General features: G+C 44.5%; 3 protein-coding genes and 2 long non-coding RNA genes across 11 annotated transcripts; 3 read left to right on the top strand and 2 right to left on the bottom strand.

The window, feature by feature from the left end:
* Window positions 1-21,125: 21,125 nt before the first annotated feature.
* LOC120757113 (uncharacterized) lies at window positions 21,126-36,534 on the bottom strand. Of its 4 annotated transcripts, XR_005702368.2 has the most exons (8): window positions 36,471-36,534; window positions 35,136-35,361; window positions 30,481-30,581; window positions 27,887-27,999; window positions 27,694-27,803; window positions 26,952-27,063; window positions 25,901-26,022; window positions 21,126-21,852 (listed from the first exon to the last, which is right to left on the bottom strand). It is a non-coding gene; the product is annotated as an uncharacterized LOC120757113 (long non-coding RNA). The 4 variants fall into 4 exon arrangements; XR_005702363.2 differs by lacking the exon at window positions 21,126-21,852 and having other exon boundaries at window positions 23,139-26,022; XR_005702366.2 differs by lacking the exons at window positions 21,126-21,852; window positions 27,887-27,999 and having other exon boundaries at window positions 23,139-26,022.
* On the top strand, window positions 35,546-37,667 carry LOC120757114 (uncharacterized). The gene is made up of 3 exons (XR_005702370.2): window positions 35,546-35,667; window positions 35,866-36,076; window positions 36,487-37,667. It is a non-coding gene; the product is annotated as an uncharacterized LOC120757114 (long non-coding RNA).
* Window positions 37,668-50,970: 13,303 nt separating this feature from the next.
* PDCD10 (programmed cell death 10) lies at window positions 50,971-65,720 on the bottom strand. Of its 3 annotated transcripts, none has more exons than XM_040074741.1 (8): window positions 65,610-65,720; window positions 59,003-59,217; window positions 58,370-58,423; window positions 56,934-57,051; window positions 56,148-56,274; window positions 55,738-55,816; window positions 55,330-55,412; window positions 50,971-53,780 (listed from the first exon to the last, which is right to left on the bottom strand). In XM_040074741.1, exons 2-8 carry the CDS (start codon window positions 59,096-59,098, stop codon window positions 53,699-53,701), a joined length of 639 nt encoding a protein of 212 aa, XP_039930675.1. In that variant the 5' UTR covers window positions 59,099-59,217; window positions 65,610-65,720; the 3' UTR covers window positions 50,971-53,698. The 3 variants fall into 3 exon arrangements, with proteins under 3 accessions (XP_039930675.1, XP_039930674.1, XP_039930676.1); XM_040074740.1 differs by having other exon boundaries at window positions 65,474-65,682; XM_040074742.2 differs by lacking the exon at window positions 65,610-65,720 and adding an exon at window positions 65,321-65,338.
* A 40-nt stretch (window positions 65,721-65,760) lies between these two features.
* SERPINI1 (serpin family I member 1) lies at window positions 65,761-110,223 on the top strand. Its single transcript, XM_040074739.2, has 9 exons — window positions 65,761-65,861; window positions 89,064-89,332; window positions 90,609-90,839; window positions 93,275-93,469; window positions 94,256-94,460; window positions 101,973-102,070; window positions 106,907-106,993; window positions 108,128-108,217; window positions 109,445-110,223. The coding sequence occupies exons 2-9, from the start codon at window positions 89,083-89,085 to the stop codon at window positions 109,519-109,521; spliced, it is 1,233 nt and encodes a 410-aa protein (XP_039930673.1). The 5' UTR covers window positions 65,761-65,861; window positions 89,064-89,082; the 3' UTR covers window positions 109,522-110,223.
* A 2,176-nt stretch (window positions 110,224-112,399) lies between these two features.
* LOC120757168 (uncharacterized) lies at window positions 112,400-134,315 on the top strand. Of its 2 annotated transcripts, none has more exons than XR_005702406.1 (9): window positions 112,400-112,474; window positions 121,837-121,937; window positions 123,601-124,643; window positions 129,265-129,415; window positions 129,870-129,963; window positions 130,932-131,050; window positions 131,633-131,775; window positions 132,441-132,589; window positions 133,962-134,315. XR_005702406.1 is itself a non-coding variant. In XM_040074321.1 (9 exons), exons 3-9 carry the CDS (start codon window positions 124,618-124,620, stop codon window positions 134,071-134,073), a joined length of 843 nt encoding a protein of 280 aa, XP_039930255.1. In that variant the 5' UTR covers window positions 112,400-112,474; window positions 121,837-121,937; window positions 123,601-124,617; the 3' UTR covers window positions 134,074-134,315. The 2 variants fall into 2 exon arrangements, 1 of the variants encoding a protein (XP_039930255.1); XM_040074321.1 differs by having other exon boundaries at window positions 132,392-132,589.
* The last annotated feature ends 7,468 nt before the right edge of the window (window positions 134,316-141,783 follow it).

Here is a 141,783-nt window from a genome sequence, read left to right as displayed (position 1 = left end):
CCACTGTTGGAACTCCTGAGCACAGAGGTGACTGAGGGACCCAAGAGTGGCTTTTAGGGGCTTGTTCCAACCCACATTCCTACTTTGATTTGCAATCCCTTACATTTGTTTCAGGCTTTAGGTGAGGTTCCAGATCAAAATTTCTGAGCTTGCAGGTCGATGAGTTACATCAATATTGGAAGTGAAGGATGATCAGGAAATATGATTTAATTTTGTAGGCAAGCTGCCTTTGATCACTTTCCACAAACTGGTGCAGTTCAAATTCCACTTTCACGACCATTTACCAAAGGCCAGTTTTAAAGTCTCATAAACCAAGACCTGCAGGAAATGAACTTTAAATTTGCTCTGGAACTGCTTGTTCTCATGACCAAACAAGAAGTAGAAGTAACATCATTTTACTTACCTGATGACTTTCAATAAATACACTTGCAATAAAAGCAGGGTATTTTTAGTCCTCAGGAGGAGATTGTGGTACTTATTAGTTGTGAATTATTTGCTCCATTTTGTCCATACAGCAGGAACCTCGTTTTCCTGTTTCCTCCCCTGATTTTGGCTGCAGAGGCACACATGGAATGACAGCTACCAGTCAGATGAAGGTGTTTTACCTTTAGTCACATCAGATCCCATTTAGGATGGTCTGGAGTATTAAAACTGTTTAAATTCAGGGAAAAGCTTGCCAGCTTAATCCCTATTGTTTGATAGGAGAGGGCTAGTTAAGTCCATGGGGGAACAAAACCCAAGCAGGGTTTGATTTCCTCCCAAAATTTCCCTTCACACTTTGTCACCCTGGTTTTTCTGAGTTTTTTAAAGCCTTTTGATTGTTCATAAGACGGAGTCAGACTTTTTAGCTTCTGTACAATATTAGCAGCAGTTTTTGCCTTTTCTCACACATGTAACATAATCAAATCCTTTGGTTTTCATTCTCTGTCCTTTGTTTGCATATTCCTAACCTGAAAACAAGTGTAACTGACAGCTGCTCTGGCCATTCGGCTGGAAGGTGAAAACTCCAGAAGCCAATCCACAGCCAGACCCACAAATGGATAAAAAGTAAGAAATAAACATGCAGAGGGCTCTCGGCCTTGGCTCAGCCTTGGGCTCTCTCGGAGGAACATCTCTGCCCTGCAAAGCTCTCGTCTCCGTGTGCTTGCTTTGCGTGTCCCGATCACAACACTTCCCGAGCAACACATGAAATTGCCACGTCAGTAATTTTTCAGCATTCTTCCTTAAAAAAAAAAGATTTCCTTGCTCAGCCAGAGCTGCTGGTTCGATCACAAACCCTGGGCTGAGCCCAGCACAGGCAGAAATGAACTCAACCCCTCCAAGCATCAGAGTTCTCCTGATGAGAAGAGATGTTGTTCACCTCGAGGTGTGCAGTGCAGACCAGGCCATTAATTTCTGCCTTGAACTCAAAACACACAGTGCCTTTATTGGCCTGCTTGACCCAAAACTCAACCAGAAGTATCCAGAATTGGAGCCGAGTTGGAAGGTTTTTTGTGAGGCCGGGTGATTTTCATGTTTCATTTTCACATTTCAAGCTCTGTGACCTGCAGCCTGCACATCTGAAGGTGAAGCAGGCTGAAACCTCCAAGGAAAAGCACTTTGCAGTAATAAATGGGAGGATTATCTCCAGTGTTTCCAGTGAATACAGCTGCTGGGTAGTGTTTAATTTCCTCCCTTTATGAGGATAAAAGAAATGAACTTGTTTTAAGCCATTCAGGTTTAACACAGGCCTTATCTGCCTGGTTAGAGGGAAAGATTAGCACTTATTAGAGCCTAATCTTAATGATACCCATTTATAAACAGGGCTTCAAATTGTCTAAAATATTTAAACACAATGACATGTAAAGACTTAAGACTGCTGAAGTCTTCAGTGAGACAAAGAATTGAAAACCTAAAGATTTATCTACAAAGATTAAAGCAGCTTTAATGGCAAAGCCGAAGAAAATAAAATATCAGGAGAAGAAAACAGAAGCTTTTGCTGTGTCTGTACAAGGCAAATTAAGTTATGGATGTGGTAAAATGGCTTAAGAAATTATAAAAATGTAACCATTTAGCTGCTGTTTCATAGCCAAAGACACCACAGCTGTTTACCTTTGTCTATTCCTTAGTTTTTCTGAATCTTTAGACTGTCTTTGCTTTTCATACAGAACAGTGTTGATGCATTGAGGCATTTTCGGGTTTTAAAAATAGAAATGGGTATTTTTTTTTTTTCCCCCCTCCAAACTGCAGGAAGGAGAGAACATAACTCTTGTTTGTGTGCAGGTATTGAGTGAAGCAGCAGGGGAGCTCCTGGCTGATCACAGGGCGAGGCAGCTCACAAGCACTGCCTTGAAGACATTCCACACTTTAGCACTGAAATTTCCACCTCTGCCCAGGAGATCCTTCCCTTTGACTCCAAAGCTTCCCCAGCATGAGTGCAACGGTGTTTTTATGCCCAGCCCTCCGAGGAGCCTGGATGTGAGAAGCCTTTTCCTGAAGGTTTTCCCTGGAGGATGGGTGTGAAGGGCAGGAAGGCAGGGAAGTGCAGGGCTCTCCAGAGGGCTTTGCCAGCAGGTTCAGGGCCTTTTCCAGGTGTGCCCGTCAGGAGATGCCCCCACCAACCTGCAGATCAGCACGGCAGCACCGATTCCAAACAGATGGGCCTTTCCTGGGCACGCAGGGAATGGGCAGCTGGGTTTTTATGGAAGGCTGGGCTGAATTTGCTTTGCTTCTCCTCGCCTGATCCGTGATGACACATTTTACACAATTATACAGATGTGAGCCTGAACTCACCTTGCCTCCTTTCTTCTGCTGCTCAGGCTCACAGCCCCTGCTGTTCTTCCCTGATATCCCAAATTCCTCAGCGCTGCTATTCACACAGCCAGTGCAAGCTTTTTGCTGTCTTTCCATGATTTGCTGTTCAAACAGTTCTCAAACAGCTCCTGGCTGGTTTAGGGCGGCTTTTACCTAAACTCAACAGAGAATTCTGTTGTTTGAAGTGGTTAGTAACCTTTTCCTTCCATTTTCACAAACCCAGCATCTCAGTTTCTTTCCACTGCACAATGAGAAAAACCAGGAATCAGGAATTTGCTTGCAATAACATGCACAAACTTCCTAGAAAGACTGAAACTGAGAAATCCTCAATTGAACTTTATCTATTGGCATTCACTTGGCATGGTTAGCGAGTGCACCTCACTTCTGCATTCATCTCTGTAACAGATTTGCAGAGCTTCTTCAAAGCCTTGCCAAGTTATTTCGGGTGTCATCATCAATACTTTCTTCAAAAATTGGATATGAGAAGCAGTAAATGGGCAGTTTATATGTGAATAATGATTAGCTTGAGCGGCAATACCAAATCATTTCCCATAGCCCTGATAGAAATAGTTCAATGATTCCACATCAATAAAAGAGGGTAAGACACAAAAAAAATGCAGATCACAGCCCAGTTTTACAGCCAGAATGCCAACGGATCATCTTTTAAAGAACTTTCACTGGAATTGCTTACAAATATGGGGAAATGTTGCTTATTTCGCACATCTGTAGAGAGAGAGATCCTTCCCTAGAGAAGAGCCTTTTAATATAATCATTAAAATAATTCTGACTTGCAAAAGTTTGCAGTTTTAGTAGACTGTGTACGAAACACGATAAGGATGGTTTGGTCTGCTTGCATTAAATTCCCTTTTGTAGCTAAACCACTGCAGTGGCCTATTGAAACATGAAAAATCAGAAGCTCAGATCCCGCTTTTCTGGGCTGGCAGGGATATCAGCCCCCAGAAGTCCCATCGCTGTCCTTTGTGATTTGCTGAATAACTCTGATCAACAGGCAGATCTTACTGGGGGCACTGGGATGCAGAAAAGAGGAGAGAGCAAAATTGATTTGTGCATCCTCCAAATCTTTGTGGCGTTAAAAAAAGGACTCGCCTCATTCCTGGTTTAAGTTGCTGGGAAACTTTCCATTATAAGACAACTTTTTAAGTTCTGTGATAAAGAGAGGAGGGTGAGAGGGGGTATTGGACAGGAATTGTTCCCTGTGAGAGTGGGCAGGCCCTGGCACAGGTGCCCAGAGAAGCTGTGGCTGCCCCTGGATCCCTGGAAGTGTCCAAGGCCAGGTTGGGCAGGGCTTGGAGCAGCCTGGGACAGAGGAAGGTGTCCCTCCGCATGGTAGGGTCAGAATGAAATGAGATTTAATGTCCCTCCCAAACCATTCTGGGATCCTGTGAAATTCTTGAATTCCTTGCTGCAGGCCGTTAGAATTCCGAATGTCTGGAGAAATTACTTTTATCAGTTCTGTACAAGTTTGCAAGATGTAAACTTTGAAAAGCTTTGTTTCCTCCAGGAATTTAATAACAGAAATGCTCATTTCATGTCGGCACAGAGCTCCTTGAGTGGAACCTGGATCTCTGGATAAGTCATTTAAAGGCAGCCACAGTGGATGGGAGGGGAAAACATCTCAGGAAGCTCATCTGAAGCACTGGCTGCAAATTCCTTTATTCTATGCAAGAATTCCTTTCTTGATTTCATTTGAAGAACTACAGCTGTCAATATATCCACCTTTCACATGGTCTCCTCCATATCCCTCCAAAAAAAGGGGGAAACTTTATCCCTGGATCATCACAATGGAAGAGACCTCCAACATTTTTGACCTCTCAGCAGAGCTGGGTTTCTGTGATTTTACATCGTGATTTTGGCTTTAAGATATCTCAGTTCTGCCTGGATTCTGCTGGAGATGCCAAAGCTCTTTCCTGGACGGAATTCCTGCTGTGTTTTTCACAGAGATCTCCTTCCAGGATGCCATAATGGAACGTAATTGTTGTAAACACTGGTACCCCACAGGTGAGCCCTCTTTCCATGTAAAATCCCACCAAAAATGTACTCCCTGTCTCACAGCTACATAAGGGGTGTTTAAATTGTCCCCTTGCTCATGGCTCCACCAGAATTTCAGGGGAGAAATGAGCCCACGGTCAGTGTTTGAACAAAAATGCCTTCATAGTGCAAATTGTAGTCTGGTTGTAGGATCATTACCAGGCACAGGCAGAAATATCCATCAGGAAGTTGCTGAGAATCCTGCAAATAAAGGAGGAGAGGATTCACCTTGTGACTACAAAAAAAAAAAAAAAAAAATTAACAAAAACCCCCAAGCAAATACAAACCAGCTGCTGGATTAAGAACAAAAAACAAAGAGGGGAGAAAATGCTTCCAATGTAGAGGAGCTTCACTGGAGTCCTTTTTATTGTCCCAAAAAGCAATAGAAATTAATCATCTCTGCTGGCATGCCAGAGTTAGACACTAAAACATTGGTCCTGCAAGTAAATACAAGTGAAGGTCTGCTGTTAAAAATTAATGCAAAAATGATTCCAGCAGAGGAATAAGATCAGATATTTTCTTCCAGTTTCAGCAAGCTGATAAAGGAAAGAATTAGATAGCAAGTCACAGCGTGCATGAATTAATCAATATGGATTTCAAATTCATCTCCCTGAGAGCTGCAATAAGAGGAGCAGACAATTATTGCATGGCCAAAACCAAGCTGCTACGGAAACAGAATTCTTATTTTGACATTTAAGTTTCTCATCTTTTTTACCACTTAATGGATAAAAACTGTACTTAGCTATTAATAATGAGATTTTAATTTCAGAAATTAGACCTTAGAAGCTTTATGTTTCTTAAACCCAGTGATCCTTTTCAGCACTCAAAAAAAACCATGGGGCCTACATATTCAAAGGAAAGGGGAATTTATTTAATGCTAATCATTACTGTGAACTTTGGGTTTTCATCAGTTGCTAAATGGCTTTGGCATTAGAAAATACCACACTGATAGGTAATGTCACAGAACATTAACAATTCCATTTTTCTTATCAATTAAGCTGGCCTTCCCTACACTTATTATTTATTTGAACAAGAAAAATCTAAACACATCATGGATATTACAGTCCAACTACCACAGCGTTCTCTAAATGCTTTTCCTTACCCAAGGCTTTCCATAATTCATCTCTGAAATAATAAAAACAGCAATCGTGTAATCAGTAAAAGCAAGAATTTCTTTTTCTTTCTTTTCTTTTTTTTCTTTTTTTTTCTTTTCTTTCTTTTCTTTTCTTTTCTTTTCTTTTGTTTTGTTTTCTTTTGTTTTCTTTTGTTTTTTTTCTTTTCTTTTCTTTTCTTTTCTTTTCTTTTCTTTTCTTTTCTTTTCTTTTCTTTTCTTTTCTTTTCTTTTCTTTTCTTTTCGTCTTTCCTTTTCCTTTTCTTCTACAAATGATCTGGCATTCATTCAAATCCATAATTTAAGAAATAGCTCAGTTTTCACATCAGAAAATAGCAGATTTTTTTTTTCATTAAAGGCATTTTGTCAGTAGTGCTAGTGTGGAAGGATGTGGGGAATTTTCTGTCTCCTCCCAACATCCCTTTGGCAAATGGAAAGCATCAAATGGCATAAAAATAACGGATATCTAAGTGACAGTGGGGATGCTCAAGAAAAGGGGTTCACAACTGAAAATGTGCTGGTTACAAATGAAAATTTGATACTGGCAAACTCCATCATCAAAATAAAGTTAAATTACCTCCAATTCCCTCCCAGCATCCTTGCTGGATGTAATAAATTATTATTCAGCTTTAAAACAAGCTGAAATATTAAGGACCAGAAAATGAAAGCAGAAATTAACTTAAAGGCAACATTTACATTTCCAAGGTGTAACACAAAAATGAAGGCAAATGTCAGTGCCCAGCAGCCCTGGGTGTCCTGGAGGTTCTTCCAATTCTTTGTTTTTAAATTAAATTATGAGAAACAACCATGGACATCCTCACATCTTCTTGGTCAAGCCTTGTATTTTTACACTGACAAACAACAAAAGATAATGGAAAGAAATAAAATTTTTAAAATATATATTACTTAAGAGGTTTTTTCTCTTCTTCCTCCTGAACTTCATTAAGCCAAGCTGAGGTGGACTGTGAATTCCTTTGTCCTACCACTCCTCCCACAGCTGAAGTGTTTGGCCTAAGCTGAGCTCCTCCTCTTTTTGGGACTGTTGCAAACTCTGGTAATTCCCATGACTGGGAGAAAAATGGCTCGAATAGAGGCAAAAAGGTTTGCCCAGTAATTGCTGCTGATGAAGGCAATATCTAATAATTTGGTAAATGTGGAGAACCCCCATTCATATCAAAATACCAGTTCTTGTTCTCTGGGAAATTGCAGAATTTCAGGGGGAAAATAAAAATAAAAATTCAGGTTGCAGCATGGCCAGGTCCATGCTTAGAGCACTTTTCCAAGACTTTTTGCTTGGTGAATTCCCAATGTCCCAATTCCCCGAGCTTTATGAGACGTCATTCTGCATGACAATGTGAAGAAATGTTTCTGAGGGTTGGGAATCTAAAGAAAAGCCCTGATGTTTTCAGGGCAGCTCGGAGTCCCTGTCCCTCCCACGTCAGCTGTTGGTGTGAACAGACCGTGGTGGAGCTGACTTCCAATTCCACTGGAATCCGTCACGGATCAGAAATTCATTCCAAAGCAAACATTTAGGACATGGGGGGAAGTGGAGAATAACTGGCAAAAAAAAAAAAAAAAAAAAGATTCTGAGACAAAAAGCCAAACTGTAGAGGATTTACCATCTGTTTTGTTTTCCGTCCAGGTACTTCTGGGCTCCGAACAAGCTTTTGTGCCTTGGAAATTCACCAGTTTTCTGGAAAAAATCCCTTGTTGCTATGGAAATACCATCCCTTCCCCATGAATCCCTCTTGAAGGTGGAGGACATTGGCAAGACTAAATGTAAACTTTTGGGGTGGGTTTTTTTTTTTAATGATGTGTCAGACAGAGGCGGCTGGAGCAGGGAGAATTGCTCACCCCCCTGAAAAACACTCGTGGTGTCATCACCTGCATGTGAGGGACATGGAGTAGCTGCGTGGTGGGGTCATTATCCATCCCCAAAGCGCATCCAGAGTCCCCTGGAGCTCCTGGCAGGGGGAGCAGGGCTGAGCCGAGGGCTGGCTCCGTGCCCAGAGCTCTGCTTTAATGAAACACGAAGTTGAGAGGGATCAATAACGCTCTCCCCTCCCAAACAGCCCGTTAGAGCGAGCTTTGGGAAGGTGATGGAGAAGGAAATTAGATGTCTGTGAGAACTGGCAGCATTCCTGTCAGGTTCACACCACGGAGGCTGCCTTGTCATTCCGTGGCAAACCTCGGCAGGGGGATAGAGAACAGAATGAAAGACAAGAGCGTGTGAAAAGAACATGAGAGAAAACCTCTCTTTTTTTCCCCTCTTTTCCCTTCCTCCCACTTGTTTTTTCTCTCTGCCTGCACCCCAAGCAACCCCCAAGTGAAACTCCCCGAGATGTGACCCTCAAGGTGAGCAGAAAGACAAGACCTGGCGATGTCCAAATGCTTCCCCCACTCAGAGCCCTCCCATGAACACAACCTGATGGCTGCTGAGGCCGCTATCGACCCCGCAGGGCTAGAGTGGGAAATAAAACAAAGCCACCCCTTCAGAATTAAGACCTAATCCATCCTCCTGCGGCTCAGACTTGTGCAGTGATTTATCACCGAATTCCTCCTGCCCCTGCGATGCACTCACCATCACAAACAGGCTCAGGGACCACTCAAAAAAATTAAAACCCAGCTCAGCATAAGCGTGGCAAATCTGTCTGCTAACCTGATGAGTGTCTTCAAAGGCTAATACACAATGAAAGTAATTTCCAGAGCAACACGTGGGGGAAAAAAAGCAGTTTAAAGATGGTGTGCCGGTGAGATCCTGTGTTTATCTAATAAATTGATGCCAGGAGCTGAAATATTCACAGAATCCCAGAATGGTTTGGGTTGGGACATCAAAGATAGTACAAAGATTATACAAAGATAATCCAGCCCTGCCATGGGGACACCTTCCACTGTCCCAGGCTGCTCCAAGCCCTGTCCAACCTGGCCTTGGACACTTCCAGGGATCCAGGGGCAGCCACAGCTTCTCTGGGCACCCTGTGCCAGGGCTCACCACCCTCACAGGGAAGAATTTTTCCCTAATATCCAATCTAAAGCTGCTCTCTCTCAGTGGGAAGCCATTCCCCTTGGTTCTATCACTCCAGGCCCTTGGAAAGTGTCCTTTTCCATCTCTCCTCTCAGCTCCTTTCAGGTACTGGAAGGCTGTGATAAAGTCGCCTCAAAGATTTCTCCTCTCCAGGATGAACAGTCCCAACTCTCCCAGCCTTAGAGCAGAGCTGCTCACCCCTGTGGTCATCCTGGTGCCTCTGTCCAGCGCTGGGACCCAGAGCAGAGGGGCAGCATCAGGGTGGGGCAGCATCAGGGTGGGGCAGCACGCTGGAGACACGGGCGGGGTTTTTAAATCACTTGCACATTTTTACTGAGAACACTCCTGGTTTGAAATCTTCAGCTATTCGATTCTAATTTTCTCTCTGTGAGGCCGGAGCCCGCTGCAGTTCCAGAGCACTCCCGCTGATGTCCCCAGCAGTACAGCGAAGCTGCTTTGTGCCACTCCAGCTGCAGTTCAGTTTACCGCAGCTTATTTTCCCCTCTCTTCAGCCTCCTGCTCATCTCACTCCGTTCTTCTGAGACTCCTTCTCACAACCTTTCCGGGATGAATTATTTCGGTGTTTCTGGCCCCCTGCAGGGAGGGTTCTGCTCAGAGCATCTTGTACCAACAGGCAGCCTGAGGAGAGCCCTCGGTGCCAGGGACACCTGGCAGCACTCACAGCCCTGCTGCTGCTTCCTGCAGCTTCTCTGTTCAAATATTTCTACTGCAACAGCTACAAATCACCTGCCAGAGTGACCAGGCTTGCATCATAAACCTTTGCACAATCAGTACTTGAGAAAAGCCAAGTGGTCCCTTGGTAAGTTAATTCTTTTTTTTTTTTTTTTTGCGAGTTTAGAAAGGGCTGTGGTAGGAAACATTTCAAAGCAGCATTCAATGTGCTGAGTACTTTTTATTCCAAGTGCAAATCTCTGACTGTACCTGTTAAGATCATATTAGAATGATAAAATCAATTAAAACAGATTTATTGCCTTTCTAAGGTTCCCTTTTGGGACGGAAGTAGTCCTGCTTTTAAAACATGGATTCATCTGTTCCATACGGGTTGCACACATTGAAAAAGTATTATCAAAAACCATAGGACTGTCTTTTGAAGTAATTTTTTTAATCTTTCACTGCCTGCCTTACTTGGCTGAAACAAGTCAGTAGAGAACACTCTTTAGGGAAGGCTGAGGAGAGGATGGAGCTCCAGCAAATTTCTGACATGGGGCCAGAATCCAACCCCAGAAATCTCTTGTGGTGGAAACAAATCCTACCAGGAGTTTTAGTGAGGAGCTCATGGGCACAGCCTGTACACACAGCAGCCCTGGGTTCAGACCCTCCCCTGCCTGCTCCTGTGGGGTCCACGTTGATTTGGGATGCTCAGAGGAGCCCTGTGCAGGCTGGAGTTGAACTCATGCCTCCCAATGCTTGACCAGCCTTTCCATAAAGAAATTCCTCCTGATGTCCATGCTGACCCTCCCCTGCTGCTCGAGGTCGTTTTCTCTCGTCCCATCACTGGTGGACTGCAGGAAGAGCCAACCTCCTTTTTAGAGTTCTTTTCTACATTGATGTGTAGCTGTGTACCACGTGAAAAACGCTTCAAAATTATAATCTGCTGCAATTCATGGCGGTAGCAGGAAATCCCTCCTAGAGAACAGCCAGCAGCAGGACAGCAGAGACTCACCATCACCTCAAAGCTGCTTCCAAGTGCTTGTCCTTTGTCCCCACTGCCCCACTTGGAGCAGCACCAGTGGGGATGAAGATCCCCACGGGGATCCAGCCCCAGAACTGGCAGCACAGGGGCAGGACCAGTGTCCCAGCAGGGCTGTCCCAGTACCAGTGAAAGCAGAGCTCTGCTGTCACACACTTGGCGTTATCACACTGCTTATTGCACCTTTCCCCCGCCAGATGATTGAAACCAATTAAATTATTGGAACCAGGGAAGTGATTTATCTTCAAAGTACTGCTCTTGCCTGAGAAAATTAGATAAAACTACTGACTTTTCTGAAGTTTTATTGCTCCGTGTCTTTACTCATGGAAGGAAGTTGCCTACATCTTTTGGGAGAGTTATCTCTGACCTGGAGCAGGACTGGTGTAAATCTGCCTCCTAATGAAAATTCCTGTATCTGAATGGGTGCCAGATCTAATCCCACAAAAATCCATGTCAAACTTAAAATTCATGCTTAGGGCTTTCTTATCAGCATTACTTGGCTTAAGGAACACATTCCTTTAAATGCCCCACTCAAGGACACAATAAGAGAGTTTCTTTCCTCCTGAGAAATGAATTCAGTGATTGTCTCATTTCCCCAATCTGAGCAGCAAACGTTACATCCACACACGTTATATCACTCTTACACAAAAAACCAAGCCCACACATTATTTCAATTATTGAGAAATACTCTTGGGAAACACTCTGTAGCAAATAGAGAGTGGCTCTCATGGCATATACAAACCTTTCAATTGTGTAGTGCCCTCCTTCAGCATCTCTAAGTCAAGATGACTAAAATCCTGGTAAACATTTAAAAGAATAAGATTTTTTTTTTTTTTTCTGATCATTGGAAAGCCAAGTCAAACTTTCCTTTAGAAAAGCATTCAGATATTGACTTAGAATTCCACTTCAAAAGGATCACCAACACCCACGCCCCCTTTTCCTCCATCCAAAGGACTGCCACAACATATTTATTTCCTTTCATGGGGATCTTATTTATTGCTGGACAAGCAGGATACAAAGAAACAGGATCTCTGTAATGCCTTAACCCAGAGTATAAACGTCAATCACGTCAGGGAGCTGAAAAGGGGATTTTAAAAGCATCTCAGCAGCTCTTGGGAGAATCCTGCCCCAAATCCATCCTGCTGTTTATCACCTGCACTGCCCCAAAGGCATCAGCTGAAAGGGAATAAAACCAATGGGACTCTTCCCATTTGCTTTAATGGGCTTTGGATCCGTGCCCAAGCACATTAAGTTTCAGAGATAAATATATTTTTAATTCAATCAAGTTTTCCGAAGTTTCTGTCGAGATCAATCAGGAACTCTGTGGTCTTGCGGGAAAGAGCCGAGGCCCACACACAGCTCTGCCTTCTCCTAAAGACTGAGCAAAAGCAACCCAGATTTAGGCGCTGGGAATACCAAAAACCACTTAAAATATTTCAGTTTTCTCTGTTAATGGCTGTCTCTGGCTGCTGTTGCAACACTGTCCCGTGTGAATCCCCATCACTGACACATTAACTGTTCCCAAAAGCCTTGGAAGGGATTAGCGTGCACAACTACCTGGAAATCAGTGTCACACCTCTCCAGAGGTCGGTGTTAAAGCAGGCTTGCCTTGAAAAATAAAGTCTAAAACAAGGACACAGATAAGCCTAACATGAAAAACAATTTGATTAATGCACCGAGGGCCACAACAGGAGAGCAGAGAACGCTGGGCTGTCAGGGCTGCCTTTGGAAGAAATTAATGGAGGGAACAAGGTTTCAGTTTAATGGGATTACGAGACCTTAAGAAATGCTCATTTCTGTCTCAATTTACCTGACATTTTTGTTTATCTTGCAACCTCCTCTGTAACACAGTTCAGGGCTCTGCATTTGTAACACATTACATAGGGTTCGTGATAATCTTGTCCTGCGTGGCTCCCACAAGGAATTGCTGTGCCCTGTGCCCTTTTCCTTCCTTCCTGTAGAAAAAGAAGCCAGCAGCATTCTGTGAAATCCCCCTTAGTCAGCACAGGGCTGTGGCTCAGCCCAGCCTTTACCCTGCACATGCAAACCCATCCCTCACTCCATCACCAGCTGAACGTGAACAAAACAGCTTTAGGCTAAAAGCAATCTAATCTAAACCGGAGAAATATTGTGACATTAAAAGCGCTGGAAATAGATGATAGAACATCTAGAAAGCTTTTAATCTGGATGGGTTGGAGATAAGGCTGTTGTCACTCGCGGGAGGCGCGACAAGCTCGCTGTGACTCGGTGATGGATGAGCCAGCCCGCCAGCGCCGGGTCCGTACAATAACATTATTTGTGGCCTTCCTGCAAGCATTCATTGTCACTCTGCCTGCTTTAAATCTGAGCCTGCTCAAGCTTTAAAGGAAGAGAATGCCATAAATAATGGGTTAGAAATTTCGGAAACTGAGCGAAAAAGCTCTTCTGTGCATAAAGGTGGCGCCGGTTTAAAGTCCAATGTATTGCCATCTCCTCGGATTAGAAGTTGTGGGAGGGTGTGAATTTTCTTTCTTCAAGAGTACAGAGGTTTAATTTCAAGCCCTGAGGACAGAAATAATCAGGCCTAAGTCCCAGGAAGAGCTGTGTGCCATTTGCACCTCAGCCCTGCACAGCTGATCTGGGGCAGGTGTGCAGCGATGGCTTTCCACTCCTGCCAGGCACGAAAGGCCATCGCTACAGCAGATCAGTTCCTAAAAATTGGCCTCTGCCTGAAACTCCTCAGCTCTGAAATTAAATTTAACTGATATGAAGAGGAGAACGTTCCTTGTGAGCATCCCAGTTGGAAGGGAAGGTCCCTGTGCTCCTGCACAGGGAAAGATAGATCTGCAAATGTAGATCTGCAAAGATAGATCTTTGTGTCACCTCCAGAACAACCATCACTGCCTCCTCTGGCCCTGCAGAGCTCAGCCAAACCCCCTGAGCTCCCACCCTGCAGAGCTCAGCCAAACCCCCTGAGCTCCCACCCTGCAGAGCTCAGCCCCTGCTGCTGCCTCTGCCACCCCAGTCACACACCCGGGGGCAGGAACTGCTCGTTCCATTTCCCTGTGCCACGGGATTGTTTTAATTATCTGACTCGGAGTTAAGAGTTTCTCAGAGCAGGGATAATTTTTCACCACTTAGAAAGCATCGAGCATCTACTCTGCGTGTAATTGAGGTCCTAAAGTCGTTAAGGCAATAACACGAGAGTGCTGTAAAAAAATTATCAGGGAAAAACACAGACAGAAGAGATAAGGTGCAGCCCTGGGAAAAGGAACAAAAGTACTTTAAAGTTCTATTCTTCAAGTCTTTGGCTTAATTGATTAATTCTCCTCAGCTTGCTTTGTTTCATATAAATTCCCCATGCCTGGGGGTGTCCAAGGCCAGGTTGGACGGGGCTTGGAGCAGCCTGGGACAGGGGAAGGTGTCCCTGCCCGGGACAGGGGAAGGTGTCCCTGCCCGGGACAGGGGTTTGGAATGAGATGGGCTTGAGGATCCCTTCCAACCCAAACCATTCCATGATTCCATGGCTCTCATATCCATGGCACCGATGCTAAAATGGCTCTGAATGAATGAACACACATTTGACACTGCTCATTATCACGTTACTCTGCCAAGATGCTCTTGCAGGAGGAGATTTTATTTCCTTTGAAGTTTATGTGATACTGGAGAAAAAGAAACAAAACAGGCTTTGACCTTGTAAACAACTCTGCACTTAGGATTTCCTTTTTTTCAAAAGCATGTGTAAACCTGAATAGCCCTCCTGAATTCAGCGTGACTCAAAGCTCTGCAGGATTTGGTCTGGCAAATTACACATGCAAATTATTCTACAAGAGGATATCTGGCAGATTGACTTAAACTTGAGGATGAGCCAATATAGTAACTATTGCAGTAAGATATGTAAATTGCTTCGAATAAAGCCCATTTTCTAGTGAGAAAATATTTTCCAGGAGAAATGAGATGACAAACCCTCAACCAGATACTGCAGAGAGCAGCATCTCCTGAGCAGAAGCTGCCTCTGAGGTAGGAAAGCAGCTCATTGTTTTCTTCCTACAATCTGACCTTGCTCCTTAATGAATAGCAAAGTTCCTGGCAGAGGAAGAATTAAAGCTGGAGTTTTTAGAGAAAGTACCTCTTAAAACATTTCTGTCAGTTTAGGCAAGCGCTGAATCCTCAATTACTTTCCCCAAATTTATCCAGAACAGGTATTAAGCTGGAAAATGGAGGAAATGAGGTTGTCTGCAGAGATTTCTTGCCCTTCAAAGAGGAAATTAGAGTAAAACAGTGCCAGAATAGTGTGTGTGGGGGGGGGTGTTTCATATTCAAAGACACACAAAATATTTTCTCCTTTTTTTTTTTTTTTAGTTGAAAAGATCCATGATTGCCATGATTAATGTTTTGACACCACCTAATGCAATCAAGCATCCAGCTCAGCTGCTAATTCCATTTGCCCGTGGCTTCCCTGACACACAGGGATGGGTTGGTACAAGGGGGGGTCAGGCTGGGGGTCAGCACATCCTCACTCTGAATTAATGAAATCAAACCGTGGGGACAGCACAGTCCTGGGAAGAAAATCCCTGCAAACACCAGGTTCTTCTCTGGGCTCACACTTGTGCTTGTTTTTTAGGGTTAGAACAGGAAACCCAGAGGAGATCTTAAATTTGGAAGCAAATAACTGACAAGCAACTTCACTGCACTCCGACTGTTTGGTTTAAATCAGACGAGGATTCGATCGCTTGGGGTTTTAAAACATTCCAAGAACATCCAAATGCCTGGAGACTTCAGCTGGATTCCAGTCAGGAAAATTACTCAAACTGCAAGAAAAAAAGATTATAAAAGTGACCTCCCTTTGATAAAAAAAACCCAGGGCAAGCTGGAGAGAACTTTAGTTAGGACCTAATGGTGAGATCCCAAGTAATGGCTGAAAACATTGCTCCTAATTAAAAAAAAGGAGCACATTGGAACAAAAACTAATGGCACACAGTGAAGACAATTGGATCTGCATTCTGTGTGCACACCTTTCTCTGGAAGAGGAGGTTTATTCTTCTCCCAGCTTTGTTTGCTGCTTCTTCCTTTTTATTTTTCCTCCTCACTCGCTGACAGAGTTGCTTCGCTTGTTTTGTTTGGGATCATGAATTTCTTTTGGGAACAGGCTCTTCTAATCAAATATTGCTTTCAAGGCTGAAAAACAGGAGTGGATTCCACATCAAAACCAGGGGAACATTTGGTGAGGTGCACTGTGAAAATCAGGCTGCAAGGAAGAGCTTAAAAAAATGAGAGAGGCCGAGCCCAAGCACTGCCCTGCTCTAAGAAAAACTCTGGGTTTTCTGCTTCCACTTCTGCTGACAGGTTTAGATTTTGGGGGATTCTTCTTCCAGTTAGGGAACTGAGACTTGTTCAGCCCTGAGTGGCACAGGGTATCCATCTCTGCCTCACACCCTTTGAACTCATTGGCCAGGTCTAGCACATCTGATGGGATGGAATCTTGGAATTGTTGAGGAAACATGCCTTTAAGGAAAGGAAAATACCTTTAAGGGCATCGTGGTTGATAGAGAACCACCCCCACGCTGAGCATCGGACGTGGAAGGGTGCAGATCTCAGGGAGCAGAATTCCTACGGAGCAGGAGCGCAGGGAGGCTGGATGGATGGGGAACAGCCCTTCCTTGGGGATGTCCCTGTTCTTGGGCAACCCTCAGCCAGAGCCAGCAGCTTTTTGGGCACCAGGACCAAACCAGTGCATCTCAAGCGAGAAATCCCTGGCAGTGTGCCTTCCCCAGTGCTTTGGTAACTGCTGACTCCGTTTTATTTCTTCCCCACTTAAACCTTCGGGCTGAAAATCAGCTGCAGATCCTGAGACATCCAAAGGGAGAGGCCTCCCAACCCTGTGTGTGTCACCCCTTCCAAGGCCTTCCCTGTATCGAGCAGAACTTTGCTTCTACTCTTCGCAGGGGCAAATTAATCCCTTACTCAACTCAGGGAGTCTGCACTGGCTTTTTTTCCCCCCATCCTCCTCCTCCAAGTCTCCATTCCTTTAATTTATTAGAACTCCGATCCTGCCATTAAGGACTGAAAAATAATAATGAAATTATCCTCCACTGAAACGAGAGCTCTAAAACTGTTCCCTGAAGGCCTGCATGACTGAGCAGTTTAGCCTGCAGCCCTTTATTTACATGGATACAGCAGGATGATCTCCGAGGATTCCTCCAGTCCCGGACAAGATTCCTTCTCCTCACGTGCGTCAATCCCTGGTGCTAAAGCCAGGCTAATTCATGAGTATAAATAAATGATATTCACTGAGCTGTTCCTAAGACACCTGAAAGCATCTCAGGAGCAGTGTGGGAGGGAGGGCTGCGCTGCTTTCTCTGGGAAAGGAGCCCCAGGAGTTGCCTGGCTGGGAATTTCGCACTCGGATATCGTGCAGGAGATGATGAGCACAGAACGGGCACAGATCCCAAATTGCTGCAGCCACTTCAGCTGAGAGTGCACTTGCATTTAACAAGCCAGGAAAAGCAGTAGGCAAAGGCTGGATTTGCTGCTGGAGCGATCGTTATCACTGCAGAGAGCGTTAAATAAAATCAAATCAAAAGCGCACAAAAATAAAATCAAATCCAAAGCTCCTGGAGCCCTGCTCGTTGCTGGCCAGGCAGGAAACCATGCCCTGAGTGCTGAGGGGAGAAACAAAACCGGCAAAACATCCCAGACAACATTTTGTCCACGCTCTGGAATCTCAGTTTCCAGCTGTAATTACAGGCACTTAGCTCTTGGGAAAGCTACAGGACTTCATCTATCGATTTCTGGAAGTTTAGGATGAAACTTGCAATGATTTAAAGGATTAGGATTTTAAATGTGTAAACTGTGTGTCTGGCTTCAGTTAATTAAAAGATATATTAAACTCAAAAAAAAAAATCAAGGAAAAAAGAAAAAAGGCTAATTAATACATTACTAGGGCTTAATACTTAATTTCAGATACAAGATGGCCATTCAAACCCTTAAATGAGAAAACTTTTGACTGGGAATTGTTCAAGTTAGCAGCAAAAAAGAAGCTGGTGCAGATTTACTGCTGTCCTGATCCTAAAGGCAGCAGAGTGGCTTTAACGAGCGATGGTTCAGAGCCTCAAAGAGCAAATCAGCTCCCGGTGCCCACATCTGCAGCACAGCCAGAGCAGGAAAAACCTCAATATTCAGCGTGCTGGGGGCAGGACTTTCAACAGGAACTGGCAGGGATTTGTGTGAACAATCCAGCTGTTCCCTCTCTGGAGAGGTCACCGAGAAGCCAAGGCCATTTAGAACTGAAATTCAGATTTGCCAACAGCTGGGCTTATTTACTTTGGTAATGGGGATTTTCACCCACCACCATCACACTGCACTCGAGTCTGGCTTTTAAAGCTGCACTGCCCACGTGGTTTTGATGGCTTTAGCCCTCGTTTATCTCTCATTTTGAGCAACTCATGGTAACCTGGAAGTGCCAGACCGATTTTTCTTATTTTTCTTTTGCTTGATGAGGGTGAGGTTTGGACAATTAAAACTAAATTAGTGAGGATGGTCTGAACTGTCTGTATAAAAATGACTCAGTGTTTACACCTGGTCTTCCACAGAAAAACAGAGAGAGTGTTGCTGCTACCACCCTTACAGAGAAATAGCATCCTTGGTCAGATAGAAGCAGGCACCTGATTAGAACATTCACAGCTCATGTGACAATTAAATCAGCTTCAAAGTATTTAATTTAGAGTTTGCACACCGGGCCTTGCTGAGTCAGCTGCAAAGGGTCCAACACAATCAGGTCCTTTCACCTCATTTCTTTCAGGGAGCTGAGCTATCGACCTTTGAAATCCATCTCAGCCAAAGTGAACGCGTCCCACAGCAAAGCTCCAAAATCTCAACTCCCAATTCCTGATCCTGGCATCTACAGCCCGTGGTCACCTCAGCCCTGCAGGGTTGGATGTGCCCATATCCTCCATCCTTCCCACCACGGGCGGCTCTCAGGGTTGGAGAGGAGCTTTTCTAAGGAATAGGAAGTGTCAAACAAAAATCCCAAAGCCATCAGGAAACCTGGAGGCTGCAAGGACCGTGATGAATGCACCAGTCAGCTGCTGTAATGCATCCAATTAAGCAGCTGCACAGACCCTGTCAGGCAGTTTCAAAATGGACTGAGGAAAGTCTCTCATCTTATTAAACAGAAATCACCTGGTGCAATCCCCAAATGTAATTTTCCTCTCATACTCCCATGTATTACACAAATTAAAACCCTTTTTCTTCGATCAAACCCATTCAGGAGCCAGTATTCCAGACTCGTGTTTTCAATTAACCTGTGAAGTCTGATCCAGTGCCTGATGAAGGAAGTTCTGATGTTTCCATCACATTCAGGAGGTTCTGGAACATGCCTTTACGAAATAAGGAGGTGTTGAGATAGGATTAAGAGTCTCACCTCTTACTTGAAGCTGCAAATCAGCTGCTAAGCAATAAATCTTGGAGTTCTCTATTACCTTCATCTCATTTTAGCACAGATGGTAAAAGCTAGTGACCTTTATACTTTTTTTTTTGTCTTTCTGTGCTGAGAGCTGGAGTAATGAGAATATAATGAAGGTCTCTATTTTCCAGCAGCCTGGGAGGACAGAGATTTTCCCAGCACTGCTCCGCTGGCTTTTCCCGAATGTATTTCTCAGGGAGAGGAACAAAGTCAGACTCGTTCGTGCCATCAGTCTCCTCGAGGGCTCCAGCACTCAGTGACCTAAACACACCCTTCAAACCCAGGTTCACTGGAAAACCAAAGGGAATTGTGCTTCTGTAAGTCAATTTTTCTCATCTCAGCCTCACAACACTGCTCTACCAGGCAGATAATGTAGTTACAGGCAAAAAGTGTTCAGACACTCTAAAAAGTGTAAAAACATGTTTTGTTTAGGGTTTTTTTCCTCATTACCTTTTAGGGGAAATAAAATGCTCCAGGTCTTTCCTAAAACCAGCTTCCCCTTCTGTTAAAAAACCCAAACTGCCTGCCCTGGTGGGATCCTTCCCAACTAAGATGAGCACAGGTAAGCGCTGTAAGTGCTGGGAAACCGCGCCAGCCTCTTGAAGATAATTAATAGCGTTAATTACTGCTTTGTTTTGTAATCCCGGCCTGAGAAAAATTCGGCTGCAACACATCATTTGTTGCTGAGATATTTCCATGCTGCTCGAAACGATGACACTGAGGCTCGGCTGGGATCAGTTTGATCCCGTACCAGGTGCAGAAATGCTGTGAAATCCAGTGCAGAACTGTCAGGTGAAATAAATCCCTGTTTCCTGAGGGTCACAGCCCTCGTGGAGTCCCCAAAGGCAGGAGGAGGAAGGCAGTGTCTCCCTCAAGGTCAGGCTGGGGATGGATCCAGGAGCAGTTCCTCCCTGAGCCTGCCCTTGTCTGCACTTAGGTCTTGCTCTTGCTGTCACCTTCAGTGTTTTCCTGAGCTTTAAACTGTGAGCTCCATCCGTATTTGCAGAGCATCTGGGGGCAGATTTTTCATATATGCACAGTTCATACGTTTATTTAAAATATTGATGTAGCTATAGATATACGGAAATCCGGCTGGGAGCAGACCTTGAGGGAAGGTTGCAGGATAAAAGGTTTCTTGCCTGCCAGCCAAGGAGGAGAGGCACGGAATGGTTTGGGGTTGGAAAGGACTTTAAAACTCATCTCGTTCATGCCATGGGCAGGGACACCTTCCACCATCCCAGGTTGTTCCAAGCCCCATCCAGCCTGGTCTTGGACACTTCCAGGGATGGAGCATCCGCGGTTTCTCTGGACAAGAAGCTGCTTCCCCAGGAGGATGCAGGGATGGGACATACAGCTGTGCAGTTTTTCCATCAAACACAAGCAACAAATCCAGTCGCAGCCATTTAAGGTCCCACCACGAACTTTCTCTTGGCTTTAAAAAGTTTCTTCACCATTTTGGAGAGCTTCAGACCAGGTAAGGAGCAATCTGCAAATCGGATGTGACACGGCATCCTCGTACAAATACGAGATGTTTAGCAAGTCAGCCAGAAATCCAACTTACATAATAAGGCTTCTAATCATATTTTCTCTAATGAAATTTTAATTATGGAAAAATTAGCAACTGGTCTAGAGGTTTCTGCATTACCATAAATGTCTCCAAAAAAAGCACATACTCTAAGAAATAACTCGCATTGCTGCAGAGCTGGAAAGCCGAACATGTTGATGGGATCCCAGAGCAATTTTTTACTAAAAGCACTCTTTCTGAGGAATCTGGCTCCAACAAAAGAGATAATCCCTTGCAAGACCCCTTTCTAGTAAAATATTTACAAGAACACCCACAAAAGCCAGTTTCTTCTTCGTGTTCTTTTGGTAAAAATGTACCAAAAGTGGAACAAGTTCATCTCTTTCTCCTCCAGGCACTCTAAAAACTTGAAGAAACTTTCTGGGGTGGGAGAAGGGGATCACACTTCTGCTCCTGGCTGGCTTGGCTGGGAACTGGCAAAAAATGGCAACTCCTTGGGAAAATGCACCTGTTTGGCCATTTTCTGTTTTCATATCAGAATAATAAAACCTACAGTGCTGGACCCAATTCAGGTGTGATCTCTGACAGCTTTATGGAGTGAAATCGAGGGAGAATGCTCTGGAATTGCACTCTAGATTGGAAGTGTACGAAAAGAGCTTTTCATTCCGTGCTCTTTTTACTGCTGCTCAGTACATACAGAATTAGCCCCACAAATTTAAGAATTAACAAAAAATTTTAAAAATCACCTTCAGTTCTAAATCATTTTGATGATTCAGATGATGGAGCTGGGAAATTCCATTTCCCCTTTGCCCATCACACAATGGTTCAGTTCCTAACTGTGGGCTGGGGAAAGCAAACTTGAGAAAGCAAGAATTTACTTGAAATCTAATTTCTGTCAGGTTAACAGACAAGTGGTTCAAACTGGAGGCAGTTTAAGTGTTTCCTTTTAACATTAAATCTTGTCTTCCATCATCCTCAAAAAATTTTGGTCTGAAACATCCTATTTTTTTGGCTTTTTTACCTAATTTTGATATGTCAAAGCATACCCCTGCATAACCCCCCTTCTGTAAATTACTTATGAGTAAAATCCTTTGTTATCTCCAAAATCAGGAGATTCCTCTTCAAAAAAAAAAGGAGTTGCTTTTCTTCTTGTCTTCATCCTCATCAGCTTTTGTTCTTGTCTTTTGCAACATCCTTCCTGTGAAAGAAAAGCAAGATTTTCAGTTTGCTGATTTTCCTCCAGAAAAAAAAAACATATGGAGGAAATGCTTGCTTGAAGCTTGAATAATTTCTTGTAGTCTTCAAATAAAATCAGCAGACTTTCCTACAGATAAATATATCAGTTGTCATCCTTTTCCTGGAAGGAAGAAGAGCGGGAGAAAGCACATCTCTCCCCTGAGACATCTGCACAGCCATACTATTTATTTCTACCAGAGAGGTTCTTAAAAGTGTTGTTTTTAGAAGCCAGGCTAACTCCCAGACCACAGCTGCTTTTTATTTATATTTCATCTTTCTACCCAGCTACCGCTGAAGCGGGAGAAGTTGTTCCTAAGATATTCCAGCCTTCCACACGGGTTGCACGGAGAGTGGGGCTGGGACTTTCTCACTGGGAGCCAGCATGGAAAAAACATTTTCAGGAGAGAAATGCCCAGGAGGAGTTTGGAAACTTCTCAGGGCCCATCACTTGCTGCTTGTAATCCTAGGCCTGGAGGATGGATAAGGGAAACTCTCCTCCTCCTCCTCATCTTCTTTGGGTGGGAGTGGGAAATGGTTTTTGTTGAGCTGCCTGCTGGGCACTCCTTGGACTGAAAGGAATCCCTGGATTTCCCTCAACAGCTCAGACCCGGAGTGGGAAGCTTTGCTCCATTTTTCCCTATGCAGAAACCATACCAAACAAAGCAACACGAAAAATTAAAGCCACCAGTAAAACCTGACTGATTTCCCTTTGTCCTCCAGGGAACGAAGATAAATGGGCTGACTTCCTTGCGCTCCACCTGTATTTTCCATAATTTCGTTAATTTTCTGATCTGTCGGGAGACCCTGACTGCCTTGATCCGTGGCCATCCTTCACCCAGCTCCAGCCTGGGCATCCCAGGATTGCACAGCCTCTGTGGGAGCACAGCTTGCTCCAGATTTCTCCTCAAACACCAAATGGGGCTGAGCAATTCTGCACCCTGCTGTGCACAACCTCATTGTCCCAGTCATTCCTTAAACATTGGCTGGGACAAACCTGCAAACCAATTCCCTCCACAGGAAATACATCCTGCAGGTGGCTGGATTCATTTCCCTGCACAGTGCAAAATGAGAAAGAGATACAGCAGGGGAAAAAACACTTCTTTCAGAGCTGTACCTTTATTTCCTGTGCATTCATGAATACACTGCTCCAAAGGAAATCTCACTCTGTAAACACTTTTCTTTATAGGACTGGAAGTACCTGGTGAAACTGAATGTAGATGGGGAAAAACTCTAAATCAACAGCCCAGCAGACAGATTTCTTTGAACATAGTAAATAAATTTGCATGTTTTCAAATTGTTTAACAGACACGGGTTCAAAGAATGGCCAGGAGAAACAAGAGAGAATATATTTCACTTTCTCCAGACAGAAATCAGCTGAAGATCCCACAGAAACCCAGAACTGTCACATACATCCTGTGCAACCTCAGTGACTTTAGGACAATTCCATGGGCTGGAGGCTGCACACATTAGGATTCTATGTTTGTTGCCAGGCTGGGTTGAGACTATTTAAATTCCCTGTCAGGATCAGTTATGGTCAAATCATTTCCCATGAAAAGAGAAATGGATCCGTAACGAGACTTAATGCTTTGTTGTTTGAAAAACTATTTCAACACTCTATTAAAAACACCAAGGACTCTAATTGAACTGCTTTTTTAAGGAGGAGACAATTAAAGTTTGCTGCATAATTAATATATCACAGCCATTAATAACCCCTAAATGATCCCTAAATTTCATTTTATTCATTATGGACAAATTGAGCCGACTCATTGTACAGGAAATACTTTAAAACACCTGTCAGTGAAATATTCCTTCCACCATCTAGAAAGAAAAGCCTCCTAACAGCTCCCTGAAATTGGTGTCACTCATTAAAATCATCTTCAGGCATTGTGTGCCTTCCACAAGTCCTCTAAGCAACGATCACGGGGCTCTTTTAGTCACCACTCATCTCCAAGAGATATTCCCAGCTTTTATCAAGGAGCTTGTGTTTGTAAATAGGCAGCACAAAAAAGCCACAGCTCATTTCCCCACTTTTGTCCCGAGCTGCTTCATGAATCCCGGTCTCTTTTGAGGAGAATTTGCACATTCACGGGGTTTTATTTTAACGAGCTGAATCCTGCCATCCTTCAGGCTGCCGAGGAGATTCGGATGCCGGAGATTAATCAGGGAGTTTCAGCGGAGCCATTCAGGGAGGGATGATCAAACCCCACAAACAAGGCAGCAGATGGTGGCCAGAGGAGGCTTCCAGGCCCTTCTCTAACGAGCACAATGCCAGCTCTGCCTTCCTTGCACATCCCAGGAGTTGTCTCCTCACCAGCTGCAAGGTGTTGTACAACGGCAGGAGCTCAGCTCCTGGAAACTGGCCTGGCTCCTTCTGGAGCCCCAGAGATGGAGAATTCAGGGAAGGTTTGGGAAATGCTCCGGGGCACGGGATGGGATGCTTGCACAGCCAACCCTGTGATCCATGTAGGTCCATTCCAGCTTGGGATACTCATAGAACCATGGAAAGGTTTGGAATTTAAATTTAAAGCCCATCCAGCTCCACCCTTGCCATGGCAGGGACACCTTCCACTGTCCCAGGCTGCTTCAGCCTAGCCTTGGGCACTTCCAGGGATCCAGGGGCACCACAGCTGCTCTGGGCACCCTGTGCCAGGGCCTCACCACCCCCATGGACCAATTCCTGCCCAGTCTCCCATCTAAACCTATTTTGGCGCTGTGAAGCCATTCCTCCTTTTCCTGCTACTCCAGACCCTTGTAAAAAATCCTTCTCCATCTTTCTTGTTGTCTCCTTCAGGCCCTGCAAGGCCACCATGAGGTCACCCCAAGGCTTCTCCTCTCCAGGTGAACAATCCCAGCTCTCCAGCCTTTCCTCCCAGCAGAGCTGCTCCATCCCTGGGATCATCCTGGAGCCTCCTCTGGATCTCTCCAGCAGCTCCAGGTCCCTCCTGTGCTGGAGCCCAGGTCTCACCTGAGCTGGGGACAGAATTCCCTCCTTCCCTCACCTACTGCCCACACTGGCTTGAATTTTGATATTCCAGGAATTCTACAGATTTCTATCACCTCAGTGTTGTGTTGATGGCTTCTGGAGAGGTTCTGTGCAGAGCCCACAGCCCTCTGCACCCGCTCCCAGCAGCAGGGTGAAGAATAAACCCCTAAAAGCTCCACAAGCTTATTGTTCCTTTGACATATCCGTGACATTCACAGCGCCATAAACCTTCCTCATCTGAAATATTTAGCTCCTTAGCAGCAGTCAAACAGACATGCATCCTGCCTGGCACATCCACGCCGTAGATCACTAATTTATTTCTTACAGCCCTCCTGGGTGCTGTATGTGCTGAGACAACTGCATTCCCAGAAATGGGCATAAATATCCGTATTTATTTTCTCATCGTGCTGGCTGGGGAGTTGGGGGAGAGAGAGGGAGGGAGAGCCAGGATAAGAATCACACAGAGAAAATGGCCTGACAAACGCTCTGGGTGCGCTTCCTCCAGCGGAGAGCTCGGCGTTATTCCTCATCTGCTGTGCCACAGCTTGGAGTGGGCCGTAATTATGGATTTCCAGCTGGCATTATGGTTATTATAGATTAGATGTTGGTCTGTAAAGACTGGCAAACCAATGAAGCTTTCAGGTTTTGAGTAGCCTCCAGGGCAGGGCTCTGCAAGGCTCGCTTTCCTGAGCTGTTGGTTTTATTTATAGTCCAGGACTAAACAAGGCAGGAATTAAGGGAATGCTCCTCGCTGAAGGTAATGGTATGGAAATGCTGACGTAGGTCTGTGGCAGCAGACAGGAGCAATAGCCTTGAGGAAATATTGGAAGTGTGGAGCTGAGCAGAGCAAGCAGCACCTCGAGGCTGCTTTTTGTCACTCTGGCAGGACAAAGCTGTAAATAATTCCCCCCGCAGTCTGCACTCAATTATGAGTAACTTAGTGGCACCCAGGATATGATATGCCCAGGAAAACACAGCAGTCACCTCGAGTTCTCAACAAAATCTCTGGGATGAGTTGCTTTCTCACCTGGTTTGGATCGCTCTGGAGGATTGAAGCACAGCTTAAGGCTGCTGTTCCAAACAGCTTTTCCACCACAGCTCCGAGGAACAACATGAAGTTTAACTGAATCAGCCAATCTTGAGCCAAAACTACAGCAAAAACAAACAAATAAATAAACAAATTCTTATCATCTATGGAGGTTCCTCTTTTCTGGCAAACAGAACTTGCAGATCCACATGGGTTTGATGCCGGCCACCAGGAAAAATCAGGAGATCTGGAGAGAGACTTCTCATCAGGGCTTGTGGCCACAGGACAAGGGTCAATGGTTTTAAGCTAAAGGAGGGGAGATTCAGGCTAAATATAGGGGAGGAGCTGCTCCCTGTGAGGGTGGGGAGTCCCTGGCACAGGGTGCCAGAGAAGCTGTGGCTGCCCCATCCCTGGAAGGGGTCAAGGCCAGTTTGGATGGAACTTGGAGAAACCTGGGCTAGTGGAAGGTGTCCCTGCCCACGGCAGGGGCTGGAATGGGATGACCTTAAAGATCCCTCCCCGCCCAGCCCATCCTGGGATTCTGTGATTTGGTCACACCTGGCCAGTGCCAGGACCTCAGGATGGACCCAGAAAACAGGGACAGATTCCCACTGATCCATGGGGCCATGGACATCCTGCTCTCTGTGCCTGTGACAGCAAAATGCAGCACCCAGGGTACGACACTGATCCTGATCCCATTCCCCTCCTCCGTCCTGAACAGAACTGCTTCCCATTATCCAGGTGGAAGGCTGCAATTACCCTCATAAAAGATGCACAAATAAACCAGTTCCTAACAAATTAATCCTGTCACACCTTACCAGCATTCTTTTATCTGTACTGGCTTAAGCATGGTTATTATTTTTAATAGGTCAGTTTTGAACAGAGCTGCCATAAAGGTGCTGCTGACAAATCAAAGATAAAGCAGGAGCTGCAAACCCAGCATTGAGCAGACGCCCAAGCATGTTCTTATCAGATCACGGCTACAAGGGCTCAAACTGATACAAAAATCATATCAATGTCTCCTAACAGCTGTTAGCAACATCACCCTGACCTCCAAGAGACCCAGATCCACGTCGCTGGGATGGAAATCTTCCCATCTGAAGAGGTGTGGGTTCTTTCCCAGCGATCCACGCCCAGGAGGATGCCAGCACTCACACAGAATTCTGTGAAAGCCAAGGAATCTCCAGTGAAACCTTTCAGTGATAAAATTCTTTCCACTCCTGTTTATCTATTGATTGGAAAGAGGCAAACTGAAGCAGACAGCAGAATTTATATCTCCCCAAGGAGCCCCAATAGTGAGATGATATTGGATACAGGTGGACGTGGCACAGTTACAGTCAGGGAAAACAGATGTCTGCCTTCTCACCAATGGGAATTTAATGAGAGTATGCCTGATAGAAATAGGAAGCAGAAATAATCACTAACAAAACTCTTATATTTAATTTCACCATTTGCTTTTAGGGAGAAAAAAAAAAAAAAAAAAAGGTGAGTCAGTGGAGTGATCCCAGCTGAAAAGTGACAGTGTTCAATAGCTTAGTAAGAAGAAAAATACACTGATCTTCACCAAAATAGAGACCTTCAGTCCGGTTTTGTGTGCAGAATACAAACAGAATTTAGCCTGTCTACAGCAATATTTCACGGAGTGCAACAGCATTTTGGAGTCTGTAGATTATCACTGACTTTCTCCTCACAATGCCTGATAAAGCTTCACTTCAAGAGTCCAAAAAATAACGAAAAAAATATATCAAAACAAGCATTTAGATGGTGCAGCTTGGATGAGGTGAAATTTATACCTGGCTCTCTGTTGAAAAGGGTGAAATGATGAGCATTATTCTTGGTTCACTGCAAACAGCACGGATCCAGAGGTTCGGAGGGAGTTTTGGCTACTCAGGAGCCATAATTCCTGTGCAGGCACATGTGGACAGCAGCAGTTTGTTCCCATCCCTGGGAGCAGCTGGGAGTTATTCCAAAAAAAGCAGTAAATACCCTAAATACACACTCCAAAACACAGAGAGAGGCAGCGCACACATCTGGCACTAAAGGCATTTCTCTCCTATCGCAGTGCGCTGCCCCGGTGTTTTCCTTCCTGAATTTCAATCCTAAAAGGCAAAGATATTTGTTTGGAGAGTTGGAAAATAAACAAGGACACAAAAGCAATTTGTCCCTCTTTTATTCCTCGTCTCACACTGAACAACTGCTGTGCAAGCCTTCTCCTTAGCCAGAGCAACATCTGCATTCTTGGGAATTCTAAGTTTACAAATAAAATGTTTGGAAATTATGCCTCAGTATTTTTCATAATGATGGCATAAAAACCTAGCAGAGGAGTGCTCCTTATCATTTCAGTGCTTTGATGGTCCTGGACCATTTTCAAGGGCTCCTCCCTGTCTACTGCAAAGCAGAGAGAACAAAGCCTTGGGAAGTCAATACTGGGTCAATCCAGAGCAGTAAACACCTGAACGTGGCCAGATCCATGGCTTGAAATGGGATTTACTGAGGACAACCGCTGCCTTCATTTGCAAGAGATCTGGGAAGGCATTTCTTCAGGGTGCTGCAGCTTTCAGAGCAATTTAGTGATGGGCAGCCAGACCCCAATCTTCTCCCTGCACCAAGCTGCCAACCAGCCAAGGGAGTTACTCAGCTTAGAGGAAATCAGGATTTGATAGGTTTTTATATCTAAAAAAAAAACCCTGAAGCAAACAAAACGTTCCAGCAACCTCTCTTTGCCTGCTTTTTCTTTTAACATGCATGGTACCTGTACAAGCCCATCAGACTTTTCATCCTCTTTAGAGCCAGGATCCAATGGGATCTGTTCTTTCCAACACCAACTTTATGGTGACAGAGAATTCAAACTGCTAATTAAGAAACTGAAAAAATAAGAAATTAGCAGCAGAGATCAGAAGCTGCTGTGGCTACATCACACCCCCCTCACTATGGATTTTTATCTGTATACCAGTTTTCCCTGCATGAGTCCAACATCAAGCTAAAACCCAATAAAAATAAAGCCTGTACCTTGCTCTGCACCAATATTTGCTTTTCCTAGGCTGTTTTTGGTTGTTTTGCAGTCTGGCTCCTGCAGATTAGAACAGCTTTTGAAAAGATGCAGTTTGGGGAAACATTGGCAGCACATCTCATTTAAATGCAGTCTAATTCATGCAGCGATAATTTACATCGACAGGACTTTGAGATAGGAAGTCTTTGCCATTACAAGCTGAAATGCATTTCACCTGCTGGAATTCCAGCATATGCATATTTCATGGCATGAATCGATTTCAAAGGTGTTGCATGTGTTTGTTTTATGTCTGTGAGGTTCAGGGAGGCTCCGTCGTCAGGTTTTATTTACAGGACAGGAAAAGCGAGATAAGGAATTCCCTTGCTGCACCATCCCTGCTGGATTCACTCAACCTCAGCTTCTGGACAGAAATGTAAAATTCTGACTGCTCTTAAAATCTGAATTTCCAGATTGTTCTTTGAAGAGCATCACCGCTGCACCTGCTTTTTCATTATTATTTAAAGCGGGGTTATGGTTTCGTAATGAGCTTTTTCGAAGTGGAAATGGAAGGCAGGTACAATACTCAGAAGACCTGATGAGACCTAATGTTCTAAGGCAGAACTTTTGTATTTAGACAAGCCCTAATGGAGCAGTAAGAGAAGCCTCTTTTCCAGGAAATGCATATTATTATTACCATTTATTAGGGCTTCTCTGAAACAACCTTCCTCTGAGAGCACTTCTAATTAGACAAAGCCAAAAGCTTTAATTCACATTAACCTCAGCTCCAGCATCCTGGATAATGGGGAGAAGCAGAAGGGCACGGGCTGGATCTTTGTACCACAAAGAGAACAGAACATTTTTAAAGAGTTTTCATTAGGGAGAGAAGTTTCTGGCAGTGAGGCACGTCCAGAACCAGAAATGCATTACAAACCTGTTAATTGTTACCTTTTAACACGCCAGCACCTGGCTGCACACAGGCAGGGGAGGCACCAAAACCTTCATCTTGCGGGGATAAATGTCTGAACCACTCTCTCCAACTGAGGGTTCTCCCCCTAAATCTCCTGCTGGGCTTTCCAGGAGTCTCAGACAATGCAGGGTTTTGTGGGGACTGACAAAAAGGGCAGCAAAACCCAAAGAGGTTTTGTGAGGTTTCTGACACGGCCTCTCTCATTTTGCTGGAAATAAAGGAGTTGAAATCAGCAGGATCTCTACCATATGTTGCCCAGCCCTTGAATCGAGGATTACAGGTCATGGTTTTTTGTGAGTGACTTGGGCTTTAGGTGAGTGATAAAATCAAACTCCATTTTCCCAACAGCTCCAACGCCTTCCCGAGCAAGGCAGGGGAAAACAAACCCCTGTTGTTTGGCCATTTTGTACCAGTGTGGATGAAACTGTGAGACAAGGAAATACCTGAAAGGCTGAGGGAGAAGGAGAGGCTTTCCCCACACCTTTGCAGCTCCCCTGGTGCTCTGGGGGAAGAGCCTGGTCCTGCTGGCGTTGAGGTGCTGACCCTCAGCATCCCCATGACAACAGCTCGGGTTTCCTGCCCACTGCCAGGCAGCAGCAGCAGCTCTGTGCCTGAGCTGATTACCTGGGGACAGCAGGAACCGCTGAAATGGAGACTCTGGCTCCATACATCTTCATTAAAATCATCTCATAACTTTGTGCTCTGAACCCGGGGAAGGCTAAAAGCTGAAATGCAAATCACGGAGCGCTCAGCATTGATTTTTTTTTTTTTTTTTCTTTTTTTAATTATTTTCTCCCCACCTTTTTCAGTTCATTGAAAAGATTTCTGATCCCACAGTGTTGGAGCTTCCAAAGGGAGAGCTGGGTCACTCCTTTGGAAGAGCGGCAGGGGTGAAGCAGGGCAGCACCACAAGGAGAGCCCCTGGGAAAAGGAATCTAAGGAGGCTGAGAAGACAGCAGCTGGATTGAGAATTCACTGATAGGATCACAGTTAAAAATTAGGAGAAGTTTCATTTAAAATCCACAGTCATTGTTTTTTTCCCCATGTTTTGGCCCAAGGACAACAAACTCCCGTTGTTTGCTGCAAGCTCCATCGGAGGGCTGGGTTTGCTGCTTTCCTTCAGCCCAAAGCCCAGGAATCACCATCAGAACGTGTCAGTTTTGACAGCCACAATCCTGTGTTTATAAATTTAAACTGTCAGGCACTTGATACTTAAGAGCATCCCTGGAAGTGTCCAAATCCAGGCTGGGTGGGGCTGGGAGCAGCCTGGGACAGTGGGACAGGAGTGGCACTGGATGGGTTTCAAGGTCCCTTCAACCCAAACCATCCTGGGATTCTGTCATTACCTTGCAAATCCTCTTCACAAAAGCTTCTCACTCTTTTCGGGGACTTTAAAAACCAAATTTAAATGTTGTATTTCTTCCCAGTGCCAGTCAAACCTGAGGATTTATCCCAAGGTTTGCAGCCAGCACATAAAACAAATGTGCTGAAACCTCACAGCACAAACCAACATTTGCTCTTATCATTTAAAGCCATAAATATGGCACTGATCTATTCTGGCAAAAACTGGTCAAAGCCATCAGAAATCTCCTCTTGTATCCTTGTAAAACTTCATTGAAGCGAGGCAGCATGATGCTGCCCTTTAGAAATTCTTATTTAATTACTGAAGCCCATTTGAGAAGCAATACACTTCATACTTCCCCAATTACAAAGTCTGCTTCTGCCCTTAAAAATAATCTCAAGCAGAGCCAAAACTAAGCTCTGATTATAATTAAATTTCCTTTTTACATGGATGCTGGTATTTTCTTATGCATTCTGAGCTCTCTGCTGATTATTGTAGGATACTGAGAGGACACAGGGGGCTCAGAAATGAAAGGAAGAGGAAAAAAAAGAGAAAATATTTGATAGTCTAAGGAATCATGCACTTTTAGAAAAATATGCTGGAAAAGTTATGGGAGAAAAAGTTATTTTAAAAAATCATGGGAGCTATCATGATATCACTAATTTCAGGAGGTTTATTACATACATCTATATAGATATCCATTTTTATGAGCAGCTAGCAGGATCAGGAGCACTGAAAAGTACAGTTGCACAAACACGAATGGATAAAAAGCATATTTTAAATTATAAAATAATAAGAAAATATATCCCAAGGCAAAGTACAGCAAGAGCAAAGACAAGAGGAGAATCGGGGGGAAAGGCTGGTTCTTTGGAGAAAGATCTCATCAACGCCAAGGCCAGAATATTCAATCCATTATTTAATTAGTCTTGTTAAAGATGTCAAGCAGGGAGTGAAGAGCAAGGACAGGAGGGAGAGGGCTGTCCCTGGAATGGGCTGGATCATAATGGGAGAAGACAGACGTTTTCAGAGTCTGGGCACTGAACCTCAAACCCCACCAGCTCTCGTTGAGGCATCATGGAAACCAGCCCAGGAGCAGGAAATTGAAAAAGGCAATTGTTCTCCCTGCCTGCCAGCAAAGGGAGGATAGAAGGATGTGACAGCATGATTTCCATCCAGGGGAAAAAAATAAAAATAATAATCAGGAATAACATGATGATATGAGTGAGCTGCCAGCAGAGGGGACGGGAGGTGAGCAGTGGCCAGGACACCCTCAGCAAGAACAAAGCTCCCTCCACAGCCACAGGCCAGAGCAGCACGGGGAAAATCATAAATCTGTGCTCCAGACAGGCGTTCTCCTCGTTATTGGCAAGATGAAAGTGCCAGGAGAGCAGCAGGGCACGTGGGGCTTATCCCCAAGGGGAGGCTGAGCTCAGCTCCTCCGTCAGGGGGACGGAGAGGATGTGGTGACACGGATCTGGGAGGCACCACCTGCCAGCAGAGGCAAAGTTAGCCATCAGGATCATTCTAAAATGCAGTTCTTTCCCAAAACGCAGAGGTTAAGGAAACATTTAAATATATAAACATGCATACACACATTCATGCATATTTACAGCGCTGGAAAGAGGTCCAGCAAATCCATGGATCAAGGAGACAACAAGGCAGATCTCTGTGGTTATTTTAGCTCAGAGGGCACTGAGGGAAGCTGTCACAATGCCCAAGTACCTCCTGCACTGCAAGGAGGGAATTACCCATCGTCTGTGTCCAAGAAAACTTTGGGGACCTCAAACCACAGGAAGGAAAATTCTAATTTGACACTGGGAGAAGCTTTTTAAAACCATTTCGGGTTGGTTTTTTTTTGTTTGTTTGGTTTTTTTTTAATCATAAGTCTAGAAGAAATTATTTGAGGAATTAATGAAAATTCCATGACAAGATGAAGTTTTTGATATGTTAACACTTTTAATGGCCCAGGGCTGCCTCCTGAGAGCCACCTTTCCTCTGTGGCCAGCATCCAGAGCCTGAGGCGCAGCTCACCCGAGGTAATGTGAACAAGCAGTGGGAGAGGGAAGTCTAGCAATGAGGAAATGGGGGAAAATAAGTAAAAAGATAAATTATAAGGACTGACATTGAGAAATGTGAGTTGCTGGTGCAGGTGAAAGGCACAACACCCAGAGAATGTGGCTGTACCCCAATATAAACATCAGGAAAGTGAGGAAATTTATCCAGGGATGGACAGTTATGGTCACAGCCCCAGGTAACTTCTAGAAACTAGAGTTTCATTATTGCTCTGGCAAGAACTGATTACCAAAGCAGTAAAATTCGAGATCTTCTTGCCCTGACAAGCATTTCACAGGCAAGTTTCCAGGCTGGTGACTCCTGGGAAGGTTTCTCCTATCCAAGCTCACACTCAGCATGCTGAAGGCAGCTTTGATTTGAGCACTGAACTCCAAACTTTTCTCCCCAGCTTGTGCAAACACCAGTTTTCTGGATGAGAGGTTACACAAGGCTTTTCCCCCTCCTTTTAAGCACTTTCATGGAGGTGTTTTCAGTAACACGTTTATCGGCAATTGCCGCCCATTTTCAGTGCCCAGCTGCACAGCTAAACCTTGACTTTTAAACCTTGCAGGGTTTAAAATGTGAAAAGCTCAGACCTTGCAGGACCTGCCTGTGCAGATGGAGCACATCACCCAGCTGTGGCTGAGCCAGAAATGAACTTTGATAACATCCAGCACTGTGTCTAACACTGGTGATGTTGAACACGCCCAACTCAATGGATGGACAACAGCCGCTGCTCTGCCCAAGAAAAAATCGGCACCGAAAGTTGGAATATTAAATAGCAGAGGGGAAAATAAAACACAGGACAGTGAATATGGACGACCAATAGACCAGTGAGGGTGAAAAAATGCAGATTTGCTGCCCAGAAAACACAAGTTTTGCAGGTAAATGCCCTAGATATATTTCTCATCTTCACAGCCATGGTTCCAGATTCCAGAAAGCAAAAACAGCTTTAGTAATAAAAAACACAGGCCACAGGGCAAGAAAATAGGTTTAAATCTAGATACTAAGAACTCTAAACCTCTGAGGGAAATAAATCTGTGATCTAAATCACATCCATTTATAGATGGGAGACAGATTTGCTCTATAGAAGGAGCTGATTCATCTAAATAAACTACCAGGCTTGTATTTACAGCTCTACTGAGATGACTCTGTTCTCCTTCACGTGGGCATTACTTTATTACCAGCTTTCTTGGAGCAATATTTCATTGCAGAAAAATGAACTGGAAGTCCAACATTTCATGTCAAACCCAGGATGCTCATTCCAGCCAGGATTAGCTGCGGTATTTAAGCATCTCTTCCCAAACCACCATGAAGCAACATCTTACCTTGTTCCCCTTTGAGTCACAGGGTCATGGGAAGGTTTGGGTTGGGAGGAACCTGAAAGATCACCCAGTGCCCCCCCTGCCATGGCAGGGACACCTTCCACTGTCCCAGGCTGCTCCAAGCCCTGTCCAGCCTGGCCTTGGGCACTGCCAGGGATCCAGGGGCAGCCACAGCTGCTAGCTGTGATGCTTTTGTGGCTCTCCCTGGAGAGGAATGTGGGTACTTTGCTTCCCCTCAGCTCCAGCGGAACTGACACCGCAGCTGGAGCCCTCCAGCCTTTCCTGCCCGAGCGGGGTTCAGTTCTGAGCAAGGCTCGGTGTGTCAGAACCACACAAAATGTTGGTGTGCCCTGCGCAGGGGTGGCACTGGATGAGCTTTGAAGTCCCTTTGAACCCATTCCGTTCCATGATTTATGATTATGAGATAATTTCCTGCTAAAGTAAGGGCTTGTTTCTTTTCACCCCTCTGACAGCTCTGAAATCCTTTCCAGTGACACACTTTCAAGCTCTCTTTTCTTTTCAGGGAAATACAGAAAGGTTTGTTTGCCTTTTTCCCTTACCTGCTCCAAGACCGAATTGCCCAGGACCCAAGCTCAGCTTTGCCTCTGACCCTGCTGCAGGTTTCCAGCTCCATTTGCAGGAACATCAGTTCATTATTAGGGGAGATAAAGGGGCACCTCTGAGCTTCATTAGGACAGAGAGAAGAATGGGATTTCAGCTCTCTGGGAAGAAACCAGCAATCTTCTGGGTGCGCAGCTGATGCTGAATGCCCCCGATCCTCAGCACCTGCGAACAGAACAAAGAAATCGCCAATTATCTCCAGGTTTTGCCTCAGAATGGGATTCAGGATCAAATAGCTCGCGCAGCTGAAGGTCTGCCTTGCTTATTATTTTCCTCATTTGCAACTAAACACATTTTGGTTGGCTCTATAAAGAGTTGTTATTTGTTTTGTGTCAACAGCCCGGGTCCTGCTGTACTATTATTCATTGCATAAACACACATTTCTTCCAGTAGTATCCTGCTCCTACTCCAGCACATTTTATTCTCTGGCTTTCACATTCCTTTACCAAAGAAGAAGGCAGCTGCAGAGAGGTTTGTGGTGTGCAACACTTGTGCTTGTGTACCTCAGCTCATCAATCACACTCATTTCCTTCCCTGGATGTGTTAAACCTTCTGAAATTAGTGATAGCATGATAGCTCCCATGATTTTTTTTTGTTTTTTTAAATGACACTCTCTGTGCCTTTCTCGTGTGATGTGGCTGCATTAAAACCTCTTTGTTTTATAATCAGGTGAACGAGAGGCAGCAAAGCCAGAAGGAAATCAAAAGGAAACCAGAATTATCAGAGGGCAGCTGGAACATCAGCACTGGCAAACCTGCATTTTGTAAGGGTCTCCAAAGGAGAACATTCTCCTGGGAATATCAGGCAGGAGCTGTGCAGCCACTGAGATCCAGCTGAAATCCCCTGTGGTGTCGCCCAGGGGCTGATGCAGGAGGCTGAGGTGGGAATATCGTGGTGTGTTGGGTACGTGAATGAACAGACAGGCTCTGAGCCAATATTCCCTGGGTGTTCCTCTGGGGAATCAAATGTCCCGTTGTGCAGGGGCTGGGGTGGGATCTCTGCAGCATTCCTGGAGCACAGGGCTGGCAGGGATCAATAACTGGGTGCAGACAAGGAATAAAGCTGGAATCAAAGGGGTTTGCTATGCACCTCTCCTGGATCACATTCTGCCGTCCAGAGGAGACAGAGATTTTACCTCATGAGCTATCCCAGTTCTCAGGAAATGAGTGGATGACATCTTCCATCTGTTCCAGAAATGCAACCATTTTTTACAGTGGTAATAATATATATATATATTTTCTTTTAATTCCACCTTCAATTACGTGTAATTTCACCTGGCTTATTTTCCAGACTCCATCTTCTCTTTTCTCCGAGCTGATTTATCAGATGAAATCACGGCCACCCTCCAACTGATGCAGTAATTCACTCTGATGGGTGACACACGTACAGGTGAAAAAATATTGGCGCAATACACAAAGCCATCTCAATAAATCATGGGAAATTAGTAGGGAGAACTCATTTTCAAGCTTTTAGCATAACAATTAAGATGAGATGAGAGTGGAAAGCAAGAGCTCAGGGCCAGGCTGGATGGGGAACAGCCTGGTCTGGTGGAAGGCGTCCCTGTCCATGGCAGGGGTGAAATGAGATGATATTTGAGTCCTTTCCAACCCAAACCATTCTGCGGTTCTGTGAAACTCCTTGGGCAATCCTGAACAACAATTCTTGTAAACGAGGCTCCCTCCACACCAGCACGAGCACACTGATATCACTGGCTGCACTTGAAATAAAGGCATTGAAGGAAGAACTACATGCAGCTAATAAAGCAGTTCAAGCAATTGGTCCATACAGAGCAGGCAGAGAATTTTAAAAGATATTAAACTTCACCTGCAGGCTGGTGGCGAGGCCATTAAGGAATTCCCTGTGATGAACTGCATTTAGTGGGAATTAGACCTGGAGATGTTGGATCCTGCAAGTCCCCCAGTGCTTGTGCTTCGGTTCCAGGCTGCTCACGTGCTGAAGTGTGCTCCTGGAGACCTGCCAGGGATTTTTGCATGAATTGGGTGACTTTGTAGAGAGCAAAGACGTGAACTTGACAATGCCCTGGGTGACGGATGCTCAGTCCTGGGAGGAGTCCAGTGGCATCAGCACTCCGAGGCGTGGGAGCTCCTCTGTTTGAGAATGGACCAAGGAGGGATGCAGCGAGGGGAAACACTGCCCTGCCGTGCAGGACACAGCTCCTGGAGCTGGGATAAGGAGGGAATGTCTGGGAACCACCGCTGCAAACCACTCCTGGTTAATACCATTCCCATGTCATGATAATACAGCTCTGCAGGGATTTCTCCTCACTGACCTCAGTTTTGCCCGTGGCACTGCACACTTCCCTCAGCACAGCAAACCTGGTACCAGTGTTTGCAAACACACTTCTTATTCCCCCACAAACGCACAGTTGTTCTGTGTGTGATCACAACAGGTTCAAAACGCACAACTTTACACTTAAAACCCAAGAGCCTTGGTAATTTTTGCTCTGCAGCCTGTACAGAAAGACAAATAAGGAAGGGTTGAAGCCTGATTGTCGCTCTAGGACTCGAATCTGCAAGGATGTGAGATGCATTTATGAGAAGTGGTGTTTCATGAGCTCGGTAATTTGCAGTTTGTTACAAAGACAAATTCCTTTCTGGCTAAATTGTACTGTAAGTCAGGCTCCTCAGGGAACATCTGACTAAAAAGGTGATGTTAAAGTAATTTCCATAACACCAAACTAGGAGACGAATTATAAACTGCATAGAGGAGAAAAGTGGGGGAAAGGAGCAGGAGCTGAGCTGGAAAGAATTTCTTCATGGTAGTGCTCAGAATGGGGAGAACTCAGACAACGCTGTGGAAACTGTGGTGCTAAAGCTGCTCCAAAACAAGCACAGCCTCGGGTTTTCAGCTGAGTGACAGTGACTGACTTCACCCTTGAAATCATTTTTCAAACCGTGCAGACGCCCTGCAAAGCCTTCTCCAAGGGGAGACTCCTGGCAGGGACAGCAGCTCCCACTGCTGGGGAATTTCCCTGCACGGCGTCGGGCCCCAAAGCTTTCTCACCATAAAAAGGGCCAAAAGCAAATCACAAACCTCAGCTGCTCAGTGCAGGACTGAATCTGCAAAGGCTCCGGCACCCATACCTGCTCCTGAGTAATGGGATGTTCTGAGGGGAGGAGCGCTTGAGCCATTGCTCTCCAGCTGTCATCCAGAAAGGAAACCACAGCGGTGAGCACGGCTCACACCGGCACAGAAAGAGCTGATTTACAATCCCAGGATGGTTTGGGTTGGGAGGGACCTGAAAGATGGCAGGGACACCTCCCACTGTCCCAGGCTGCTCCCAGCCCCAGTGTCCATCCTGGCCTTGGGCACTGCCAGGGATCCAGGGGCAGCCACAGCTGCTCTGGGCACCCTGTGCCAGGGCTGCCCACCCTCCAGGGAACAATTCCTGCCCAATCTCCCATCCAGCCCTGCCCTCTGGCCGTGAGAAGCCATTCCCTGTGTCCTGTCCCCCTCCAGCTCTCCTGGAGCCCCTTCAGGCCCTGCCAGGGGCTCTGAGCTCTCCCTGGAGCCTTCTCCTCTCCAGGTGAGCACCCCCAGCTCTCCCAGCCTGCCTCCAAATGGGCTCCAGCTCCAGGAGCATCTCCGTGGGCTCCTCTGGACTCATTCCAGGTCTCTGTGGTGCCTGGGGACCCTGAGCTGGAGGCAGCAGCACAGGTTGGGTCTCACCTGAGCAGGGCAGAGGGGCAGAACCTCCTCCCTCACCTGCTGCCCACGCTGCTGCGGGCTTGGAGAGGAAAACCAGAACTCGTCAACCTCGGAATTTCCAGTCAGGGCATTTATGAAGGCCACTGCACCGGCTGCAGCACAGAGATCCCATCTTGTTGACAGTCCTCAGGCGGCAGGTTTTTGCATTTGAATATTTGAATATCACTGCTGTGGTTGTTTTCCTTGATGAGACAGAGAGGGGTTCTTACAGGAGACTGCAGGAGCTCAGCGTGTCCAGCCTGGGTGTGACAAACAGGGGGGTGACAAAGCGTGGCAGTCACTGAAGGCAGCCAGCACAAATGGAACAAACCCTGTTTAGTGTAGTACAGTGATTATAAATGTGAGGGAAGGTATGCAGCGAGGGTGAGGGCGATTTATCCTGAATATTAGAAACAGCTCGAACAGTGATTCGTGTTGCGAGTGCCAAGGGAAAGCGCTAGATGACATGAGAGAGTTCCTTTTCCTCCTGTAATTCCCCTCGCCTCATGATTCTGTGACAAATTCCCTTCCTACCTCTGCATTTCATTCAGGTCATGCACAGATACAGCAGCAGAGCAAACCTCCAATGCCACTGAAGCCTCTGATGCTGTGAGCAGCAAAATACAGAGTCTTCCCCAAAAGTTAATAATCTCTCACTTTGCTCCAACATCAATTGGATGTTTTCTTGCTGTTTGCTAATTTCTGTTTTCTTCTTGCAGTTCCCACTGGACAGCTGTAGCACTGACAAGCTGCTCTAATAAGAATTGCATTCCTAAATTATTCAGGGCCTATTTATATTTATATGTATAACTGTACCAGTACTGGACTTTTACCTGACTACATTTTCCCTTTATTACCCAAAAATATAAATGAATGCCATCACAGCCTCCCTCAGCCTAGGAAAGACTTGCCAAAACCCCTCTATGTTTACAAATAATACAAGAAAAAGGGGCAAGAAGATAAATACAGTTTGTCTTCTGCTGCTCACAAGGTTAAAATTGCATTTACCAAGAAGCCAAACCAGCTTCAACTGGGAGTTGCACCCATGCCATCAATTCCTAAAGACCCTCAAATTATCTGGATTATTATCATATTTTAAAACACCTATTGTTTTTACCTGTCAGCACAAAACAAACCAAATTGAAATAATAATTGTCGTCAGATTTTAAATCTAGACAGAGCTTTGGAGTTGGCACAAAGGGGTTCAGACAGAAGATCCTGATCCCAGTGTAAGCCAACATTTCACAATGGTGCAATAAGATCAGTATTGGGGGAAAAAAATAAATTAGAAGGCACATAAATATTTAGAATTTTAGACAGAACTGACAGTTCTGGAGCTGTTCCTGACTTTGAGGGATGATGATGACTTTGATTTATCCCCCTGCAAGGGATGGAGCAGATTCTCCTTCTCACTGTAATCTACAGCTGTAGGGACAAGAGGGAATTTCACAGGCTCTATTCAGCTCAAAAAGGTGTAATTCCAGCAGTTCCCAGTTCCCTGGGGAATGCACAGTGCTCATTGCTTCCTCTGTGGGACAATCCCTCCAAAAGGTATTGATTATTTCCAGTTCCACCAAAGGGGCTGGGTTTTGTTTAGGGCTTTGGACAAACTCATTTCAGCCGATCCACGGAGCAGCTTTGGACTGCAGCGAGCTTTGGTGCCTCCTGCTCTGGTGAAACTGGCTGGAAACTTCTCTGTCTCTTTAGGGATGTCCTAAGGATTATCCTTCTGCACACACTTGACCTCAATTTCTGCAGTTATTCTTTAGCAGCAGTTTTTACTGTACTAACTTTGGGCAGAGGACGAGGGGGGCAGTGGGGAGTGAAGGCAGGAGCCAATCCCAGCTCCTCAGGACCAGTTCCTGCCTGGGCTCTTCAATGCTGACTCATTTCTCTGCTCAATAACAACGGGAAATAAAGGGAAATTTGGCTCCATGATACTTGCCTGGGAAAAATCACAGCTAATTCTTGCATCAATTCCATGAGTATTTCCTTACTGCTGTTTCTGCCAGTGTGTATTTTTACGTTATCACATCAGTTTAGACTGTAAATGATATATTTGGAGAATAACTTTTTTCACTCATAACGCTGGGGATCTCTGCTTTATAAAATGTAGATACACCCGGAATTTTTAAGGTGCTGAGCAATCCCTGCTAAATGCTTTGCTCTCAGTAAGAGCAGAGGGAACAACTCAGAGTCAGAAGGAAACAGATCAAAATCACTTTTCTCGTCACAATGTATTAAAACATCTTCAAGCTGGATCAGGAGTTTTCTTCTACTAGAGATTCTTTAATTCTGATTTAAAGGAAGAAAAAACAATGCCTAAAATGTAATTGTTTTTTAAAAGGATAAAACTTCCTTTTGCAAATGTTGAGCTAAGTAATCTTGATTTTTTAATAATTTTCTCCCCATATACGCTCCTCTGTTTTTCTAGCTAACTACAAGCTTTGATCCATTTTTAGAGCTAGATGCAATCTGTCCAAAGTGGCATTTTTTTTTTTATTCCAAAAGAAATTTGTGCTGAAGAAGCTCACTTAGCTCTGCACCAGAGTGGAACTTCAATTGATCCCTGCATTAATTATATCAGCACTCCCCCAGGTCCCAGCCCCCTTCCAGGCAATTTATAATTTACAGCACCTCTGTGGGGGGATGAAGGGAATTGCTGCTGTCTTACAGCACCACGTGCACGCACAAAATCAGTTTATTTTAAAAAATAAGAAACTGTGCTTAAGCATTTGCTCCACTTGGCCCCCCAGCCCTGGCCCCTGCAGCCAAATCCATCACTCAGAAAAGGCCAAAAATCCCCTCTGCCACACACACACCCCCCTAAAATAAATAAAAAATCAATTACAGCCATCAGGAAGGGAAGAAGCATGTTCCTGGCCCCAAGCAGTGCCCAGCTGAGGCACGTGATGGGTACAGTGAAAATGTTTGCAGTGGCTCAGCAGCCCTTAAGCCTCCTCCTCCTCCTCCTCCTCCTCCTCCCTCAGGTCTAGATAAGCCCCAGGTATTTATAGACTTGATCTCATTTCCTCTCCCGGGTGGCTTACACAACGGATCCCAAGGACTCACGTTCCACCTGAAGGCCGCTGGGGCTCTTTGTCCCTGCCAGGTGTCCGGCAGGAGCCAGGATTCCCCCTGGAAGAGGAGGATGTCCCTGAGTCAGGAGCTAACACAGCCGTGGGCATCGTCCGGCCGCCGCGGCTCCGTCCGGCAATCCCACCAGCAATTCTCGTTTCATCCACCCCAAGCATTGAAGGAGAGCTTCATGATCTCTCTTCTGAGCTTGAATAGATTTTGAATGAGCCAGAGACTTAATCTCTCGTCACAAAAAGATTCATCAATGCCCCTGGTTAGCAGCACTTCTCTGGTTCCGATTCCGGTCACGGCGATCCCGTTGAGCAGGGGGAGCCTGAACCACACATCCACTTTTCCAGCTCATCATCCCACTGCTCCTTAGAGCCATAAAATTCTTCCCTAACTCTGCTGAGGATGCTTCATCTGCTCTGTTTCAGGAGAAAACCATGGGAGGCTTTCTCACAGCTCTCACGCCGGTGACCACAATGGTTCTTTGGTCAGTGCATCCCTGAGCTGTTCTGTGTCTACCCAACCATGTGTGGAAAAAAATCTGCCACTCTTCCAGCAGGGAACTCTCAAAGTCTCATCTTGAGGTGCACCATGGTCAGGCTGCTAGGAGTGTTACTTAGGAGTGCCTGTAATAAAGAGAAAAATAGAGTAATTGTTAATTATTACATATTAGGGCAACGGTTTGCTAAGATAAGGCAGCACAGTTCCATTTTTTTGTGTTCAGTAAACAGCATTTGAGCCTTGCTCAGGCAAACCCAAACAGCCTGGCACAGTGCAAGCACAGGTTGCCCAGAGAGGTTGTGGATTCCCATCCCTGGAAGTGCCCAGGACTGTCACCGAGACACACAAAGCAGCCACACGCAGACAAGAGGTTTTGCAGAGCAGAGGTTTCTCTGTCCAGCTCAAAAGCTGAATCCAAGCAGAGAGAGAGCCTCTTTGTTTTATTTCTTACTTTTTATACATTTGTGGGTCTAGCAGAAGATTGGCTTCTGGGTTTTTTCACCCCTCAGCCGAGTGGCTAAACCAACTGTCAGTTACAGTTGTTTTCAGGTTAGAAATATGCAAACAAAGGACAGAGAATGAAAAACAAAGGATTTGTTTATGTTACATCTGTGGGAAAGAGGTAGAAACTGCTCCTAATATTCTACAGTAACTAAAAAGATCTGACTCCATTTATGAAAATCAAAAGGCTATAAAAAACTCAGAAAAACCAGGGTAACACAGGACCAGGTTGGAGAGGGCTTGGAGCAGCCTGGGACAGTGGAAGGTGTCCCCTGGAAGGGCTTTAAGGTCCCTCCCAACCCAAACCATTCTGGGACCCTCTGATTCTTTATTTAATCCCAAATTCAGGACAGGCCCAAACTTCTCAAGTCTAAACTTCAGCAGTGCTTAATGTAACAACATTTTCTTTTATCCCCTCCGTCACCACCTCTTCCTCTCACTTCCCTCTTTGGCCATTCCACACTTCTTTGGTCAACTCAGCTCAATTACAAAACATAATTAAATTAATTCATCCAGCAGAATTGCTGCCACCTCCCTCAAAAGGCCTGGGAAGCAAAAACGAACTTTGTTGTTCTAAAAAAGCCAATTTGTCCTGCTCTCAGGGAGGGATTAGGAAGAGCTGGAATGTTCGGCCAGACCACACACAGCTGGAAGTCAAAGGTCAGTTCCCCCTCACCACCACACACCAAGGGATTTCTTTTTAATTATTAGTTTCGTTAAATAGGATACTTTTATGTGCATTATTAAATTATTCATCACTTTTATTAAATGAGATCATTTTATTAAATGTGTATTACCTTTGTGTGATTTTTCTGTGACGTTCCGTCCCAACAGTCACTGAAATCAACCAAGGGGACTTTTCCGCCTTACAGAGGCAGCTTGGTCTATAAAGACAGAATTCAACAGTTTGGACAAAAGAAACCTGGTTTCTACTTACATTATACCAGTGGTTTGGAGCAAAACTCTTTCTGTTTTGAACTCCAAGCTCTTTCACCCCTGTCTCATATCCCTGCACAGAATTAAGCATGACACGGCCCCAACTCTGAAATGAAAACTTTCAGTGTTACAGTACAATAAATAATCCCGTGTTTCTGAAATGAATTTGAAATTTTTCCTCCTAGGAATAATTTTTCATGAAGACCACAGCTTCTACTGCAGCCTTAAAATAAAGAAAAATGCGAAAGGGTGCTGTTGAAACGCCTGAAACCTTTAGAAAAAACCCCACAAAGCTCAGCAATTCTATCCATGAGGTAAATAAAACTTATTTAACCATATAGAGAGGGTGGGTAAGACCCCAGTTTGGGTTTCCATTCCTTCCTCTGGCAAAAGGAAGCTAAAACATCACAGAGCACCTGGACTAAAGCAGCATTCCTGACAGGATTTGTGTCCAGGTACAGATGTCACTGCTCTGGCCCAGGAGAGGAAGGAGCAGTTTGAGGTACCTGAGCTTTTTCCTGCCCCAGGAAGGAAACATTCAGCAGACAGATGAATGAACCACTTAATATTTTCACCTTCCACACAACCATTTTCTACAAATGACGACAATTTTCCTCCAGTATTTGCCTCTCCGATTTTCTCCTGGCGATATAATCCATGCAGAAAATTCTCCGAGCTCCTTAGCTAAAAAGACACTGACTTATTTATTTTATCTCAATTCTGAAATATTTAGAGGATACCATCTAATTCTGGAGTGCTCCCACGCTGGAAGTGATTTGCCTTTGCTCACAATGAAATGTTTCTCGTTCCAAACACTGCAGCACTCTAAAATGTGACATTCCCTGACTGCAAAGCTTTCCTTTGTGCCGGGGTAATGTAATTATTATTATTAATAATAATAATAATAATAATATTGTTAATAATATTGTTATTATTACAGCAATGCAGCTGAAATCAGGGCCCTGTTGAGTGCAGTCCTTACATGAGGAACAGGGAGGCTGAGGCACAGAAAATCCAGCAGGCTGCTGGATTTTCAGGTGAAGTTTGGGATGGCTGGAACCGTGTTCCTGTTTGGGACAAAGCCACCTTTGTCCTCTGCCCGTGGGGGATGACAGCTACGAAAGGGGCTGGGTGTTTATTTCTGAAGTGCCACGCTGCTCAGCACTGGAGCACAGAGGATGGATTTTTCCCACAAGAAAAGGAAAATGAATCGTCTCCAAAATACCAAATGACAAAATAATTTGATTTTTTTGTTGTTGGGGGTTTTTTTTGGTTTTTTTGTTTGGTTTGGTTTTGGGTTTTTTTTATAATTTTTTATTTAGAGTTGCCTTTTGAGGGATGTTCCACACATTGGGGAGGGGTGGGTACAGTGCTGGCAAAACAAAAACACAGCTTTGAGCAGCACAGGCCTATCAAAGCTCAGCTGAACTCCTTCCGAGGAGGGAACTGCTGTGGGCAAGGCAAGAGCAGCAGTTTTCCAGTGCAGATTTCCCCACACACCAACACTCTCCTCCAGGAACAGCCTCCAACCCTGCCACGGCTGGAAATCTTTTTGTTCCAACAGCAGCAGCTCTCAGGAATGATGTTCCAGTGCCACGCGTGGTCTAAGGAAAAATTCAAACCTTATTTTAGTGCTTAATTACAGAAATTCCAACCCTGTCCTAGCAGTTGTCACGCTCCATTCCCCGTAGTGTGACTCCTTGTGCCCAGTTTGAAGTTATTTCACTTTTTACCATGCAGACTGAAGGAGAATTGTAGGTGTATCCTGTGTGAGAGATGTAGATTGAGTGTTGGCTTTTCCAGCTCTAATAGCTCAGGGATAAAACTCATACAAAATGATCTCTCTGCTTTCTGCTGCTCGTTCAGCTCCAGAAATGCGAGGGATTCAACAGCTTTTACAGCTCCTCTGCTCCATGGGAAGGGGAGATTTCAGCAGAGCAGTGAGAAGGGCACCAATCCCATCCTGACAGCAGGAATCATATAAAATGTATGTAAACCCCAAATTCTTACCCAGCTCCCACTGTGGTGGGTGACCCCACGTTCATGGATTAACATGGAAACATCTTGAGACATTATTTAAAGGTTTAGCTAATTAACTAATCATCATCCCCTGGCCCCCCACCAAAGAAAAAAAAAAACAAACAAAAAAACCCAAAAATCTACAAGACTAACACTCACCACTTGGGATAGTTTTCAGAGGTCAAGAAAATAAATGTTAACTCCATGTTTTTCATTAATTTCTAGCACATAGTTCTCCTCCAAATGGATTTTGGAAAGAGAGAAGTAACAAGCCTTGCCTGCAAGGCACACAAGCAGCAGGAGGTACGGGTTTTGAATTGGCTTTTAAGGAGTCAGAGAACCCACGAAGCTGCCAGCTGGTAAAATTTAGTTCCAGGTCCTCAATTTGAAGAGACAGACAATCCAGAGATGAGCAGGAGCAACAGCAGATTGCAGCTGAACCGTTCCTAGCAGAATCCATTTCCTTTCGGCGTTTTTGAGGATGAACTTTCCCACTTGCTCCTGAAGCTGGGCTCGGAGGACAGTGACTGATGGCTCGGGGAAGAGCTGAAATTGGAGCCGGCAGTCGGAGCACAGGACGCAGCCCATCGGCTGCTGCAGTGGAAATAAATGTGTGTGGAGGTGTTCCTGTGCAAACCATCCATCCCCAGCAGCCTCACAGCCTGCAGCACAAGGGTTTGGAAACCAGCACAAGGTCTGGGCTGGAAGTTCTGCCCTGAGCTGAGGCTGAGGGCAGGGACACAGAGGCACCTGCCCCGAACCTCGGAGCTTTACTCGAGGGACACATTTGCAGCCTGTAGAAATAAAGGATGATTTTGTACCAAATTCATTAAATAAACTGCCAGGAGGGGGTTTTTTTTGCACCTGATCCTTCTTTACCACTTAGGATTGCAGCCCACAAAACGTGGAGGAGCATCCACATCGGTTTTTAAAGTCAGAAAACCCACAGAGCTCCTTAAAAGCCGATGTGGATGTGGATGCTGCTTGTTTTGGCCCAAGAGTGGGGCAAAGAAAGAGACAGCAGCTCACACTGCAGGCTTTTGGGGGTTTTTTTGCTTCCCTCCCTCGCTGGAGACAGCACAAGGACAGCAGGAATGTCCCCCTGGGCTCCAGGTCCTTGTGGAGCAAGCCTTGGGACAAGGTTACACATCACACCTGACACCTCAGGAAATGAGAATTGGCCAAGGAGCAGCTCTGAGCCTTAATTACTGCAGCGTGGCAGGCTCGCTGCTTAATTGCTGTCTGACAGACAGGGTACAACGGGTGCTTTCACACCTCAGCTCTATTTTCCTCATGCATTACTCTGCTAATGCAAGCTGCTGCCTTCTATTGGCAGGGAATTAGAGAACCATTATTGCACGTTCATGGAAAAAGCTCCAGATAGCAAGAGGTCAACAGGTTGAACTTCACTTACTTTGGCACCGTCAGCAGTTGGTATTGCTCGGTTTTCATGATTAAAAAGTCCCTACTTATGCTGGAAGGAGGAAAAAAAAAAAGACCTGTACTTTGCTTTTATGTCTTGGTAATGCAGACATTTGGTTTTGAAAAGAGCAGCTCAGTTCTCATTCAAATAAAAAATACTGACTTGCACAAGGCCTTACAGTTAAACGTTTGCTTTGGGTTTTATATTTCAAGTCATGTAAAAAAAGGCAGGTAAAATTCAGCTGCAATTACGTTTTCTTTGCCCCTTACACCCTGTAATTCTTACTGAATAGAAATAAGGTGGGATTTTTCTTTTCTCTCCCGTTACCTGCAGCAACCCTGGCTCTTTGTGGGGCTTCAGAGTGCATTAAATCTGTGTCTGACAAGACTCTACCCAGGCTCCCTAAATACTGGGGCTGGGCTAAAGGCTCACAGGGGAATTTGACTCTGATATGGCTTTTGCAGAGATTGTCCAGGTCCAGAGCACTGAGTGCAGTCCCCATCCCTGGAGGTGCCTCTCAGTGCCCTGGGCTGCTGGGGATCGCTCGAAGGTTGAGTCCAGTCTTGGAGGTTTTTTTCCCCAACCTCATCACCTCTGTGATTCCGAGAGGTTTTCTTCTAAACCTTCCCAGGCAATATTTATTATCCTTACAGCATTACAGCCTTGAAAGGAATTCCCGCTCTCCCGTTCCAAACCACTTCACAAAATTCTGTTTGTCACTCATTAAGCAGCTGTAGAGAACCACACGAAATTATTAATACCACACGGCTGTGCAAACAGCAGGGGGAAAAAAAAAGAAATGGTCACACTTTCCTCAACAAGCAAGGCAAAATCCTTCCAATTAACATTTTTAGTTAGGAAGTTCGCTCACCATAAAAGCGTCTGCATTTTCTTAAAGGTTGTAGCTCAGTCTTTTTAATTTTTTTCACTGTGGCTCTATTGGAGATTAGATACCCAGCAGCAAGAAGGAAGGCTAAGTGAATTATACTTTTAGCTCACACTTTATTCTCTTTACTTTAAAACTTCAGGAACTCAGGCATCTATTTCACCCATCATTTATCCTTGGAGACTGAGGCAGCTTCGGGGAAAAAAGCAATTACCTACTATGGAAAGGCTAGGAGTTACAATTATGAAGTAATAAAATGTCAAAGACACGTCTAATTTAGATATAGGGTTTTATACTTTTGAGCTCAGTGAAATGGTACAAAATATTCTCTGGATTTTTTCTATCCATCAGGTGGAATCACTCCTCTGACTGTGATCCCAAATGCAAATGCACAAGTGTTTATGCAGCAGATCTGAGCGTGCATTAGGAATCGGCAATTGAAAATCTATTTTGCTTCCCTTGTAACCAATAATGGAATTGCTGCACTAAAAACCACTTTTCCTTCTTGGACACACTGAGCAGAACACTTCTGTCTCTAGAGTGAGAAGAGCTCAACTTCCTCTTGGTCCTTGGAGGAATTGAATGTCTCCCCCTCTTGAAATGTCACTGACAGTCCCCACAAAAACAACTCAGCCTCTCCCCATAGCCACCTGTGGTTACTGCCCAACAAAGGAACCCTGGTGATTTATAAACCTTTAATAGCAAGGAACAAATTCCACAGGAACAGCAATGGCAGAGTGTAACCAACCCTTTCACTGAAGCTGTCCGAGCAAAGGGATCTTCAGCCAACAACACAACCTTCCGTGGGGTGGCCAGCTCCTCAAGTGCCCGTTCTGGCTGCTGTGCTGCCAGGAAAAGCCTTTCTGACCCCTACATGGTGAGAAGCAGCACTGCAAGGGGGCAGAGGGAAGAGATAAAACCCTTTATCCTGTGATCACAGACTCAGAGTGCCCAGGTGTGGCAGTGCAGCCCAAATTCACAGCCTTGCACCTCCAGTGCTGCTGAGCTCCGCTCCTGGCCCTTAAATGAACATTAAAGCCACGAACTTGCCCAAATCTGGCAAAAATAATTGTGAGGATGCCATGCTAAAGTGGGGAAGAGATCCCAGGTGATCAGCAAGGAGTCAGTCCTGCTGCTGTCCCTGCACTGCCCTCGATGTGACAATGGGGCTTCAGCTCCTTCTGCTTCCCCAGCTGTCACAGCAGCCAGGCCTGGATGGGGCAAGGAGCAAAATAAGAAGTCAGGGGGGAAAACGCTCAGGTAATCCAGCAAGCAAACCTAGGGGGAAGCACCCTGCACTGACACAGACATCAAGGTCTGTATCACAGCCAGCTGTGGGGCAGCAGAGGGACAGGGAAGCCAAGGGACATCCCCAGCACAGACATCTCCAGGTGCGCCAAACCCTCCTCCTCTGCCGTGGAGACACCAGCACCAATGAGTTTTACAGCAAAATTCAAGCTTGTGTTACAGCATGAAGAAAAAAAAAATGTTTTGTCTCAGCCCCGAAGGTGTAAATTTAGTATTGCCCAACACCTTGTTCTGTTTAGAGGTCCAAACCCTTGGGATTGTGCATCTGTAAGAAGTGAAGCCCATGGTGGTATAAAATTCATCCCAGGACTAAAAGAAGAGGGAAGAAGAACAGTTGGTTGTGGCCAAGGTTAGTGAATTCTTCATCATAAATTAAATTTATGCAGCATATTAAACTTCAGCATTTGAAGGGGTTTTTTTTATTCTTTCAGACTGTTCTAAAATGACACCTAACAAGAAGAACAAGGACACAGAAGCTGGCTTTACAATAGAGCTGGGCAGATTTAGGGCCAGCATTCTACAGCACCTCCTAACTTCTGGAAGAGAAGCCAAATGAGCCAGGAGCATGTTTCAGTCCAAATTTTTAGCGCTGAGGCCGTTCCTGAACCACATTCCCTACTATTCTCTTTCAAAATCAACATGTGCCCAGACGTGAACGAGGAAAAGCAAAGGAGTGAGAAATGACCCAGTGCCCCGATGCCCAGGATGATCATGCACAGCTCAGGGAGTTCCCACACCTCCCGGCACAAAGTGCCTGCAGTGCTTCCCCAGCAGCTGAATCCTGGGGGAAGATGAGCCAGGCTGAGCACAGCAAAGCCAGATTCTCAGGCAGAACTGCCTCCTCCAAAGGACAATCACTGCCATGCCCAATCCAGTTCTTACTACCGCACACGACTCCGGTCTGAAGGGGAAATCAAATAAATGCAGCAATCGAAAGCTCAGATTTGTGGCAAGTTTGTCTTGCCAACTTTCTTTTCCTTTCCCCACCCAACTGAGAGAGGCAGAGCCTCTGGAAAATGAGGAGGTAACACCTGCAGAACAAACAATGCTGCCCTGGACACGCAGGGAGATCCGCAAAGCACATTAAAGAAGGAGCACGTTGCTGGCAATCCAGGTAAGATCATATGGGAAGATGAAGTTTGATCCAGACTGACACTACCTGCTCCTGCTGGCTGCAGACAAGGAAGGTCTGACAGCAGGACACCAGGAGATTTCACACTCACCTCTTCCTGTCAGCTCCAGATAAACCTGGCTCTGAGCTGGGCACCTGGCCCGTCTCACAGACTTGGGACACAAATCTGGATCAGTATGAGAGCTCCCAGCCACAAACAAGCCAGCCTAAGCTCTTCTTTGCTTCTTTACAGGCTGAGGGAAATCAAAACAAGTGATTAAGACGGTTCTTTGCTTCATTAACAAATATACAAAGTTTTATTTTGTTTTATTAGATTGGTTTTCTGTATGTTAACATTATCATAGCAGTTATAACCCACATTCACAGCAGAAATTTTCTAAGAGCATTTTGCAACACTAACTGCTGCATCAGAAATCCTTAAGAGAAACTTATCTTGTAGCTACTCAGGTAACTTGAATAATAAAGTGCAAAACCACAATAAAATTTGACAGACATATGTCCCAGCTCATATTCAGTGGAAAAGAAAGGTTTGTAAGACCACTAGATATGGATTCACTGCACACAACAGAAGAGTGTGACCTGAAGACACCGATTTTCAAGTTTTCCCATTACCAGACATTGATTACAATGAATAAGTTTCCATTATTTTGAAGGGTAACATATAGAAATCACAATGAGATTAAAAATAAAACACATTGGCCAGACAACCCGAAGCTTAGCCCTGTGTTTGGTACCTTTTACCCAATAAAGGTTTTGGGAAGAACTGATGAACAGGAATAGTTCATTTCTCGATGAAATAGACTCTGATTTGACAAGGAATCAGCTGGCAGGACGTAACACAGCAGCTTCTTTGGGACACAAGTCATAAATGGATTTTTTAATATGTATTTTTTACCACCCATAGACATAAATGTGATCTCATTCAACTAATGACTGCCAGCATTAATTACTGTCCTGCTCAATCCAAGACAATAGAGAAAACTCAGAATATTATGGGAATCAGGTCCAATTTGTAAAATTAACCTTTTTGTGTGTGTTTCTCTCTCTCTACAGCCACTGCTGCAGCCTCTCCAGTACCAAACACTCTTCCCAAGACAGACAAAGTATCCCAGACTCCAGGGGCCTTTCCCTTCCTTCTCCCTGACTCATGGATCTTCATGAAGCCCTTTGGAGCTATGACTTAAATGAGCATCATCCACAAGGAGACTACTCAACCCTTTTACTTACAGAATGCAAAGATGCAAATTAAAAATTACTCTAATTTCCTCAGCTCTAACATCGCTGTTCTTCCACCCCCTGCCAAAAAAATGCCAGTTCAGCAGAACTAGCAGAAAGCTTGACCTATACATTGATTCTGCATCCCTTTACTAAGCTCACATCGCTAAGGACACAAGACACCGCTGTCAGAACGGAGAACAGGCTGCCCAGCAAGCTTTGAGGACCTGCTTAACCAAAAATTGCACAACATACATTCCCAAAGAACTCAAGTTTTACACAATACTCTCCTTCACATTGCTCTATTTCACCACAGTCAGTGCTCTCATCGAGGAAACAACTCCATGCACAAATAGACAGCAGAACATCCAGTGCTATGTGGGAGGCTGCACTTTGCATTTCCCCCCTTTTCCCATCCTTTCAGATCAGCAGCTGCAAGGACCCGGCCGTTGTACCTGGGATAAGGCACTTGCCCCAGATGAGCAGTACAGCACCAGGCCAGTGTGCCAGACAACCTGCAGGGACCTTTTCTTCACCACTTGGAGCCAAACAAGAGTTCTGTAGCGACTGTGCTCCTTCAGCCCCGAGTGCTCCTCCTGCCACAGCCTGTGCAGCTTCAGCAGCTGCTCACTTTCCTCCCTAAGCTTCCTAGTAACAGCCACAGATTTTGTAAACTCCCAGAGGTTTATTCTATGTCCAAACCAGCTCGAGGTGCACTTCTCTAAGGGATTCGTCAGAATTTGTGAAACATCACCGGGAAATCACAAAGAGAAAATTTCCACCTGTCCGGCAGCAGCTCTTAACCACTTACACAGCCAAGGTTTGTCAGTCGAGGTCTCACGTGATTTCAAGTCCCTGAAAAAACAAAGTTGCCTTATGGCATGCATAGTATAGATATCACTAGTGCTACCTGGAAGAGTTCTAGCTCCAATCCTCCTCCCTCCCAAAGGGGACAAACTCAAACCCGCTTTTCTGAATAGTTTAAACTCAATCTTTGCTGCATATGTTTCAAATAAACCTGTGCTCCAAACCTTGGAATAGCCTAGGAGTAAAACAAAAAAAACCTGGTAACTCACCACTGACAGAGGACTAAGAAAGAAGTGAGATCTAGTTTCTATCGAAAACAAAAGCACATCTCACTTCTGGGTTTATTTATTACTTTCTCAAAGACACTTCAATATAATTATTCTGATAATCTGGTCTAGGTAACAGCCAAAATCTCAGTTTTAAGGAAAACCCCTCGTTTTACACTGATTTGAACTCCCGGTAGCTTTAAGCACCCAAATAATTTTAATTTTTTTTTTTTTTTTTTCTATTGAATGAATGTTCTGCAGTTCTAGAAAGATGAGTTATGCACTTTTGTTCACATACAAAAAGACAGTCTAACAGATGTAAACTATTTATTGAATATTTGCCACCAATATTGTTAAATACATAATCTTGCAGTTTTCCGCTTTCAAGTTAAAATGTCAGAAACAGAACACCAAATATTTACAATTCTTGTAAGGAATGTTACATAATGACACATTAAGGCGTAAATTCTTTTGGCTTATAATTCTGAAAAGAATGATAATAGCAAAAAGTGATGCAAAATCTTTCTCGTGAGATTATGATTAAGCTACAATGTTTTACAAAAATATGGTGTAAGATGGCAATAATCCCATTCAAAATCCTGCATTAGGCCCCTCGAGAGGGGCTGATAATTTATACAGTCAAAACTTTAAAATTTACATATAAAGGTACCCTATCCACCATTGAAAAGTACAACTCTCAACATATACAGTTTTCAGGCCACAGTTTTGAAGGTCTGCAGTATCAAGTTGGTTTGATGAATTAGTCGGTTGGCACTTATGAACACATTTATTGCCCTGTGGAAAGAGAAGAATATTGCTTCAGACACTTCTAGAAACGTGGCACTGGAGAAATTCGGCGTCATTGGCACGGAGGCTTGGAGAGCTGGAAGCAAAGGGGTGTCCCACCCTGCGCTGACCCACCTGAAGCTCCCTGCTGGCAGCCTGCCAGCCTCCTCTGCAGAGCTAATCCCAGAAAGGCTGCATTGATTTGGCAGGAATTTAAAAAGAATTGGGCTCTCTATCATCACTGACATCTCAATCCTTTCTGGGATTCACATAACCAAGGGAAAAACGTGGAGCAGATGATTTGGGCTTGGAATCAGATGATCTTTAAGGTCACAGCCATTTTCTGACTCTGTGATTGTTAAACACCTTTCCAAAGCTGAGCTCTTCACCCCGCCCAGGAATTCCAGAATTGGCAACTCTTCCCTCAAGGGATACTGAATGTGCACACATGTGACAGCAACGCTATTTTAGTCACCTTTTTGCTAAGAAAGGTGTGGGGTCACAGCATTTTTCAGCTCAGCAATGAGGTCTGAGCATGGCTCTTGTTCAGTGTTACCTTCTGGGGGAGCAGCTGCAGTGTGCAGCTCAGGCTGAAATTCCTCCTGACTTCCCAAGGATAGGAAACACAGGCCTGATGGAATTTCTTACACTACTGCAAATCATTAACACACTTTAAGCTTAAGGCCACAACACACAGCACTTCTGTCCAGGAATCAAAGCTACCAAAGCCTAAACTTCTCATTTCGGTACCAAATTTAGCCCCAATTCCAGAAAAAGGAGAGAAAAACAAGAATGATTTGATGGGAACAGGATTCTATTCCCAGTTGGTCTCAAGACTTTTATCTCTTTTAGCAATGCACCATCTCCTGGGTGCTCTCAGCCTTTGCCAAGCTCAACAAGAACTGACATCAAAGTTGTTTCCATCTTTAAAACAGAACACTATGGCACTGTCAGAATCTGAGGGGGATCCACTCATCCTCCAAAAGAGTCACTGCAGTGAATTATACAGGAATAGTGACTTCAAACCCCAAGGTGAAGACCTGGAAAAAGCCTCAGTCTGAAGGCTAAAATGTTCAGCTAGGAAAAGATTCATTCCAAATACGGCACTGTGAGGGTCTATAAAGAAAAGCCAATAAAAATGTAAATCAAAGAGAACCCTGCACACATGTTTCGTATTTGCAAATGATACTTCAAATAGGTAAATTACTTTTCTCAGTTTAAAAAAAAAAAAAAATATCCATCATTTCTTTGTCCTTGTGTATGCACTGAGAAAACCCACACAGGCAGGGCCAGGAAATTTAACTTCTCATATTCAAATTCAAAGCTAACACCACACAGGGGTGTTACATGGTGGTGCATTTAACAAATTTCCCTTTCCTCAAAGGCATTACAAAAGAAAACAGCATTTTAATGCAGCCATGGTAATGAGAGGACATAGGTAAGGAAATAATTAGGCAATTCCTAAAAGAGGCAGCTTACACCCCAAAGCTTGTCCTATTTTCATTCTGTAAATCATCCAAACAACAGGACAAAACCAAAACGACAAAAGCATACTTACTTTCCATCTTTAAAATAGGTTTTCAGAGTATCACTGAAACTTTTGGAGTATTTTACAAACTCTTTCTTTTGGTGCTCAAGTGCCTACGAAAACAAAAACACCGGGAGCAGAGTCTTAGTTCACATATTTCTGGGTACAGTGAGAACCTTGAGGTTAAACTGATCAGGAAATTAATGTTACATAGGGAATAAAAACCTTTGGGTTTTTTGGTTTTTTGTTTTGTTTTTTTGTTTTTTTTTTCTTTAGAAGAAGCAAAGAGAAATCAATTTTTTCTCTATCATACAACCATTTTGTTGTTAAAGCATGGTCTCACTGACCAGCTAGCTAAGCTCTCCTGTTCATCCTTTGAGCTAAAGGATGCCTCTTCTTTTGCTATGAGGAATACTGGATGAAGAGCTGTGCACGTACCCGCCGGTTCTGGTACTGGTATTTCTTGAAGACATTATTTACTGTGTCAAGAAGCTCCTTTATTGCACTTGCGATGTCCCTGTTGGGCAAGAAAAACAGAATTTCAGTCTCCTTAGGAGATCCCATGAAATGCTGGAATTTAATCTCTTTTCCAGCAGGTGTTTCTCAGGGCAGTCTCTGCAGAGGAAGTGCCAGACAGGATGCAGGAGAACAAACCCAGGGAGCCACAGCAGCATCCTGGGAATTCAGCCTTGGGACTGGCTAGTTCGGTCAAGTAACATCCTCATCATTTCTAACTGGGATCAGGCTCTTTTGCAATGCTGCTACATCTACAGAATCTCAACATTCGGGCCTAAATACAAGAAGTTTGACCTCTCCATCTAGAGCAAAATCCATGGTATTGTACTTACTTGATTGTCTGAAGAAACCTCACTCTGTCATTGATCTCGTCTGGAATCTTACTAAGAATCTGTTTAAGTGCTCGTGCCTTTTCATTAAGATCTTGGAATTCAGGTTCAGGCCTTTCAATCATATACTCTGGCAAAAAGAACATATTCAAAACCACCATCAGTTTGTCCTCAGGTCTGTAGTGACAGCTACAAACACGACACAAAATGCACCCGGATTGCCAGGGTGAATTTGAAGGTGCAAGAAAGAGCCACGAGCAGAGAACTGCAGAGAATAACCAGAATAACCCCTGTGTGGATCAGGACAGTGCAACCATCACCTCTATTGCTGCACGGTGCAAAAAGAGCCCATCTGACTTTATTTGAGACATTAAAGTCATCAAATGCAGTATTAAAATAACTTAAAGCCTGCAGTATATTCTCCTTCTGTGACAGTGTAACTGCTGCTTTTAATTTGAAGCAGGGGGAAAAAAAAAGGTGGATGTTATACTCCATATTTGCCTTTTCCTCGTTGTTAGCATTGCAAAAGGTGAGCTATGCAGCCATAAAAACATAGCTCTAAACATTCGTTTTCTTCCTTTCCTTCTCTCATTAGTCAAGCATGGTTTTCAGGGAGATTTAATTTCTCCAACAGTTGTATTCAGAAACACAAATTTTCTTCTACCATGCTGAAAAAATTCTACTAAGAAACAAATAACCTCTTCTGGAAAAAAAAGAGAAACAGAGAACTGCATGTTCCTAATTAACAGTGTAATTAAGAATACAATTATACAACACAGGATTTTTTACCTTCTACATCATCAGCTGCCATACGCAGAAGAGACTCTGTGAAATTCACATCCACACTTTTTTTCTCCAGAATTTTCATGATGATGTCCTGTGTTAGACCTGGGTTTTCTTTTTCAGCCTGTACAGCAGAGAAATTTTATATTCTTAAATATGCAAGACCTGGACATTGCAAGCAGAAAGATTTTCAAGTAAATTGCTTCAGATACTGCAGGAGTTTGCCAGGAGCTTTGAAAGTCTAGCAGCTTTAGAGCAGTAGATTACATTAAAAACGTTTTTCTGCTACAAAACTCATTTTTCTTGGACTACATCACTGATTTTGTACAAGTAACTTTTCCAATAAGCCCTTGCACTCATTTTAATTTGAGTAAGAAAGGTTTTAATAGATGTCTCTATCCTGTTATATTTTCATGAACACCAAGCTTTGAGACAAAGGTATTGTATCCCCTGGAATTTAATTCACTCCAACACAGGTGCTGCTCCCCCACCTTCCCCATGGCGTTTATAAATGTGCCTCTCATGAATCACATCATATGCCCAGACATCATCTGGGAATTGCTCTTTCAGGAAAAACCCAGCTTTTGATTGATGACATATCTAAGTACAGAGCTGGATTAACACTGGAGCTGTTCATATCACCTGTGCTGCCACCAAAAATCTGCTCTGTGTGGAAGAAAAATGAGCCTGGCTGGGTTTTTCAGCTGGCACTACCATTTTTCCCAACATCTCAGTTTAACGTTATTTGCATCCAGCTCAGCTCCTTACCACCAATTGTGAAAACACACAAAACCAACCCACACTTGCAGGAGCTCAGTTTGAGACTTCAGACCATCAAGATACATTTAGGTTTAAGTGCAGGAACAGGGAAGTATCCCAGAGTTGCACAGCTCAGCTATGTCATGCCTGCCATTATTTTGTTTCAATATTTCATAGATCAATAAAGCAGTGTAAAGGCATATCTGTTTTTCACTCTTCAGGAATAAAATGGAAAAATCAGAAGAATATTTTTTTTCCATTTACTGCTGGATTTCTACACAAACACTGAGCTCCATCCACAAAAAAATCCCATTATCACTCACTTTGTAAACCAATTTCGAAGTCTGCTACGAGCCTATTGCTCACGAGCGCCTATTCTACAAATCTCGTGGGTTTTAGACTAAGTTTATTATTTATTCACTGACTGCTCTCTCATTTAAGCTTTTGTTCTATACAGACAAGAGAGGAGTCTGTTTAAAATTACTCATTCAGATTTCTACTCTTGACATCTGCAGACATCTCAAACTTCCAGTTCATGCAATTGTCCACTTTCTTTTTAGACTACTGGATCAAGGATGAAGTCTTAGATAAAAAGACAAATAAACAAGAGAGCTGACCTTTTAGCTTCATCACACACAGCTTATGCTTGAAACAACCATTTTTCAATGCAAGTTACTTCTCACCTTAATAAAAGCTGCTCTCAGTGTCTGAGCTGCCGACAGATTTACTCTTTCTAGCTGCAAGAGAAGTTTGGAATTAGTTATTAGCATTCTGTTGTTATCAGAACAAAACAAGTCAAGAAATCACACCTTGCCCTATAAAGCAGAATGGAAAGGGGGATTGACAGAAGCTTTCAAATTGCTGGTCTCACTTCAGACATACTATAAATTTAATCCCAAAGGAAAGAGATCCGCCCCCAAAATGAAAACAAAAATCACTGGATGTGTTTTGCAGCAAAAAGTCCAACAGAAGATTTTGAGAACATCTTGGCAATCTCTGATACTCAGAGAAAAACAACTATCCCATTAAATTCCAATCATTAGCAGTAAAATCAAAATGCATCAAGCTGTGCACAGGTTCGACTGTGTGCTATTTCCTGCCAGAGAATACCACAGCTGGCATTTTTTGTGAAAATCCTCTGTTAAAGGTAAGAGAAAAGCTCAGGACCAAGACAACCAGCAACCTTTGATGAGCATGAAACTACTCAATGCAGAGAGAGATGTGTTAAAGCTTTCAGAAGATGAACAACACGTTACTGTGGCCACATGTCCCAAAATAAAGGGGATTGTTGCATTGCAAGGTAAACTGGAGCTCACCTCATTAAAGACAGGGTACATAACAGCATAGAGAGGCATGGAAACCATAGAAGTGGTCTCTGCTTCATTCTTCATCTCTTCCATTGTCATCCTCATTCAAAGAGCCACTTCTCAAGGAAAACACTATAGAAGCAAAAAACTCCTCATTCACTGAAATGTCTCTTCCTTTTCCTCGTTGTGCAAGAATACTTGAAGAAATTGGAAAATCTATTGTCCTTGGGGTGTGTGAGAAAAGAGAAAGCAAACAGACAATTACAAATGGTTCTAAAAATGACAAGGCACAGATCAAGGTGAGTTTTACTGCCTAGAAACCAGGGATTTCTTATTACATGAGTCAAGAATGACCACTTGGTGTAACTTCAAAACCCTAACTGAAAGCTATTAAGTGAATATTTTAAAGAAAAGGTGCTACCACAAGGGTTTTTTCCCTTCATGTTCTTAAGGGATCAATTCTCCTGAAAGCAGGGATTTTATGTGGTATTTACAAAAATCTTGCCACCACTCAGCATAAGGTTCCTGACAACCCCCATGCAGAAAAAGCTTGGGAAGCACTACATGCTGCAACCCCAAACCTCATCCAGGTGCACTGTGACTATTAAAATTACCTATAAATACTCCCTATTTTTGCACATGCATCAAAGCTGTGATTCTGCTGGAGATCAGTGCCCACTTCCCACCCATCTGAACGTGAACACTACATCTTTGGTTTTCTATAAGCTGAAGTCATGTTTCCACTCAGGGTGTGTCAGCAGCTATGTTAACTCAATGGAAAATGATTGTTCCAATAACTGAACCTCTGTTTTGGAAGTTCTCCACCCAGCCCAGCTCATCATACCCAACATGGAGGGATCACTGCTCAGACACAGAAATTATGTGGAGAAGAAAAAAGGTCACCTTACAGTTGATAAAAAACCCTTGTTCCAGCCTGCTGTGTTTTCTATTCATCAGATTCTTTTAGAATATTTTATATTTGAGTTTAAAGACCTGAAGTCCAAGTCAGAAATAAAGATAAAAAGAAAGATATTAGGGGTTTTAATTTTTAGATTTGCTTGGAGTATTTAATGCACTAGAGGAGGGATTTTTTTTTCCTCCTAGCAAGCTCCAGACACCAGGCATTTGCATGTCCGTGTAATTCACTGACATTTTAGTAAGAAGTGAAAAGAGTGAAATTATAAGAAACAGCAGAAACTCCTCCAGCAATCAATATCACTTCCTGAGAGTATGAACAGGTTAAGAACATGCCAAGACATTTCTTCAAGCCGTATTCATTATGCTCTGCACTGGCTAAAGATCTTCAGGCTGTTTAAATAGAAGAACAGGTATTTTTTGTCCAGAGCAGATATGTAATTGTTTAGCCATAATTATACAAGTGAAATTTGTTCCTGATTACAGCCAGCACAGAGAAGACACTGGATGACTACAAATATTGTGCATGTCTCATCTGAGCTTGTGAACAGTAAAAGTGGAAGAAAAATTAAACTATGACTACAGTAAAAACTTTACACAAGTCTTCTAACAGGGAGCGCTTATTGCAAAAACCTCACGTTGTTTCTCAAAGGGCCACAGATGAGGTGATTCCTCCAGCCCCAGAAAAGGATTCCTGAGACTTTAGAAACGGATGAAATGCATCCACAGGGATGGAACTGCAACCATCAGGGGTCTCACAACTTTCTCACCCACCCCTGGTATTTTACAGCTGTCAAGAACGTGGAAGAATACAAGTGAATATTCATCACTCCTTGAAAAGTTGAGTGTTTTCCCAAGAACTCGTTTCAGTTACATAAATTCATGCAAGGTCTGCTCACATGGGGGGAGGGAACTTGTCTGAACAAGTTTTCACTCCCTGCTGCAGGTACAAGCTGTCCCATTTATTATCCATGTGTATTCCCTGCTGGAATCTGGTTGCTTTGCTCTTTAATTCCTCCTTCCTGGAAGTTCAGTAAATATCCACTCACACGTCTGACAATCGATTTATAGCAAGTTTTTATCTGTATTCTCGGAGTAAGTTTTTTAAACAGTTAAATCAGGTCACTGAACATTGTTCTATTCTACCCAAAAGATTTTTATCGCAGGAAGAAGGGCAAAAAAAGGACAAAATTGCCATTAGATATAATTACTTTGTTTTTATGGGTTGGCGGTATCCACACACACACAAAAGGAAATACTAAGTGAAATGATGGATTTTTATGATGATGAAAACCTATTACACTGTGAGCTACCATGAAGAACTCATTTTCTCCTGAAGAACCATAAGCTATTGTTACTAATCCATGCTACAGTTAAAACCCTCAGATAAAAACAATTACACATTATCTATTACCCCTTTTCCAGACTCTGACACTCTTAAAAAAAAAATAAAAAATACAACACTTGGATTTATATTAACACAAAGGATACCAATTTTGCAACTGAAGAGGTGGGTTTATATATACATGCACACAAGAAATATTTAAGAACATCAAATGCTTTAGTTGCCAAGGTGTGAAAAGAAATATATTCAATTTATCACACTGCTTGTTCATTATTTCAGAAATCTTCCTGTTTTCCACAAGATACACTGGGAAGCACCACAGTGTCACGAAGCACCTGACTGCTAAAATTCTCAAACTATTTATCTTTTCACTTAGGAATCAACTTCACATCTTTTGGATGTAACTTATTCACTTCAGTCTTTGCTAGTGTTAAACAGAAAGAATAATTATCTTCACAAAAACTCCGTGTTCATCGTGCTACTGAAAGTCAGTTTGTCATAGCTGCGCTAAACCACATCCAAATACCTCAAAGAAAGTCTCAATCCCGGTTAGGGACCAAATCCTCACGCAAACTAAAGTTTCTCTTCTATTTAGATCAACCACCAGCAAGTCCACTAACCTTCAGAATGGCCTGACTCAAGGCAGAGTTTAATGCACATTATCACACAGCAAGGAGGAGCTTTCGGCATTTCTTTTAGGATGTGATCAAAAGCAGCTCTGCACAGCTGCCAGACTTCACGACAGCATCTTGTAACAGCTTAACTTCAGTTCCTCCAGTCTCAAAAGAGCCTTTTCTTTGAGAGGAGTTTACCCCATTTCATCTGGCTTTTTTTACATCCTCAGAAAAGGTGGAATAAAATTCCATGAGAAGGTGATTTATTAGGATACCACAGTGGAGTGGTAGAGTTGAGAAAATCTGAAAATCTTGGAAAACTGTAAGATGTGTAAAAGGTGTTACTCTGCTGGCAAACTTGTTAATTGTTCTGAGGGGGCAGACCAGGAGAAGACAGCAGGATACTGCCAAACACTAAACTGAGCGTCAGCCTGATCCTCCTTTTGTTATACAGGTCCAAATCCATGGGTGTGCAATGAGAATCCCGGGAGAGGGTGTCCAGAATGATACAGGGAATTTAAAGAGCATCTACATTTGTCAACTGTGCTAAAGTTCCAGTTAATACAACCCTGACTACTCAGTCCTGACCCATCAAACACATCAGGCTGTATTCCAAGGGATGCACTAACATGGAATACGTGCTTTCACTGTCAGGATAAATCTTACATTCTAATATTAAGTCTCAGCACTAAAATATGACCCCAGCCAGTCAGCAAACACAGAGAGCTGGTATATTTTAGATGAGGAATAGATTTGGAAAGGTTCTTTGACAGACCTATTCCCCCACAGCCACCCAATGACATCTAAAATCATTCAACTGAACTTTAGCAGAAAAAACACCCCAAAAACCCAACCCCTGCCGAAAAGGGTGAAGAGCACAAACCACCACCCTTCCCAAATGTACAACCACCACTGTCAGTGTCGAAGGTGACAAGTGGCTTTCTCTAGGTGACAATTTGCTTTCTCTAACGTGCGTCATTTACTGACAGACTTTTGGTCACGCACTCAAATCAAGCAGAGCTGCTTCCTAAGAACACAACCACGACCATGTAACTCCAGCAGGCAGGATCCACACCTAAATCCACCCAAATCCACACCTGCTGCCAGGCCAGGCTGAGGATGAGCGAGGTTTCCACCAAGGAAAGGCGTTTGTGTAACGCACTCCTCCGAAGCAGCGCTCAAAGCGAAGAGAGCAGGCTCTCACAATTTCAACTTTTCGAGTTTTAAACCAACAGGAACATTTGGCAGAGTTTCAGCTCTGTCATCAGCAGATCTACCTCTACACTGATGTTGTCTCTATTCCCTTCTCCAGGCTCCATCCACCCTAGATCTGCTAAGTGCTTAGACATTAATATTCTTTTTGAGAAAAGTACTACAGAGGAACGAGGCCCAAGGCAGTGATTACAAATATCATTATTTCAATGGTTATTTCAAAATCACAGCTCCATTCCTGCTAGATGAGACTACCTTACTGCCAAGAGGATTCAAGCAGAGGTTTCACCTTTAACCTGATCTGAGATCCCTCAGTTAGCAGAAAAAGTCCAGTCATTCAAGTTCAGGAAGAAAGAATGAGGGAAGGGAAATAACAGCATAAATTCCATCTGAACTGAGAGGCAGAGCTTGAATCAAAATATAAGACCAATGTTCACGGGAAGAGGGAGCAGAGGTAATTTACTATTGCTGTTATAAACTTTATGGAAGTAAAGAAAAAAAAAGCAGAATATGCTCTTTTAACTATATACACACCCAACACCTCTCCTGGTAACTGTTTCTGTCATTAGCGGTCACTTGAATTAAAAAAAAAAACAAAACCTAACCCACAGATCCCTTTTTTTTGGTCAGATGTTACTTTACCTGCCACTGTATTTTAATTATCAATTGCAATTATTTCCCGTTGTATAACTTAGATTATTTGATACAGAGCTTCAAAGCTTTGTGTTTCAGATACAGAATTACTTTCCTTCTTTTTCAAACTGAGTCTGGGTGGATTCACCGGCATTAGCATACGGATCAAGTATTAGGATAACAATCTGTATTTTTAAAATCAGCAACGATATCAAGAGACGTAAAAGGCAGCCTGAACTGATTCCGTATCCTACTGATTTTTACACCAAATAGTTTCACTGAAGAGTTAATAACAGGAATGTCACCAGCAAATAGCATTGAAGTTTTAAAAGTGTCTTCAAATGCCTCTGACTAGAACAGAAATAGTTTTCAAACATCTCCACACACATGTAACAGTCACCTGCAGTGAAATTCACTCTGGCAAAACAGAGCTGCTTATGCATTTGATTACTGTAAGAGCAGTTCTATGACTAATTCAGAAATGACACAGACCTGTGATAAATCCAAGATGTCTATTTTTAGAACCATATCAACTTAAAAAAAAACAAAAACCAAGCCTAGCCTGAAGTCAGGCTTATAATTAGTCCGTGTTCTTTCGCTGGACTTCAAAATGGAAGTGATTTAATCTGTCCTCACACACCCAGTCTGTGTCTCCCATGAGACCTACAGCCTGCACTCCAGTTCCAGCAGTCAGCAACACCAACACTGTTCCACGGCATCACCAAAACAGGTCGTGAGCGTTGGAATAAATAACCACAAAAACACATCCCCGTTTCTCTTTCTTTTTCACCTCTTTGGGGATGCGAAAGCGAAGCCATTACTTTATCAAACACGAACAGGTACGACACAGCTCCAAAGGGACAAAAATACATTTCAACGTGTGAACAAATACCAGAGGAGAATTAGTTCCTCTGATAACAGGAACAGGACCGGGCTTCGGCCACCCAGTATGTGCGAGCTACAGGAAAAACACCAACCCAACTCACCAGTTCAGTGAGCAACTTAATGGGACACCCCAGCCCTGAACACCTCCCCTGACTGCTCAGTCCCTACGGGGGGCACAGCCGGAGAAGGAATCACGGAATCGATCACCTTGGAAAAGACCTCCAAGATCATCGAGTCCAACCTTGGAACAAACACCATCCTGTCAACCAGACCGCGGCACCGAATGCCACGTCCAGCCCGTCCCGAAACACCTCCAGGAACGGTGACTGCACCACCTCCCAGGGCAGCCCGCTCCGATGTCTAATCACCCCTTCTGTGAATGATTTCTCTCTAATGCTCACCCTACAACCTCCTCCCCTGGCGCAGGAAGGGGGAAGGAGCCGAGGCGCCCTTTCTCCCTGCCCGCCGCAGCCACCTGACAGCGCTCGGCTCCGAGAGGACGAGCTAAAAATAATACACACAAAAATAAAACACATCCGGGCCTGCGCCTGCCGGGCCCGGGCCGAGGGAACCGGCACCAGGCCGGGAACCCCGGAGCGGGGCCAGGCCCCAACCCCCGCGGCCGCGGGAAGGGCGGGGAGAAGGACGAGCCCTCGGCGGTGCCTCGGGGCCGGAGGAAAGAGGTCACCGCCCGGCCGGGAGGGGAAGGGACACCCCGCGCACCTTCCCCGCACGGCGAGGCCGCCCTCGGCCGCTTCCTCCGCCCGGCCGCGGTGCCGGGGGCGGCTCCACCGCCCCTCTCGCAGCCCCGCAGGGCGCGGCGGGCCCCGCGTCCAGCCCGCGGAGCGCCGGGCAGGGCAGGGCTCGGCGCCTCACCTGCCCCGGCCCGCCGAGCCCCCGCCGCTCCCGAGGGGCTTCGCCGCCGCCGCCGCGCCGGAAGCGCCCGCGAGGAGCAGGAGCAGGAGGGAGGAGGAGGAGAAGGAGGAGGAAGATCCGCGGTGTTACCACACACCAGGCGTTGTCCGGAACCGCGCGCGGGGCCCTGGGGCTCGTAGTCCGCCCTCCGCGACCACAAGCCCCACAATGCCGAGCGGAGCCGGGGGCGGGAGCGCTCGGCGGGGCGGGCCGGGCCGGGGCGGGGACAGCGCCCGGGCGGAGCGGGGCTCGGAGGAGCCGAGCACAACCCAGCGCGGCAGAGCCGCGGCGGAGCGCGGAGCGGCGGCAGCACCACCGCCGGGCAGCGGGCGGGGCGGCGGCAGTGCCGGTGAGTGCGCCCGTCCCTTCGCGGGGCTGCGTGACCACATAAGCTCCGGCTTATTTCTTGCACCGAGCGAAGCTCCGTGCCGGAGTAGCGGCGGTGCGGAGGAGCCGCTGCCCGCGCGGGGGTCGCCGGCGTTCCCTCGGCGCCTGGGGGAGGGACGGACGGGCTGCGCCCGCTGCGGCGGGAGAGGAGGCGTTCGGCTTCAGGGCTGCCTCTCCGACGTGGGATAAGCGGCGGGGAGCGGCAGGCAAGCCCAGGAGCCCCGCAGGTGCTGGCTCGGCTCCTGCGGGCGGCCGGGGGAGGGACGCGCTCTCTCCGGCCCCGCGGAGCCCAGGCGCCCTCAGCCCGCGCCGCGGCGGGAGCGCTCCAGCCGGAGTTGTGCTCGGGTGTGAAAGCGTCGCGGTGCCGTGCCCCAGGACCCGCCCGCGGTGTCCCGCAGATCCCTGCGGCCGATCCGGCCGATCCCAGCCCGCAGCCGGGCTTCCAGAGCCCGCCTGTCTCGGGCTTCTCCCGCCTGTGGCAGCCCCGTCCTGGCGGCTCGCTGGGCGCGCCGCAGACCCGCTGTGCGCCCCGAGTGCTGGCCATGAAAAGAACTGAACTCGTGCCTTGTTTTGTCGAGGTGATTCCGCTCCTAGCGAGCTTTGAGGTTTGGAATTCCGAATTACATTGCAGGAGGAGCTCAGTGATTAAAATTTAGTGTTAATGTTAGAGCATCAACTCCGTTCTGGGTTCGAATTTGCGTTTCTGGTGTGTCGCTTTTAACGCGCACTTTTTTTAAAATGCTGATCGCTCTTACCTAATGTCAAGGCACACGAATTCCCCTGCGTGAACGTGGGAACGAGCAGCTAAAACACTGAACTTGTCAGGCGTTGGCTGGAACTTCTTGCAGTGCTGGTGGCGAGGAGGGAAGAGTTGGATGCCTGCGGGAGCAGAGGGACGGTGTGCGGGTGTCCGTGTGTGTTACCCATCCTCATCTCCTCCCTGGGGGCGAGCAAGGGCACTGGGCGGGGGAAAATATGAAAAAAAAGGCACCCGGACTGTTACACATTATTACACGTGTGAATTTTCTCCTTCCCATGCCACCTTGTTTTGTTTTAATCAGATCGATGGATGATCTCTCACATATCAAATGCTCTACTCATCCTGCTGTTAAAGGGCTGCTTAAAACCTGTGTGTTTTGTGCTGTTAATCACCTTTGAGCTCAGATTCTTCAATTTCCCCCCCTCATTTTTGATGTGATCTGGTGATTTAGTCTGGTGGAAAATTACGCCCTTCTGTGTAGGAGAGAGGTGTTTACTAAAATGTTGTAGCATAGATTGAGCCAAATGTCAGTTTAATGGTATTTTATCCTTTCAGTGAAATTAGTATGTTTTAAATAAAGCTACAAAGCTGCAGCTGTGGAGCTGCTAAGACTTGAGATAGCTACCTCTTCCATCAATTTCTGTGATATTTTCCAGATTCTGTCAGGTCTTTGTTGGAGTTTTTGGCTTGCACCACATTCACACTTTGTTATTTTATCTGCATTGTATTTTTCAGAATCACTCTTGCTTGCTTGATTGTGATGAGGAATAATTGCCAAGGGAAGGGAGGCAGCAGGAATGGTTGATGGGTTTTTTTTTAAGGTGTGGGTTGTCTACAGAATTACACAGGGCAGCCTAAGATGTAATACAATGTGAAGGCTTGTGGCAGTGTAGTTTCCTGCTAAAGGCAGTCACGGGTTCCAAAATTTGACTTTACAAGACTGTCTATCCTGTATTTTCGCATCCTCTAGTCCAGTTTGAGTTGGGATTTTAAAATTTGCTTTGAGTTTGTCTCTTCATCTGGTATTGTCAGCAATTTGCTCACATGTAGATGAAAGTTATTTGTGAATGTGTCAGTCATCTCCTTTCCTATTCGGGGTGAACAGTTCCAGGAACACTCTTGTTGTAATAACTCTCTTGAAATTTATTCCGTTGATGTAAATGCTGTATTTGTGTGTAGCTTAGTGCAGTTCATAACCTTGTGTATCACAACACAGAGCAATGAAAATGGGTTAGCGCTGGTAGAATTCTTCACAGCAAGCTCTGACTACTCCCTGCTCTTTAAAGGCTTTTTCAACTAGTGCTTCTCAAAATTTCGAATTTGTTTTTTGGGCTGCTCATCATCAGTGAAGACATGTTGTTGGCATGCCTCAATACCTTTTAAAATAATTTCTAGCAATTTGTGTTCTGTGTGGGCAATACATTATTCTGTCTGTGTAAAGCACAGGCTGAATTAATATAGGGTACATCTGTCCTATACTCAGTTTTCAGGCTGTTGTTATCTGAATTAAGCTGTGTGTTCAAAATAACGTTAAAAATTGGTGTGTAAGCGTGGTTTGCAAAGTTAATGTTTGGTTTTCTCTATTTTATATACGCTTGCATATCTCTGATACAGTATAATGGGCAGATGGTAGGGAAAGATGTCTGTAGAGTCAGCTGTAATTAGTGATAAATGTGTCTTTATGAATATATACATTGTATGTATGAAAAAAACAGAGTCGTTTCATTTGGAATCCCTTAAAAAAATTTGGGTTTAATTTGTGTCTTCCCAGCACGGTCTTGTGAACTGGATGACTGAACATTAGCAGAACTTAGAGGTGGGAGAAATAACATACCATGTATTCCTGCAGGAGGAAAGGAAATACTTTCTGAGTCTTGAATTATTGAATTGACAGAAGGACACATTTTCTGTGAACTTCTTTGTGAAGCAGTCCTGGAAATAAAGCTGTGGGCACTTGAAGACAAAAGAATGAATCCCATAGTTCGGTAATAACGCTGAAGCTTTTGGTGCTCCTTTTCCCTCTGTGCTTGGCATTTAAAGCCAGTAGAACTTGACAGGGATGTAGGGATGTATTGATCCCATTAAGGATGTGTTTATTTGTGGTGTAAATACCTTAGTGCAGTCACTAGAAAGGTTATGTTGGAGAAGGGCTGTAGCTATAGAGTGATGTGAGAACAGTTCCTCGCCTGCTTGTGGCTTGGGCAGTTCTCAGTAGCATCTCGTTTGGTGGCCGTAATGAAGTATCTGCGATAAAGAATTGTTCTTATGTGGTGTGATTAAAATATCAGCTCTAAGGTCGTGTTCTGGTTTGTTTAATACACTTCAAAGCTAATGATTATGAGAACTGCAGACTGTGGCTAATGGGATAAAAGCTGCGTGAGTTATCCGTGTCCTTTTTGAGCTTTTGGAGTCATTGCAGAGCAGCTGTGGCTGTGAGATGGGAAAAGAGGAAATTTCTTATTCGTACAAGCTAATGAGTTAAATGTGCGTATGGTTTTTGGGTTAATGAGATTTGACCTCATGTGTTGTGAAAGATTTTTGGTTTAGTTCAGGTTTTAAATATTATGATAATTCTTGAGAAATATTTTTGCAAACCTTGAGACTCTTCTTTCAGGGAGAATCAATAATGACAAGTAATTTACTGCCTAGAAGAAGAAAGTTAAAACGATGTGGTTGTATTTAGTTTTAACCAACTAGCTTCCAATTTATAGGCTGGGCTGTCTTTGCACTAATTTATATACTTTGTGTATTTCTGCCCTGAAGTCTTTCATCATTACAGCTGAAGAAATAATTGCTTAATAATGCTCTCTGTTCCTACTCTGCCATGTGAGTCTGACAGTTCCAACTGTATGATGGCTTGATGGGCCTAATGGGCAATCTGCTGCTTCTAGAAAGATCTATTCTGTCTGAATCAAAACTGAAGCGGTGCCATATGTGCAGGGGGATGTCAGATACAACCCAAGCACTTGTTAGCCAGCAATGATCCCCCCAGACCGTGGAAGAGCTGCAGTTTCTGTGCTCTTCCCCTCCGTTTTTGTCACGCGTGTTTCTGTGCACACAGTGAGTTTGGGGGGATTTCCTCGCCTGGGAAAGAGAACTCTCATTTCCTTTTTAACCTTTCTGCGCAACACACTTTATTTTGCTCTTGCAGTTCTGAGAATCCTGCTCAGATGCCACAGAAAGCAAAGGCTTTCATTCCCTTTGCAGTGAGACGAACTGCCCAAACGCTGCTCACCAGTTGCATTTTGCATCTGGCGCCGTTCGAGCAGCGACGCCATCCCAGCCTTGATTCTCCTCTGGGAGTTTGGAGTGAGCCGGAGAACTTGGACATCTACTTTTCCCTGTGATTTTTTTAACTGCCCTTGGCACGTCAAGGTAGTGTTAAGAGCGTGGGTACTTTGCCAAAGACAGCCTGTCGGAACTCCTCAGCATCACTCAGCCACTGGAGATTGCCTCCCTCCCTGGCAGAGCAGGGTTTGGGGACTGGCTCCGTGGCTGAGGTGGTGTTTGCTGCCCTAGTTTTCCCCATACATCTCCGTTACGTAAGTTGGAAAGAAAGGTCTAAAGATTTAAGACATCATTTTTTAATTGGTACACCAAAACTGCCCTTTTCCAGTGTGTTGTGGGTTTTTTTGGGTTTGTTTTTTGGGGTTTTTTTTTCCACGTTTAAATTAAAGCAGCTCCTGGAGCATTTAATGACTGTGTACTTCACACAGCAATTGGAGTTCACTGAAGCAACTCATGTTTTCTCCCTCAGATATCTTTTTTTCTCAAAAGAAGCATTTGCTCCAGTTTCTAAACTATTTAAAGCAATTAATCAAAACCTAAGACGACAGGAACAGCTTCTGTAATATCAGGTCTTCAACTTCAGCTGAGGTTGATGCAAAGGGAAGATGCCCAAGTCCCCACGAGTGTGTGTAAAGTCTGTAGGTGAATGATGACCTTTTCATCTGCTAGGAGATATGAGAAGTGGGAGGAAGAAGACAGGGGAGCCGAGTTATTTTTACTGTAAATATGTCGGTTTATTGACTTGTTAATTTCAGAATTATTCAAAAAAGCAGGAGGAGGAAACACTAATGTGTGCCAAAACCAAAGTAATTAGTGGGAGTTGAAAGATGTCTAATGACTCTTACAAGTGCTAAAGAGGAATAAACTAGTCTCTTATTAAACTGGATATGGACTTTTAAAACGCTGTAGTAATTCTATTTTATCTTTAAAACATGTGCAATTGCATATGGTAAATAAAAACCTCTTTTTTTAAAGTAACTGTTTATTCGCAGTAACATTACAGGCAGAAGGTGAGGCTTTGATTGAAAAAAAATATTGAAAAAACAAAGCTGACTCCATGCTTCTAAAATAAGGGTTCAGATAGCACTTGACAAAGCTGATGTTGGAGCTGAAGATGACAGAAGAGTTTTAGATTAATGCTTAATGTGCCTGCTACCCCTCCTTGGTCTAGAGTGACAAGCAAGATCTTGTTTCATGACTGCATGTGCTATGGAGCAGCTTCTCTTTTCTGTGCCAAGGGACTCTGGTTGTGATTAGTCCAGTCTCAGGATTCATCAACACATCTGCTGTTGTCCTCTTCTTTTAGCCTTCTGATTGCTTGCATTTTTGTAGTGGAGTTTCTTATGGATTGTAACATAAACAAAGTGATTGTTTTGGCATTCTTCTTTGGAGGAGGGACAATTGATGGACTTCTAGTTTGACCAGTGGGTCAGAGAGGTGGCAACCTCATTCTCCAATCCCTGGTCACTGTCCAGAAACTATATAAATTGAGGTCAAAAATAAACTTCTGAGCTGGCTGCAGGACAGTGCCTTGGATTGCTCCTCCCCACATCTCTGAGGCACAGGGAATGTCCTGGTGGCACCAAACCCCACGGGGATTTTCGAGCTTTTGGGATCTCCGCTTGCTCAGGAGCCACTTGGCGTCGTCTGTAGCTGACGGTTCCCATCTGCTCTTCCTACCGTGCCTCTGTTAAAACACTAAAGAAAGCAGGATGTTAGATATATGAGAAGATACCAAGGAAAACAAATATTAGGAAAAAAGCAAGCAGAAATATTTAATTACAGGGGACGTGGAGCGGCAGGGCATATAAGATACCCATGACAGTGAGTAAAAATCAAATTGACTGTAAGTAGATTTATTTTGAGGGGATGATATGCATGAAGCAAAAAATGCCATTAGTAGTTTATCATATAGAAATGTGAGGGAGGAAAATGCGCATGCAATATTAGAGCACAGTGCACTTGTGGATTTGACATAACAGATAGCAGGTCCCCAAATATGAAGTGACAGCGAAATACCCTTTAGCTGCCAGGGGACAGGCTTTCACTCAGTCACAATGCAAACAAGTTCTTGAAGTGATGGAAGCATATTTCCCGAGAAGAACACGAGGCCGTCTCGTATTTGGAAGGGGAGAAAAGCAGCAGAAATCCAAATCTGCATCTAAGAATTGTTACAAGGAGCTGGGTCTCCTAAGGATCTTTGTTACCTTTAGTGAAAGCCCTATTGAGATAGAGGTATGAAAGTGTGTTCCCACTATTTGTCATCTCAGCATTGGTAGAGACTAATTAAATTGATTTGCACCATTCTTTCCTAATCCTTATCCATGTAATTATCCTATCCTGGAGTTATTACTTAATTCCTTAGGAAGTGTAGGGTTTTGGAAGAATCCCTGGAAATATTGCTGAAGCACCGAGAGAGCAAGGACAAAATTAATTTTTTTTTCTTTCAAAGTCTCTAGGATTATCCCAGGAGCTCAGAGAAGGTAACACCAATGGATAGGATAGTTTTAAGGGAAGAAGGTAAAAAACTTCCTTGTTTTTAGATCTTTTGCTAGTGGACAAGTCACTTAATCTTTACTTAACCTAAGTTTCACCAATATGAAATGAAAACACACTACTCATACAAGCTGTGAAGAATCTGGGGTTAATTTGTTAAAGGTAAAGGTCAATTTGACTGTGATTAATACTTTTAACAACCTCAGTCTATATAAGCCATGTAAACAACGAGCTGGGCATTTCATTCATCAGGCATGGTGATCTTTGCTGGCTCAGAGCAGCTCGGTATAGATTTTTAGAGACACTGGATCGTTCCTATTACTTGCTTGAAGGATAAATTGCAGCATTTATCATGGCATTCCCATTTTTATTTTGTAAATCTTTCAATACCACGATTGAAGAACACTTTGAAAGCCAATAAGTGCAAATCCTAGATATTGTTGGAATTGTAAGGGTATTTTGCACCATCCTGATCAAAGTAACAATAACATCAATGGACTTGCCCAACAACTAAATATTTTCAAGGAGGCCATTAGAACACAGCATTCTTTTGGAAAATATTTGGAATAATAACCTATCATTCAGTCATAGAAAATTTCAGTGTTGAGTTGCATTTCATTCAAGAAAATATCTGATACCCTTTAGAAACAAGAAGTTGTGCCATCCCTGAAGCCTTGCAAGGTTGTGCCGAGGCAGGAAGCAGCATATTAATGTGAAATTTCCATCTTTTTCACGCTTAAGTGGAGCAGATCTGAAGTCAGTTCATTCAACGAAATGGCAATTTGGATCTGTTTTACAGAGCTCACTTGAGGCAATGTGCTCTTCCTAGTTCACTTTGGATATGGATTCTGAGACTGGAAGATTTTTGCATACTTCAATTACCATTAGTTCCGTTTGCTCACATTTTACCTGGTTGACTAGAGAAATAAAGTTTTCCTGGGTATCTTTTGGCATATACAAAATCTAGTTAATTAAGACATGCTATACTTTCTCCCCAGAGTCAAAGTATAATGTTCAGCTGGCCGACTTGCATGAATAATCCATCACTGTGAATCATTAATTTAGAAGACAAGCTATGGTAATTGATGTCTTTATGCAAGCTATGGAAATGTTTAGGGAAATTGCTTGTTTTTTTTCTTGTTGGTTCCTTTTTTTTAACTTTTTTTCCCATTTGCTTTGGAATATTTCTAGGCCTGAGTAGTGCGGATTCTGAAATGGATTCATCTGAGATGAAGGTTCCTGTGGGAATGGGATCTCTTTCTTGGGTTTGAGTAAAAATCTGAATATTTTTCATCTGAAAAACTGTTGAAAACATAAGAGTTAACCTTGAGCTAATCTTGTGTGCGTACATTGGACGAACCACTTTAACTTTTGGGTGTTTCTAGGAAAAGGACCCGGCATGGTGGTCTTAGCAGTGGCTTAAATGTGGTAAAAATGTCTTTAAAAATTGCTGTCATAATTTGGTTTTGCAAGCAGGGATTGCAAGCACTACCTACTGGGTAAGTTGGTATTTACGTGTATTACCCTGAGTTGCCAGCATGCTTTTGTATCAAACTAAGCATGCAAAAGGCTGCTGATGTGTATATTTTGTTGGAATATATATATATAGTTAGAATATGTACATTTAAAGATAATTTATCACATAATTCATGATACATTATACTGTAACCATTATGTCTCTGAGGCATGAAAAGTTTACTCGTTTTGTTTCCTTTCTGGGAATCTCTTCACTTTCACTCATAATTGAAGTATGAGGGTTTGCTACCAATTTACAGTTATTTTGTCTGCCTTCAGAGCAAGGAAGAGGCAGTTGGTTGGTGTTGAATGGGAGCCAACAGCTTGGTGGCATTTCAAAAGTGAAATATCAATAACCCATATATGGCTTAAAGCATATGTATATTATATAATAACATCATATTATAAAGCCTTTCCATTGATGCTAATGGGATTTAGACTATAACTACATAGTACTATGATGGGTTTGATTCCATAGAGGAAGCTTCCTAAATATTTCCTGTGTGTTCTGTGGCTGAAATGCCAAGTGGACCATTTCTACAGGTAGATTTAAAATGTTACAATCCTGAAAATGAGCAGGCAGGCTTATTTTGTGTTCTTTTTTTTTCCCCTTGAATATTTACTTCCCATTTAGGCATCAAACGAGAGGCTTATTTGATCTCGTGTGCTTGGCTGCTCCTGTTTGTTCCCAGCTGAGCCCTGATGTGCTGCACTTTGTGAAACCCAGCCCTGAATTCTGACATTTTACACAGGAGCAAGAAGAAAACATGTTCCCAATAAATTCGCATTTGAGCTGAATTCAAATGGGCTTTGCTGTTTGGGTCCAGTTTCATAAAGTAGGAGAGGTGAAATGCTGCTGATAGCTGCGGTTATTGAAAAATGGTAATCACAACTTTCATAAAGTGAGATAAGCCATGTTTATTAATGCTTGCTGTGGACATAGAGTGACTTGGCCCTGGGACATTAAATGCCTAAATGGGTTGTGTAATTAGCATATTTCCACTTAGGGATCAGGCAGCTAAACACACAACTTTTTCTGAGCACCTCAAATTATTTTTGTCGTGTTAGTTTAAGCCAAGGGAAAACAATTCGAATTTTTCTGGTTTTTTAAATAAAATCAGAGCTGCACAGTGAACAGAACTGGGCTTCTGGGGAGGTTTCTGTGCCAGCCATAAAACTCAAAAACCAGGGATGGCTTCTGTGTTCCCATCCTGACACAGAAGAGGGATGGGAACACAGAACCAGCCTGATTTGGCAAAGAATTCCAAAATCATTGAACCAAAACCATGGCACGTAGTGGCTGTGGATAGAAACCTCCCAAGCCAACCTTTTCCAGAGCTTTCTTGCGTTTGCCAGCAAAATTCTGTCGTTTAAGTCGAGCCTGATGTTTTCTTACTGCAATTTGAAACTCAGTTTGTCCCCTCCACTCTGCGTACACGATCAGAACAATATTTTAAAGCCTTTTTCCTTCTCCCTCCATGATTGATATCAGAGAGAAGGACTGAAACAAAGCATCCCCAAACTGGCCAAGTTTGAGCTTTTAAATCCATATTAATTTCATACTTGGCTACCTCAACTGGCATCATTGTTAGTCCAATTAAAAATTAAACACCAGCCCTAAAGAATTTGCAGCCAGGCTGTGTCACACTCAATCCTAAAGGAAAATGACTTGGGCACAGGGAATACTGCTGGTCTTTCAAAGGCACTGCTTGAGTGCCTGCCAAATGTAAGCATTTTTCCCCACAGAAAACACCTTGACCTCTTTGACAGTATCATAAACCAAATAAATACACAGCAAAATCCCCAGTTTGATCAGGACATTACAGGGGAAAATTTCTAGTCTGGATTTCTGAATAAAGTAATCTCAACAGCTCCTGGAGGGAGTGAGTGGGGAGTTGCCATTGTCAAATAGGAGATAAATATTTCTCTCCCTGAAACAATTCAGCAAAAAGACCTCTGAACAACCTGAGGACTTTGAGGTAGTTAAGCTCTAATTTTGTAATGTCATGGTTTGACTCTTTCTATATAAGACAGGTTAACCGAGTAGGACCTTTAAAATGAGAACAAGGAAATGTTTGTTTAATAAGGCCCCAGTAAAGATTTTTTTTTCCTTAATGCAAACTCTGTGAATGGGGGTACAGAAGTGTTTGAGGTTAGGGATCAGCTGTGGCCATTCAGGCTTGTAATTACAGCTGTGATAAGTGTGTTTTCAAGTCTTGCTGTGCTAAGAGTTTTCTTAATCCATTATTTTACCAGGCCTTTCATTGCTCCTCTTAGTACATTGTAACAATCCCAGAAAACATCTGAATCATGGGAAAACAAGTGTTAGGCTATTAATTTCTAGCTCTATAGAGACATAAACTTGAGTCTTGCCTGGGCAAGTGCACGGCCGTGTCTGACATCACTGATGTTGCCTTTGAGAGGCACGGTAAGCACACAAACATTACAGCTCTGTGTGGTGAAGGCTGGACTGTTTAAAGTCAAGCTTTTTAAAGGAGCATTGGGGAGAAAAGTGTAGTGAACTTGTGGTCCATTATTATTATTATTATTAGCCTTGGTTACTGTGGGCTTTGGGAGCTGGAAAAGAGATGTCTCCTGGTGAAGGCTGGATGTATCCTGCTGTTGGCTTCACAATATTTTTATGGAAACAAGCACTGATGCCTCAGCTGGTTGCCCTTTAAGTGCAGAAATTCATGCCACTGAATGTCCCACAGGCTTGGACACTTGATCCAGTGGAGCTGCTGTCACCTCACACAGGCGCCTTACTGCTTCAAACAGCAAATCTCAGTGTTTCTGTTCCCTTCAAGGTAGCACAGTTCTATATATTCTGCCATGGGTGAATTTGAACAAAGAGGAAATAAACCTACAAGTAACTTTAGGTGGACGATTTCATGCTCTGAAGTGGGCCAGCCATGATTTTAGTGTCTCCTGTGTCCCAGTGATAAACTCTGATGAGGCAGAGGTGGCTGTGCTGCACAGCTGATCTTTGCATGCTGCCTCAAGGGGTCACAGAGTCTGGGTGCACTGAGGGATGAGCTGTTGCCCATTTACACCTGGGGCTGTATTTGGATCCAGTGGAATAGCTGTCCTGCGGTGACTAACTAAAAAATTGTCTGTAATTTGGGCACTGTGTCTCACCCAGCTGCACCAGCTCCAGGAGGCCTGTGTGAGGCAAGGCTTTCTGCCTGCTCGTTGCTTAATGAGTTTGCTGCTGAGACAGATTGACTGAAAATTAAAATATTTTTTCTTCTGTGGCTATGTTGGTGAAACTGCTTGGCACAAACTGGGTCTGAATTCCTTGCTTTGAGGTGCAGCTGTCCACCTTGCCTATTTGACAACTTAATTTAGACATAAAAACCAGATAACCCATGTAAAGCTTGAAAATTGGGATCTTATATATATGGCTCAAGAATTCAGGTTAGCCTACTTAGTTTTGAAAGCCACGCTCATTAAAAAGATTAACCTAATTTTAAATAAGTGTCTATGTTACCCACCAATGGAAAATATTGGATGCACATGAATCATAGCTCGTCATACAAAAACTGGGAGTAGTGTCACAGTCCAGCAAAAGGTAGAATTAATATGAACTTGCCATAAGAAAACATCTGATACTTGCTGGAAAACGGGCAGCTTGGTTTGAGGAGGAGAGACCATGAGGTTTCAACCTTCACTTTTCATTCCGGGTGTTGGAAATGATTCAGTTCCTTTCTTTAAGGAAAATCTTTAAAGAAAACAAAACCCAATCCAAACCACTCAACCAAAAAAAAAAAAAAACAACCAAAAACCCCAGACATCCTCTGAACGACACAGCACGAGCGTGTTCCTGGAGCCTCGGGGAGGGTGTGTAGATGTGAGCCAGCAGAGCACAGCGCAAGTGCTCTGTTCCTCCAGTGCTTTGTGATTGCTCTTGTTCATGGGAATTGCTGCAGCGTTTCCAGTCAGGTCTGACGTGATGCAAACTCCTCTGTGTGGGAGAATAAGCAAGATTAAGACAAATTCAGCTCCCTCCATGTGGTGTTTAAATGGCTCATCATGGAGTGGGTACTTGGAACAGCGTCAGTTCCCATAAACACAAACCAATGAGGCTTGAAGAGTGAGCGCAGAAGTGAGCTCCAAGGCCAGATTCCACCTTCCAGGCACAGCTTGAGTGCTGGACTCTGAACTGAGCTGTTTTGTCCGTGGTGAGCCAAGAGTGATGTTTCAATAGCCACAAGCCTCCAAGGCCAGGACGAACGAAACTATCGGAACAGAACTGCGAATATTTTTTTCCCCCCAGTAAAACAAAGCTTGTTTTTTGCTCTGACTGAAAAAACTATTAGGTGATCGTGTATCTTCTGTTGAGGATAAGATGCCTGAAGAGCAGGAAGTAGTTTTTCCTCCCTGCCTTTCTGCTTCTGCTTCTAACTTTCCAATTTATCCCTTAAAGCTGCTGTTGTTCCCGATATTCTCTCTGAACAATTCAGAAACACATGCAGGGCGCCAAGCTTGCTTCTTGTTTTCATACCCTGCCAGCTCTCCCAGTTAGAGCAGTGTGAGGCTGCTGCTGTCCCATTTGTTGGCTTTTGGGTTTTTTTTTTTTCCTTGAGTTGGTAAGTTCATGGATGCTTGTGAAGAAACAAGAGGGAGGAAGGACGTGGAGGATGATGTGGAGATAAAAGCATGAGGATTTTATTGGCAATTCTGTGCCGTACTGGGTGCTTCATTCCTCCTGTCTCGATGTGACTTGTCTATGTCTGGAGTCTTGGTGTCCTGGTTGCTTGCTCTTTTAAGATATTTGCAGAGCTTCTCTCAAGTGCAAGGAATATAAAACCAGAGTTGTGGAGTTGTAGAAACCGTGGAGTTCAGAGAGACAATTAGAAATATTTGAGAATATATGAAAAACGCCAGCAAAGTAAATAGCAGTGGTGCTGAGGCCTGAGAGGCAAGAATTGGAACTGGCCTTAGGGTAGGAGGAAAGAGGAGTTTAATTTCCTTCTCCATGTGGAATTCCCATGCTTCTCACTCCTTTGGGAAAATCAGTGATCAACATCCTTCAGATCAAAAAGAAACTCTCATGGAATGCCTTGTTGGAGGTTTTCCACTGTGAAAAATACAGAGTGAAAAAAATCCTGCTACTGGCTGAATTTGGCATCGAGATTATTCTGGAGTTTTTAGGAAAAAAAAAAAAAATCTGTACTTTGTAACAGATGTTATTCTGCTATGTTAGAGAAATATTTGAAGTGGAGAGAATTAATGCTATATTTTCCCCTCAGATACTGATTTTGCTGAAATGTCCTTGCTCGGTGACTCCATTTTGCTGGTTCAGAGCTGAACCCCCTCTGAGCCACTCTTCTTTCTCACCCTTTTTTCTCTGAAGGCTTTGTCTAGACCAGCTTCAGAGCCTTTTGTCATTCTCATTTTGTGCCTCAGCCATGGCTCTGCTGGTCGGGCTGGGCACATTTACCAGGACTGCTCTTTCAGCTGATGTTAAACCTGGGTTTGCCTAGGCTCTGCCTGGCCCCTGGCCGTGCCAGGACAGCTCTTTCAGCTGATATTAAACCTGGGTTTGCCTAGGCTCTGCCTGGCTCCTGGCCATGCCAGGACAGCTCTTTCAGCTGGTTTTAAACCTGGGCTTTCCTAGGCTCTGCCTGGCCCCTGGCCATGCCAGTACAGCTCTTTCAGCTGATGTTAAACCTGGGCTTTCCTAGGCTCTGCCTGGCTCCTGGCTGTGCCAGGACAGCTCTTTCAGCTGCTGGCCGTGTCCTGGGCGCCGATGCCCGGGCTGCTGGGGGGCTCAGCGCTGAGCTGGTGCTGCTGTCAGCACTGAGGCTGTCAGCACAGGCTCTCTGAGTGTGCAGCTGCTCCCAGGAGTGATTGGAGCTGGCTGGAAGCTCTGCTGGAATCCCGAGTTTTCCATGGGAAAAGGGACCACGCAGCAGAGAAGCGTTGGAGGAAGGGTGTCCGTGCATTTGGTATTGAGGAATTGCTGCTGGTAATTAATCAGGGTATAACATCTTCTCTGAGTGCTGGGGTTAATTGTTTTTTGGTGTTTTTTTTGGTTTTTTTTTTCCCTAAAGCAATCTCTGCCTTTTTACTGTACTGTAAGAAAGCAATTCTGATCTCAGAAGTGTTAGCAGAAGTGAATAATCACTCTCCTGGCAAGAGGGACGTTACCTAAATGTAAATGGAGCCCAGTGTTGATTGCAAGGCTGAAGCCAGTATTATTTTGTAGGAAAACAAGCTGGTTTGTATGTCATGCTTGCTTTCAGTTCATGCACTGACAGACTCCTCTTCTGAAATCCTGATGCATTTTAATTAACTTTCTTCATCATCTTGACATAGCTATACCATAGCCTGATCTCTTCTCTTCTGAAGTCCTTCTGAAGGGAGCTGGACAAGGTATGGAAGAATTAACTTCTGCTTTTGAAATGACGTTTCACACCATACAGTTTTACTATTTAGTTATTCTGGCATGATTTAAATATTGTTCATTGGGTTTTGTTAAGGATATTTGAAAGCTTTTCCTGAGTTGGTTGATGGGCTTTTAAAAGTCATTCAGCAAAGTCTCCTCCAGAGATGCACAATTTCAAGGTACTTCTCATGCAGTTTTCCCTATTCCTACAACCCTAAGTAGTGAAGGGTTCCTGTTCTGTTTTTGTTTCTCCTTAATTAGTTGTGTCTTTTAGTCCTCCTACTTTAGAAGGTTTAAAATTGGCTGTGAGAGCTTGTATAACGCCAGGCAAAGTACACAGCCTAATGGAATGTATCTGAAGTGACTTGATGTATAAATAGGGAGTTGCAAGAAAAACGCTTGAAACGCTGTATTCCAAACTCACTTGCTGTAAATGCTTCCCCAGGATGTATTATTAATATATTTTGGTGCTGCTGAAACTGTAATATCATCATGCATTACAGCAATATCTGTGACATAAGTGACAGCTTTCATCACTTATAAAACTACGCTCCAGTACAAGCAGGAATCTCGCCTTTAGACTCCCAACTGCACTGATTGCATCTGGCAGTTGCATATGGTGAAACTTAGCTACTGCCCTTTTAATTAAATTATAGTGGGAGCTTGCTGCTGGGAGCTTGGTGATCAGCTGAGTTTCAGAGGAAAATAACAGAAATGGGACTCACTGTTAGTAAGGAAATTTGTGGTACGTGCAAGAGCGGGCAAGAAGTTGTTCTTGTGTCTAAAATAACTGATTGCAGTGTTCTATCTCTGCTGCTTCTGATGGAAGGAGACTGTTACAGAATTAGATCTCGCCCTTCCTTTCCCAGATAGCCCTGAGGAAACCTGAGGGAGGTAAAAGGAACGCTGCTGTCTCATTTGGGGTGTCTTCCCTAGGTGGCTGCACCCCGAGTACTGCATTGGCCTTTTGGCTGAAAAGTCAAGTCATTGCAGAGGTAGAATGTGTCAGAATTGGTTCTTGGCAGCCTCTCAGACCCGACTTCCCCTCCTGTGGCTGGGCTTGTCCCTCCTTGCACAGCAGTCGGGTCAGTGTCCTCACCAGCAGACCAACAGCTCATTCAGAGAGCTGTGCAGGACTGAGAGCCCTCCCTGGCACAGGAATGGGTGGTGAAAACCACCAAAACCAAAGAGTCTGTGCCTCACTGAGATGTCCTGTGGAACTTGCCCCCTTTTGCTCTGCTGCCAGCAGATCCTGGGGAGGGTTTCAGTCTCAAGCATCGAAGCTCAGACTGTGCTGACTTCCTCAGACAAGCCACAGCCACCCGCCCAGTTCTGAACCTTTTGGAGTCCCCAAGTTCCGTAACGCTTCAAATTTTCTCCTTCACGGAGCTTGTGGGTTTTGTGTTTTCTTATTTATAGCTGTTACTTTGTGGGGCCACACTGGAGCCGTCAAAAATAAGGCGCTCTGCCAAAGTATTTCTGAAAATTTGTTTCTCCCAGACAGAAGAAACAGACAGAGAAATTGCACGTGAGTCCTCCCAAGTGCAGGCCTTACAGCAGTAGATCTGGAAGCAAGACCACCATTTTTAAGTGTCTAGACATGTATTTAGATGTTTGCTTTAGGCTATTCAAATGTAAGTATTTTGGACATGGCTTCTCAGCATCTCTTTTTATTTTTTAATTGGAGCTGAGGGACTATGCTTGAGGAAGCTCAATTAAGACAACTTGGGCTTGCATAATTGCCTCAGCAGGTTAGTGACTCAGTGCCAAGCTCCATGAAAGTTTAAAAACATTTGGGATTCAATGGAAAAAAACTGTCAATATGAAATTTTTCAGTGTACCACTTCCCTTTCAGGTTTTCTCAATGCTCCTGGTGCCGTGGGATCATTAAAAAAAAACAGAAATAAAGAATCCTGAAGGGCATGACTTGGCTGTGTGGTGGAGAGCAAGGTTTTAGTGTGCTCCAAACAGTTCTTATGGATTGACTCTTCCTTGTTTTAGTCACTCTATACACTCAATGCCCCACTATTTCCTATGTCATTATTGTGCTGCTCTCTAATGAAATTAACCTCAAGGTTTCCTGCTCCAGAAGGCAATGACACCATAATGACAGATGGTGATAAAATCCCTTCACTTATTAATAAGTGTTTGTGCAGTTGGAGATACAGATGTCATTGCACTGAGACAAAAACTGATTGCAGCAAGCTCAATGGTTCCACATGTGTCTGTGGAATCTCTGCTTGACAGGGTCAGATGCTCACATAGGCTGAGGGTAAACATTTTCTAGGGATAAACATTTTTTTGCAGCCCAGAAAATGTGAGTGCATCCCCTCCCATGAAGGAGCTGCCTTGGTGGCTCAGTGGAACACGTGTCACAGCCAGCAGTGACGTGCCTACCCGCTGCCCAAGGCATGTAGAATTTCCCAGGGTTGTCACCACTTCCAGGGACTGCCCAAAGTACTTTGTAGGTCCCTTCATGTGCTGTTTGCACCGTCCTCGATAGCTGCAGCTTAAAACATTTAATGGACATTTAGTTATTCCCCCTTTTCCTTGGCTGTATTCTGCTGGCTCTAAGCGGCAGAATTCACCTCCTGAATTGTGCATCTGCTGCTGTGAGGATTGGAGCTTGATTTGCCTGCTCTCACCTCCAGGCAGGCCCTGTGCGTGTTGGGTTTCCCAGCAGGATGTTTGACGCCCAGGCACTGCTGTGGAAAAGAAATTATTTCTCAGGTGGAGCCAGCTCAGGTTTGAGCTTTGTTTCGCAGTCCGTGTGTTGGAGGGAGAGAGGGGCTGGAGAGGACAAGGGAGATGAACACGGTGAGCAGCTGATGGGAGGAAGCGTCACGTTACTTCTGTGGGGTTTTCCTGTGGTAAAACCACAACGTTGTGGAGGTGAGAATGCTTTTGCTCCAGTGGTGCCGGCTGGAGGTGCAATTTTTGCCCAATCTTCAAATGAAAGTCTGTCAGGTTGTATTTCTGGACAAAGCAGAAGGGGCTGAAAAGGCCGATCTTGCGTTGCTCTGCAGTGGATCAGGTGGGTTTGTAAGCAGCTCGAGGTTTGTGGTAGCAGCCACGTTCCCCTGTTGTTGTAGGGCCCGAGGCAAGGCTGGAGTAGCTGGGAGCAGATCGTGGACATCGCTGGGAGCTCCTCTGCACATCCTTCAGGGTAGCCATGACAACCATTGCTGGTCTGGGGAGCAGCTGAGGCTCTCAGCGCCTGCTCCCGCGTCCCCCTGCTCGCCTGGGGCTCAGGACCTTCCTTGTGCGGGGGAGATTGGGATCACTGCCCCAGCCGTGGTCACTTTCTAACCTCTTACTGTTACTTGGGTGCTGCCTCTCTCTCTGATCTTTATTGGTGGATGTGATTGCCAAGAAATCATTCAGAGTCAAGGTGCCTGCAGCAATTGTCGCATTTTACCAACTGGCAGCGCAGCAGCGGCTGAATTTCACCAGACTTACATCCTTCCACAAGCGTGATACTGTTCTGGTTGGGTTTGGGGCAAGGAGAATTCCCCCAGTTCCTACCTGGATCCAGAGTGGGTTTTTCCCCTGACCCAGCAGGTCCTGTTCCCTGAGCAAATCCATCTGTTGCTTTATCAAATTGTTCTGCCAGACTCCTGTCTGCTCCTGCAGCTGCTCTTTACAGGAGACAATGTAATCAGTGCTGTTACCACACTTGTTTTCCTCCCGGGTTTTTTTTTTTGTTTAACACACTGATCAGGAATCAGCAGTTTTTCTCATTTGTACTTCCCACACCTTTGGTGTTTAGCTTGCAGGTAGCCAAGAGTAATCTTGAAGGCAACTAATCTTAGTTTAGTCTCTGTGTGCCGAGGAGCCAAGGCAATGTATCGCAGCTTTATTTCGGAGGTTTTTAAAGCCATAAATTAGTTTCTTTATAAAACCCTCTGTGAAGGTGTAAAAGAAAAGGAAATTATAACCCATTTTTTCAACCTGTCTGACAAGTACAAGGTACTAGAATTCAACCCTTAATTGAATTTTTGGCACCTTCCTACGCCGAGTCCAGGTCTCGCTGTTCCAAAATTCGTGGTACCTCATGTCTGCGAACTCAGTTGGAGTTTGTTGATAGGATATCTCAAAATATCTCTGCTTACAGAGAGCTCCTGCCCCTTTTGCATTTTACTGGAACCGAATAGTTCAGAGTTTGTGGGTGTGAGGGGGCGAATTTGTTCTGCTTCCTCTTAGTCATCCCAGCCTTATGCTGGGGAAAGGCGAGAGCTGGATAAGCAGTCCTGCATTTATCAGATGAATGTTTTCCTTCAGCCATCACAAGAACGGGTGTCCCTTGTGCCCATGCACAGGAGCACATCTGGGCTGGCCCCGGGTTGTGGCTGCTTGGGGAAATGTGCTGGGCTGAATTTTGGGACTGGTGATGTCTTTCCAGGTGTTTTCTGAAATGCTGAATAAAAAAGTTAGCTGGGAATTGACACACGTTGAGTTGTGACCTCAACGCCGGTAGCTGCTGAAGGATGGATACCTAGAATTCCTGTTGGTGTTAAAGTTCCATCGCTGCTTTTTTCTCCTGAGAACCTTTGCAAGCCAGAACTAAACTGATACCCTCAGGCAAACCTCTGTAGCAAGTGAGGATTTGTGATACACAACTGTTTTTCAAGAAGGAGCTGTGGCCAGGAGAGTTTGTTTGTACTGATTCCTTAATTGCCTGGTAGGAGAGAGGTGTTCATGCATCAGTTGATGAAATCAAACAAAACTCAGGCTCTGTCTGACACACCCTCAAATGAGAAGCTCATACCTTTGGCCTTAAGAACGGTGTGCCTGAGGAGTGAAAGCATTTTTAACAGCCTTTTTCACTCTTATATCTAGCCAACGAAAGCAAAATGTACACAGTAACATTTGAAACTGATGATTGTTGATTTTTAAGCATTGTTCAGTGGGGACTTTGACTCCTTTCCCACTGCTGCAGGATTATTTAACCAGATTGCACTGATGCAAATCGGCAGTGGCAGGCTGTACTGGGGATGGCTGAGGAAGACAGAAAGGACTGAGTAAAATTTTGATGATACTCCCAGGGACTGTTTAAGTTCCTGGATGTGCATTACATAATGTTCAGCTTCATTTCCTTCACCTGAAGTGTGTTTGTGAGTAGGGTGCAGGCAGTTTGAAGATGCTCTTGGTGCTGCTGCAGTGACAATCGAGGGGGCCCTGGGCTCTTGGCTCTCTCAGAGCTGCTGAGAAGATGCTGCGCCAGAATCAGCCTCAGCTCTTGCTCGGATCCAGCCCTCCTGCCCAAAGCACAAACCCCAAAGTGATCCAGCCTGGAGGGAGGCAGGATCAGAGGAGCAGGAACTGCTCTGGCTGGAATGATAATTAAGAGCTGGTTTCCCAGTTGTCAGCAGAGCGGTGTGTGCCTGCGCCAGAAGTGTGAGAGGAATTGAAGTGAGGAATTTACCACGGACATTTCCCTTTAGATGGGTGAGATTTCATTTTCACGCTGGCTGCCAAGGATTGATCAGGTGTCTGTGGTGTTTTTACAGCCTCTTCCCCACTGACCAGCACCCACAGATCTTTAGTTTGCTTTAAAGCATCTTCCCTTGCGTTGGACTCCTTCAGTTATTTTTGTATTTTCACTTTAGAGAGCATTGCCAGCAAAGGAGCTGATAAATTCTCTGCCTGTATCCGTGTGTCCATTCCTGCCTCGCTATCTTCCTCTCCCCTTGGTGTCTGCGTGGGGAACTTCACCGTGAACTTCATTAGAAAACCTCTCTAGACTAAAACGATGTGGAAGGGCAGGGGAGGAAATCTGAATTGTTTGGTTTGAATGCATTCCTACTGGGAGTGCACAGTTCAGTCCTGTTCTGCACAGCTCAGCCTCTTGTGTTGCCATCAGGTGGATTTGGCTTGTACTTAAAAACATAACTTTGGTACTTTGCCTTGCTAAGAGCATTTCAGTATAAATTTTATTTGACTCCGTCAGTGTACTTACTCTATTTTCTGTCCAATTAAATAATGAAAAGTAATACAACTTAATTATTTCACATGATGAGCTTTTGGTGAGTGGTCACAAAGAAATATGATTTTGATTTGTATATAATGTTGGGGTTCCAGCATTGTCTAATAACAAATATTTTATTAGCTTCACACAGTCCGGCCTGCGTGTTAAACACTTAATTAAGATGTATAAATTTCTCCCCTCCTTCCCCTGTGCAATTATTTAAGCCTGCCTGGCAGTAATACATAGGGCAGAGATCAGTGATGGAGTGCTGAACAGCTGCAAGGTTGGGGAACTTCCCTTTCTGAAAATTGCAGATTATTTCACATCTGTTTTAACCACGTCAGGTCTCCGAGTGAGCTCAAGCTGTTCTTGATCCAGGAGTGGAAAGCTTCAGCTCTCTGTGTAATTGCATCCACACTGAGCTGCACAACTTGTTTGTATAGATTAGGGTGGGTGAGCTCCCAAATTTGGGCTCGTCCTCAACAAAAGAAAGATGAGCTCCTGCTTATCTATTTCCTGAGCGCTGTTTTTGGTACTATAGACCTGTGTGCTGGAGGTTTGTTAAGCTTTTCTTGCCTTGTGCAGCTTTTAGGATAAGAGAATAATACCTGGGCTCAGTCTGTTGTGGTGATGAGCTGGCTGAGGTCTTAGGTAACACTGGCAGAGGCTTTTAAATAAAGAAATCTACAGTGCCCATGAGCACAGAGAAATCCAGTTCTTTTCTATAACAGAAACCTTAATAGCCTGAAAGCAAGAATTTATAAATGGGCAGGTTAAAAAAAGGAACTTTTTTTAAAAGAGCTTGTGGTGTGTTGATGATGTTTGGGGTTAGAAATAGTGTCTCGGTGTTTCTGAGGTAAATAATGATGGTCAGACTCGCACTGGGCAGCAGTGAAGTGCTGGGTTGTTCTGTGCAGACAGAAGGATTAAAGCTGGGGCTTTGGGCTCCTGTGACTTATCTGTGCTGTTCCTAAATAGACTAAGAGCCTCCAGTGGACGTTTCTGCTATCTTACTAAGAATCAGAGGAAGATTGATCAAGTAATCCGCAGAGGTGGAGTGATGCTGCCGTAGATAATTCGTTGGGAATTTAGAAAAGGGGAATGTTTCTTACATACGTGGAAAGAACCACGGTGAAGGAGAGAAGGGGCAGGGAAGAGGCAAGGCTCTCCTTTTCCCCTGAACCGTGTGGGATTGCTGCACTGGTTCATCTCTTCAATTTTCTCACCTCAGGACTGAGCCAAAGGCTGATGGAGGTTGTGGGACAGGAGGAATCCTAACTAGTGCTGGCACCGGTGGCTGCCAAGGCACGTGTGTGTGCCCTGTTGTTCTTTGTATTTTCTCAGCTGTAAAACACGAGTAATAACACTTAAATTATGGGTCATTCAGTGCTGTGTGAGTGAATTAGAAAACACCGCCTAGGCCTTAGAAGATGAAATGCGGAATATAAATGTTGTCTAAAGCTCACTTTGTGTCGTGTCTATAAAACCCCCGGTAATGCAGCCCAGGATGCTGGGAGGCATGAGGAGATGCACTTGGGCTGGCTGCACGCAAATCCATTCAGCGGAGCGGCAGCACTCACACAAACGTGTGCTGTGCTGACGAGCCCCGCAGCCTGGCACAACATCTTGTGAACACTTGTGGATAAAGCTCTGAGCCTTGTCCTGTCCAAGCCCCTGCTCCAGGAGGATTTGCTCTGGTGTGTCTGAGACAGAGTGGCAGAGGGAAGGAACTGAAATGGGAGCTCTGCTCTGGTCGCTGTTTCTCACCCAAGACTTGCAGCAGTAGTGGGTCACAAGGTAGCACAGAGCTTAAAGGAAAACAAAAATGGAAGGCTGGAGTTACACATTCCCTGCTCCAGGAGCTGGAATTCTACTATCAGTAGCTGTGTGATGAGCTAAACTGGGCTAGAGTGAGAACTGTTGCTTACCCCAGAGCATTTCAGCAAAGCTTGGAGGATGGATTAGTCAGAAGCATCGGTGCTAACCCTTTTTTAAATTTAGTTTCCTCCCTTGTCGCCACTGCTGGATCTTTCTCACTGTACCTTTGTCCTGTGAGGCTCTCTGAGCGGGGGTTGGCTCCCAGCTAGCAGAGCTCTACCCAACTCCTCTCTGTTATTTACTAACAAAAGGGGGTTTATTTGGTAACTAAGGCAGGATGGATTTTTTTTTTTTTTTTTTTTTCCCCTTCCAAAGAATTTTTGGCTGCTTGCCATGTTGTTTTGCAGCCGAGCAACATCACGGAACAGTAACTTTGTCACGGGTGTCAGCCAGCTGTCTCACAGTGTTTGAAACACTTTTACCTGTTGGGGGCTCAGAGTGACTTAGATGAATAAGTTGCATCTTGCTCGAAGGTCAAATGAAAGAAACAGCAGATTTCTGGGTCTTCTTGGTGGAAAAGCGCAGAAACACAAACCAACTCCAGGACTGCAGCCACAATTCCAGAGGGAGGTAGGGAGGGGGCTGCTGTCTTTGGGCTCTTTTTCTGTAGAAGCCACGAGTGTTTTATTGGTCTGGGACTGAAAGATTTCACCAACGTACCATTACATAAGGGAGGAGGTTATTTCTGTGTGAAAACACATCATTCCTTCTGGTTTAATAGTGTCTCCTCCAAATAACTGCATTGTGCATTGAACTCTAGGGATTTTCTTCCCCCACAGGTTTAAGACTAAAAAGTTGACTGTTCTTCTTTCTCTCAAGTTGAATTTTATATTATTCAGTCTCATTTTGTCTAAAACTTATCTTGCAGACCTTAAAAATCTCAAGACATGTATTTCCTTGGACTGCTGTCTTTGCTTGCTCTGCAAAGCGAAGCCTTCAAGACCAATTTTCCTGATGAGACCATCGCTGAGCTCTCTGTGAACGTTTATAACCAGCTGCGAGCCACCAGGGAGGATGAGAACATCCTGTTCTCCCCTCTGAGCATGGCCATAGCCATGGGAATGGTGGAGCTGGGAGCCCATGGAACCACCCTGAAGGAAATCCGACATTCCTTGGGGTTTGACGGCTTGAAAAATGGTGAGGCCTTTTCTTTTTGTCTTAGAGAAACAGGAGCAAGGGTGGGAGTGGCCTGGGTTATTAATCACGGAGTTTCTTGGTGTCCTTGATGGCCTGGGCAGGCTCAAACACGTGGGTTCTGCATGAGCTGAGAGATGCTGACACAAAACTCCGGCTGGGGTACCTGAATCTTCAACAAGTGCAGCTCACCCTGCTCATCTTGCTGCAAAATAAACTTGCCTGTAGAAAGAGAAGATTTTTTAGGAGCATCCTTTTTAGGGATTATAGTGAAAGCTGGTAAGGAGAGCAGTAGTTTCAGCTACTTTTTTTACTTTTTTAGAAGCAACTAAAATTGCTTCTATCGAGATCCAAGTGACTGGTTTGAAACCTGAATGAAATTTCTTACTCATGCAATGTGCTGGACTTTGGAGTCTTCAGCAAAACGATTTTGGGGAGGAACACAGACATCAAACTGTGTTTGTCAGAACCACTGCAGAGCTGGTAGCTCTCTGTGCAGGCACAGCACCAATTGAGTTCTACATTTTGTCTCTAAAACAAGAATCAATTATCCCTTAGCTGTCATGGGGGGAGTTGTGCCGTTGATTTTTTCTGGGCTGTTCACTGTTCTGGGATATGAGTAGCATTCAGTAAAAGCATTCCCATAATTTCTGCTTGGAATATATCATTGCAATCAGTTTTTAAGATACATTTTGTTGGCTTTTAATTTAAAAATTTCACCTTCAGGCATATGATGCAGTAGTACAAGCTTCCTATTAAAGGCGACTGCTTTAATCCTATCCAGGATTCCTCACTACCCACCAAGGATTCTGTACTGCTCCACTGGATCCTGGGAAATTCTAGACCTGCTTTTGGCATAGAAAAGGCTGTGGGAGGTCCTTAGTTTCAAGATTTGAAGTTCATTTTTCCTTGAACAGCTGGCGTTTAGGATGGAACAAAAGTCCTGTTAAGAATTTGTGGTGGCAAGACTTAGAAATGGAACCTGTAAGAAGAAATTTTTTAATTTCTCTTTTGGTGTAGAAAAGATCTGCATCAATAGCTTTGCGTCTGGTGGGACTCATTAATTAGACTAATTATATCTAGTAGAAAAAGCAGTTTCTAAGTCATATGATCTTGGAGATTATTCCTTCAGATCTGAAGGTGTGTGTAGGTTTAGAAACAAGTTTGTTTAAAAAAGACGACTTTCCTTCGCATAAAATGTTTCTGTGAATTTTCAGCCGGAAAACCATGGAATAATTTTCCTCTCTGAACCGCTGAAGCTGGTTTTTTCCTTCCCCAGGTGAGGAGTTTGCCTTCCTGAAGGACCTTTCTGACATGGCAACCTCTGAAGAAAGTCACTACGTGCTGGACATCGCCAACTCCCTCTACGTGCAGAACGGCTTTCACGTCAGCGACAAATTCCTGCAGCTGGTGAAGAAATACTTTAAAGCTGAAGTAGAGAATGTAGATTTCAGCCAAAGTGCAGCTGTTGCTACTCAGATCAATAAATGGGTGGAGAATCACACAAATAGTAAGTGCATGTGATCCTTTTGTACACTTCCTGCGGGAGGTGTTTGTGCTTCCAGACTTGTGCAGGGCTGTTGGGTCGGTGCTTTGGCTTTTATCTGTTCTGTCGGAGACTGAAGTTTCTCCTCCCAGGAAAAGAATCCTAGTATTTCGATTTTTTCCATGTAGGAATGATCTGTCAGAAGTAATATTAGTCATTGTTAATCACGTGGCATGCATTTGAATATTTGTTCCCTGGTCTTGCCGTCTGTAACATTTGTTGAATGAGACTGTTTTAATGGTAGGCATTTTAATAGTATTTTAAATGATTTTTTTAAAAAATTATAAGTATTATTGCTAATGGCAGAAAAGTTGTCTGCAGAGGGGTTATTGGCTCGTGCTTTGGATGTGTGGAATATTTCTCCTCTGAGGAACTCATACTCACAAGGTAGTGAGAAATAGAATAGTAGGGAATAAAAAGATCATTTTGAACCACAAAATCAGAGTGTGTAATGTAATATTCTGCAATGTGAGGAAACGACATAGCATGTTGAGAGGGTAGTTGATTTTAGGAACGCTGTCAACAGTTTCACAACACAAATTTGCAGCAGGGGAGTTAAGCACAAAATTACTGTTGTAAATATTCACATTGAGAGCTGCATGGTGCTGGCTTGGCTTGGCAGCTCCTGGAGAGGTGGCATTTCCTGGATCCATGCAGAGTCCCAATATCTGGGAGTCTCCTGGTGTAAGGATCAAAGCGTGTTCTCATTCTGATTCCTCTGGCCCACTGAAGGTTGATATTTTGAGAGTAATTCAGGAGGGTCTGGCTCGGACAGAGTTGTACCATTGGGAATTTGAAGGGGTTGGAGTCACCTGGAAGGAGCTAACACACCCCCATGAGGTCTGAGCACTTAACAATCCACGATGCTTTGTTGGAAAGTGTGGCTCCAAAGTGGGAAAGCACCTCCTGTGAAGCTTTTATTCCATTTTGAAAATGGCCTGGTTTGTTCCAAGGGAACACAGCAACCGTTCTGCTCCTAACAAATTGCCCTTTCTGTCGGGCTGCAGAAATAGCTGGGTGTAAGTGCTGCAGCAGATTGCTGAGTGTTTCCATGGGTGTGGTTGGGGAAAAGGAAAAGCAGAGCCCACCAGGGCAGCTCTTGGTGTCAGGGTGGGATGGTTCCAGTCCCTCAGCTGCTCCCTGCCCACTCCTCCTCTCTGATTTTTCCCTGAGGAAAGGGGCACAGCACAGGCAGGTTTCCAGTCCCAGCGTGTTCAGCATGATGGGAGACTCGGAGCAGAAACCAGAACCATCAGAGGTTCCTCTGGGCAGGAAAATTCTTTACATCTCATTAATGTATTAATGAGATGTGGCTGAAAAAACATCAAGAAATATGAGGACCAAATAGAAACCTGGAAATGTTTTCCTCCTTAGTTTTCCCTTTTGTTTTTCTCCGGCTCCCAAGTGAGTCTTGGTCACACCTCCCTCCTTAGAACATTCGAGATAAAATGAAGTACAAACAGCAACCCGGAAGAAATCCAGCCCTGTGATACACAAATTTCACACCAGTTAGTCAGGATCATATGCTCCAGAAAGCAGAATTAATTTGTTTTTTAAACCATGGATTAAGGAGTAATAATCAGACTGAGGAATGTGTTTATTTTAACACTTTGCATTGCAATGTCAGCTAAAAATAGAAGTGAGCATGAGAGCAATCTGAAGGAGGCTGTAGTTCCTGAAGAGCAGTGACAGATCTGGTCAGTGCACCCAGTTTACCAAACTGGGAATGATTTTGGTGGAATGCAAGGCCTTTGAGATGAGCTACAGCAGGTACCAGACTGCATTCTGATGCAAATGGCTTATTCAGGAGCAGGAGCAAAGCAGCTGCCATGCTCAGCTGCTGTACCTCCCATGAATAGAGCAGATGCTAGATGGTTTTCCTCTTGCTTTTCAAGAGCTAATGTCACTGGAACAAATGCTTGGGAATTTATATGGATTTGTGATGCTTAGTCCTGGCTTTGAATTCAGCAGAACATCCCTGAAGCTCCTTCAGAACTGGCCCGGGTGGAGCTGCAATGGGTGCACTTAGCCCCTTTAAATCAGGCATTAAAGTGCCCCTTTGGATTGGAGCCAAAGCCTGTACAAGTTCTGACCTTAAGATGGAAGTGCTGAACATTCCAGATGTGACCCTTTCTCCAGGTTTCTCTTCCTTGCAGGGTAATATTTAGTAGTGATCAAGAAACAGTTGCCTAACACGTACTTGATGGAAGGGTTTACACACCTACACTCTGATTTAGGTTTACAAAACACTGGCACTTTAATTGGAGATTTAATGAAACATCTGAATTGGAAATTACATGTTAACACTGCTTTTTATTTTCGTGCATTTTTCAAGCTGCCTTGAGTTTGGCTTTAACGCTCACTTTGACGTGCAGACTGACAGCCGCGTTTCTTTTTAGGTATGATCAAAGATTTTGTGTCTTCGAGAGACTTTGGTGCGCTAACTCATTTGGCTCTCATCAATGCAATCTACTTTAAAGGCAACTGGAAGTCACAGTTCAGGCCTGAAAATACCAGAACTTTTTCTTTCACTAAAGATGATGAAAGTGAAGTGCAAATTCCAATGATGTACCAACAGGGAGAGTTCTACTACGGTGAGTTCGACCTTTAGCAATTTAGAGCTACTAAATCTTCACTTAATGGGTTTGTTGCAGTAATATCCATTTGTATTGTTGTCTCTTCTTCCACCTGGAATTTTTAATGTGCTGTTTGCCCAAAGAAGAGACTCAGAGTTTGGTTATTTTTTCCCTTATGTGTGTATTAGAACCGGTAGCAACGTTTATCGTGACTTGCTTGGTGCCACAGGATGGATTTCAGAATGTTTGTCCACTGGATTTAAGCTCTTCACAATTCTTGGGCTAGTCCTGCTTATCACAAAAGTATTTTTCTTGTGCCGTGCTAAACATTCAGATGAATAATGTTTGCTCATTACTGTTGGACTGGTAAAATAGAGGTTCTTTGAACAGCAGAGCTAATGATCATTTTTAGTTGAGGCTTGAGCTCCAAGCGGATTCTAAAATGTCTGGCACTGGCAGCATTTTGCTCAATCTCATCACTGAGAAATCCTCTCTCCTCAATAAAAAACTCTGCCCATTTCCCTGAAAGTCTCAGCAGCCTTAAACTGGAGGCTCTTCTCTGAAAGTGATGTCCCAGAACTGTGATTATCCACAAACTGTGCGATAGCTTCAGCTTGTATTCCTTAAGAAATCCAATGTAAGCCTCAAATTCTGTGATGAAGAAACCAATATAAATTTTACATGGAATAAAGAGGGTCATTTTTAGCTCCAGCTTCTAATAAACACTGCCTAGGATTAGGCCTTTTTAAACCAAAGACAAAAGAAAATAGTTCTAAGAGGGTGTTTGTCATTTTCCTTCTCCAGGAGAGTTCAGTGACGGCTCCAACGAAGCAGGAGGGATTTACCAGGTCCTGGAAATACCCTATGAGGGGGATGAGATCAGCATGATGATCGTCCTGTCCAGGCAGGAGGTTCCCCTGGCCACGCTGGAACCACTGGTCAAGGCCTCCTTGATTAACGAGTGGGCTAATTCTGTGAAGAAGCAGAAAGTGGAAGTGTATTTGCCGAGGTGAGAGCGTGCTCCCGTGTCCCTGGAAGGGGGAATTGCATCCAAACTGATGGAGGAGCAGAGGAGGGAGAGCAGGACTCATCTTGCTCAAGCACCCACAGGAGGGTGGCTTTGCCAGCAAGGCCTGGGGGGATGCAGTGCAGAGCAAAAAACACCAGTCTCCATTTTTGTTCTGAGATTCAGGTGGGGTTAGAGTCTTTTTGCCTTCTGCAAAGCCCTGAGCCAGATGCAACAAAGAGACGGAGTCTTCAGGTTCTGATTTTTCGAGGTTGGGCGCTTTGTTTATTGTTTCTTATCTTACAATTTTCTCAGTGCCCAGCAAAGGTCTGTGCAGCTGCTCGGGCATCTGGTGACTCCTCCCCACTGGGCTGCGGCGTTATCTTTTATACTAATTGTTACGTGTTCTTTATTTATCATTATTTGCCAATACCTATCACTTATACTAAACAGATCATCCCTACTTCGACCCAATCTCTTGAAACTACTTTGTGCCACTGTCACTGCAGGAAATGGAGTGAGGGAAGAAGAAAGAAGAAGCAGGAGACAACGCCCCAAATCCTCCATCTTGCTCCCATCCACTTCCACACTAAAAACCTAAAGCTACTGTTTTCTCACCCTGTGATAAGCTAAACTACTCTCTTTCACACTCTTGTGGCTTGCAATCCCTCCCGCAGTGCAGGAAGCCTTTCCCATGGACTGGGATCAAAGCCAGGGTCCCTCTGGGCTCTGGGCCAGGGTCCCAGACCCCTCTGTCCAGGTCCCTGACCCTCCAGGGCAGCCAAAGGAATGCCCTGGACTGCATCTGCATCCCTTTGAGAGGAGAGCTCTCCAGACAGGGAAGTTCCCTCATCAGGAGTCTGTCCACCCAAAATGATGCTCAGAGTAGCGCAGAGCTCGTTATGGATAAGTTCCATATAGACAGGAGCCGCAGAAACATTGGAAGTCTGAAGTACCAAATGTTTCATTTAGGTGCTAATTAGGTTTCTGTGTGCTGCTATTTTCAGAAGCTGTAGTGGTGTGTGTCTGTGCAGATACAAATGGTCGAGTGTTGAGAGGTAATTCCAGTCCATTTTGGGTTGGTTTTGTCCCCACCTGTAAGAAGTGCTGCTTTTTCTCCTTAGAGCAGCAGAGAATAACAAGACCTCACGACCAGAAGGGCTGAAATTTGTCAGTCCATCTGCAGACAAGGCTGTGTGCTCAGTGCAGATTTGCCCACATAGGAGCTTTCCTGGAATCCTGCTTCCTCCACCTTCAGCCATTTCTCATGCCTGTGCTCTGCCTGCCTTGGTAGCAGGGTTGTTTACTACGAAATGTCACTAATAATGTACAGCTGCATCACACTGTCCTTCAAGTGATTCATGATGATTTCATGGAAGTGTTTATGTAACAATAGAGCCCATCTCTGAAAGGAATCACTTCCACTTAGATTCTATTTTCGTGGCACTGTGCAGTGGCTACGTGGCTGCAGAAAAAGAGAATAAACTCAAGTGAATCCTTTAATCATTAAACCAGTTCTTTGATTTCAGGTGACTTGGAGATGTGAGCTTGTTCCATTTCATAGCTTCAGACTCCCTGCAGTCCATCAGCTCCCTTTCCAAAGCAGACACCACAGTCCAGGGCTTGAGGAAACAAGGCCAGCCAGGATAGATTAGGTTGAGATGGACTGGTGCTGTCAGCTGCCCTGATCCCAAATTGAGATGGAATCCACTTCTCTGTAGAGCTTAAAGGCAGAGTACTGAGGGTCCAGCAGCATTTTGGGGCTGTAAGTAAGAGTTTCTCCCTTATTTTAAGCCCCAGGTCCTTTGAAGAAGCAAGGGAGAGCAGCAAAGAGCTGCACTGCAGGTTTTGTACAGGCTGAACCTGCAGCTCTCTGTTCCTGGGATTTGGTTCCTGTTTGTTTTCTCTTGGAGCTTCGGGTCCCAGAGGCCTCAGTAAGTCCACTCAGACACGTGGGAGGGGAGTTTTCTCTTAGGCTGCTCTTCCTGCAGGCTTGGGCAAAACCTAATGTTAATAAGAAGAGAAATCTGAGGATTCTTCCATCCTTAAACTTCCCTTTTATACCTGGGACAGCAGCCTGTGCACCGAGTGCTGAGGTTGGGCATCTTCTCTCCAAGAATTTCTGGAGTGGGAGATCCACAACAGATTATGGAGATCCTCCACTGATCATGGAGAAAATCTGTAAAAAACAGTCTCCATATTTAAGCACCTTGGGAATCTGAACACATGAACGGCACTGAAAGCATATTGATTATGTTGATGACTCGGGTTCAGTTTATATTGGTGATTTGGGGTTTTGTTTGCAGACTCCAGGTTCTTAGATGGGAATTTGAGGCCTGGGGTTTGTGTGATCATAAAAATTGATTTATTCTGCCCTCAGGCTGCTTGGTTCTTACCCAAGAACCTCAAGGAACGGGATAAACACCTGCAAACTCAGGCTGTGCAGAGGCAAACCAGGCAGAAGCAGGTGCTAATCACCTTCAGTGCTTTCAGATAACAACAGAGAACTATCCTGAGCTTGGAATTCTGTGTAGGAATTCTGCAGTCTCCTTACAAAAAATCCAGAGATTAATTGTTGCATGCTCCCAAGGTGTTGGGTTTCCATTAGGGCTTCAGAGGTGATCTACAGGATTTTGTCAATGCTCTAAATAAACACTTCATTAATATTTGATGCTGTGACTCAGAAAGACATGTTATGAAATGTGGCCTCCAGGCTCTGTCCACTGAGAAATTGAAAGCAGCAGTGGAATAAAATTAAATTTTTATATCTTGAAAGATGCTATCCAATTATAAAGTGAACATTTTTTAAACTTATACATTTGTAATGGGACTGAATGACTTGCCAAAGCGGAGTTAATCACAACTTTGCAATTTCTGTCTGCATTATCTGTGTGCAAATGAAATTGTGTATTATTCCTCTTAATGGCAAAGGAGAGATTTGCACAGAACTGTTAAATTATACTTCCTCATTTTCATTTCCAAATCATTGTTTTCAGCTTAACCCAGACTAAAATGATCAACATTTTAATCCACTTTTTTTGCATAGGAGTGAAACAGACCATGAATCTAATTTACAAAGCTCTCTCTCCAACATAAATTACTCGAGGAGCATGGGAGGGACTGGTACCTAATAGTGATGCTACAGTTTGCAATCTCCTCTTAAGGGTTGTTCCAGCGTGCCCAAATCTCTGTAACAACCTTCTTGCTTTTTTTTTTCTTTTGTTCATTTAAAATAGCTTTAAAATCTTTAGATGGTGCCAAGATGATAAGTGGTGTTAGCTGAAGGTTGTTTTCTTTAAAAGAAAAAACAGCAAGCACTAAAAACACCCCACAGAACCCAATAAAAATCCAAACCAAAATTAAAAAAAAAAAAAATCCTTGAGCTCTCTGATTTTACTTTTTAAGCTGCTGTCTTAAGTCCCCTTTTGATGAGGAATGGGCCAGTGCTGATTGTCCTTGAGACACAACCCCAGAAGAGGCACAGAGCTGTCCACTGGAACACATTCCCACCCAGCTCCTGCAGATCCAGCCCTGGAAGGAAGGATCTTCCCAGAGAAAAACCTACAACCTCCTTTGCTTCCCCTGCCCAGAGCAGCTGAATGGGGTTTTTTTACCTGGTTTTGCTGTTAGTGGGTTTGTTTTGTTGTTTGTTTGGGGGTTTTTTTTCTCTCTTGCTTGTTTGTTTTCACAGTATTAAATCCTGGAGGCTGCTTTTAGCACCTGGGGACAACCTGGCTGAAATTCCAGCCGGGATGCTGGAGCTGATAGCAGCTGGCAGCTTGGCACTGCAGCCTGTGCCTCCAAACGGTGCCTCAGTCCCCAGGGCCTGTTCTCCACGCAGGAATATTGATGTATTCCACTGTTTGCCTCTCCTTCTGCAGGATTTCATCCGTTAGAACCAATCTGAAAAGCTGGAATTTTCCTGCCTTGGCTCATTCAGAGCCCGTAGGAAATTTGGAAATGATGGCATTTGGGGTGAATCCCTCCAGGCTGCAGTTCCCTTCTCCTGGATGAGTAGAACCCTCATCCTTCTTGGCTCTGTGGATCCTGAGCACCTAAAAATCACAGAAAATTCAGTGTTTTAAGGGTTGCATGACACCGCAGAAGATGAACACATCTCTTTTCCTGTCTAAAAGGCTCTAAAGTGGAAGGAAGGTGGCCTGATGTGGAGTGTCAATGCATAACTACAGAATGTCAGTGACATAAATGCATCATTTTATTCTAATGCTTGTGCAAGTTTTAAATTTCATTAAAATGTCCTGACTCTCTGCTAAAATCTCCAGAGAACTGCTGGTTTCTCAACCTAATATTCTCTTCAGTGTCTGTTTCTCAGACTTTCCTTTGTGGTTTTTAAAGCTCTCAGTTGCTACCCTTCCATGATTTTTGATACTGAAGTATTTAAATCACTTTTTTCGGAGTATTTTTAGCATCAGGAGCGCCTAAAAGATTGTGGGGGAAATCAAAATTTCCCATCTGGTTCATTTTGTGCAACAAACAGTGCAAATAACCAAGTGTCAGGGGTGGCGTTCAGCATTCCCAAAATCTGAGAAATGAGATGGGATGTCAGTTCTGTGCTCTAGGCTGTCAGCTGTGATTTGGAATAGCGTCCTCAGTGTCTGTAAGGAGTGCCCAGAAATCCAAATCTGACTGAGGGCTAACTCCTGCTGAATGTTTATGTCAAGCTGCAGAGCCTGAAATTAAATTTCAGAGTGCAAAGCTGCCCTGTTACTTTTGAGAAAAGGCTGGTTCTGGTGGCAGCTAAAATATTGGAAATCTCATTAAGAATTGATCTGTGACTCTCACTGCTCTTCAGAGCATGTGGGGAAAGAGGGGAGATCTGTTTGGAGAGAGGTTTTACCCCAAGACAAAACTCCAAGAAGGGAAGTAATTGGGTTTATTTTCGTCAAGGCATCATTTGGTATTTGCACAGCTGATGTGGTCTTTTTGGTCTGCTTTGTTGGTGATAAAAAGGAGGAATTCACCTCTGCAGACACTGGGCAGCCCTCCACTCACAGGATTTGCCTTTCCAGAGCTCCCAGGCGGGGATGGAGCCTCTGTCTCCAGTGACTGCTGCTGTCCTTGCCCCAGGCACCCTTTGGATTAGAACCAATCCCTTTGCCTTCCCTTTCCTCAGTGATAAACCTCTCCAGGTTTGTCTGTTCCCTAAAGCTCTCCCCAGGCTCCCCTTGCTCAGTGTGCAGGAGCATCCTGTGCCCCAGCAGCTTTCTGGGTCACACTGCACCTCTGAGCAGATGTGTGTGTGCTGTCTGATGGTCCAGAGACTTAAACCCGCCTGATTTCCATTCCTGTCTTGCTCTGGTACTCTGCAGTTGGAAAAAAATGCTCTTTCGCAGTTATTTTTCTTATTTTTTAGCTCAAAGCTTGCTTTCCATGCAGATTTTACTTGCTACTTTCTTATCCTAATATTCCTTACTAATTTGACACTGCTGGCTCCTACTGAAATCAATGTTGAAAGCTTGATGCATTTAGTATTGGGGTGAAATAAAAACCAGAAGGGGAAACAGCACTGAAACTTTTATAAAATGCATTTGAACATTCATTTGCATTCTCCGTAAAGTAGTACAGTTGGAAGCGATTTTCAAAACATTTTAATGTAAATATAATACAGAAGGAAATCTTTCTGAGTTTATTTTCTGTGGACTTCTTAATGTGCACAGACAGAACCTCTGGACTGGACTAACTCTAGCATTGGGATTCAAGTCTCAATTCATCTTTTTTAGGGTTTTTACCAAAGTGTCTAAAGTAGATCTGGACATGTTTTACAAGTGTGTTGTGAGAGTAAAACTGGTTTTAGTGTTGGAGCCTAAAGGTCAGGGAAATTTGATTGAATGAGCAACTCGTAGAGTTGTTATCACAGTAACTGATCAGAACCTGCCAGAACACCACGAGAAGCTTCTTCAGTACTTGAATTTTTGTTGGTCTCTTCTGATTCTTTTGAGAACTTCCAAGGCAATAAAATCGCAAGAATCATTTCCTGTGTTTTTTATTCCATGCACGCCCTGGAATTGGTCTGGACAGGGTGCATGAACACGATTCCAGCAGTGATTTATCAGTCCTGAGTTATCTCCAGATCCTATTTTAAGTCCTCAAATTCTTCTCTGGATAACGATCATTCTGGATGAATATCCATTCCACCCCAGATTTTTGGCTCCTAGTGGCATTTATAAGTTCATTATGAAAGTAGATTATGTACTGGATTTGTTTCAGGTCTGTGTGAGTGAGGAAGATCCATTTGACTCTTATCCAGTTCTGTTGGATGTCCAGATGATTCCTTTTCAGGCTGCCAAGGCTGGTGCCTGCCAAGGTCTTGGACATCTCAGCTCTTCATCAGCTGTGCCCTGCCCACAGCTCTGGGCCAGACTTCCACCCGAAGAGAACATGTTGTTCTTAAACTGGGGGAGTTTAATCCCCAAAAAAAAAAGGAGATTGCACAGAAGCACATTTGTTTGGTTGTAGCATTTCTTTGCCCCGTCACCGAGGGCTGAGCTGTGCCTGTGTCTGACTCAGGGGCTGCATCCTACAGACCTTTGCTTGGTGTTGGAAAGTTCCAAGCAGGCACTGCCAGCAAACTGTAAATCACCAACAATTCATCTGGTCATTCTGCAGAGCACCCAGAGCTCACCCCACACAAGCAGTTTGTCACTCTCCTGTGTTTGCCTGCACACATCTGCTGTTTTCTGCTTGGGGCTGCCATTACTAATATTTTTCTGCCCATATTTCTGTGTTTCTCCAGCTGTCCAGTCTCTTTCTGGCCACGCATAAAGGTCTTTTTTGTTTTGTTTTACTGACACCAGGCATAGCTTTTTACAATGTTTGAAAATCAGTGTGTAAGTGGAACAAGCTTTTGCCCTCAGGGTAGATCTCAGTTTGTCCTTCCAACATGCTAACCCAGCCTAGAACAGGGCTTTTGCCAGGTTATGCTCAGTGCATTTAAACTTACAACTGTTTGTTTTCCCTGCTCTTTACTCACAATCAAAACCCAATTTCAATTGTGCCACCACGCTCGTTAGAAGCTGAATCAGAAATGCTTTATATTCATATTCATAGCTGGTCTTCCTTACGCTATCAAAGTGAAAATTGAATATCTTTCTTACTCCTCCTTCTCCAGCAGCTCTCTGGGAAGTTCTGCTGTCCTCTGCCTCATTTGATATTCTGTTCTAGTATCTGCACAATTAAATTCAGGTTTTAGAGAAAACCTCTTGTGTAAAAAGTAAGCATTTCCATTAGCTGCTGCATAATTTTGCACTGCAGTTTTATGGGCAGGGGCTGCACGTACCATTAGCATATTTTTGATTGCTTCTGTATTAGAAAAAAAACATCCAGCTGTGAGTAAACTCATTTGTTTATGAGCATTTTTGGGAAGGTGTCACCAGCAGCGGGTCTCCTGCTTTGCATTATTTATCTCGGTGTTTTCACCTAGAAAATTTCATCTTCTAATAACAGTAAGCAGTGCTTACATCTGGCTTTTTCGTCATTTTCTCTCCCGTTCTGCAGGTTCTCCGTAGAACAGGAAATTGATCTGAAGGATGTCTGGAGAGGTCTGGGGATTACAGAGCTGTTCAGCAGCAGTGCTGACCTCACTGCCATGTCTGGTAAGAACTTCTTGTCTTGTCTCCCAAGGCAGATGAGGAAGTACCTTTCTCACCTGGGAAAGTTCCCTCGGGGAGTTTCGGAGCCGGGTCTCGTTAGAGGTGGAGGCGCAGTGTGATGCCCTGCGAGAGGCAGGTGCCCTCTGGAGCAGTGCATGGCTGCAGTGCCCGCCTGCCAGATGGGATTCACGCCCCAGGGGGCTCCAGAAGTGTCTCCAGTGCTGTTTGCTCCCAGCATGAGGGGCATTAAGCTGCTGCACGATTAATTCCTCTCCCCAGACACCTGGGAGCAGCGCGGGAGGGAAGAGTTTGGGGATAAAAGCAATTTAGTCACGAAGGCCACCTGCATTCAACAGAAGTTGAAATATCTAATGCCATTAAAAATCCATGTGGAAATGAGATATTCATGCTTTTAATGCCTCCTAGAGCTGATCACAGAGTCACAGAATGGTTTGGGTTGGAAGAGACCTTTAAGGACATCTCATTCCACCCCTTGCCATGGGCAGGGACACCTTCCACCATCCCAGATTGCTCCGAGCCCTGTCCAACCTGGCCTTGGACACTTCCAGGGACGGAGCAGCCACAGTTCCTCTGTATGGAAGTGGCACACTGAATCACCTGAATGATTTTGGGGTATTTTTATCTCCTCCCCACTCATGCAGGTAGGTCCTGTTCTCCATTGTCTGACCCTGGGACAGTCCCCCCTGTGTGCCTCAGGTTTGCCTTTGTTACCAGTGTTTGGACTTTTCTTCCTCCCACGTGCACAGAGGAATATTTGTGATGTTCATATCCTTTTCATTTTTGCTAAGGTTGAAATATTCTTTGTAGTTCATCGTGTAGTTTATTCCACTGGTTTGCCACTTTTGCTTTTCTAGTGAAACTGGGTGAAAAGCTGGCTTTAGCTAATATGAAAAGAGTTGAAATAAATGAAAAAACCCCTTTTTCAGAGAAATGGCATTCTTCTGAAGAAAAACACCTTCAATTTCTCTGCCAGCTCAATGAAAAGTCAGCTTCCCACTAAATTCTGGTCTATTTATAGGAAATTATTTACTTGAGAAAAAGCTCCTAGGAGAATGGAAAATGCACAGGGAACCACAAAGGCAGCTCCTGGCTTTTATTTAGTTCCATGTAAAATTCATTTATATAGCAGGGACATCTATTTATCAAGAGCTTGGCAGAAAGAATCACGTGCTTGTGTCTAAATGCATGTGACTAAAGATTTGTTTAAAGTTTTGTAATTCTGACAATTGTACTGTACAAAATCAAAACCCCACGTTCTGCATGACTGAGTTAACTCCTCTGCCACTTAAAGATTTATTTGTTATTTAAGTGTAGAGCGGTGTAGAGAGAAAATTCTTGAGTTTTACTTGTAGCTTTCCTGCTCTTCACTGAAAATAGGTTGTTCCACCTTGGCGTGAAAGGTTATTTGTAAATTAAGCATGAAAAAATGGTTTGGAAGTCATGTCTTTATTGAAAACCCCACAGCTGATGCTGTCTAAATGAAGTTTTAAGTAATTAAAAACCAGGTTACTTTCCTTCTTTCTAATTTTCATTATTTAAAATATGGATGGAGTCATGAAGACAAATTGTTTAAAGATGACTTTTACAGACACCCGAATGGGACATGAGGTGGCAGGGAAGTGAAAGTTGGAAGTTCATGTGCATCTCAACCCTCTGGGAAATGTGGCACTTCATGAGGCCTTAAATGCAGATATTACAACAACAATTCTTTAACTGGACACTTAATTCAGGGAGATATAGATCAAATTAAATCTAAAGGGATTTTGGGGGAATTTGGTTGCTTTAAAAAATCCTCTCCTTGGCTCTGGCATTGCTGCCAGGGGATGTCTCCTGCAATTTCAGCAGCAACCCTCATCCTGTCATCAGATGCAGGCAGATTGGTGAGCTCAGCAAAATTCTCCATGGCTTTAATGGATATGAACCAAATTGCAGGATTATTTTTCAATATTCAGAATTTTTTTGCTGTTTGCCCTCAATGTGAAAAACGGGACTGGAAGGACCAGCTTTACCTTCTGGAGTGTCTGGGTTCTGAGCAACCAAAGAGAAAGTGTTCATCCAGGTGCACTTCTCAAGTGTTAACTCCCTGGCAGAAATTAAGTTCTTTGACAATTGCCACAGGTGAGTAGGAGGACATTCCTGGTGGGCTGTCAGCTCTCCTGTTTCCTGCCTCTCACTTTCAGAAAAGACTGTGACACTATTTACTTGCCTCTGATTCCATCAGGTGTCCAAAATAATCTTGAAACAACTTTTGCTGTTTGAGATGTTATCGTTGTGATTTTGTGGTATCACATAAATTTGCTGCTCGAGTGTTTTAACACCACTCAAGACTTAGCATTGAGCTCATTTCAATACTAAAACTCCCCTTCTCCTTCAAATGATTATAATATTTCTGGCTGTTTTATAGAGCCTTAAAAGCAGCTGCTGTTAATGCAAGGTGACCTGAGTGACTGTGAGCAATGGAGGGATCTCGGTGAATTCCTTCCACAATTTGAAGTAGTTAGAGGAGTGACAGTGCAGTAAATAACTCTTGGAAGTCCTGACTGACATCCATATAATTTTTCTGGGACAGCCTAAGCTAGAAGAGCCAATAAACCCACATGGTATATATATATTTTTTTTTTAAATGAGACTTGCAGAGCAGCCAGTTGGCAGCTGAGTGGGAGTTTGCAGACATATGGAGAGTAGTGACAAATGAAGTGTGGTGCCAGCAGAGTCGTGTTCATTAGGGGGCAGCTCCAGCTCCCTCCCACGCCCCATGGGTCAGCCCTGGGCCTGCACAAAGCTGAAACTTTGGCACCAAATCCTCAGGGGACTTCCCTGAGGTCTCCACAGTCAAAGTCGGGTTGGTCCTTATGGAAATCCACATTCAGGGAAGCTCCTGGAGAGAAGTGAAGCGATGGGAGATGCTCAGGTGAGCCCCACCCCGTCCCCTGTGAAAGGGAAGCTGGATAACCCTGAGGAGATGGGTGTGAGATGGGAGCACTGCAGCCAGGGATGTGCCACTCACAACCTGGATCCAAGGAAAGGCTGCCTGAACTCTTTTTATGCTTTCATAGGAAAATAGATTCATTCACTGCAGGGAGAGATGAATGAGAGGGATGTGATAGTGGCAATATAAAGAGAAGAACCTAGAGAAGGTAATTTGGGATGTGGAATTGCTCTTTTCATCATCCAAGGACAAAGATATCCAATGAAGTGAAAGGCAACAAATGGAAAACAAATAGAAAGTGCTTCTCTCGTGGAAAAACTTAACCACAGGGATCTTTGCTGGGTGTTCTTGAGATTGGCAGGACTGAAAAAAATGGAATTGCTCCAGAGCAATCAGAACACTCTATATTACACTGAATAAAGTCACTGTGTGCATAGAAACTTGGGTTAGGGTACAGGGCACGTGCTGGGGGAGAGGATATTTTTCTCTTTGGATCTTCTTCTGAAGCAGCAGTTCCATAGCTGGTGCAGTGGGCTGGGCTAACTGGGTGTACTGGTCTCATCTGCAGGGGCACTTTTTGTCTTCCTGTCCATTTAAACTGCTGGGTTCAATACTCAGCTCCTGGAAGCATTCACAAGCAGGCAACCTTTTACACCTGATGGCAAATGTTAGCAGTGCTTGTGCTCTCAGAATTGGGCTCTGAGCCTGTCAGGCGGAGAGAAATCTTCTGAGGTGCTGTTTCTCATCAGGAATACACCTTGGAGTTCCAGGGGCACCACCAAACTGTGCAAAATAAAGCACTGAGAGGGAAAATGTGGGATATTTCTGTGAACATTACAGAGCACAGGATCAGGCTTCGGTGCCGCAGTAATAAAGAATTAATTGAAATACATGATTAGGCTAAGTGGGCGTTTCCTTGTTATTGAACAGTAAAATGTTTGTGGATTTAAGATTTTTTTTTGCTTCATGCTAAAGGCAAGTGGGTGCTGCATGTGCCATGTTTGAAAGGAAGAGAGTGGAAACTCCATCCCAGCTTTCAGGACTGAAGCCTAGAACTGGTACCAGCTTCAGCAGCCTCATCTGTGTTTTGTTACACACAATCCCCGAGGGGATGATTTGGGGTGGTTTTTTTGTGTGTGTGATTGAAGTGCAGCAGCTGAACTGGGAGGTTTAATTCAGTGCTGAGTGTACAGAGCAGCAAATGAGATCTGCTGGGGAAAGATTTCCCAACTGCTGCTCCTCGTGGCTTTGGCTTGCTCTGGTATTCCAGCTGCTGGAGTGTTCCAGTAGAGCTGATCCTTCAGCACCTGACAAAAACCACTGAAACATTCACTGACTTCAGCAGGAGCAGCCTGGGACTGGAATTAAAACACTGACAAAGAAGGGTGGAAAACAAACAAGATGGGGAAAAACTAGCTCTGTGGTGGTTCTCGCAATAAGTATTTATCTTCAGCTTCTTGTAAATATAATGGAAGAATAAAGAATAGACCTCATTTTCCTGGAGGAAGTCTGGGTTGTACCTAGTGCAGAAAATAGTATTTTTATGTATGTCTTCTAAGTATTAGCCTATAATGTAATAATATTTTTTCCCCACTAACTGTATTTAAAATCTTGATTCCAAGGGCTGTTTTTCCCCTCTCTGCTATCCTGGGCTCTGAGCTATTTTATTATCCATGGTGCAGGAGAGCACTACAAATCTGAGTGAGGTAAATGGTGCTGTTAAAAGGCATTGGCAGAAGGTGTTGTAATGCAAGGAAGCTCTTCTCCTTCCCTGCCTGCTGTAGAAGGTGGATAATGGTGTTGGGGTTCTGGCAGTGTTTGGGGAGGGTTCTTTAAATGCTTCAATCTTGTTGTTGAGCCAGTGAAATATGTTCCCCTTTGCTCTGCAGATAACAAGGAACTTTACCTTGCAAAGGCACTGCACAAGGCGTTCCTAGAAGTTAATGAGGAAGGATCAGAAGCTGCTGCTGCCTCAGGTACCTGACTGAAAAGCAGAATTAAATCAAATGTCTGGGTATTCTGCGCTAATTAATTTTTTACAACTGATTTGCTGTAGAGTCAGGAAAGCTAAACAGCAGCATGGTGACACAGCATAGCAAGTGTGAGAAGGAGAGAACTCTGCAAATCAAAGTGTTGGCATTTTTGTAATCTGTGAAAAACCTCTTCTTTCTTTTCTTTCTGATTGTCAGGAGAGTACAGGCTGCAATTTATGTTTCCTTTACGAGGAAAGGAGCATTCATCATTTTTCACCTGCTAATTGAGATGGTCAGAGGCATTCAGTCCAGGGGAGTTAGAAGGAGATGAGGGTTGTGGCAGCTGCATTGTAATAAGCTCACATCCAGAGACACAAGATGGGAAGCTCTGAATGCACAAGCAGAGCTGTCCCCTCTTAATGCTGGGGGCAGGTGCTTGCTTTACATGATTGTCACATGAAAATAAGTTACATTTGCTGCCCATGTGTATCATTAGGTGATTTCTAATTGCCTCTACTTTGCCAGTCTTTGAGGAAAGGAAGAATTACTTGCCAGCTCTGGGTTGAATTGTGCCCAACTCTCTATGGACATGCTCCAGGCTTTATGAACAGTGGAGTGAAAATTTGGAAGTAAATGAAACACCAGGAATTAGTAATAATAACCTGGAGAAATCCATGCACCTCCAAATAAAAATAACAAAGGGCCAAATTCTGCCTGATTCACAGTTAATTTTACCTTCAGCTCTGCATTATGTAAAATCTCCAGCCAAAAGCTGCAGGGTCAGCCCACTTAATTTTTGCATATTCCCTGGTTATGAAGGGTTCCCTGTCCCTCTCCACTGTGTGGAACAGGTCAGCAGTGCCCTTCCCTCTGAGGGTGAGCAGGACTCGTAACTCTTCTGAAGGTTCTGCATCTTGAAATTCAAATGCTGCTCCCTCAGCCTGGGAAATTGCAGCACTCTGCATTGTTAATCATTCTTAAAGCCAGAGCAGGTAATTACTCTGCAGGTCTTTTTCCTTTCCAGTGAATGTTTTCCTGCTATTTTTTGGGGTTGGGTGTGGGACTCCAGTGGCTGCACAAGGAGCAGGAGAAGGGGCAGAGCTGTTTGACAAGTTGCCTGTGTTCTGTCTCCTCTAGGAATGATTGCCATCAGCAGAATGGCAGTGCTCTACCCCCAAGTCATAGTGGACCATCCCTTCTTCTTTTTGGTCAGAAATAGAAGAACAGGTGAGAATATTGCAGACTTCTCTGAGTTTTTCACAGCACGTCCTCAAGCAGTCGAAGGAGAATTGCGTGTTTTGACCAATGGACTGGGCTTGTGCTATGAATTTCCCTTAGTTTGGTTGAAAATACCCAATAATGAAAGGCTCACCTTTTCCATGGCCCTGAATCTTTCTCCAAATAAAACACCAATGTCTGACATAACTAAAAAATGCTCCCAGAAAAGAAAAACTCACCATTTCTGCTGTGAGAACAGTGTTACTGCCCTGAGCATCCATAATCATTGCACTCCCTGAGAGCTTGGCTGCAGTCAGACCAGTGAAATAGGTTCCCAGTACAAATGATTTGCATAATGGAGGGACATTACAGCTGGGAATAATTCTGTTGTGCTTTCCAAGTGCTCTGGGGCAGGTGAGGGATGAGAGCAGCACTCACCAGCAAAAGGGGCAGGGATTAAGTAATTCCTGAGGCTCAAAGTTGTAATTTGCTGTAATGATGTGGTTGTGACTGGGTGATAAAACATTGTTTTTATAGGTCTGTCTTTGTGCTCCCACCACAGTGGGGATCAGTGTTTACCAAAGCATTCAGTGGCATTGATGTTCAGTTTGGTTAGGTAAGAGTCACTCGTGGGTTTTCATTCAAGCACAGCCACTGAGAAGAGAATAAACTCCATCCCAGCTGAAACCAGGCCAGCAAGGCAGGATAACAACTCTTAGGGGGTTTTAATCCTAGTAAAATTGAATATTCTTACTGCTGTAGGCATATTAGACAGAAAATCTGTCTGGAGGAGGGAATCTGGCCTTTATTGCCACTCAGGATCCAAAAATCTCCCCAAAAAGAAAAGTTCAAATCAGGACAGAGTGGAACTTGGGGCTTTGGGGCTGCTCTTAAAATTGCAGAACCCTTGTTGCCTGTAGAAAGAGGAGTTGCCAACAACTGCAGCTAAAGCCTCAAAGCTTGTTACTGATCCAGAAATCTGAGGTTGGAAACCTTTTGGAAAAAAGCCCTTGGCTGCCCTTCTTCTCCAGACAAGCCCAAGCGCTCAGGTTTGGTTGCTGTCTTGAGAAAGGGCTCTTGAGCCATCTCCTGTTCCAAGTTCTGAGCCATCTGTTCCTGCCACAATCACACAGCACTGCTCTGGAGCTTATTGTTGGTGTTCATCACCTGAAATCCTCAGCTCCTCCTGCTTCTGACTCCTTTCCCTCCCTTCCTCCTTGCCCGCTCTCTCCGCAGGTACCGTGTTATTCATGGGAAGGGTAATGCACCCTGAGGCAATGAATTCAAGTGGCCACGACTTCGAGAAGCTTTAACTGCCACCAGCTGCCCAAGGGAGGAGATAAGCACATAAAGTTTGGAGTTAATATATTTAAGGTTTGCCGTGTTTTCCCCCAAGACACCGTTTCACAACGCTTTTCGGATCTAACCGTGTGCAAGTCGGTTCCCAGAGGAAAGCTTACAGTATTAAAGTAATGGTTCTGTTTCTGTCATTGTGATTGCCGTGTCCTCAAAATAAAGTCGTGTACGTGTCAACAGTTGTTTCTCGTTCTAGTGGGTTGTAAAGCAGAAAACTGCAAATCCATTATTTGTAATTTTTTTACAGTCCAAAGACTGAGTTGATCAGTGAGACAGGAGCAGAGCGCGCGCAGCTCTGCGTAACGCAGATGGCAGAGCTTGGTGGGCGTTTCTAGAGCCGAAGAAGCGCATGTGGACGCTGTGATCTCCTCCTGGCCCTGGCAGAGCGGGGACATCACAGCCCGCGCTGCGCTGCCTGATCAGAGAAAATGGAGCACGCAATCGAATCAAACCCCGTGGATCTGATTCTCTGACTGTGGTAGACTCGGTGTGAACTCTCCCACGTGCTCCTCGAGTGCTGCTTTCCTGGCTGCTCCTGCATGTGCCTCTGCCACTGACCCCCTGCGCGCTGCTGCCAATAAACCCCATCGCATGAGAACCTGACACCTGCCAGTGTAGAAAGCTCTGTGTGTGACTCAAGTAAAGGAGTGCAGTAGTAATGCCCTTCGTGTGGACATATTTTTTTTTTTCTCCCCCACAGCAGTTCTGCTCTTCAGTATCTCATTTCAGGGCTCTAGAATGTTCTGTCCCGAGCAAAACCCACCCCAACTTAATTTTAATGTTCACTTCATAAATAAATATCTGAAGGAACAAACATCATCCTTTTCATTTCTCAGCTTTTTTCTTGAGAACTGACTGAGAGAGAGGAGAATGACATGTAGCACAAGTAAGTATTAGCAAGGGAATTGGTTGCTGTTTCCATTTGGAAGAGGAAGAGCATTGCCCTTTGTCAGCGGAGAGACGTACCATTATTTTCTCCCTCATTGTGCAAAACACAAAAAGAACAGAGGTTATTAAAAAGGTGAGAGAGAAAAGGAGAAAAGGAGGGAGGAGCTCCTTTGAAAGAGATCATAAATACAAACCTTTGGATAATAAATGGGTTTTTCTCAGTCAATAGGAGTTTTCTCTTTGGAATTCTATGGGAAAAAATGCATTTTGGCTGAAGTGCAGTTACAGGCTTCCCTGGTGTTCACTCACTTCAGAACAGCAGAGATATGGCTCCCAAAGTTATTCATGAAAGAACTTCCCAAATCCCAAAAAGAGTTCACTCTTTTTCTACTGCTGCTGCAGCTCCTGCAGGTCAGCCTGGGATGTGAGCTGGGAATGCTCCCTTCAAAAAAAGCTTTTGAACACATTTCCAGCCCTGCCTCCTTGAATTGTTTCACAAATGGGGTTCCTAAGTGTGTTGCTGGTGCTTATTACCTTTCTGTATTATAGTCTGGACTGGGTAAGACAGCTTTTGTGTTCAAATTCAGATGAAAATGGTAATTTTAGCTTTGTGTAGGCTAAAAATGTTGTGCTGGGGAGGGAGAAGGGAGTGCTGCTCAAAAGGAGCAGGGGCTAATTTTACCAAGAGCAGAACTGCCTCACTGCAGGTAAAATGAGCTTTGATGTGGGTTACACAAGGGCTGGTCCCTCAAATTTAAATAGTTCTGTGGACATCTCCTCATGTCTGTAAGAGTGACCCAAGTGCTGAGGATCACCTGGGGGTTAATCTTAGGGGGGAGCCTTTTAATAATTTTTAACATTTTTTTTTTCAAGCTAATTTTTGTGGCGAGAAGGACACGAGAAGCCTTCAGTCATGTTTATTTTCAGTCCAGCAAAAGTTCTTCCTGACCAGTTTTGTCTTTTCTTCCTATCAGTTCTTGCAACATATATATCCCTTACTAAGGGAAGGGCTGAAAACAGATTTGAGTGAAAGCTTTGCGTTTTTTAAGGACGGCTGCCAGGCAGAAGTGTTTATGGAGGATATCAGGCAAATGCAGAGAATTCCCCTGCAGGTAGATTGAGCAAAAATATGATGGAATGATGCAGAATCACAAATTCCAAATCAAATTCCCAGAACTGCCTGAGTGGCCACATAAGAGAACCAGCAGGAGCAGAAATGCAAACACTTGTGATTTCACTTGCTGCTCTCCCAGGCCTCACAGATGCAAAAAAAACACCTTTTTCTGTTTCTTGAAAATTGAGAATTACCTGGTTTGCAACAACATGAATTGATTTATTTCCACAGTTGTCAGTAGTAATAATATCTTAAGTGTTGTTGCCAGTTAATAGGTACATGGATGCTGTTCCATGGTGGTTTTTTACTCCAGATTTTGTATCATGTTCCTTTCAAAGATTCTACTGCTTTTTCACGACAAAACTTGCAAATTAATTTTGTCTTTTTTTGGCTTTTATTTTTCTGGTAGGGGGAATTTGTCAGTTGTAGCTCATCTATGAGTTTAGGTGTGTAGTCTTCAATTTACAGCTGTAGTAGTGGCTGAGGATGGATTTATTTGACTGCTAGGATCCCACTTGCACGTGACCTTGAGCACCTGAGGGTTTTTGCAGAGTCTGTATCCATCCAAAATTTGCCGTGTTGTGTGAGTTAGAATGGGTTTGTTGCTGTTCCAAGCACGAATTTCCATTCTCCTTCCACAAGCCTCGATGGTGGCAGAGTGAACTTCTGCATCAGTGTGTGGGAATCAAGGACACGAGATTCCTCGAAGATCCGGGTGTTCCACCAGAGACAAACCGACACAAACTTAGTCAAGGCTCTCTTGGCTAATTTTTATTTGTCAGTGGTGGACAAAAGAAGAAACCACAAGATGTCACTCTATCCTAAGGAGCTGAGAAGGACTTTCCTTTCGACAGGAATCCTGTGGGAGAGTTGCAAAGCTGGATATCCTGAGCAGAGCTCAAGTCCAGGTAGATCTCAGGGCAGTTAATGAGAGATGCTGAGCTTAGAGCACTGTTAATGAGATGCTGAGCTTGGAGCACAGTTAATGAGAGATGCTGAGTTTGGAGCACAGTTGGCCCAGGTTCCTGGGATTAACAATCACAGATGGGAGGAATGAACTCCCAAACTCGTGCTTTGTGTTGCAAACCTCGCTCTGGTTCTTGGGAAGGGGTTGTTGGAGGAGGTTCATTGCTCCCGGGGGAGTTTTTGCCCTGTGTGATGCCTCGTGTGCTCGGTGTGGGGTGAAATGGCTGGAGGGGGTTGTTCTCCAAGCTGTCCCCACGAGCAGCCCCAGAGCTGTGCTGGGGTTATTTCAGAGAGCCACTGCTGCCACAGGACAGAGGATTTCTTTTCTACAAGAGAGGAATAACAGGCATTGACTCATTGGTGTGCTGGGCCCATTCTGCTGTTCTCTTTTGCCTCTTCAGTTTCCCCCTTCCCTCTCTGCCTTGCCCTGGAATTCCTTCACGAGCACATTCCCTGGCACTGGCAGGGGTTCTCCCTTCCTGGGAAGGAGGCAGCATTGTTCCTGTAAGGATTTTCATAAAATGACCACAAGGCCAACTCCAAAAGTGGTCACAAGCTCGTTCTTGAGTTGTCCCTGTCCCTTTAATTGAGCAGTCCCTGCAGTGGAAAATAGGAATACACGGATTGGAAAGAGCTGGATGAGCTTTCCCCAGAGCCAGGGAGGAGGAGAGCAGTGCCTTGGTGGCTCAGATAACCCTGAGTTATCCCAGGAGCTGACTTCCCTGGTGAGCTGCTCCGCACCTCCTGGCACGGCTGGGGAGGAACCGTGGCTTCATTTAGCTCAGAAATCCGTCTGGAGCTCCCAGGGGGGGGGTGGATCAGGCTGCTGCACTCTCAGGGGTCCAGACAGACGGAAGGAAGGAAGGCTCCAGCAGCTCGCTGGGACCTCTGTTAACTGCTCCAGCAGCTTCTTGGGCTTCCAGCTGTGCTGGCAGAGGGCTGTGACACCAAGTTCCACGTGAGGAACCACGCTCAGTGCACACGGGTGACACTGGGAAACTCATCAACGCTCCCTATCTGTCGCCCCCTCCGCGAGGGCTTCTCAAGTGACGTTCTTTTATACAGCTCTGCCTTCCAACAGCATCCACAGGAAGATTTTTTTTTTTTTTTTCCCATTTTACAGCACTAATTAGGAGCCCAAGTCACGGGCCAGTTGCTGTAGGCATGAGGAAAAGTGAATGAAAATGAAATGCAGCTGGAATTCAGTTTACAGACAGTGGCACAGCACAACAGGACACCGGGCACTGGCAGGCAGGGAAATGGAGAAAGGTGCAAAAGATAAATCTACCAGCCCAGATACAGGTATTGGTTGTAAAATTCTAGGTCTGCTAGGGAAGAATTGGAATTGTTGCTGCAGCTCAGGAATTGAGCCCATTGCCTGGGTTTTTATCTTTCCAGCTGCGCTGAATCACGGTGGGAATGATGTCTCAGATAGGACCCAGGCTTTACTGATAACAAGTTGTTTTACTGACTCTCATAAACACACATCCTTCCCGTGGAAGAGTGTTCTTTTTGGACAAACTGAGGGAAAATTCCTACAGAAAAGCCATTCTGTGTAGAAATGCTTTTAAGAAAGGAAGGGAAGAGATACTGGGGAAATCTGGATTGTGTCTAAATCGTGTTTTTAATGTTCTCATTAAGGGATTGGAATTGCCCATGGAAAAAGATGAGCTTCAACCTTTCCTTTAAGTATTCTGATGCTACCAAAAGAGTTTAAAGCCAGTCATAGTTTTTTACTCTATTTACAGATATTTGTTAAAAGTCATACTTGGTTTTTGTTTTAAACCCAGCCTGGAATCCTTGCAGGTGGTAACTGGATGATAATTTTCCCTGAGCAGAGTGAATGAAATATGTTAAAACATGACAAGAAATAAAAGATATCAGGAAGTGCCTCTTGCCCTGAGACCTGTAACGATCGTGCTCTGGGCAATGCCAAATCTCAGTGGTCACCAAGAGACAAAAATCTGTTTATTTGGGGCTTTTGTCATTGTCAGTGCATTTTGTAAATGCATCTTTCTAAAGGCAACAGCCAAAAAGTCAGCATAGCCTGACACAGGAATAATAACATTTCTGAAGTTTATTACAGGACAAATACTGGTCTCAAAATTCTTTGGCTCTGCTGGGAATTCTCCTTGGGCCAGGCTGCAGCTTGGAATCACCAGTGTGTAGTGACAGGCTGTCGTTTTCCAGGAGCAGGACCGTGTAAAGCTCTCCTGCCAACTCCAAACCAAGGGATGTCTTCATCAGCTGAGCTGCTTTTGGCAGGACACTTGGAACCAGCTGAGCTTCAAGGTCTCTTCCAACCCAAACCATTTTGTGATTCTGTGATTCTATCAAAGCCCTCAGCAAAATCCAGAGAGGTCAAAGAAGCCAGTTCTGCTCCTGCTGCCTCGTTTGCGTCTGTCTCCGTTGATTTTTCCTCCACAGAATTTTCTCCTTGGTCTGTACAAAAAGAAGATCAGAGACAGTGCGCTCCAGTTCATAAGCTCACTTCAGATTTTTTGATCAGAACTCATTTGTGAATCATCCCAGTATTTCAGAGCCAGTGTTAATGCTGCAGTTCCGTGGGGAGCAGGGCGACTCCAGTGACTGGGAGTGATTTCAATTCATTTATTTTCCAGCGTCATTCCACATTTAGTGTGCATACACTTATAGATAAAAATGTTCTGAGGAGGTGATCTCTTAATTACTGAGCTTCAGAACCTTAACACATGTGGGACAGAGAGTTTGGAGCCATCAGTAGAGGAGCCTTGTGTCAGAAAGGCAGGGGTGGCAGCAGCTCTGAGGAGCACATCCAGGCACATCATCCTGGGGGAGGGATGCAGTGAGCTCTGAACAGAAATCAGGGAATGTCTAGTTCCATAACCATAAATGCTTTCATCGAGCAGACAGCCTTGTAGCGTCCAAAGCACTCGGAGCAAAGAGCATCATCAGAAAAAGCGACGTTGTCATCTGCAGCCTGCTTCAAATCCCTCTGTGGTCCCTCACAAAAAGCTCACCATTGTGTTCAGTCAGTTCCGGACCCTGTGCAGGTGTCTCTCAGGCTATGCCCTGAGTTCAAAGAACTGGCTGGGAGCTGCCACACCTGGGATTTTTTGTGACTAGAAAGATTTTGCCCAATTTGCCCAATTTCACCCAATTTGCAAAAACTGCCTTAGGACACTTACCTGAAAATAAGAAATGGGCTTCTAATCACAGTGTTTGTACAGAAAAAAAAAAAAAAAAAAAAAAAGTGAAGACTGTACCCGTGCAAGATGTAGAATTTAAAAAATTGCATTTTTTCTGTGTACACATGCACTCATTGAATGTGGATGTATTATGGGAACCACAAATCCTGCTATTATTTTCCTATAGCAAATAACCAAACCCTAAGCTATTACTGCACGAAACCGTGAAATCATGCAGTACAAAATAATGAAGCCACTCTGTGCCTCTTGCTTTAGAGGACTTTTCCTTGGTGCAGGATGCCTGCAAGGGCATTAAATAGTTCTTTCCCCCATCTCTTTCTCAGTCACTGCCTTGGCTGGGCTCCTCTCTCTCAGTGCCCCAAGTTAAATGATGAATTCTGCCCTCTTGAAACTGATGGCAGCAAATCCCTCTGCCCAAAACCACTGCACAGGGAATTCCCCAGGTGAAGAGGAGCAGAGAGATGGAGGCACAGGGCCCTGGGGACATGAAAGGATATCAATGTTTAACCCTAGGGGTGGTGGCAAAGCTCCCCATCCTTAGCAGCACCCAGGGCCCTGAGGAGGAGCCACCACCCCCATGGGAGGAGCTGGCAGATCTCTCCCGATAGAATTGATAGATTTGCTTCGGTATCGCTTCGTATTTTCTACACAGAACAACTTTCCAGTAGATTTATTGGCAGTGCAATAAGGGTCCCGAGCACAGGTCAATTCAGGCTCTCTTAGCCTTGATACCACTTGCTCAAACCATGCTTCCTCTATGGATGACAAGAGCGCAGAGATGGTGTTTTGATAGTTCTGTGAGAGGCGACATCCAAAAAGCAGCGTAGAAAGCGATTTTTCAGAAGGGCCATTAACCAGCTGCCAGCCTGTTTTCCACCCTTCATGGCAAGCACGGTGATCTGAACAGCATTTGGGAACAAGGCTGATCAAAGCCTTTGCTCTTCTCCCAGAAAATGCATCCTGATGACTCCACGGAGGAAGGGTTTCAAGTGGAAAGGTTGTTTTACATTTCCATCTCCCTCGGTGCTGCAAAGCCTGGCTTATTTTTTAGGGTTTCTGTACAAAGCCTTATTATTTTTATTATTTTTTTACTAGAGCTCGAGGAGTATTAATTTTGCAAGTGTGTTCACATTCAGCACAGACATCTGAAGACACCATCTGATAAACCAGTGGTATCTGTGACAGCCTTGTGCTTCTGTGTGTCACGGCAGCGGTGACTTCAGCTGCCGTAACACAATCTAAACCTGCACAGGCACAGCAGCTCGGGCTCCTTCCTGCCCAACGCAGCTGGCAGGGCAGATAAAATCAGTATTTATTCCTGGTCTCCATCTCAGGGCAAAGGGAAATGCTCTTTTCCCAGCTGGTCACACCTGAGAGCCGAAGGGAGGTGCTGGCCCAGCCTCTGCTGTGGGGATGGTTCCCCTTCTGTCCTCCCCCTGCCCCTGCAAGCCCTGGCTGGAATTTGGTTCAGTCCAGGGTTTGCCTGCCTGCCTTTCCTTCCTGTGGAGGGGCACTGCAGAGGGAAGGGGATGTGGCTGTGGGGTTTGACTCCAGCTGGGGCTGTGCCAGGGCTCTGCTCTGCCCCTTTGGCCTCATCCCAAGGGATCCATTCCTCAGGAACCAGCATGGAGCAGACAGGGTGACCCTGACGGTGAGTGACCAGCAGGGACAGCTGGACTGACGCCCTGGGATGGGAGAACCCAGGGATGGGAGAACCCAGGGATGGGAGAATCCCCTCTGCTTTGGCTCTGGGCTGAGCTCCCTGCTCTGCTACACTCCCATGATGTCTCTCTAATGCTGGAAATGGGAACAACAGGATGCTGTAAATTGCTGACTGTGAAACAAGATTAAGGCTGATGTGCAGAGCAGGCCCTGTCCCAACCTGCTGGCCAAATCACCCACTGGCCAAATCCATCACCCACTGGCCAAATCCATCACCCACTGGCCAAAACCATCGCCCACTGGCCAATCAATCACCCACTGGCCAATCAATCACCCTCTGGCCAAATCACCCTCTGGCCAAATCATTCACCCTCTGCCCAAATCAATCACCCTCTGCCCAAATCCATCACCCTCTGCCCAAATCCATCACCCTCTGCCCAAATCCATCACCCTCTGGCCTGCTTGGGCCAAAGCGCCAGCGGATTTATGTGGCAGGAAAATCCACTGAACGACCAGAGCGTTTCAAAACGAGCTGACAAATCTGCAGCACTCAGGAGCAGCAGCTGCTGCTCCCTCGGAGATGTAACACGATTCCTACAATCACAGAAAACACATTTAATTTTGTTTATTTAAGCCAGGCCCGTGTTTTGCTGCTAGCGCTCATCATCCGGTGTCGCGCAGCGGAGTACGGAATGTCACCCCTTGAGTCACGTCCCCAGAGACTCCGCCAGCAATGCCCTGGCTGTACTCCACAGCTGGAGGGAAAAAGGGCTTCATGCCTAGCTGGCTGTAGAGCAAACACGCTCTTGCAGCTTCATTTTGCATTCAGCCGCTCTCCAGAAGAGGGAAGGCAGCGTGAAAAATGAGGAGGAGCACAGCTGAAGATCATCAGCTGCTGATCCTTCACAACTCAGCTGCGAAAAATGCGAGGTCTGAAAGGAGACTTTAAAGTACAGGTAGCAGCAGAAATATTGAACTGCCTTAATCAAGACAAGAACACCTGGTCACTCAGTCATTTAATTAATGAGAACGGGGCTCTCTTTGTTTCCCCAGAGAGAGGCAAAAGGAAAATTCTGATTTCCCAGCTGGGAATACAGCGTGGAGCTGGCAGCGAAGTGAAGCAGCTGGAAGATGGTGTAGTTAATGGCTGAGACTGGTTCAGTGACCTGGCAGGCCAGGGACTGGGGAGTATTGTGACATAAAGTAGTTTAACAGCTCCCTCATAGCCCCTAGGCCAGCAGTGGGCTCGGAGCCCCTCTGAAGTCCAAAGATCAGGTTGGATGTGAAGTGTACAGTGCTTAATCCTTTTTATTTTCCCCTAAAGAAAAGCTGCCTTTCCTATCACCTCAGCTCTGTTCAAGCAGGAACCTGAGGTGGGGAATGACCTCTGAGAATCTGCAGAGGGGATTTTGGGCTGGAAAGGGCTAAAGCACAGTGAGGCACTGGATGAAGTCATTCCAGTTCCAGCCCATGGTTTGCCTTCCCCGGGCCCTGATGGAAATACATCCCTGGGCAGGAAAACCTGATGCGGGTGGATGGAGCCCTGCCCTTCTCAGGGATTGCAGACTAGGCTCTGGGGAGTCCCAGCAGCAGCTCTGGTGTCCTGCAGTGCCAGAACTGGTGTGGAAAGGCAGCGGTGAGCAGAGTGAGGGAGAGGTAAATCGCTCAGATGGAGATGCTTTAAGGTCTTCTTGGCTTCTGCACGTATCCGAGTCCAGAATCCCTTCTCCATGAAGTCAGGAGACCTGATTTAAAATAGATATTTATAGCTGTGCCTTTGTGGATGGAAAATGCTTGTAGCTGAGAAATGCCCTGCTTAGCAGGTACAGCTCCTCAGCTGTGGGACAAAGCGGAGGAAAATCGTCCCAGGAATGGTTCAGCTGCCCCAGCACTGCGGGGAGGAGAACGTGGTGCAGCCCTGAGGACATGAGGATGTGATACAGCAGATGCAGTCTCTGACTTTGAGCAGGAACACATTTTCATTGCATTTAATTTCTTGTGGCAGGCCGTGCCAGCTCCCAACTTTAAATGCAGGAATTGTGGACAGCTACAGCGTGTCTGTCTCCTGCCCATAAAAGAAGCACTGGAGAGAAGTTCATTCTTTTTTTATGTAACACGAGGCTGCCATTTGCTCAAAATGAAAGCAAGTGGGAGTAAATTATTTGGTTTTCCTGACAAAAGGTGTATGAGCACAACACCTTTATAAAAACAGTTGATTCTCCTCATAATGGTCCTCTCCTCTTTTCCCCATGATCACAGGAAGCCTTGCTTGCTGCCTTCAGCTAGAGAACATCTTTAGTATCCTCGCAGACAGTGAATAACAAGGCATTCATTTGAACTTAATTCTGGCAATGAGACTCGGGGAAAGAATAGGGATAAAAAAATGGGAGATGTCAGGAACAAGTTCTGCCTGTAAATACACGTTCAGGGCTCTCAGTTCCTTCTTTGATTGGAGTGGGGACAGGCAGCTCTGAATTTTAAACAACTGAGTTATGTTTGTCATTCAGCTGCATTGTTTTTCCATGTTTTCCTGTCCTTTCTCTCCTTTCTAAGCTTGTGTAGAGCTGGGTATTTTTTCCCACCTTGGCCCAGCAACACAATTATTTTCCCATCCCATAGTTAAAAAGATTATGTCTGCTTGTCTCAAATATCATCTCACATGTGACAACCTGGCAAAGCCACTTTAATAAAGAAGTGCTCTGGTGACTCCCAAGTATTCCCGCATTTGCAAGGTCTGATTTTCAGGAAGGTAGGGGCTTGATGGATGAAATAAACCAAATTTTTCAATATATTTCAGGTAACCAATTCTAAACCAAAAAAAAAAAACAAAAAGGGGAAAAAAAAAAAAAAGAGAGAAAGGAAACATAACTCTTTAGCAGCTGTCAGCAGTTTCAAATAAATACAAGAAAACGATGGAAGTGTAATGGCATCTGCAATGATGGAAGTTAGAGAGCAGAATAACCAGAGATGCTGCTTCCAACAACACAGGGGAAAAGGAGACTCACTAGGCTGCAACAGGAAATTGTCCATCAAAACGAATTTAGAATGATTTTCATATGATTAAAATTACCTGATGAGACTTATGTTTGATAAATTAGGAAGTACTTAATGAATCTTGTACTCCATCGGGACTTATCAACAATTAGCTGGTGAAAAGATGAAACAGGAGATCCATAAAAAGGACGTGGATGGAGGAAATGAGACTGACCTCACGCTGGAGGTTTCATCTCCGGGTGGTTCCACCAAACGCCTGATTTGTTTGTTCTGGCAGCTTCCGATGAGAGGTTTTAGATGTCGAGGATCAGAGCGGAACGGCAGCTGGGGAAGTGGGGAGCGGCAGGAAGCTCATTGAAACGTGTGGCAGTTTGTCACTGAGCTTCAGGGAGCTCCAAGCCGTGACCTGTGGGAAGGTTCCTTCTCTTTGGGGAGGTCTGGAGGAACCTTTGGGGTTTTTTCCACATTCGCACGCGGGTTTGGTTCTGCTCCAGCTGAATTCCGTGGCTTTGCTCCTGAGGGCTATGAGGTTAATCAGGATCTCACGTGCATCTGGGGGTTAGGGATGCAATGACTTCATTCAGTATGAAAGCCACGTTTTAAGGAAAAGGGGAAAATATACCTCATTTCAGTGAGGTAAATAATGGGAGAAGTCAGCAATCAGGAGTGTTTTGTGCCACCAGCTCCGCTTGGGATACAATTATGTTTTTCACACAGGCAAAAGAAGATACAGTGAGTTATGTCCATTATGCCTTTTGAAAAAAAAGTTTTGAGAAAGAAAATCTTGAAGTGTTAGTTTTTTGCGGTCTTTCCTCAATGTAGGAAAAAGTTTAATTCATCATCAGAAATTGTTGACCTTCATTTTGTTAGAAAAGACAGATTTGATACTGGAATAGGCCTCTCCTAAACCAAATAAAATTGCTTTCTTCACTCCATAAACATCTTTTCTTATAGCTTCATCCAAAGACTATTAAATCAAGGAAAAGCTCCCTGTTCAGTGCCAGACATTGTCATCGTGACTTGCAAGCCCGTTGTCTTTCCAGAAGAGAGAACCAAATTTCAGTCCTCGTTGCTTGGTTACAGCCCCTCCAACCCTCTTGGAATCCTCGGGTTTGTAACACCTTGGAGAAGCAGACATATATAGTTTTCACTTCAATTATTTATGCAGCCAGTTGTTGGTTCCTCTTTGTCTGGTGACCCCGTTGAAATGTTTCACTAACCCTGCTCTCCTCCTGCCCAAGGCTTTATTCTGTTGTCCTTGGCTTTTCCCTGGGAATGCTCTCCAAGTCCTACCGGTGGGAATCAAATACTTTCCTGGAATCCTGAATGGGCAGGACAGAAAGAAACGTGTTGCCTGGGTAACTCAGCAAAACAACCAGTTAGTGCGAGTGAGTGTTAGCCTGATTATCTGCCGAGGCACGGATGAGCACTTGGGCGTCAAAAGTCTGTTCCTTTTCTAGGGCCCTGCACATCAGACCTCTGAAATACCCCAGGAAATCCTCTCCCTCTAACTGACTCATCCAGAATGAATGCCCTGGATTCCTGGATATGTTCAAACCAGGTAAGATCAATAAAAGTTAATTTCTGCTGGTGCTGAAGTGGTGTTACGTGCTTAGGTCTGATTTTACTGGTGCCACTGACCTAATGATGGTTTGATATCACCAATACGTATCAAGGTAACACCAAAAAAAAAAAAAAAAAAAAGGATTTTACATAAGGAATATAAAATTATATCAACAAACTGATTTATCACTGAATCAGAAAAACATTATAACAGAGAAACTTATTTTAAATATCCTTTAGTGACGATTAACAAAATGTCAGCTCAGAAACTCAGCCAGTAAACGCAGACTTTAAAGCCAGACTGTTCATCCAGTCTGGTCTTAACGAAGTCAGTGGCTGGGAATCCTGTGTGAATGCTGACCCTGGGCACAGGAACGGAATTTCTGCTACCACAGTGCCAGGATTTCATGGTCTGAGCATCTCAGTTATTTCTGTATAAAAGGAGGAGGGATAATATAATTTCCTTTCTTCCTACTCTTTGTCTGCCTGCTCTGTTCGATTAAAGCACAAACTCTCTGGAGCAAACTCTGTTTTCCTGACTTTCTGTGGTGCCCAGAACAACGGGGCCTCTGGTGGCCTACAGCAGTGAGAATAATTGGGATAGTTTCTGTCATTAATCAGACCTCAGGATGAGCTGGTTTCTGCCCACTTCCTACATATTTCATGGACATGCAGGGAAGAATCCAATGGGACAAAAAAATATGTGAGAGGCACGGGGTTGAGACCGATGCCCACCGTGTATTTACCCAATTCAAAGACAAAATTATTGGTGAAAATTAGGTAAAGTGTGAAAAACGATTTCTCTCTTGCAGAGCTGGGGCACGCTGTTGAATTTCTTGTCAGAAGCACATTTTTATGGGCAGGTCGTAAAGATCTGAAAAATAGTGTTTATAATGGAAAGGCCGACACCATGTAAAATATGTCGTTCCTCTGAAATAGCACAGAGATAATTTTTCATGGGTTTCATGAGGAATGCATTTGCCATAAAAGATCTGAAGCCCATTAGGCTGTGATGGGGACCAATACCTTTCACTTTATAGACAGAGGAAAAATGGTAAGTAGAAAGGCCCCAAATTACAGTCTTGTTTGATTTAGATATTAATTTCTTTATTCTTAGCAGACAGAGAAATTATTCGCTCAAGTGACCTGATGAATCTCTTAATGCCCTGTCCTCACCCACCCCGTAATAAACTCAGTTCTTAGCACATAAAGTTTTAATGAAACCTGTGTGGAGTGACTACTTTGTTAAATTTCACATAACGATCTGTCAGTTCAACATTTGGAACCACAGAATGCCTGTGCGTGGAGCTGAAATTCTCTAATTACCATTATTCCCCTCTGCTTTACTGGCACGGTGAAATTTGCCAGCAGAATTTCTAAGAGAAGGTTTTGAAGCCTTCAGCAACCATTGGGGAAAGTGCAGACCTCTCTGTACAGAAAGGCCTTGTAATGATCAGCCCTTGTAATGACCAAAAAGAGAAAAGAGAAATGTGAAGGAAAAGGAGGATAAGGAATAATTTTTCTGTGAAGAGGCTGAAAGGTAGAAGTCTAAGCCACTGAGGTTTTGACTATACGGCATTTCCAATTGAATATCCCGGGGAAGAGGGGATTGTGTGCTTTCTCCACATTGATTTTAGTCTGTTTATCCCCTCTCTTTCCAGTACAGAGCCCAGGAGCTCAAGTGAGGGAGGAGCTGTGCCTGTGGTGTGGGAGTCGCGGATCGATCTGGCGCGATTTACGGCTCCACTGTAACCTTCCCCTACAACCTGGTTCCATCACTGCTGCTGGAGTTTAAAAGCCATCTCTGAACCTCAGCAGGGACTCACCAGGGCCCACAACCATACTGGGCTGCTGCAATTCCACCCTGGAACCCTGCCAGCACCTGCACTTTGTCTGGGTGAACAAACAAAAATCAAATGCTTTTTGAAGGGAATAATTCACTGGGCTGATTCTCAGAACCTGCAGCTTTAATGTTTTAAGAAAAATGTAATATAAAAATGGACACAAACCTGACCTGTTGGTTCCCACCAAGAGTAGAATCTCTTGTTTCCATTCTCAGCTGCAGACTCGGAGAAGGAAGCCTGGAAGATTTTCCTAGAATGGCTGGCACATTCAAATGAGGCAAGAACGCCCAAGAGAGCAAAGAGGTGCTCACAAAGAACTTTCCTGAACATGAAATAAAATGTGAGCCTCTACAAGTATTTCCTTTTCATCCGATAGATACATTAACAAGGCATTTAACGAGCCATTAATGAAGCAGGAGGCCTTTTAGGCAACGAAAATACGAACTTCAAGTGGGCAAAACCGTGAAAGCAACCTGTGAAAGTGAAGCTGGAGCGAGCAGAGCAGAGATCCAGCTGGATGATCACGTATCTTGCTACAGGTATCACCAACCTATCTTTAGGCACCTTCTGGAAAGACGGTTCACTGATACCGCCTGGATCAGCCCCGGAATTTGTTTGATGTGCTTAAGGGATTGGTAACAATAGCTCCTAACGTGACTGCGTTGCGAGGTGACAGTGTTTCCTTGGAGACCGTGAATCCATCCAGCCCCGGCCAGGATCCCGGCAGGTTCCCCTTCTCCAGAGGCCCTGGAAGTGCCTCCCTGTGCAGGGGCAGAGATGGGAAGATAAGCTCTGCCTGTAGACAAATAGCCCTGCGCAAGATGCGAGGATTTTATGCAGCAGCCAGACATGTCTGAAAGGTAGGAGGGTGCAAGGAGACACGAACCTGTAGTCATTGCTTGACATGCTTTGACAACAAAGATCGAGTTACAGGATTGAGTGTCTTTTTCAAATGTACCAGCCTGTATTGCTAAGGGAGATTGCTGTGCAGGGAAAGCAGGAGCTCAGACGGAGTTGTTTGTCCTTGGCGTCGTTGCCTGATCGTTGAAAGAAAAACTGTCCCAACAAAAGAAAAAAAATGTTGAGTTTGTTGTGAAAACGTGTGAAAGGCACGTGGATTGTAGACATGGGCTTTGTATCGGCGTGAGTTGGATCCACGAGGAAAATGTTAGTTATTATGCTAAGAGTGTATCATTATGGTGATAGGACCTAATTAAGTTAATTATGTCTTTTGGGGGGGCAATTTTATGAAGCATAAAGCAAGGTAATTGATGCTACAGCTATCAGCAAGGATGCTTTGTAGCCATAACTTACAGGTGTGTTTGTCACTAAATTACGCTCAAAAGAACTGCTTCAAAATGTTGCATAATGTCTCATAAAACTCCTATAAAAATAATTGAAAGGTAATAGAGCATGCAAACACCATGTCCATATCTTCTACTCTCCTAAGTTCAGAGAGTTCTCATAATAAATGTTTGCATACAAGCAGAGCTGCTCTGGAGCAGTAAATTGTGTGCATTTCAAATGGAGCACAGCCTGAACTCTGAGTTTGCCATCTTTTAAATACTTGCACCAGTTGTGTTGGTGAGTTACCCCTGCAGTTCGTTTATGTGGATGGCTTTGGCATCTGCCATGGACTGGGAAAACATAAATAATTGGATGTTTGGAACCTGGGAGCAAGCACTCGCCTGTGCAGATCCAGAACCAGCTCTCTCAGAGCCTGCAAAATGAGCAGCTCTCACAGAGGGATACAAACTCTTTGCTTTGGGAGGATTTATCGCTCCTTTCTTAGTTTCTCTAGTTTGGATATTTTTTTGTGTTCCTTAAAGGTGATCTTAAAACACATTTGATTTGGTTCCTCCCTTTAGAATGGTCCAGGTGTTTGACTTCCATAGCGTCAGGGCTGGATGAACTGAGAGCTCTTTGGTGCTGAATGAGAAGCTGGCCATCACTGAGATCAGCCACACGGGAGCAGGGGCCTTTCCATCAGATGTGGGCTGGGATTTGGTGGGATGCAGCGAGCACCACGGGAATTCTGACTCTGAATATTTGAAGAGCTAGTATAAACAGCCCTACTACTTGTTCCCAAACCTTTCACCCAGGGCATTTCAGGATTAAGGGGAAAGCAGCCGTGGTGCAGTGAGAGGACGCTGATTCCTGAAGAGCAGCTGGGTAAAAGGCTGTGGGAAGTTAGACCAAAGCTGCTCAAAAGACTGGGACAAAGAGCCTTTCAAATCCCAAATGCAAGAGTTTGCTCATAACCTCCTTTATCTTTATTCCTCTTTCACTGAGCTTCCCATTTTCTGTGCCGCAGAGCTGAACCTGTGCTGTAGAGTCTCAGATGTTTGTTTGCTGAGGCTGCTGTTTTATCAGGAGAGTCTTTTGACTGACAGTCTTTTTTTAACAGCCAAATATCTAAAATACACACAGGAGGGCCTTTTCAACTCCGTTTCTCACTCAATATCTTTCACTGGTGTAGTTTCAGAAGTAGCTCAGCTTTAGCTCTTCAAAGACTTTTCGTGGGTTTTTAGTGTATCCTACACTCAAAGGCAGCTGGACTCAAATGTACTTGCACTGTGGTCAGGAAACCTGGAGCATTCTGGGCTCTCAGGAAACCTGGCCAAGGTGTCAGCGAGAGGAGAACATTTCACAGCCACACAGCTGACTCTGACGCCTTGATGAGGTGGGATTTTATCAGGGAGATCAGCAGCGCGTGGTTTTCCAAGGAATGGCCTGGTATCTCCTCAGTCAGGTTCTGAAAAAGGCAGGAGCTGTTCTGTTCTCGTTGCTGACAGTTTGCAGAACTCTTCAGGCACTGAGTTCCTCACTGGGACTTCCACTGAGGAGAATAATGTAAAATACAAGGGGTTAGCCATGGGTGCTTCCAGTTTCCCCACAGTTTCTCCCTCTCATCGGCTCCCACGGAGCACTCCAGACTTCAAGGTGCCTGCAAAGAATTGTTTGGTACAGTTTTGTGGGGTTTTGTTTACTATTGAGAAGAAAAATAGTTTTGTACCTGGATTTGGTGTCAGCAGCAAAGCTGTAGCCATGATAGGAACTGGAATGAGGGCCAGCCTGAGAAATCAGAAGCTGGTCACACACAAGATTTTTCTCCCCCATTACCTTTTGAAGTTTCCTTTCCAAGCCTCTATTACAGAATTCTTAAAATATAGCCAAGTACCTCTGCTTAAAAGACACCATAAATACTCCCCACACCCCCCAAAAAGAGGGAGAATGGAGGAATGCAATTGCCACAGAGGGTTTCCATTAGCGAAATTAATTCTTCTCTCATAAGAATTTAGGCCCATGATTTATGATAACCACCAATTTCTCACTGCAGGCGAAGTGAGAGGAAATGACTCAGCCTGGACAGACATCATGAATCTCATTTTTTTTTTTTCCCTTAATGCTTGACATAATCTAGTGTGCTGCTCCCCGAGGTGCCATTGGAGATTCATATCCAGCCGAAGGGCCTCACAATCAAGGCAGGAAATTTTGTTCCTTTCATGTATTGTGCGACCTGTAATTGCTTGGAATTGCATCCTGCCTGGTTCATTGCCGCTCCTTTTGCGTCGGTTCTGCTGCAAAACAGGAAGGTAAACAAAGCAAGGGAGAGAAAACTGTGTGGCACTCGCTCCTCCAGAAAAATCTTCTCTGACATAACGTGGGGGTCCAGCTGGCACTTATTAAACTCAGGCGGTTTTGAGATGAGAGATGTTTCTTCCTGTCACTCTTCCCCGTGGAAATCTCACTACCCACTTGACTGGGGAAGTCGTATCCATCACTTTTTTCTTCGGAACTTTGTGTTTTATCTGCCGTCACCGATACAGAATTTTGCGAGTGGGTTTCCTGCCAGGAGATCAGAACAGATATCATGTTAAATGGTTCAGCTAAAATGTTTTATTCCCACATTTCCAGGGACTGGGAGAGTATATTCCTGTCTCAGCAGAGGAGGTAGTATCTAGCTGAGAGGAAGGTAGGTTTTGAAAAGTCTTGCAGTCATAAATAGTCATTTGAATACATCCTAAAAGATCGCTTCCAGACTGAGAAAAATAGCAGAGCTTGTTCTTAAACACGAAAGAATATCTACAAATTTCTTTGGTCTGATCTCATGTAACCTGCAAGGAGTTAAAAGCAGAACAAACACCAAGATAGAGCTAAACAAGAATTCCATCACTTTTTTTTTATTATTATTTTCTGGGGTTTTTTTCCCCTATTTACCCGATGCAAATCCTCTTTTCACAGGGTTGCTGTGTGTGAACTCCTGCTGCTCTAACACACACACACACCCCACAAGGGGCTGTTTGCCTCCAGGTGACCTCCGAAAGCGTCTCAGTAAATAGCTGTTATTTTCCAAAATGCTGAGCTCGCACAGCTCCCTGGGAGTCACCTACAGTTCAGTGGGGCTGGTCTGACCCCATTAAAACCCCACCATAAAGCAGGAGGGAGGAGAGCTGTTTGTCAGAGCTCTGCACTGAGGTCATGGGGACGCCTCTCTTCATGAGGGGCTGCCAATAATCTGTATTTGTCCTTTTTAATCAATGTTCTGTTTAGCCAGAATGAGACCTTCTTTGCCATCCTCCCCAAACCACCTTAAAGCTGCATTTTTATTCTGCATTCCTTCTCCTGACTCCAGTTGTTTTATGATGCTGACTGACAGCTGAGGCTCCGTGGCAAGAGCTCCCCGAGCCTGTAGAGTAAATGTCAAATTACGGTGCTGGATGCACACCCTGACTAAATTAAATCATTGTTTTGGAGTATTCTGTGGTGAATTCCTAAACTGCAGCTGCCAGTCTGCAAGGTCTTCAACCCCTCTGAGCACTACTGGAGAAATTGCCCCGTTTGGGGTTTATAAAATGTGAATTTTGGAAGTGTTCTCAGGCAAGGGACTAAGAGAGCACACGAGCCCACGACTTCAAGCTGAAGATTGACTTGGTGACCTTGGAGGCCTTTCCCAGCACTAATGATTCTATGATTTGAAGACTCTATTGAACAAAGTTCAGCTTTTCTCCAGATCTCTGAGAATCCCCTAGAACACATCCAAGAGATTAAAATATATATGGTAATACTAGTAAAATAGTGAGTTTAAACACATGCACAATGGAATAAAATCAATAACTGAGGTGTATTTTCATCCAACCCAGATCCATAAAAGCAGGGCTCCCCTGGGTCGAAGGGAACAAACACATCATGCTGTTGAACAAGTTCAATTTTGTCCAAGACTCAGGTTTTTTAACAAACTGCCAGTAAATTCCTCTTTCTGATGTTTGGACACATCTGTGTGGAAGGAAATGCAGCTCAGGTGAGGGGTGAGGGGATTGCCCATGGTGTGGCCCCAGGATGTGGCTGCTGTCTGCTGGCAAGTCCTACCCCGAGCTATTCCGTACTTTCTGCAATTATTTGCTGTAGCTATTAAACAAAACCAACAAAATTTGCATTGCTCTGGACAGAATCTGCACTGGCTTAACATCTCCTCTCTAGCTCCTCAGGTCTGACTACAAGCAACCAAAAGTTCTCGAAATCCTATTCCTCCTGCTGCTCCATCCTTGGCGATGCACACGATATTCCGCCGGTTTTACCCCCAAACAGAGGAATCCTCGGGCACAGCTGGGACTCCAGGCTACCTTTCCCAGTAAGTCTTGGCTTTCCAGTCTGATTGCAGGTTTGTAGGAAAGAGTCACTGAAAAAGAGGAGCTGAGGCACAAATCTCCCCCTCAGCTTTGAAGCGGACTTTGTTTATCTCCTTTTATCTTCAAAAAGTGGGGCGGAGTAAAAATAAGATTCTGTTCTTCGGGATTTGCCCCAGCCTTTGAGCTCTGAGCACCAAACTGATGCCATGGGCAGGGGGATAATGAGCCCTGAGAAGGCTCTCTCCAATATTTATGCCAATTTATTGGAGTTAACCAGGATGGGCTGTGGCAAACTCCACTGAAGTGTGAATTCCCACAGCTTTTACCAGCTCCTGCATGTGGCTCTGACTGGAGGGATTTCTCTGTAATAAGACCAGAAATAAGAGAAAGCACAATGTCAAAACCTCAAGAGCTTTTACTGATCTTTTTACATCTTTATTTTGCCTTTTTTTTAAGCTTCCTTCTGACTCCTTCAAGTACCTTGGCTGGTGTGACATAGAAGAACAGGGTGTTCGAGGAAATCAGCTCCGCTGTCCCCGAGTGAGGGAAGGTAAAGATCAAAAAACACTTTGACATTTCAGCCCCAGCTCTGCCGAGTCAAAGAGCATTTCACTTAAAAGTTATGAGCTTAAATCATGGAGCTTGCCATTCTTTTGAAAGGGGCAAGATTTCACCTCATAGTGCCTGTGCTTGGTTTTTTGTTTTTTTTTTTCCAATCATTAGGAAAATACCCTTTGTCATTTCCAAAATTAAAAACAGAAATGAAACTTCCTGAACTGCAAATTGAAATTTTTTAGTATTAATGTGGTGCTGAATGCTTCTCTCAAAAATTCATCAACATTTGACTGCTCAGGGTGCAAGAAAGCAAGAGGGAAGCCCAGCCCTGCAAACAGTGGCACATATCTCGTACTTAAAGACAAAACTGGCTCAATTACACACTCAAGAACAGATGTTGTTTTAAATCCCAGTATTTGCATGTTTGGGAGAAAACAGTGGAAAATTTCCAGCCTTTAATCAGGAGTTTGAAGATGTCCATAGCTCCAAACATTTCATTAAGACCTGAAGTCTCCAGTGTCAAAATACAAATGAGGTTTGGAGTGGTGCTGTTGATCCTGGCCACTGCTCTTGGAAGCTGCAAACATTTTCCTGTCTCAGGACAATCAAAGGCTAACTCATAGCATGGCAAGGGATAAGAAGGATTTCAGAACTCAGAGCCTTATGAACAACCCTTCAGAAATGGTTTTCACTCTGAGCTGTAGCAGATCTGTCATTTACCAGCCATGCACAAAATCATCACGACCGTGGTTTGCCGGCTGAATTATGGGCCTGGAAATGGTAGAAAAAAAAAATTTCCATTAATTTATATCTCAGAAGCCTGGAAACTTACACACCTATAATATTATATATATTTCTTCATTACAGAACCTTCCCAGCAATATATATATTTATTCTTCCAGAAAGTGACTAAGTGCCAGTTCTGTATCACATCCTCAACTGTAAATCTTCTTCTCTGACCAGGGCCCTCAGAAGAAGAGCTGTTTTTCAGAAAAGAAGAACATACCCTGAAAAGAAGAAAACAAGTAACTGACACAGAGAAATGGGAAAAGAGGCTGCAAGAGAACTGGGAAAACTGTGCTGTAAAACTTTCTCATTAACACTTTGCACTGTGGTTGTGAAGAAGCCAAATAACGATGTGCTGGCTGCTCACTGCATTGAATAGGTTAAAACCTGTTACAAGGAAGGTGTCCCTGGCTATGGCAGCGGGTGGAATTGGATGAATTTTAAATTCCCTTCCAGCCCAAACCATTCTGTGAGGACTCTGTGAATATTTATATCTGGCTGATGTGCAGCACTTTGGTGCCAGATGAGTTCAGAAGCCAAACCAATAAGCCAGGACCACTTAGTCCTGCTCCCTCCCCACACACTGGTAACCCCACTCCCAGGAAGGAGGAGATGGACACTAAAATCCATGCTTGAGAGAGGTTTTCTTTCTTTCTTTCAAAGAATTAAGGAGTCCATCACTATGATTTTGAGGTGAATTTGGCACTTGGTACCCCCAGTTGTTGAAAGAGCAGCAGCATAAAATGTATTCTCATTTTAACTACCTGTGACTAATTCTATATTTAATGATAGACCTATTACAAAGCAAGAAAGAATTAAAAATAATAATAATAATAATAATTAAAAAAAAAAAAATTCTCTTATTTTTTCTTTGCCAGGAGTTGAACCTTTCCTTCCAGGACCTGGGTGATCTTTACCAGGTGGAAAACTTCAAAAGAATCCTCCGAAGATTAATTCGGGTGGAGAAGCTTTGGCTGGTGGACAACTCTTTGACAGACCTAAGTGCCATAAGGTTGCCAAGGTAGACAAAATGTGCTGTTTCTATTTTTGTGTGATATCACAGAAATGGAGATTTTTACTGAAGTGACAGCTGGAGCAGGCTCTTGAGAGCTGCCCAATCTGCTCTTGGGGGGTGTTGGACCGAGAATCCATCGGTTTATTGCTGCTCTGAGTTCATGTCATCCCCAGGCTGGAAATATCCTGCCAGGAGTTCAGATGATGTCCCCTTTATTCCTGGGGAATAATTAATGAGTCCTGCCAGCTCCAGGGAGGTATGTGCCAAAATGGGAAGTTGTTGAACACGGAAGGAATCTCTGTGAGGAGATGGTGGAACACAACCCAAGCAGAGAGGCCAAACATGACCATGACAACTATAAATTTATTTTACCATCCATCTGCTGCTACTCTGCTGCTGTGTGTCCAGGTGTATGGAGAGCTGTAGCACTGAGAACAGAAATAATGATGCATCTGTTGTACAACAGGAAGAAATTAGGGAATAAAAAGTGTAGGGATCTGATCTGGCAGTCCATGACTAGGCAAAAATAGCACAAATGTAAAGCCAGTGTGTGAACCCCATCCCTGTTGGAGGGATTCTGTCCCAGATGTGATAGTGATGCCATACACTTTGTACTTTACAGATGCAGAGAGCTAAATGTAAATAAAAACCACTTTACATCCTTCAAACAGCTGCCAAAGATCCCTCAGATTCAGCACTTATCTCTCGCTGAAAATAACATCACGACCCTAAGTGGGATTTCCGACCTCAGACACACTCCACTTGAATCCCTCATCCTCAAGAGGAATCCCTGTGAGTTCCAGAAAGGATACAGACAGCTGTAAGTCTGACCCTCTCGTGGCTTACAAAAGTGATAAACACGAAAAAATGTTCATCAGAGTTTCAAAGGAGGAGTATCTCAAATCCAGCAAGCTTTCCAAAGAAGCTTTTCAATTTCCCATAGTTTCAATGCTCCAGGAATGGGGGTTAGCGAGCTATTACGTGATAAAAGCCACAAAATATTCAGAAACTGCCTATGATGCTTTTTAATGGCATGACTGGCAGTTCTGGAACTGAGCTGAGCCCATGGATCAAGTTTAGAGACAGTGAGCAGGGCAGATAAATTAGATTCCCTTTTATTAATAGAAACTGCCTATTACTCCAAGTCTCTTCAGTCTCATTGTATCCTTGGTGGGTTCTGTAAGGAGCCTAAATTGCATTACATGTCAGAGACGGAATCAGGAGGATGTCTCGAAAGATGGGAGCAAAAGCAGGAGAAAATTCAGTTCCCTTCATTTGCTTTTTCTGCATTTCCCCCTGTCCCTGTGGCAGGGCTCTGGAAGATGCTCTGCTTTGGGCAGCCCCTCAGTGAAAGTTGCACTGCAGGCTTTGGGATGTGCTGGAGATTTAACAGAGGAAATTCTAATCCAGGACATTACAATCCAAGGAAAATCAGCAGAATGTGATCTATTCCAATTCTCTCTCTTAGCAAATCTGCATGGCTGCATGTTTTTCCCCACTACAAACACAGCCAGGTGTTGATATTTTAAAGATAAACCTTGCAGAGCGTGTCTGAAATGGGACACATCTCCTCCCATCGCTTCCTGGGAGGGGAAAAAGAGAAAGGAGATGTTTAAGATAAGTTTTTAATGAAAACCTTTCTGAGTTTCCACTATGTTTTCTCTTGAGTCTTGTCGGCATCCCCTTGGCAGTGTGCTGCTGATGCTGGTGCTTTCTAAAGGTAGGGAGGCAGATACCAGCATGGAAGGGGGAAAAGTAAATTTTAAATGATGGATTTCACATCTTATTTGCATATCTAAAAGTCCAGGAGAACAAAAGCAGAAAACCACCTTTTAACAATTCCTGATTGTGCTTCTGCTCTCAATCTGCCAGTCCTTAGGGCAATTAACTATCGGTACTATTTGGTAGAACTCTGGTATTATGTTCATTCTCAGCGTTGGAAGACATTCTTGAAGTGGTTTATTGAGTCTGGGGATACAAAAGTGGTGCAGGAGTGAAATCTGAGAGTTTTAATTAGCTCTTTATCAGATCAATCCTGCAACAAATAAAAAAATCAAGACTTCCAGCAACCCAATATCTATTTTAGATATGTTTGCATCCACTGTTTCTTTTTTATCATTGTCTCTTTTGTTCTCAGCATTTCCCAAGATTACTGTTCTCAATTTCTACTTGTGCTTTTGTCTCTCTTCAAGTGTGTTCTCCAGTTTGCCAAACCTGAAAATGCTGGATGGAATCCCAAAACTGCCAGAGGACTGCTCACCCCCTGCTGTCAGTTTTTTTTACAGAATGTGTACTATACTCTAGCACTGCATTTTTGTAGGATCACAGCTGTGCTACAACCACCTTGCTCAAAAGAGACAATAAATCCTGCTTATGGAAGCTCTATTTATTTATTTATTTATTTATTTTTTACTGATCAAAGTGATATTGAGACAGAAATAAAACATTTTTTGAGTGCAATTGTGGATATGGATATGTAAATAAGACATGATGTTATACTGAATAACATGAGTTTGGTGTATTAAAAGCAGTGTGTGATTTTCTCATCTTGGAGCTCTGTGTCCGCAACAACTCACAATTATTGACTCCCACTGCATTTAATCAAAACACACCCAAGCTCAGACCCTACGTTCATCGTGGGAAGTGACACAGGGATGAACATCTAAAAAAAAAAAAGGAAAAAAATCCCACAACTGAAGAAAAAGCCTCACCAATGTCCAAGTGCTCTTTAATGAGCTTCGTACATGGGAAAAAGCTGAGCCACCCCAATTATTTTTGACCCTTAGAAATAATAATTAAAAAAAAAAAAAAAAAATCTTGGGGAGCACTGAGGAGGCAAACCATGACAAGGAAAGGAGACTTTTGTCTCACTGCTGGCATTGTTTGGGGATGCCCTGTTGCTTCATAGAGGCTCCTCAAAGCAAAGCCGCAGGAGGGGAAGACCTGTGGAAGCTGATGAGGGGTTTGTAAGGGTTCACAGGATATCTGGAAGCAATTATCTTTGAGAGGTGCCTGTCCTTGCCTTTGATTGCTTCGCTGTCCAGTCCCAGGGGTTCTGTTCCCAACCAGCACACAAAAACTGTGCCACCAGCAGCGCAGGGAAGAATGACAGAGTCCTGAAAATGAAGCCAATTAAGTGAATTGCCTCATTCCAGAGCCAGTCAATAAATCCTCTGCTGTGTGCTGGCTGCAGGGGCAGGTGGGTTCAGCTGCAGCGAGGAGGGGTGAGAGCTCAGCCCTGCAGTGCCATGGCTTACCAGCAGAAAGGTCTCTTCAACATCTGTACTGCATCCAGGCAAGAGAAACCACCAGCATGGAAAGTTTCCAGGTTCTCCCTTGGGGCTGTCTTTTCCTCTTCCACAGCTCAGCAGCCAAAACAGGTAATCAAAATATTGCCTGAATGAAGTAATTAGATTTTTAATGCGTTACAAGATCTAGCTCAGAGGAATTTTCTATAGCTGTGACAAGAAAAGGCAGTGGAGCACTGCAAAGAGGTGTCAGCTTGATGGTCACCCTCAGGAAATATCCCTGAATTTTGGAGAAGCAGAGAGTATCTACATGAGCACAGGGCTGGATCAGCAATCCAGACCGTGGGATCCAGCCCAGCACGGGGAACAGAGCAGACTGTGACATAAACACACCCCAGCATCAGGAGGGAAATTCAACAACACACAGCAAAGAGCTTCTACAGGTTCAGAGAGAGGTGATGTGGTTTACACAGAACCAGCAACACAGCCAGGGCTTTGAGACAGGGACACAGAACACTGTGTGCTGTACATGGCAAACAGAGAACGGGAATCTTTGCTGTGGAGGGGATAAGAACAGAAAACACGAAGGCTTTCAATGGGCTGAGGATGGTGGTCTACCTCAGGTCTAGAAATGAATCCACACACCCTATAACACATCATCATTGTAAAGAGCCCCTGTCGTGCCTGGGAGTGGAAGGTTGAGCACAAAGGATTAAACAGATTCTTTTCAGCTGAGGATCTGTGCGAGAGAACATCGTGTTCTTGGAAATGAGGCAGGGAGCCAGAGCAGAGGGGAAACAGAGCCTGAGGGACCAGCCTGACTGACCACCTCACCTCACTGACCACCTCACCCTCACCTCACCGACCACCTTATCTTCAATGACCCCTTTATCCTTTATTGACCACCTCATCCTCACTGACCACTGTCACCGAGACACACAAAGCAGTCACACACGGACAAGAGATTTTCGCAGAGGTCTTTCCGATCCCAGCTCACAGCTGAGAGAGCTGAGAGAAGAAGAGACCCCTTTGTTTATTTTTTTACTTTTTATACATTCCTAGGTCTAGCAGAAGATTGGCTTTTTGGGGTTTCCACCCCTCAGCCTCAGTGGCCAGACCAATTGTCAGTTACAATTGTTTTCAGGTTAGAAATATGCAAACAAAAGACAGAGAATGAAAAACAAAGGATTTGTTTGTGTTACATCTGTGGGAAAAGGTAGAAAACTGCTCTTAATATTGTACAATAACTAAAAAGTTCTGACTCTATTTAAGAAAATCAAAAGGCTCAGAAAAACCAAGGTAACAGACCACCTCACTTCACTGACCACCTCACCCTCACCTCACCTCATTGACCACCTTATCTTCACTGACCCCTTTATCCTTTACTGACCACCGTATCCTCACTGACCACCTTATCCTCACTGACCACCTTACCCTCACCTCACCTCACTGACCACCTTACTGACCCTGACCTGGCCAAGCCAAGAGCAGAGAGCAGCTGGACACTGCTGTGGGGCTGTGGCTGGAAAGAGGAAAGGGAAGCAGGCTCCTCCCAAAGTTTCAGACCCTAAGGAGTGCTCAGACCAGCAAGGCTGAAATCACCACATGAAGCCCTCAAGGGCCAGGCTCTCTTCCCAGAATTCAGCATCAGAGAGTGAGGCTGAGATGGGGAATTGCTCCAGTCCCGTGGGCAGAGGTCTCAGTTACCACCCACCTCTTGCAGATGCAATTAGGAGCTGCTCGAGTCTCTCCTGGGCTCAAAGGCTCTGCTGCTTAGACCTGAGTGCTGGGTCAGTCAGGCACAGACACTGATTTATTCTTTCCCAACAGGAAGTTGGTTCTGCTCTCATAATTTTTCATTTTATTATTTTAATGTGCCGGCTGTGGGATCCCAGGGAAGTATGAGGTAATTCTGGGGAGCCTTGCTGATTTTGTTTAAAGTGCATCCAGGAGCAAGAATGTGCTGGTGACGTTTGAGTCGTTTTGCTGCGAAGAGGTTTAAAGGAGATCACAGAACACAGAGTGGTTTAGGCTGGAAGGGACAACAAAGCCCATCTAAATCAACCCCCTGCCATGGGCCACGCAAAGCTCCAAAGTGTCCAGTGGCCTGGGACACTTCCAGGGATCCAGGGGCAGCCACAGCTTCTCTGGGAAACCTGTTCCCAGGGAACAATTTCTTCCATCCATTCTGAAATGTAAAATAACAGCTGCCCCCGGGGAGCTCAGTATCAAAGTGTCACGAAATCAGTTTCCAATTACTTACAAAGATTCCTTTGAGCCTGACATTTCATGGAAATTTAGCAAAGTGTTCCCAAAGTCTTGCTTAACATCCTAGGAGAGATCCAGGTCTGATGAACCCCAAACTGTCTCGTTTAGCTGTCGCTTCACTTCTCGTTATGTCTAAATCTCTCAATACAAACGAGAAAAGTTTGAATAGAAGAATTTGAGCAATAGCAAACTAAAATAAAATAATATAAATAAATAAATAAATAAAAAACACCAACAAAAGAGATTAACTAAATGAACAGGGGAAAAAAAAAAGTTTTTTTTCATTAAATAATTTATTATGATCCCAGGATCTTCAGAGCAGGGTTTAAAAGATCTGTAATTATTACAGTTCATGGGTCATAGGAGCAAAGTTGGCAAAGTTGTCACAGAGAAGAAACCACCAGGTACTGATGAGCATTCCAAAAACCATCTGCCCATATACACCCCACCTTGCAGAACATGAAGGACAAACACCTCCTGTTCCTACTGGTCCAACTTATTTAAATGCCTCAGTGTGCTGCTTGCAGGAGAGCCAAGGTGCAATTCCAGAGAGGAGGAATCACTCCCCAGATATCCTCAGCTCTTGTCCTTTCCCAGAGGAGAAGGGAACTCTGCTGTCACCAGCTGGGACAGGGCTCATTCTGACCCAGGGCTTTGCAGCTCCCTCAGTGCCAATTTTAGCTGCTCCCTGGAGCCTCCTTTTCTTCATTTCACTGTATAATCTTGTTTGAACAAAGCCCATTGGTTGGAAGAGAAGGCATTCACAGAATTAGGGGCTTATCTGTTTGATAGATGTCTGTCTGAGCACTGGGAACAGCCACAGCCATTAATATTGTGAAATAATACCACCTGAACAATCCAACAATGAGAACTGGAGAGAGCAGAGCAGCCACGAAACCCTGGCCAATGAACTGAAGTGCAGCTGCCAGAAGTTCAAATGAATTAGGGAAAAAAAAAAAAAAAAAAAAGTGTATTATTCAGTGGAATGAACTACAGCCAAAAGAAACACAGATTTCACAGAGAAACACTGAACTTTTCGACAATAATAACCAGCTGCAATTTGCCACTCTTTCTTCCTTAAGCCATTCTGGGTCTCTTGGTTGTTGGGGTTTTGCTGAAAGTTGTACCCAGCACGCCTGAAAGAGCCCACCTGAGGGAGCTGGCACTAGGTCTTGGCTTTAAAGTGCCTTCTTTTCCTCTTTGTGCTAATTTTTTGGGTAGTGCAAATTATTCTCCACTGCTTCCCGCAGGCCTCAAAGAATTCCATTTCATAGGTTTTCCAAAAGGATTACATCCCCTTGTTATGGAGCTCCTTACCCTTGCCTAGATTTTCACATTAGAGGTCTCTTTTAGAGTCACAGCGTGCTGGCTCTGTGCAGAGAGGCTCCCAAAACCCTCCGTGGGGCTGAGCACACTCACAGCACCCCACACCTCTCTCCCAGGCTGTTTCTGCTGGGCACTGTTTAACCATTTCTCCCTAGGAATGATGAAATTCAACTTTCCCCAGCGATGATTTCACTTTCAGATGAAGCCCAGTGGGTATTTCCACTCCCTGCTTTGGGAGGGTGTTTCCAGGGAGCCCCAGCAGCTGCCTGTGCTGATTTCAGACATCACTCCTTGCTGCCAAAGGCAGCTGTTGGAGTCCAGGGCATTCCTTTGGCTGCCCTGGAGGGTCAGAGACCTGGACAGGGGGGTCTGGGACCCCAGCCCAGAGCTCAGAGAGACACTGGCTTTGATCCCAGTCCATGGGAAAGGCTCCCTGCACTGTGGGAAGGATTGCAAGCCACAGGAGTGTGAAAGATTGGAGTTTAGCTTATCACAGGGTGAAAAACAGTAGCTTTGGGTTTTTAGTGTGGAAGTGGATGGGAGCAAGATGGAGGATTTGGGGCGTTGTCTCCTGCTTCTTCTTTCTTCTTCCCTCACTCCATTTCCTGCAGTGACGGTGGCACAAAGTAGTTTAAGGAGATTGGGTCAAAGTAGGGATGATCTGTTTAGTGTAAGTGATAGGTATTGGCAAATAATGATAAATAAAGAACACGTAACAATTGGTATAAAAGACAACGCCGCAGCCCAGTGGGGAGGAGTCACCAGATGCCCGAGCAGCTGCACAGACCTTTGCTGGGCACCCAGAAAATTGTAAGATAAGAAACAATAAACAAAGCATGCAACCTTGAAAAATCAGAACCTGAAGACTCCGTCTCTTTGTTGCATCTGGCTCAGGGCTTTGCAGAGGCAAAAAGACTCTAAAACCACCTGAATCTCAGAAGAGAAACTGAGAGCAGCTGGGGCTGAGCTCCTCTCCCAGGAGTGATCTCCTTGTTGTGGTGGTCAGGTCCAGGTAACTCAGCGCTGGCTCGTGGATGGAAAGGATGGACATCAACCACCTCGTGGGACACTTCAGGCTGGAATGGATCCACCTCACCCAGCTAAGGGCAGCTCCTGCACCCAAAGGCGCCCAGGTGGCCCCTCAAACCGCTGGAGCTCACTGATGTTCCAGGGTCAGTGCCAGTAGCACCAGGAGCTGTCTCCACAGCCCCTCTGCCCTGATGGGTGTGCTGGAAGTGCCTGTGCTGGGTGCAGGGCTGGGATTTGGGAGCAGCAGCTGGGCTGCAGTGTCCCAGGAATGCCAGACCCCGCTTGGCTCAGGTACCAGCTCGTTTACTCAACAGGTAATTATCCAGCCAGCAATTTTCCCAGATGGAATAATGTCCAGTACAGCTTTTTCACCCCCTCAGCTGCCAGTGGGGATCGGGCACCGAGGAAAATTGTTCTCATAATCGGTTTTTGAGGGCTTTTGTTGCTAAGTTTTTATGGTATGATGGAGAGTCCATGCTGCTTTAACATTACACAGTGTCTCAGCTCCTAATCCTTTCACAATGAAGCAAATATATTTTGCTTTCTTGAGAGATAACAGAAATCCTGCTTAAAACACAAAACAAAGCCAAAAAGGAACAACAACAACAACAACAAACCTCTCATGCGATGAAATTGCACGAGTAACACTGAGGAAACACCTCAAAGGCAGCAAAACCTCTCCACAAAGGTAACTCCAGCCAGCAACCGCTGCCTGCAGGAAGGGGTTTAAACCATTTCCACGTTTTTCATGCTCTTTTCTTTGACTTTTAGTGCAAGGCCACCTGTGCTGAGCAGCTCATTCTCGTGGTCCTTTGAGTGGCTGCCACAGATGGGCTCCAGAGTGCATAATAAGGACTAAAGCCTGCTGGAAGGAGACATTTTTAGACCTTCCCCTTTGCAGATAAAGTTTGCTATAACTAATTTAGCCCCTGAAGGAACGAGTCTATTAGCCCTTTGATAGCTAATTTAATTCCTGGTAATTTATTGTGCTGGATGGGTCGGGAAAACAGATTTAAATGCCTTTTGGAGGATAATAAGAAATCACCAGGGGAACTAAAACACTGTGGAAAAGGAAAATGGTTGAAAGATGAGGCTGAGAGAGCTGGAAGTGCCTCCCTAGCGTAGGCTGGGTGACAAAATTGGCGGCTTGAAAAGGGGGATCTGAAGGCAAGTGCAGTGCCTGGGGAGAGGGTAAGGTGAGGAACCTGGCTTGAGGGAAAATAGAGCTTTTTAGGCTGGTTTGTCTTCTCAGTGTTTTGGCAGCTCCTGCTTTTCTCTGTTAGACAAAAAGGCGTGTGATGAAGTTGGGTGCAGTAGTTAAATCTGAGTTTTCTGGGGTTTTTTTGTTTTTTCCTATAACCTCAGGGATTTACGTCACTTATTTGATTTTTGTCTGTTGTTCCCATAGACCTTTCTCTCTAGGTGAGGCCACCAGGAGCTGATTTGTGCAGATGCCCTGCTGGCTTCTGGAGCTGACTCTGGAGCTGGCACTGTGCTCCCCAAGTTCTGCTCGTGGAAATCCACAAGGAGATCATTCCCTGGCACTTGCTGTGTTTCTGGCATACCAGGCTAGGGAGAGGTTCTGCCAGGGAGCTCAGGGAGAGGCAAAGCTGCTCCTGTCTGCAGGACACGCTGCATTTTAACCTGCAGCACCCTCAGACTCGTCCATCCCACCTCAGCAGGCACAGCACACCTGCACCTCACCAAAACCTGCTCTGAACTCTGCGCCTGCTGCTCCCCTGAGGAGTTTTGTAGCACCACAGCTGCTGCCAATCTGATTTGATGACTGCCATGTGTGAGCGATTTCCCTGCCATAAACCCAGCTAGAAACCACTGCAGCCCCCTGCTCTGCTTAGGCCTGGAGCAGGACAACATTTGCAGGTATGTGGAAACTCTTCTCCTGCCTCCTTCTGTAGCCTTGTCACAGGGTTTTTTTTGTGTCAGTTTTCAGGCAGGCTTCTTCTTCTCTCTGTCCCTCCTTAAGATGCAGCCATAACATCATTAGGGAGTAACTTGTCTGCCTGAAGCAGAAGGTGCTCAGAGAGCAGGACACACAGAAACAAAGCCAGCATTTTAAAGGAGTGTGTGCAGAGCTCAGTCAGGCACTGCAGAGTTCAGGGGGATGAGCCCTGGGAGGCTTGAG

This window comes from Hirundo rustica, chromosome 10, assembly GCF_015227805.2.
Source record: "Hirundo rustica isolate bHirRus1 chromosome 10, bHirRus1.pri.v3, whole genome shotgun sequence".
Lineage (NCBI taxonomy): Eukaryota > Metazoa > Chordata > Aves > Passeriformes > Hirundinidae > Hirundo > Hirundo rustica.
The sequence above is the reverse complement of the archived record's forward strand: the minus strand, read 5'-3'. Positions and strand labels throughout refer to the sequence as shown.

Excerpts from the sequence above, each read along its gene's own strand:
- PDCD10 (XM_040074741.1), bottom strand. The coding sequence starts at position 59,098 with ATGAGGATGACAATGGAAGAGATGAAGAATGAAGCAGAGACCACTTCT. Across the intron at positions 58,424-59,002 it reads TGTACCCTGTCTTTAATGAG|CTAGAAAGAGTAAATCTGTC; the intron begins GTGAGCTCCAGT and ends CTTCTCTTGCAG. Across the intron at positions 56,275-56,933 it reads GGCAGCTGATGATGTAGAAG|AGTATATGATTGAAAGGCCT; the intron begins GTAAAAAATCCT and ends TCTTTTTGCCAG.
- SERPINI1 (XM_040074739.2), top strand. The coding sequence starts at position 89,083 with ATGTATTTCCTTGGACTGCTGTCTTTGCTTGCTCTGCAAAGCGAAGCC. Across the intron at positions 90,840-93,274 it reads GGTGGAGAATCACACAAATA|GTATGATCAAAGATTTTGTG; the intron begins GTAAGTGCATGT and ends GTTTCTTTTTAG. Across the intron at positions 94,461-101,972 it reads GTGGAAGTGTATTTGCCGAG|GTTCTCCGTAGAACAGGAAA; the intron begins GTGAGAGCGTGC and ends CCCGTTCTGCAG.
- LOC120757168 (XM_040074321.1), top strand. The coding sequence starts at position 124,618 with ATGCAGCAGCCAGACATGTCTGAAAG. Across the intron at positions 124,644-129,264 it reads CAGCCAGACATGTCTGAAAG|CTCCTCAGGTCTGACTACAA; the intron begins GTAGGAGGGTGC and ends TCTCCTCTCTAG. Across the intron at positions 132,590-133,961 it reads CAGAAAGGATACAGACAGCT|TGTGTTCTCCAGTTTGCCAA; the intron begins GTAAGTCTGACC and ends TCTCTCTTCAAG.